Genomic DNA, 144,179 nt, shown 5'->3' with positions numbered 1-144,179 from the left:
AACTGAACAGCACAACAAAGAGAACTCAAGGAGGAGGTTCTGAAAGGCCCCTGTCAGAGCTTCTCAGCTGTCTGGTTGTGACAGTACCCCTCCCTCTACGAGTGGACTCCGGACACTCAGAGCCCACCTTCTCAGGATGGGACCTATGGAAAGCCCTGATGAGACGAGAGGCCTTAATGTCCGTCACTGGGACCCACATCCTCTCCTCAGGACCATAACCCTCCCAATGAACAAGGTACTGAAGAGAACCGCGGACAAGACGAGAATCCACAATCCTAGAGACCTGAAATTGAAGATTCCCATCAACCATAATCGGAGGAGGAGGCAAAGGCGAGGGTACAATAGGTTGAACATAAGGTTTCAATAAGGACTTATGAAAAACATTATGGATCTTCCAAGTCTGAGGAAGATCAAGACGGTAGGCAACAGGATTGATGACAGACAGGATTTTGTAAGGCCTAATAAACCTAGGACCCAACTTCCAGGAGGGAACCTTCAATTTGATATTCTTGGTAGAAAACCACACCAGATCACCAACATTCAGGTCCGGACCAAGCACACGTCTCTTATCTGCCACACGCTTATATCTCTCACTCATGCTCTTTAGATTATCCTGAATCTTTTGCCAAATAGATGACAAAGACAAGGAGAATCTGTCCTCATCAGGTAAACCAGAAGACCCCTCCCAAACTGCGGATGAAACCAATATGCACCAAAAAATGGTGACTTATCAGAGGACTCCTGATGACGGTTATTTAAAGCAAACTCAGCAAGGGACAAAAAAGAACACCAATCCTCTTGATTCTCCGCCACAAAACAGCGCAGATATGTCTCCAGATTCTGATTGACGCGCTCTGTCTGGCCATTCGACTGCGGGTGGAAAGCAGAAGAGAATGACAACCGAACCCCCAAGCGAGAACAGAAAGCCTTCCAGAATCTGGAAACAAACTGCGTGCCCCTATCAGAGACTATGTCTGAAGGAATACCGTGCAATTTGACAATGTGATCAATAAATGCCTGCGCCAGCGTCTTAGCATTGGGCAAACCAGGAAAAGGGATGAAATGCACCATTTTGCTAAAACGGTCCACCACCACCAGAATCACAGTCTTCCCCGAGGAACGAGGCAGGTCCGTTATAAAGTCCATGGACAGATGTGTCCAAGGACGGGAAGGAATGGGTAAGGGAAGGAGAGGACTTGATGGCCGTGAATGAGGGACTTTGGCACTAGCGCAAGTCTCGCAGGCTGCCACAAAACCCTCAACCGACTTACGAAGCGCAGGCCACCAGAATCTCCGAGCGATGAGATCCAGTGTGGCTCTTGCCCCCGGGTGCCCAGCAAGGACCGTATCGTGGTGTTCCTTAAAAATCTTGTGTCTTAAAGCGAGAGGCACAAACAACCTCCCAGGAGGACAAAGATCAGGAGCCTCTGACTGGGCTGCCTGCACCTCTGCCTCCAATTCAGAAAAGAGAGCAGAGACCACCACACCTTCAGCCAAAATGGGACCCGGGTCTTCAAAATGCCCACCTCCCGGAAAACAATGTGACAGGGCATCTGCCTTCACATTCTTAACTCCAGGGCGGAACGTGACCACAAAATTAAACCTAGAAAAGAACAAAGACCATCTGGCCTGTCTCAGGTTCAGACGCTTGGCTGACTCCAAGTAGGCCAGATTTTTATGGTCAGTAAATACGGTAATAGGGTGTCTGGCTCCCTCTAGCCAATGGCGCCATTCCTCAAAAGCCAACTTGATGGCCAACAATTCCCTATCTTCCACATCGTAATTTCTCTCTGCGGAGGAGAGTTTTTTCGAGAAAAAGGCACACGGTCGCCATTTGGCAGGAGAGGAACCCTGAGACAAGACCGCCCCCACACCCACCTCAGAAGCATCAACCTCAACTATGAAGGGTAAAGAAATATCAGGTTGCACCAAGATGGGAGCGGAAGCAAAACTCTCCTTGATATTAGAAAAAGCCTTACGCGCCTCTACTGACCAAGAAGAAAAATCTACCCCCTTTCTGGTCATATCAGTGAGTGGTTTAACAATAGAGGAATAATTCAAAATAAACTTCCTGTAATAATTGGCAAAGCCCAAAAACCGCATCAGCGCCTTCTGATTCTCAGGAAGCTCCCACTCAAGCACAGCGCGGACTTCTCGGGGTCCATGCGAAAACCGGAAGCGGAGAGAAGGAACCCCAGAAATTGAATTTCTGGAACCGCATACACACATTTTTCCAGTTTCACATATAATTTATTCTCCCGCAGGATGAGCAAGACTTGACGTTAATGTTCCTTATGAATTTTGAAATCAGGAGAAAAAATCTAAATGTCATCAAAATACACCAATACAAATTTTCCCATCAAATGATAAAAAATGCTGTTCACGAAATGCTGAAAAACGGCTGGGGCATTCATCAAACCAAAAGGCATAACCAAATTCTCAAAATGGCCCTCAGGGGTATTGAAGGCCGTCTTCCATTCGTCTCCTTCTCTGACCCTGACCAGGTTGTATGCCCCTCTTAGATCTAATTTGGAAAAGACTTTAGCCCCAACAACCTGGTTAAACAGGTCCGGGATCAGAGGAAGCGGATAAGGGTCACGAATAGTGATACTGTTCAGCTCCCTGAAATCCAGACATGGTCTTAAAGAACCATCTTTTTTCTTAACAAAGAAAAAAACAGCGGCAACAGGTGACTTTGAGGGTCGTATGTGTCCTTTTCTCAGACTCTCAGAGATATAAGCACGCATAGCGATACTCTCAGGTTGGGAAAGATTGTATAAACGAGATTTAGGCAGTTTGGCGCCTGGGATGAGATTAATAGGGCAATCGTACTCCCTGTGAGGGGGCAAATCCTGAACTCCACTCTCAGAGAAGACATCCGAAAATTCAGAGAGAAAAGATGGTACAGTCTTAGTAGCAACCTCAGAAACAGATGTCGTGAGGCAATTCTCTCTGCAAAAGTCACTCCAACCATTTATTTGCCTCGCTTGCCAATCAATGGTGGGGTTATGTTTAGTGAGCCTGGGTAGCCCCAACACTAGAGGAGTAGGCAAACCGCTAAGGACGAAACATGACACATCCTCAACATGAGCATCACTCACAATTAAACGGATATTGTGAACTATGCCCTTTAATGATTTCTGAGAAAGTGGAGCGGAATCAATAGCGAAAACAGGAATATCCTTTCCCAAAGTGCGCACCTGGAAACCATGAGTTATCGCAAATTGATTATCAATGAGATTGACCGCTGCTCCACTATCCACAAAAATCTCACAAAAAATGTTATTGCTCTCTAGCGCCACCCTAGCCGGCAGGACAAAACGGGAACTACAAGCAAACTGAAAACCTTCAATTTCCGCCTCAACCCTGCCAATAGTAACAGACGGAACATTTTTAAAATATTTTTTCCTGTTTGTTTCTTTATTACTCCCAGAAAACTGCCTGAATCTCCTAGAGGGACAAATATTTGCCAAATGATTTATGCCTCCACAACAAAAACAAACCCTCCCATGCGAGCTGAATCTTCTATTGTCAGAAGAAATCAACCCCAGCTGCATGGGCTCCTGCTCAGAAGGGGCTGACAGCGACTGAGACCCCTGCGCACAGAATGGGACCGCTGCACTGTCCTGGGACTGAGTATGACAGGAAGGGGACATCTCTCCTCTCTCTCTAAGACGCCTGTCAATACGAATGGCCTGAGACATAGCAGAGTCCAAAGAAATAGGCCTCTCATGAAAGGCAAATGCATCTTTCAATCCCTCTGAAAGACCATGGCAAAATTGACTTCGGAGTGCAGCATCATTCCAACCAGTATCAACTGCCCATCTCCGAAATTCTGAGCAGTATATTTCTGCGGACTGTTTACCCTGGCATAATAGACGTAGTCTAGACTCAGCCAGAGCAATACGATCCGGATCATCATATATCTGACCCAGGGCTAAAAAGAATTCATCCACTGAACGGAGAGGCCGTGGCCCCTCCGGCAGCGAAAAGGCCCAGGACTGAGCGTTACCCCTGAGCAGCGATATAATGATCCCCACCCTCCGTTCCTCATCACCAGAGGAATGGGGAAGAAGGCGAAAATGGAGTTTGCAAGCCTCTCTAAAACGCACAAAATTCTCACTACCCCCGGAGAACGTATCCGGGAGCGAGATCTTAGGCTCAGAACAAACTCCATGAACGCAAGCTGAACCGGTCACTTGAAGCTGAGAAAAAGTCTTACGGAGATCAGCTACCTCCAATGAAAGACCCTGAAGGCGTTCAGCCAAAAGTGAAACCGGATCCATGCTTGAGACGGTTTTGGCGGCTTGTAATGTCACGGACGGTGTACAGGAAACAAGACAAAGCAACATGCATATATGACTGAGTGGATCCAAAGCTAAGGAACCAAAAGGGAGACCCCTGCACAAGACCTGAGACTTTCCCTGGCTGCTCAGCCTATGCAAAGATCCGAAAGGTGGAAGGTTGCATATCCACGTACCTCGACTATATAACCCCTGAACACCCTACAATAGTGAGGGGACACGACCACCGGCTCCCTACACCAGACACGGAGGGAGTCAGGGTCACCTGGGATCCAGCAAACAGAAAATAACAGATAAATGTTCAGCACTTAACTTTGTAGCAGACTGGAAAACAAGATCAGCATGCACACACACTCCAGGAAGAAGTATAAGCCGCCCAGTAATGCATTATGGGGCGGAATTTAAAGGGATGCATTCAGTCCAACTCCATGACAGCTGAGAGAGGCTAACGAGATGAGGAACTGAACAGCACAACTGTCATGGTCTTACCTTCTTGCTGTTCTCCTTCGTTTGACATGTGCTGGCGGCCATCTTGGTTTCTGGGTTTCTTGTAGCCTCCCACCCTGCGGCTTCTCCTTCCCACTGGGAGGAGCTGGATGCCTAGCTCATATATATAGGATGTCTGTGGCTTCAGTTCCCTGCTTGGTCCTCCTGTGTTCACATGCTTCTAAGACTGCTGCTGCTTCTGGTTCCTGATCCTGGCTTCGTCTGACTACCCTTCTGGTTCCTGATCCTGGCTTCGTCTGACTACCCTTCTGGTTCCTGATCCTGGCTTCGTCTGACTACCCTGCTGGTTCCTGATCCAGGCTTCGTCTGACTACCCTTCTGGTTCCTGACTTCTGGCTTCGCAAGACCCTGCTTCGGTTTAGCCATCCGCTTGGACTTTTGCCTTACAGCTTGCTTTTCAATAAAGCCTTCTTATTTCCACTATCTCTTGTTGTACGTCTGGTTCATGGTTCCATGACAACAACAAAGAGAACTCAAGGAGGAGGTTCTGAAAGGCCTCTGTCAGAGCTTCTCAGCTGTCTGGTTGTGACACAACCTTGGCGTGTACCATTGCTTATGTGAAAAGGGGTAGATAATGTGCCGTTGACCCTCACTCTAGCACTAGGGTGATGGTAGAGGGACATAATCGCAGTGATGAAGGGGGAAGGTACACCAAACTTTTGCAAAGCCCTTTGCATATATAACCAATTGACTCGATCAAACGCCTTCTCAGCATCCATACTAAGAAGGATGAGAGGACGTTTTTTGTCTTTCGCTAGTTTGATCGCATGTAATACTCTGCAAGAGTGGAAGTTGCCTTCTCTGCCTGCCGCAAACCCGGCTTGGTCATGGTGAATTATTTTTGGGACTATTTTATTTAATCTGTTTGCTAAGATCTTTTCCCAGATCTTTATATCTAAATTAGGAGTGAGATTTGTCCGTAGCTGCCACATTCTGTTTCTTTTTTGCCTTCTTTCGCTATAACAGTTATAGTAGCTTCTAAGGTTTGTTTTGGGGGATAAGGGTCCATCATCAGAGCCTGGCACCAAGCTGTAATATGGGGGAGCAGGACCGGCAGTAATTTTTTATAGTACCCAGCGGGTAGCCCATCTGGGCCTGGAGCTTTCCCATTGGGTAGGGATTTGATGATATCTGAGAGTTCTTCCGTGGTAATAGGGGCTAATAAAGATAAACTGTCTTTTTTGGGGAGAGTAGGTAAGTTAAGTTTAGAGAGAAATGTATCAATTTTTTGTTGATCTGTGTCTTTCGGTGAGTGTGGTGAAATGTTATATAATTGGCTGTAGAAATGGCTGAATTCAGTTGCTATGGCTTCAGTTTCACTGGTCATAGTGCCAGTGTGAGTTTTAATACCTTTAATGAACTGGGCATCTTTTTTTTTCTTAATTAAGTCGGTCCTGAGTTTACAACCTCTGTCTCCATGCGCATAGTGCCTGAACTGTGCATATTGATATGCTTTGGCACATCTGATGTTGAGTATTTCCTTTAACTTGTGGCAAAGGGCAACCAAGTCACCCTACATGACTTTCGCTTTGGATTGTTTCTGGATTGATTCCAGAGCTGCAATTTGTGATAGCAGGGAGTTTAATATTTTCTGTCTGTCTTTTTTTACTCTGGTGCCCAAAGCCACAAGTTCTCCCCTAATGAATGCTTTATGTGCCTCCCAGACTATGGTTTGGGAAGTTTCTGATGGTTTGTTTTCTTGAAAGTACAAGGCCAATTTGCGAGATATATCCGCCAGGGAATGATCTGAATCTAACAAAGTTTCATTTAGCCTCCAGGCCCACTCCCTCATTAGTAGGGAGGGAAAGGACATGGATGCCGAAACCGGGGCATGGTCTGATATTGTTATAGACCCTATCGTAGCATTCTTAAGGGTATTTAAGTGGCTGTCTGAGATAAATATATAGTCTAGTCTTTGAAAAGAATGGTGAACTTGTGAGAAATAGGAATAGTCTTTAGCTGAGGCATTAAGGGTTCTCCAAGTGTCAATTAAAAGATTTTTGGTCAGTACTTTTTAAATATTTCCTATTGTTTTTTGTGAGAGGGCCGATAAACCCTTGGAGGTGTCCATAATTGGGTTTAGGGATACATTTAGATCCCCTCCTATTAGCCTCATACCCTCCGCAAAAGTCTGAAATCTGTCAAACATATTCTTGAGCCATAAATATTGGTTATTGTTCGGGGCATAAATGCTGGCTAGTGATACCATAGTGTGACCAATCCTGCCTTTCACAAATATGTACCTTCCTTCTGTGTCTGCAAGTGTCAGTGTAGGTTCAAAGGGTATATGTTTAGCTATGGCTATGTTGACTCCTCTGGCTGCTTTCTCGTATGTGGAGTGAAACCATTTGTTATAGTGTATATGAGAAAAAGGAGGGGGGGGAAGTAGATGGAAAAAGGTAGGTAAGGTATCCTAATGATGAGAGGATCTATCGTACCGCATGACAGTTTTAAATACTAAATGAGAAAATGCTTAGTGAGTAGTCACGATATCGCTAAAGCACACTACAAGTTACAAATGTCTTAAGTATATGGGTATATAAAGACGCCCGTGGGTTTGATGTTAACGACACTTATATAGTCTGCAAACGGTGGATTCCGGTTTGTATCCACAGGATGCAGCTATAACTTTTAACCTTTTGCCATAGGAAAGTGTCTTATCAATGGCAAAATAGGAGACAGTAATTATAAAGCAAAAAAGCAGAACCTGGACAGTAATAGAAGTTTATGAGAAGAGCATATGAGATAAAAATGCATATAAAGGGAGGGGATGGAGAGGTAGAATCGAGATATGGTAGATGTGAGGGGGAGAGAAAATCAGAAATAGAGAAAGAAAGATGAAGGCGAGAAGATGACATATAAGCAGTAGGGCTGATGCTTTCCAAGGAGGAGGGGGAGATCAGAAGCACATAAACAAGTAACTCCACAGTTTCGAAGTATGATGTGTTTCTTGATAGTGTTCGAGGATAATTTTCCCATCTGGATACGGATCTCAAACTCATCTTTTATTCAATCTTAAATGCTTGTTCTTCGTGAACGTCGACCACCGCTCCAGACGTGGTAGCGGAGGTAACTGCCTAACAGGGCTGTCCAAAGGCACCCAAGAGTCCACTGGTATGGGATCTGTACTGAGATGGTTCCAGGCCTCTGGCAAGTCCGATGGGGTTCAGATCGTGCAGCGTCTTCCATCTTTGCTGAATGTGAGACCGAATGGGAAAAGCCATCGATATAATATTTTTTGGTCTCTCAGATAGTCTGTTAAGGGTTTCAAAATTCTTCTTTTATTCAGTGTGGATGGAGCGATGTCTTGATACATATACATTTTTGTACCTTCATAACATAGCTCCTTTCTCTCTCTCATCGCTTGGAGTAAGGCCACAGTGCTTCTAAAGCTGAGTAAGCCGCATATAACATCACGCCGCGGCTCGCCTTTCTTTGGAACAGGGCGCTCTCACTATGCAGTTTACTCTCATTCATTAAAATAGATAGGCTGCCTAACCAGTCCACCACATAAAACATTGATGTTATTAGGGCAATCAGATGAAGCACCCATTAAAGGGTCTAACCCATGCCCATGGCCTGTTTGGAACATGATAGAGGGGGAAACCCTGCTTGGATGCCCTTTTAGGGCACAGAAAAATGATAGAGGGGGAACCCTGCTTGGATCCCTTGTTAGGGTACAGAAACATGACAGAGAGGGAACCCCTGCTCAGGATCCTCCTAGTAGCCAGAATCTAAAGACCTAGCCTGTCCATGCATTACACTTGAATGGCTGGCAAATATTGTTAAATAAGTGGACCATGTTGCTTCTTCTCCCAGTGATAACTGGTGATTGCTCGGGGATGAGAGATATTTGATCCATGGTGATCATCTAAACACCAGGTTCGCCGTTGCTGGTAACTTCCATGTATCAACAGATGTTCTTATAACATATATTGAAAGATATGTATAGTCAAAGTTGATCACAGCCAAAGCTTTAATATTTAAATGCGTGAAACTTCTTAATGACACTGTATATGTCATACAGTATAATATTTTATTGAGTTTAAAACAGAAAAAACAACATTACGTTCTTGTAAACCTCATGCTTATATATCAGACACACTGACTGTGAAACCCTGTATTAAAATTGTGGCTTACATTCTTAGCCAGCATCCCCTGAGAAATAGATTTACTATAGTTTTAAAGGGACACTGACCGGCCCAATAACCATAATTAGCTGTACATATGCATGTACAGGTCTTCTAATGTGCATTAAAAACATATAAGTATAACCCCTGTCCACATTATGAATACAGTAAACTCACGTTTTGAAGCGCCACCCAGCTCATCAATATTCACTTAGCTGGGCGGCTTCTGCAGTCCCAGACCTTCCGAGATCCGGCGCATGCCCAATAGAAAGCTATGGGTGCCGGGCGTTGTGAGTGGGCCAAGGGTTGGAGTAACCAGAGGATAGTGAAAGACTGGCTGCCCTCAGGCCTACTAAGAGGCCTGTTCATCCAAGTCTAGCAGAGTGAATGGATTGGTGGACAAAGACGGACAGTAACATGCCAAGTGTGGAATACAAGTTCAAGTATAAACGAGTAATCCCTCATCCTTCATAACAAGTTAAAGGGGTTATCTCATCATGGACAATGGGGGCATATTGGTGGGACCCGCACCTATATCGAGAATGGAGCCCCGCAAGGTGGTGGCTGGAGGACTCTGGTCCGGCCACCACAAAGCCAGCTCCCCTTAGAAGTGAACGGGAGCATACCGCGAATGTACGGCCCCCGCTCCCATTCATTTCTATGGGGCCGATGGAAATAGCCGATCCAGCGCTTGTATATTTTCACTGGCCCCATAGAAAATGAATGGAGTGCGGCTGCGCATGCGCAGTGCACCCTCGTTCACTTGCGGGGCCCCGTTCGATATAGGTGCGGGTCCCAGCAGTGGGAATCGCACCTATAAGACAATGGGAGCATATCCTAGCGATATGCTCCCATTGTCCATGATGAGACAACCCTGATTTGCATGGTATACTAGAAAAGAAAGATAATTTGTTGAATTAAGGATACTTTCACACTAGCATTTTTCTTTTCCGGCATAGAGTTCCGTCACAGGGGCTCTATACTGGAAAAGAACTGATCAGTTTCATCCTCATGCATTCTGAATGGAGAGTTATCCGTTCAGGATGCATCAGGATGTCTTCAGTCATTTTGACTGATCAGGCAAAAGAGAAAACCGTAGCATGCTACGGTTTTATCTCTGGCGAAAAAAACTGAAGACTTGCCTGAATGCCGGATCCAGCATTTTTCCCATAGGAATGTATTAGAACCGGATCCGGCATTCAAAATACCGGAATGCCGGTCCTGTCCTTCCAGTCTGCGCATGCGCAGACCGGTAATGTGAAAAAAGATACAAGACGAATCCGTCTGTCTGCATGACAAGCAGAGAGATGGATCCGTTCTTGCAATGCATTTGTGAGACAGATCCGCATCCGGATGCGTCTCACAAATGTTTTCAGTCACATCCAGATCGGCGGAACCGGCAGGCAGTTCCGACGACGGAACTGCTTGCCGGATCACACTGACGCAAGTGTGAAAATAGCCTAAAGTTGAAATGATGATAAGCTGTTTGCCTTTCTAATAACGACTTGGAGAGGACTTTGTTAGCTACAATGTGCATTGGGGACCATATTCCTATTATTACATCGGTAGTGGGATTCTGCAAAAGGTATTGGCCTAGTGACCATGAGGACCAGTGGAGTTGCAGGGGAAATCTTATTCTAAGTGACTGATGCAACCCTGTTCGTGTAAAGCAGGCATCTCAAACTGCGGCCCTCCAGCTGTTGCAAAACTACAACTCCCAGCATGCCCGGACAGCCTACAGGTATCAGCCTACAGCAGGGCATTGTGGGAGTTGTAGTTTTACAACAGCTGGAGGGCCGCAGTTTGAGATGCCTGGTGTAAAGGCAGGACAGGGTGTGGCAGAGAGCAGCCTTTCAGAGACCTATAGCAGCACAGTAGTATGGGCTGATAGCCAGCTGTCCCTTTGGTGCAATCCAACTTTGTTAGGTTAAGGTTAGGTCCTCTACCCCTCTGCCATTTATTTGTGACTCTACTGTGAGTATAGTCTAAAAGGTGAGCTCCTCTTACACATACAAGTCGATACAGGCAAACAGGTATGCTAAAGTGTGCCACAATTAATTTCAATCAGGGACCAAGTCAGATCTCAGTCTCCCAGCATCCCAAACATGGGGAACAGGTGGCCAAAAATATATTGCGTAGGTGTTCTTAATAAACGGACTACTAGGTACATACAGTATCTTACAAAAGTGAGTACACCCCTCACATTTTTGTTAATATTTTATTATATTCTTTCATGGGACAACACTGAAGATCTTACACTTTGATAACATGTAAAGTAGTCAGTGTACAGCTTGTATAACAGTGTAAATTTGGTGTGCCCTCAAAATAACCCAACACATAACCATTAATGTCTAAACCACTGGCAACAAAAGTGAGTACACCCCTAAGTGAAAATGGCCAAATTGTTCCTAATTAGCCATTTTCCCTCCCTGTTGGCATGTGACTTGTTAGTGTTACAAGGTCTGAGGTCTGAATAGGGAGCAGGTGTGTTACATGGTGTTATCGCTCTCACACTCTCTCATATTAGTCACTGGAAGTTCAACATGGCACCTCATGGAACTGTTACTCTACATAAAGCTGGCCTAGGCTATAAGAAGATTACAAACACCCTAAAACTGAGCTGCAGCACGGTGGCCAAGACCATACAGCAGTTTAACAATACAGGCTCCGCTCAGAACAGGCCTCGTCATGGTCGACCAAAGAAGTTGAGTGCAAGTGCTCAGTGTCATATCCAGAGGTTGTCTTTTAAAAATAGACGTATGAGTGCTGCCAGCATTGCTGCAGAGGTTAAAGGGGGGGGGGGGTCAGCCTGTCAGTGCTCAGACCGTGCGCCGCACACTGCATCAAATTGGTCTACATTGGTCTGTGACGTCCCAGAAAGAAGCCTCTTCTAAATATGATGCGCAAGAAAGCCCACAAACTGTTTGCTGGAGACAAGCAGACTAAGGACATGGATTACTGGAACCATGTCCTGTGGTCTGATGAGACCAAGATAAACTTATTTGGTTCAGATGGTGTCAAGCGTGTGTGGCAGCAACCAGGTGGGGAGTACAATGACAAGTGTGTCTTGCCTACAGTCAAGCATGTTGGTGGGAGTGTCATGGTTTGGGGCTGCATGAGTGCTGCCGGCTGTCGGGAGCTACAGTTCATTGAGGGAACCATGAATGCTAACATGTACTGTGATATACTAAAGCAGAAGCATACAGAGCATGATCTTCTCTATTCAGAAACTGGGCCACAGGGCAGTATTCCAACATGATAATGACCCCAAACACCTCCCCAAAATGATAATTGCCTTGCTAAAACAAATACTGAGAGTAAAGGTTCTGGACTGGCCAAGCATGTCTCTAGACCTAAACCCTATTAAGCATGTGTGGGGCATCCTCAAATGGAAGGTGGAGGAGCACAAGGTCTCTAACATCCACCAGATCAGTGCAAGAGGATTCCATTTGCAACCTATGAAGCTCTAGTGAACTCCATGCCCAAGAGAGCTAAGGCAGTGAAAATAATGACGGCCACACAAAATATTGACACTTTGGGCACAATCTGGCCATTTTTACTTAGGGGTGTACTCATTTTTGTTGCCAGTGGTTTAGACATTAATGGCTGTGTGTTGGGTTGTTTTGAGGGCACACCAAATTTACATTGTTATACACGCCGTACACTGACTACTTTACATGGTATCAAATTGTCATATCTTCAGTATTGTCCCATGAAAAGATATAATATTTACAAAAATGTGAGGGGTGTACTTTATGAGGTACTGTATGTACATTAACTACCAACCACCATCTAACTCAGTGTGCCCTCATGCTAAAGGTAATTGGCTGTATCCAGTGGCGTACCTCCAATAGAGGCAGACCACGCAGCTGCTATGGGGCCTCTGGGGAGGAAGGGAGCCCGCAGTGTAGGATAGGCCCCGCCCACTAATTACACTTGTATGGCTACCTGAGAATGTAAGAGGTGGAGAAGGACCTTTGTCATCAACCATGTGACCAATGCAGGAAGCCAAGGAATAGCAGAGCAGCAGAAGTCTAAAGGAGCTTTGGTGATGTCATCATCATGTGACCAGTGCAGAGGACTGGTGAAAGACCTGTGGCATATCCCTGTGAGGGGGCGAAGCTTCTGTGTGGTGCCTGGAGGAGAGGGTAGTGGTGTTCTGGGATAACCCATAACATCCTAGAAAAGCTGGAAGTTGTAGTTCTGTCCTATTATATCCCTCTCCATGTAATTTAAACGTATGCCCTAGTACAGTCTGGTAATACTGGGAGATGTAGTTCTTCTGTCCTATTGTATCCCTCTCCATGTAATTTCAATTTATGCCCTAGTACAGTTTGGCAATGCTGGGAGTTGTAGTTCTCTCCTCTCATACCCCCTCTCTGTAATGTATTCTGATGCCCCATAATAAGTCTGGCCATACTGGGGGTTATAGTTACTTCTTTTTAAAGCTCTCAACTAGTACAACTAGATGATGTCCTATAATAATCTGGACATGCTGGGAGCTGTAGTTCTCTCTCTCACCGTCTAGTTTTCCGTTTTGCGTGCAGGACTTTTTTCTGTGTAAAATAACGGATCTCTGACAGAAATGGCATAAACGGATGCCAAATATGCAGAACTGATGCTTGAAATACACGATCCATATATTATTATTTTTTTCTGTTCATCTGATGGATCAGAAGAACGGAAAACTAAACATTGATGTGAACGCGGCCTTATACTCTCGCTGTGTAATATTTACTTGTATCCAATAATAACAGCCTGGACATGCTGGGAGTTGTAGTTCTCTCAATTTTACCTCTCCCTGTGTTGCTTTCTAATTTCCAATAATAACAATCTGGTGATGATGAGACTTATAATTCCTTTGTCACTATTGTGATGTTCTGCAGTAGCTGAGGTGTGTATTAGGCTTTGTTCACATCTGTGCTGGTGACGTTCGCTGTTCTGCCCAGTCATAGGAGCAAATCAACGAAAATCACTGCAGTTCCGGATCTGGCACTTCATGGACGACAACACCCAACGGATCCCGCTGACCATGATGAGATCTGATGAGTTCCCATCTGCCAGGATATAAAATTGTGTCCAGAATTTATGACCTGATCTGCGAATGAGGCCCCCCAACACAGATGAGGTCAAAGCCTTTTATGTTCTCTAGCATCAGATTATAATGTGGTGTGTATTATAAGGTTCTGCAGCAGCTGAGGTGTGTATTAGGAAGTTCTGCAGCAGCTGAGGTGTGTATTAGGAAGTTCTGCATCAGCTGAGGTGTGTATTAGCAGGTTCTGCAGCAGCTGAGGTGTGTATTAGGAAGTTCTGCAGCAGCTGAGGTGTGTATTAGCAGGTTCTGCAGCAGCTGAGGTGTGTATTATGAAGTTGTGCAGCAGCTGAGGTGTGTATTAGGAAGTTCTTCAGCAGTTAAGGTGTGTATTAGGAGGTTCTGAAGCAGCTGAGGTGTGTATTAGCAGGTTCTGCAGCAGCTGAGGTGTGTATTAGGAAGTTCTGCAGCAGCTGAGGTGTGTATTAGCAGGTTCTGCAGCAGCTGAGGTGTGCATTAGGAAGTTCTGCATTAGCTGAGGTGTGTATTAGGAAGTTTTGCATCAGCTGAGGTGTGTATTAAGAGGTTCTGCAGCAGCTGAGGTGTGTATTAGGAAGTTCTGCATCAGCTGAGGTGTGTATTAGAAGGTTCTGCAGCAGCTGAGGTGTGTATTAGGCTTTGTTCACATCTGTGCTGGTGACGTTCGCTGTTCTGCCCAGTCATAGGAGCAAATCAACGAAAATCACTGCAGTTCCGGATCTGGCACTTCATGGACGACAACACCCAACGGATCCCACTGACCATAATGAGATCTGATGGGTTCCCATCTGCCAGGATATAAAATTGTGTCCAGAATTTATGACCTGATCTGCGAATGAGGCCCCCCAACACAGATGAGGTCAAAGCCTTTTATGTTCTCTAGCATCAGATTATAATGTGGTGTGTATTATAAGGTTCTGCAGCAGCTGAGGTGTGTATTAGGAAGTTCTGCAGCAGCTGAGGTGTGTATTAGGGAGTTCTGCATCAGCTGAGGTGTGTATTAGCAGGTTCTGCAGCAGCTGAGGTGTGTATTAGGAAGTTCTGCAGCAGCTGAGGTGTGTATTAGAAAGTTCTGCATCAGCTGAGGTGTGTATTAGGAGGTTCTGCAGCAGCTGAGGTGTGTATTAGGAAGTTCTGCAGCAGCTGAGGTGTGTATTAGGGAGTTCGGCATCAGCTGAGGTGTGTATTAGCAGGTTCTGCAGCAGCTGAGGTGTGTATTAGGAAGTTCTGCAGCAGCTGAGGTGTGTATTAGGAAGTTCTGCATCAGCTGAGGTGTGTATTAGCAGGTTCTGCAGCAGCTGAGGTGTGTATTAGGAAGTTCTGCAGCAGCTGACGTGTGTATTAGAAAGTTCTGCATCAGCTGAGGTGTGTATTAGGAGGTTCTGCAGCAGCTGAGGTGTGTATTAGGAAGTTCTGCAGCAGCTGAGGTGTGTATTAGCAGGTTCTGCAGCAGCTGAGGTGTGTATTATGAAGTTGTGCAGCAGCTGAGGTATGTATTAGGAAGTTCTTCAGCAGTTGAGGTGTATATTAGGAAGTTCTACAGCACCTGAGGTGTGTATTAGCAGGTTCTGACGCAACTGAGGTGTGCATTAGGAAGTTCTGCAGCAGCTGAGGTGTGTATTAGGAAGTTCTGCATCAGCTGAGGTGTGTATTAGGAGGTTCTGCAGCAGCTGAAGTGTGTATTAGCAGGTTCTGCAGCAGCTGAGGTGTGTATTATGAGGTTCTACAGCAGCTGAGGTGTGTATTAGGAGGTTCTGCAGCAGCTGAGGTGTGTATTAGGAAGTTCTGCAGCAGCTGAGGTGTGTATTAGGAAGTTCTGCATCAGCTGAGGTGTGTATTAGCAGGTTCTGCAGCAGCTGAGGTGTGTATTAGGAAGTTCTGCGGCAGCTGAGGTGTGTATTAGGAAGTTCTGCATCAGCTGAGGTGTGTATTAGGAGGTTCTGCAGCAGCTGAGGTGTGTATTAGCAGGTTCTGCAGCAGCTGAGGTGTGTATTATGAAGTTCTGCAGCAGCTGAGGTGTGTATTAGGAAGTTCTTCAGCAGTTGAGGTGTATATTAGGAAGTTCTACAGCACCTGAGGTGTGTATTAGGAAGTTCTACAGCAGCTGAGGTGTGTATTAGCAGGTTCTGCAGCAGCTGAGGTGTGTATTAGGAGGTTCTCCAGCAGCTGAAGTGTGTATTAGGAAGTTCTGCAGCAGCTGAGGTGTGTATTAAGAAGTTCTGCAGCAGCTGAGGTGTGTATTAGGAGGTTCTGCAGCAGCTGAGGTGTGTATTAGGAGTTTCTGCAGCAGCTGAGGTGTGTATTAGCAGGTTCTGCAACAGCTGAGGTGTGTATTAGGAAGTTCTGCAGCAGCTGAGGTGTGTATTAGCAGGTTCTGCAGCAGCTGAGGTGTGCATTAGGAAGTTCTGCATCAGCTGAGGTGTGTATTAGGAAGTTTTGCATCAGCTGAGGTGTGTATTAAGAGGTTCTGCAGCAGCTGAGGTGTGTATTAGGAAGTTCTGCATCAGCTGAGGTGTGTATTAGAAGGTTCTGCAGCAGTCAGAAAAACATCAGTTGTGACTGGATAAAATGCTTTAGACTTCTGTGTCTGCACTTTGGAAAATGCCCCTGTCCTCTTCCTCTGCCAGCACGCGTCACACTGTGACCTGACTGACCAGTCCAGACCTGAACTGACCCCACACCGTCACCAGTCCAGACTCGTGCTGTGAAGATCTGCCCCAGGCCCGCAGCACGAACGGTAAGTCAGCATTGGGGAGGAGGTGCAGTAGGATCAGGCAACGGCAATGGAGAAGGATGACACTATGTAAAAAGTAGCAGCACCGGGCACAATTCATCGGGTAAGGCTTGGTAATCACTTGCCATCAGATTTTGCTATTCTGTTCCAGCATACCAGCAGAATACCAGAATCGCCAGATTCAGCATATGCCAAACACTGCTGGCACCTGCCGGATCCCATTCACAATAATGGGGTCATTCAAGATTGTTTTGCCCCTTGTTTTTGCTAGAATCTGCAACGGAGGCTTTTGCTGGAAACTCTCACTCACAAGGGGGCCCAATTCAGATTCTTGCCAGTGATTTCTATGTACGCCCCTGGCTGTATCCCAAACTGCTGCTGTCTTTGTGACATCGAATTTGTGTCCTTCTCTCATTGGAAGAGGAAATTGATGGTCTTTCCTCTACTTGGAGTTAAATAATCATTTGAAGTTTGCATCAAACAAAAAATCTATTTATTGCAAAACTGGAATGCAATCTGTGTAACAGGTTATAACAAACTATTGTTTGACGGCAGAATATTAACTGACATTAAATAATTGCTTCACTATTTCAACACTCACATAAAAGTAGTGGCTGATATCTGGATGTGGCCTGTTCTTGTCTGTCGAAACAACTTGATCAAACGTATCTGACCACAAAGAGACTGGGAACATTCACAGTGATTTAAACTGGATAATAAGCCTTATCTCACCCTAAACAGAAAGTTCTAAACGTAGAGTTAAAGTGTAATGGTCATAAATTTTTATTTTATTTGCTAGTTTATTAGAGCTAGGCATGTATACCTGAGTGAGGCTACTTTCACACTGGCGTTTGGCTTTCCGTTTGTGAGATCCGTTCAGGGCTCTGACAAGCGGTCCAAAACAGATCAGTTTAGCCCCAATGCATTCTGAATGGATAAGGATCCGTTCAGAATACATCAGTTTCCCTCCGTTCCGTCTCCAATTCGCTCTGGAGGCGGACACCAAAACACTGCTTGCAGCGTTTTGGTGTCCGCCTGACGATGCAGAGCCAAACAAATTTGTCCTGACACACAATTGAAGTCAATGGGGACGGATCCGTCTGTAATGACTCCGTCTGAGGCGGATCCGTTTCAATTCATTTTGATCAACTGAGCATGCTCTATAAATGTCCTCTCCCCCAGCAGCCATATCAGCCATCTTGGATGAACTTCACAACATACAGGTGTGTATAGAAAGTTCTTTCTTACTTTATTTTCTTTACTGGCTGGCATGGAGGCGGATTATGGCACTAGGGGGGTGGCACTGGGGGCAGATGGCAGAGAGGTATAGCTGATGGCGGGGGGGGGAAGAGGCACTGTTGGGGGGGGTCATGGAATAGGGGAAGAATTATTGCACTGGGGGGGAGATGGCACTGAATGGGGGCAGATGGCTGATATGTGTGGCTGATGGCAGGCGGGTGGAAGACGCACTGTTGGGGGCTCAAAGCATGTGGACAGATTATGGCACTGGGGGGTTGAATTGATGGTGCTGGGGGGGGCGTTGGCATGTGGGCAGATTATGGTGGGGGGGGTGGTGAATGGCACCAGGAGGGGGGGGGCAGATGGCACTGAGGGGGGCATCAAAAACAAGATCATGGGAATATATTTTTTTTTAGCATCTTCATTAAGAAAACTGTGATATCTCTGTCAATGTTGGTGTAAACATGTTCATATAGCTTGTTTAATCTAGATTCGCTTTTGGATTATGTCTCATACAGATGTCTGAAAGCTCAGAATCAAATACAAGAAGGCTTCATCATCAACCAGCTCACCAGCTGCAGCACCCTCACCTGCTGGGGCCGGCTCACCTCGGGCCTCGGCGTCACCAAGGGGAGGTGTACAAAGCAGAGACCAGGGTCGGCAGGAAGTAAGTATTTATTTTTATATATTCTGTTTAAAAAAACATAATTATGTTTTAACTTTTTTTTTTATGGTTTTAGGAACCATTACCTAGAGCCACCAGGCAGGATACCCCAGTCTCCTCCAGAGTTCGTGGGAGAGCCCGTGGCAGTCGGGGACATGTAGGTATCGAATACGTGGTTTTAATTTGCATTTGGTTTTTGTACTTTCTATAATTTTTCTTTTTCTGCCAGGGTTCCAGAGTCTCCCCCAGGGAAGATAATTAGTTTGTTGTCCCTCACATCCACAACGAACTCCTTATCCAATTAGTGGAGGTGCGTCCCGCTTTATGGACCACACCGACTGCCACCATGCCGACCATGATCACACCCGGCGGCTCTGGAGGGAGATCAGTGAGTCCTTATTCACTGGCTGGGGTGATCTCACTGCAGCGGCTTAGAAACAATCTGGTAAGTACAGCAATATGTATTTTAACACATGTATAAAGTTAACCTAACAGAATGCAAATATTATTTTAATAAAACATTTTTTTTTTTGTTCACAGTTGACAAGGTTATCATTCGGTGGCGGTCAATCCGGGACCGCTTCAAGAGAGATTACAACAAGGAGGTTCAGGCCCCGAGTGGATCCAGAGAAAACTCAAGGCCGCCATATATGTATAGTGCGGCCTTGGGGTTCCTGTGACGGACGCCGGCGCTAAGAAGGTATTTTTTTTGTTTGTTTTTTTAAAATAAATATATAACACTTTTGCTTTCCTCTCCCTCTGAGTGCAAGGGGCTGTCTGAGACAGAGGACAGTTTGGCGCCTCTGTTTTTAGCAGTCCCCTATGGTCGGAGGGACAACTTTTCTCTCCCTCTGACTGTAAGGGGCTGTTTGAGACAGAGGAGCGTTTGGCCCCTCTGTTTCTTGCAGCTTCCTGAATAGCATAGAACCTGGACGCAGTAATTCAAGGCCTTTTATTTTTCTCCACAGAACTGCCAGCAGCTGTCACGGTGGGGAGTGGGGAAAAAACTTACAATGTCATAGATAGAAGGTAGCAACTAAGCCTGGATGCTGGGATCAGGGAGCAGGTCACCTCCTAAAGCATCCCTAAATATGGCCCTAGTCTCCTATCTGTATGAGCCGACCCTGATGGTAGGAGGGCCCATAAGCCGGTACCTCAGAACCCTTAAATCCCTGAATTACCCTGAGGTAAGGAAAAAGGGACAAGAGACCAACTGGTTTATCCACGACACGGATGAACCAGAGTCTCCCACAGGCCTAGCAACAAAGGTCAACACCACCAAGGAAATGACAGGTAAGTAACCAGTGGCCAGAGACCACTGAGCCAACCACAACAGTAAACTGGTCATTTACCTGCTGTAGCTGCTGGAAGACACTATAGAAGAACACAGCTGAAGTAACCTGGAACACAAACAGACGCGCTGCAATCCAAGCACCTTCCGGATGCAGTCCGTACTGACACACAGGAACCAGGACTCCAGCAACTGCACATCCTAGGAAAATGGTTCACCCTCCGGGAAACTAACCCCCTTCCAGAAGGACAACTCATGCAGGGACAAACACCAACAACATCCCAGACATGTAACAACAAACAAGACGTACAACAAACTCTGAACATAAACCCACACCAAACATACAACAAGTGAGGTTGGGTACATAGAGGATAGCTTTCAACCCAAAGCAAGGCTAAAGCACAACTAACCTCCAAGCTACAAGCAAAGGCTAAATGGCTAGAAGAGACAAACCCTGATTTAACCAAGTCAGGATATTAAGCCCACACACAGCAGGGAGACACAACTTAAAGGGGAAGTGCACGTGCAAACCGCAACCTACACGTTGCCAGAAGCAACGAGTCTGCGCGGCAACCACCTCACGGTCAAACACCAATAAGACCGTGACAGCAGTATCCTTAGACACCCCTTGCCCTTTGCAGGAGCTGCATTGCACCAGTAAAAGGCACCATAAAAGGCACAGGTCTATCCACTGTGTAGAGGTACAAATGTTATCTTACATCCTAACCTGAGGAAAAATTTAACATACCATTAAAGAAGCCATCCAATGATCTACTTGAGACCAGGGGAGCACCCAGGAATTGTGTCTAGGGGGGGTCCGAAAGGCAAAAAAAGTGGCATGTGTAGGAAAATAACAATGCGGCTTTTATTAAAAGCCCCTCCTACATATAATAGGCCACTCCCAACAAACACTGTACAGCTGACATTCTATAGTTGCGGCCTGTCTCTACACATCATAGGGAGAGAGGGGGAGATCTGTCCTGGCTGCACTGCCTGCTTCACATTATACAATAAACAGCAGGCTACAGCTCCTCCCTCCCCAGTTCCTGCTCAAGGCCTGTGGTTCCCCCTACCATCTGCCACCCGCCCGTGGCCTCACCCAGCTCTGAATCCTCCTTCTGCAAATGGCAGGGGGAGGAGCTGGAGCATCTCCTCTCCTACATAGCGCCACATACCTCTTACATCCAGTGATGTCACCTTTTGTTGTAGACGTTCTCTTTCCTCATCTTCTCCATTCAGACCAGACCGCCATGATGATTTTTCAGCCATCTCCCATCTCTGCAAAGATTAACAAACAGACATTAGTTTCCCACATTTCCATCATCTTCACATCTTCTGAACACCCTTGATTCCATTCTGCAAGAAAATAGAACATGTCCTATTAGGCCTCATGCACACGACCGTTCTGTGCATCCGTGGCCGTTGCTGTTTTCCGTTTTTTTTTGCGGACCCATTGACTTTCAATGGGTCCGTGGAAAAATCGGAAAATGCACCGTTTGGCAGCCGCATCCGTGATCCGTGTTTCCTGGCCGTGAAAAAAATAGGACCTGTCCTATTTTTTTCACGGCCAACGGTTCACGGACCCATTCAAGTCAAAGGGTCCGTGAAAAAACACGGATGCACACAAGATTGTCATCCGCGTCCTTGATCCGTGTCAGTTTTTTCCTATCATTTCAATGGCAAACTTGACAGATTTTTTTTTCATTTTTCATGTCCGTGGATCCTCCAAAAATCAAGGAAGACCCACGGACGAAAAAACGGTCACGGATCACGGACCTACGGACCCCGTTTTTGCGGACCTTAAAAAAAACGGTCGTGTGCATGAGGCCTTATTGTCCGCATTACAGATAAGGATAGTACTGTTCTATTAGGGGCCAGCTGTTCCATTCCACAAAAAGAATGCACACAGTTGTATTTTTGGTGGATCTGTTTTTTGCGGACTGGAAAATACATACGGTCGTGTGCAAGAGGCCTTAGGCTAACAGACACTGGCTAAGTAGAGAAAGGTTGATAGAAGCAAAGTGAATTCTGTCATGGTATAATATTGAATGAATATGTTCATTTTTTAGTTCACCCTATATAATTCGTCTCTTAAAGCTGGAGGGCTCAGAGAAAGTTGTGAATGGAAAGTGACACAGTCACTGAAGGTGGTTCTGCCATGAACAACAGAACAGGTCCATCAAGTATACACAAAAACTATAACCTCTGTACAACTTCGGGGAGAACATACCATTAAAGGAGCACTCTGGGAAAATACGATACTGTGTTTACTTAGCACATGGCCTGAGGGGACAGAGCACAACTCAAAAATTCAAGAAAAAAAAACTAAACAGAATTCATGACCCTGCAGGCCCTGCAATAGGGATGAGATTTGTCTAAAATGTTCCTTTAATCAGTTGTAAATACATAGAGCAGTCTATTTAAAGGGATTCTGTCAGCCTGATTTTTCGATACTGAGATTTTGGTATCATCATATTAGTCACCATTATCTCATTAAATATAAATATTTGTGACCAGCCACGCCCCTGATCTCTGAGTTCAGCGCCACTCCGCTGTTAATTCATTCACTCCTTTCCGGACTTTTTTTTCCCTCAGTGCGCCGTAATCCTGCGCATGCGCCGATGTCACACACGTCCGGGACTGCGCAGTGTCCTGGCAGCAGCCTCATCGAGTGTGATTGGCGCATGTGCGGGACTACGGCGCACTGAGGAAAAAAAAATAGGCCGGAGAGGAGTGAATAAAGTAACAGTGGGCCGGCGCTGGGCTCAGAGATCAGGGGCGCGGCTGGGCTCAAACAGCCAGAGGGACAGCCTCTTGGGCACATTAAGAAGGTAATTACCATATACATAAAAACTTAATCAAAAATTAAATAAAAGGTGGGGGTAAAACTAGTAAATTTTTAATAAGATAATGGAGACTACTATCATAATACCAAAATCTCAGTATCAAAAATCGGGCTGACAGAATCCCTTTAATAACTCAGAAGTCTCAGTTAGGGCCATTTTTCACTGGTTGAGGACTGGCTCAATTATCAGGAATGAATGTTCATATGATTGCTCATTCCAGATAACTGGCCACTATAAAAGTGCCACAATAATTCCACAAGTGAGCAAAATGCTCATTTCTTGAATGATCGCATCTTTCATGCAGCACCTGACATGGGTTGATGGAAGCACATCGCCCTGTGAAAACAGTGGATGTTCTGGTGATAATATGGAAAGTGAATGGGGGATAAACAGTTGGAATAATGACCCTTTATCCACCTCTCACTTTGTATCTGCCGTGAGAAAGGCAGTTATGGGAGAAGCTTAGTCCCTGATATATAGACAGCTACCAATTGATCTTGAATCTACCATGTAAATGCCCATGGTAGTACAACAAAAAACATAACAGGGTTGTCCAGATGTGACAATACATTTTAATATTGAAAGACTGTTGGTATGGAAGCTGAGAAGAAGGCCAGGCCCACCTCACCCGCAGGCACTTTGGATGGATTAGAAACAAGGCAGGTGGAGGCACAAAAAAATGTTCAGCAAACAAAAACTTTACTGTACATACATATATAGCCAGTATTTTCTCCCCAGTAGGGCACAGTACTTCTCATGCATTGCCTCCATTACATATTTACAGGTACACAGTTGTAGTTCACTCAGTATGAGAGTATGTAACTTGCAGTTCCTCCAGTGTATAGACAATCTCTCAAAGGGTACAGTCCTTTAACTACATACAGCCCATATTTATATCAGTCCCAATGGGGACCTGTGCAGCGGACCTCACCGCAGGGGCAGTATGTAAGTGCACGGTGGGCTGATGGGAATAGTAGTCGTACTCACGGTTTTGCAGCTCCCTGGGTCGGCGTGCAGTGATGAGGAAGACAGCACTAAATCCGGGGAAGTCTCTATTGCAGTGAACACCAGCCAGATGGAAGTTGAGATGCCCTTGATGGTAATGAGTATGCTTAGGGTGCTTTGGTGGCTGGGCCCCTGTGTTGTTCATGACGCCAGCACCGTTGGGTGCAATTATGAGATGAACTGGAATAAGGAGACCAAGTTTCTTAATAAACTCCCAGTACTTTAATGAAGCTGATACAAAAGGCATCAATGTATGAAAAAGTCATTTACAGCAAGGCAGCTTTTACAGTGATTCAGATTAGTTCCCAGAAGTTGCATAAGGGGCAATTTTCTATGACAATCAATCTTTCTCCCTTATTTCCCTAGGCTAGAGGGATGTACTATGTCTGCTGTACTGTAGAATTACTATGTTCTGACAGATGGCCTTTCTTTCCTTGATTATGGTGAGCAGCTTGTAGCCTAGAATCTCTCCACCTAATGCAAAGGAGACTAGACCCCGATAAACAACAATTACCTTCCTTTGACAATATTCTCATTCCCTCTCAGAGTTATCTAGTTCTTCTGTAATCTTTCCCTTCTATGGGCTGGTGCATGGAGCTAACTATGGATTTTTTAGAACTCTCAAAAATGGCTGCTGAGGTGCAGTTTTGTCACACACACACTGACCTTCTTCTCCTCCTCTGTACTGTGTGCAGGGCGGAGTCAGCCCTGGGAGGCTTGTTAGAACCTCCCTATGCAACTTTATTGGAACTCCTATACAAGCACAATTTACATGAAACACAAGCACAGTATTAAGCCGTGTGCAATGGCCAGGATACGTGTGGATAATAGTCTGTATTTGTTTGAGACGCCAATTGCAGCGTGCGCAGGGTACTATCCCAGGGCCCTTCCAAGGTGTTATAACGCACATCCTAGATTAGGAATGCCAGAGTGGTGTAATGGCCTATAATGTCTCTATAGGGTGGTGATAATTGTGTCAATTGTGTCTCCTACCTGGGTACGGCTGGACTCCTGGCTTCTGGCTCACTTGCAATAAATTTGAGTGTAGTGATAGTAGGAGTAATAGAGGAATTTTGCAGCAGAAATGATGTCCAGACCTTTAGATGAAGTTCAAACATTTCTGTACTTGACACAACTTGTATCCAAGCAGTATACAGCTTTGGTCTCTTGGTCCCAGCAGGTTTTGGCAATGACTGGCAGGAATAAATACTTCTGCTTTAAATTTGGTGCTTGCAGGATAAGTTGTCTGCTTGGTAGCTCTGTAATTGTGACAGGAATTAAAATCTTCTGCACTTTTCTATAACTTCTGCTTTGTGGGGGCAGCCTAGCTGAGGAGGAATGGCTTCTCCTAGGTCTCTGGACTTAACTCACAGATAATTTCTCAGGGGATTCTTTATTCCTGGAACTCTGGAGTTTGTAGTTAGTTTTCTGCTTCTTCATCCAGCTGAGGTTGAAGGTGCTCAGACTGGGAATATGATCAAGTCTCAGCCGAGACAAGATCCTTGCTGTCTTCACTATGCAGGGGAACTCCTCACACACACACCCTACCCCTAGAAGGGGGTGGGCTAAACTGACTCTAACTTCCTTCTCCACCTATGCTGCAGGATGTGGGAACAGCCCACTTCGCTCACAGAGGGGGAGGAATAATCCATTCCAGCCTAGATACACTAATCTGGGACATATGCCTTGCTGCCACCTGCTGGTGAACCTGGAAAATTACAGGAACAATTGTGTTTAACATGGTTTTAGATGCACATTTGTGAAGACATAATATAAATTGCATCAGATGACAATATAAAGACTCTTAACAGATAGTAGCGGGGTACAGGTGTGTAGTAACACAACTCTGGGGTGTTGCAAGTGTGTTTCAGGACACTGCATCTGTAGGCCTCAAGTGTTTTGGTTCAGGGTCTGCATTCTCCTTGCAGCTTGACCTATTTGCTCCTGTCATCTATCTTCACTGTTCCTAAGGGTTGAAACATGAGCCAGGGCGTTGACTCCTCTTTAGGCCCAGTACCACTATCCCATCTCTGAGATGCCTCTTCTCTTACAAAATAAATCCTTATACAAGACTCTAATGTTCTCCAACTATTGCTCCACACGGCACAGTCTTCTGTCTTGTGCAACTTGAGCAAGCTTCAATCCAATGCCTAATTCCACCAGCTCCCCTGGTTACTGCTATCACAACTAAGATTGAGTTTCAGAGTGCCTTGTAATTTTTCTGTATTGTGCCTTGTAAAAGGCCCTCACATTACAGATGGTGGCACCAACACTGCCCTCATTTCTCCACCTCTCAGCATGTCCAGAAATGCGCAGACAAGCTTTATTTCCCTTTATTGGTGAACTTTCTTTTTCTACAGTCTAGTATGGTCTATGACCTAGAATTTGTGGCACAGTATCTGCAGAACAAAAGAAGGAACATGTCATGCTCATCTAAATACCTTTAACTTAGCCCTTCGGAGAGTCTTCTGCCATGCTCAAAACTTCTTTGAAGACCAATGCAAAAACTTTTACCTCTGTAGTTCACACACTGGTCACAACTGCCAGGAATTCTCAGAACTCAAACTTTTAAAGAAATTCTTGGAGCTTTTTCTATCCAGTATATTATTCAGAGCAGAGGTAACCCAATTTAGAGAATCACTGACCCCCACAATAACCTGGATTGGCAGGTTAGTAGATTTAGGGTAAAGTATGGCACTTTTTCCTGATATGCTCTCTTTGAGCTCCTTCAGTTTTTCTACGAATTACAATTGCCCACTGCTGGTCTAAGTTGAGCTTTTTTCAAAGATCATTTGTGGCACTCTTAGTACTCTTAGTACCTGTAGAAATCTGCTTTTCTACCTGTACATCTGTATTTGGTTTCCCGCTGTTGGACAGTACGTTTGCACTGTACCTCTTATTTTTCTGTATGTTTATAGAAGAAAAAATATTTATTTTTTCATAGATATGTTGCTTTGCCAATACGGTCATTCCTGTGGTACAAATATTGCTGGCAAATCTGAGCTCAGCAGTCAGGATGCACGGCAAAGCCCAGGTCTTGGCAACATAGTGGGCATACCACCCCCCCCCCCCTCTTCCTTCTATAGATGACAAAAGCAGGAGTTGGGATGCTGATCTTAAAGGACAATACTTTCTCATCACTGACAGTGTTTGTCACTTTATATTAATACCCTAGTGCAGTGATGGCTAACCTTGGCACTCCAGCTGTGGTAAAACTACAACTCCCAAGATGCCCCCCTTGCTTGGTTGCTCTCAGAACTCTATAGAAATACATGGAGCATGCTGGGAGTCGTAGTTTCACCACAGCTGGAGTGCCAAGGTTAGCCATCACTGCCCTAGTGTTTCCAGTTTGGTTATGTCAGGCAAACTAAGTGGGTAATTTGTCCTCTCAAAAACTAAGAATAATTAAGTTATTTGTAATGCAGCCTGAGACCACATTATTTCTGAATCATTTAAGAGACACAACTAATCATCCACATTAATCAGCTATTTATTTTTAATGTAACATTTTCTGAACAGCTAGCCAATCTAATTTTTTCTATGTGCACATACAGAACTGAGGCACATACCATATCATACAGTTAGGGAATCTTACTCTCATGATTGACAAAGGCCCCAGTGTTCAGACCCCCATCAATCCAATACTTATCACCTATTCTGTTGTTATGGTGGGACAACCATTAAACTACATTCACACAACTGTATGACAATTTTGCGGAACGGGTGCGGACCTATTCATTTCATTGGGGCTGCAAAAGATGCGGACAGCACACCTTGCAGCACATCCGTAGTTCTGTTCCACGGCCCCGCAAGAAAATACAGCATGTACTATTCTTATCCCCAATTGTGGACAAGAATAGGCAATTTCTATGGTAGCAGTGGCCATGTGCAGTTCGCAAATTGAAGAACATACACGGGCCAGTATGCAATTTACAGATCCACAAAACACTACGGTCGTGTGAATGTAGCCTTAAGGCTTGTTCACATGACTGTGTGAAGCCCGTGCCCATGCTGTGGACTGCAAATTGTGGTCCGCTAAGCACGGGCACCTGCCGCGTGGCAGCCACATAGGTATCGCGGCCCTATTCACGTGAATGGGTCCGCGATCCCTCCGTTCCCCAAAAAGATATAGCAAGCTCTATCTTTTTGCGGGTCGGAAGCACGGAACGGAACCTCAGAAAGTACTCTGTAGTGCTTCTGTAGTGTTCCGTTCCATAGTTCCGTTCCGCACCGTTCCACATCTCTGGATTTGCAGACCCATTGAAATGAATGGGTCCGCATCCGTGATGCGGAATGGCCGCGGAATGGGACCCGTGTATTGTGGATCCGCAAATGCTTTTTTTTTTTTATTATATTCGCAACAGCATGAGGAATCACAGTGGTCAGTCTCAGAGTGGTGAGGGTGAGAATTGCATGAGGAATCGCATGAGGAGTCAACACAGTGGCCCAGTCACAGAGAGGTGAGGGTGGCAACAGCATGGGGAGTCAATATAGTGGTCAGTCACAGAGTGGTGAGGGTGGGAATCACATGAGGAGTCAACACAATGGCCCAGTCACAGAGTGGTTAGGGTGGGAATCGCAAGAGGAATCGTATGAGGAGTCAACATAGTGGCCCAGTCACAGAGTGGCGAGGGTGAGAATTGCATGAGGAATCGCATGAGGAGTCAAGATATTGGCCCAGTCACAGAGAGGTGAGGGTTGCAACAGCATGAGAAGTCAACACAGTGGTCAGTCACAGAGTGGAGAGGGTGAGAATCGCATGAGGAGTCATAACAGTGGCCCAGTCACAGAGTGGTGAAGGTGGGAATCATATGAGTCGTCAACACAGTGGCCCAGTCACAGAGTATGGGGGGTGGGAATCGCATGACGAATCGCATGAGGAGTCAACACAGTGGCCCAGTCACAGAGTGGTGAGGGTGGGAATCGCATGACGAATCGCATGAGGAGTCAACACAGTGGCCCAGTCACAGAGCGGGCCATGCTGACATCCTCCATTGGCCTGATGAAAAATTCCCACACTGTCGACTATGGATTTTCCCATTACCATGCACTGACTGTCTGCTACAACTGCCTAAGTGAACCTGTGCACCCCTACTTCTTTCTGGAAAGATATGCGCCTGCGTAGCAGGTGGTCTACCCCTGCACATTTGGCTACAGATCTCACACTGCTGCCACTCTTCTGACTCATGGCAATGCTACCACTCTGCTGGATCAGCTGCTGCCTCATGCGCAAGCTGCCACCCTGTTCTCCTGATGATAATGAAGCCCCCTCTTCACCCAGCTCCCACGTGTGTTCAGCTACATCATCATCATCCACTACTGTCTGCATGTCACTAATGTCACCCTCACCAGTCTCAGGGCCACGTGCCTGACCGCTCTCATCGTCGCTACTTGCCCGCCTACCGAAGGAAGCAGCGGATCTCTCCTTCTCACCTGTTTGTCGGACATACTGTAATGTAACATTAACTGCAAGGGTAAAGGAGCAATAGTGTCAGGCCGCAATTTCACACCAACTCCTCAACTACGGAGAGCTTCTGTGATGTTTCTGTCCATGCCTCCGCACCACTAAACATTTTTTTAAAATTTACAGTGCGGATGGATCAGGGACCCATTCAAGTTGAATGGGTCTCGATCCGTCCCTGCTGCCGCATGGACATTGCCTGTGCATTGGGGACCGCAAATTGCGATTCCCAATGCACAGAATGGATGCACAACGTTCGTGTGCAAGAGGCCTAACTAGAAACACCTAGATGGACCTTTATTGCAGACTGCATGTTAATTCATAAAGTTCTAGCAGGAATAACAGAGGAATTGCAAAACATAGGGGGAGATGTAATAAAATGTCTCAAAGTAGAACTGGTTTACTTGCCCATAGCAACCAATCAGATTCCACCTTTCAGTTTTCATAGCTCCTTTGCAAAATAAAATGGTGAATTTGATTGATTGCTAGGGGCAACTAAACCAGTTCTACTTTATACCAGTTTGATAAATCTCCCCCATAGTATCTTAGAAACAGATGCTTCAGAATTGTGATTACATGGGGAATGCAAGCAGTTACTAAAACATACATGTCAGGTGACAGGTCCTCATTGAAGCAGTAGGTATTAAATTACCAAATAATTACTTTTCATTTTTCACACCACTCACTGCAGATCCCTTTTGGGTATATGTATTTATGTCATTGGCAGCGCTGTCTAATCATTGAGGGTTAGGGTGCTGACACACATTTATTTTTTTTAATGCAATTTTTAAAACCAAAATCAGATATGGATCATAAAAGGAACGTATAAAGAACAGACACTATCTTACATGTTTATTTTAATCCAGTCCTGATTTTGGCTTCAAAAACTAACAAACCCTTAGGCCTCTTGCACACAAACGTATTTTCATTCCGTTCCGCTTTTTTTGCAGACCATATACGAAACGATTCATTTCAATGGGTCCTCAAAAAAAACAGAAGGGACTCCATGTGCATTCCGTTTCCGTATTTCCGTAAAAAAATAGAACATGTCCTATTATTGTCTGCATTATGGACAGTGACAGTACTATTCTATTAGGCTAGGTCTACACGACGACATTTGTCGCGCAACATTTTGTTGCACTAATGTCGCGCGACAATTTTTATAATGGCAGTCTATGGTGTCGCACTGCAACATGTTGCGCGAAAAATGTTGCGCCCTATCTGTCGTGCGACTTTTTGTCGCGCAACAAATGTCGTCGTGTAGGATATCATCCGCATTTTTTGCAGATCCGTCTTTTGCGGACCGCAAAATACATACGGTCGTGTGCAAGAGGCCTTAGGCCAGTGATGGTGAACCTTTTAGAGACCGAGTGCCCAAAGTGCAACCAAATATCCACTTATTTATTGCAAAGTGCCAACACGGTAATTTAACCTGAATACCAATCTAGTATATCTTCCATGTACTTTATCATTTAGCTATAATAGCCTACATTCAGTGCGCTGCCTGCGCTGTTCATAGTGCGTCCTGTGTTGATGAATGGCAGGAAAAGTCTAAAGCATATTGGTACGCCATAGGTTCGCCATCACTGCCTTAGGCTATCTGCACACAGGTGCAGGCTGTCTGGCAGAAATTCTGCACAAATTTAAATGCAGATTTGTGTGTGTTTTTGCACCAAATACCACATGTGTTACTTGATATTTTCGGTGCAGTTATGTTGTCGTTTTGCTGCAGATCTCACCCTTGAATTTCAAAGCCTCTACGGAACAAAAATGTGTCTAATTTCATACACTTTGCTGGTACTGTATTACGTTGTGGTTTATCCGAATGAGAATCCATACGGAAAAAAATGTGTAATCCGCAATGTGTGAAGTAGCCCAACGCCGCTTGCACAAGGTTAAAGGTCAATGCACATAAGATCCGCACGAATTTCCGTGCACCTTTATTTGCGTTTCTGAAGCATATACGCACCAAACTCTGCAAGTTATAATAGTGGATTAGATGCGATTTTGCCACAGATCTCACCCTTCCATTGAAAATTGTGAAATCCACAGCTAAAACTGCAAACATAATTGACATGCTGTGGATTTGGAAATGGAGGTGAATTTCCACACAGAAAAAATCTGTGTAATCTCCTAGACTTTGCTGGCACTGTACTACACTGTGGTTTTTCCATGCATGGAAAAAATGTGCATCTTCCACAACATGTGCAGGTAGCCTAAGGGTAAGGCCACACAGTCAGGTTTTTGCCTGCAGTTTTGGGAGTCAAAACCAGTGGTGAATTCAAAGAAGAGGAGAAGTTGTATCGGTGCTGAATACGTTTACTTGATCCATTCCTGATTTTGGCTTCCAAAACTGCATACAGAAACCTGACTGTGTGGCCGAGCCCTAAGTGAATAAACAAGCATGATAGGCACCGGTGGCAACCTTACAAGTTTCAGATAAAATCAAAATTTGGCCTTCTTGGTCACCTATCATGTGAGATTATTTGTCCTATGTTAATAATTTCATCACATTATATGTGGCATCACTACATGAACTATTTTGGAAACACTAAAATCAGATTAGGTATATGTTTCACACAGTAACACGTAATGACCTTCTGCTAATTAGAAGAAAGGTTGTGCATTATGAAATGCAAAGGTAAAGGTTGCCTATTCTCCGTGTGCTTAGAATTTCTATCTAAAGTTACACTTTGTAGCTGGAGGAAAGCTGTTTTAATCAGGACAGAAAAACGAATTGCAGCACAAATATTGTATGCAATTGGTTAATTCAATCCTATAATGACTGGGAGTGTTTTGGGCCTTTATGTCGGACACAAAAGCTAATCTTTGGAACACTGCGTGTTCAAGCCACTTACACACAGTCAGTATTTGGTCATTATTATGCATCACTAATTGCAAGCCAAAACCAGGAGTGGGTCCAAAGAGGCACAAATCTTTCCATTATACCTTTTCTCTGGGCAGGTTTCGCTAGTTTTGGCTAACAAATATCCTATGCTAGCAGAATGCTTGGGTGTATAGGGAAAGGCATTACCAGTAGAAAGAGGGAGGTGCTCATGCCGCTCTACAGAGCACTAGTGAGACCTCATTTGGAGTATTGTGCTCAGTACTGGAGACCATATCTCCAGAAGGATATTGATACTTTGGAGAGAGTTCAGAGAAGAGCTACTAAACTAGTACATGGATTGCAGGATAAAACTTACCAGGAAAGATTGAAGGACCTTAACATGTATAGCTTGGGAGAAAGACGAGACAGAGGGGATATGATAGAAACTTTTAAATACATAAAGGGAATCAACAAGGTAAAAGAGGAGAGAATATTTAAAAGAAGAAAAACTACCACAAGAGGACATAGTTTTAAATTAGAGGGGCAAAGGTTTAAAAGTGATATCAGGAAGTATTACTTTACTGAGAGAGTAGTGGATGCATGGAATAGCCTTCCTGCAGAAGTGGTAGCTGCAACTACAGTGAAGGAGTTTAAGCATGCATGGGATAGGCATAAGGCCATCCTTCATATAAGATAGGGCCAAGGGCTAGTCATCGCATTCAGTATATTGGGCAGACTAGATGGGCCAAATGGTTCTTATCTGCCGACACATTCTATGTGAAAGTGGTCCTTAGTTGATTTTTTTCCTTGGTCTACTCAAATAATTATCTGTATTTAAGGGTCACACACCAGTAAACTGGGAGTAGGAGCCTTCACCACAGGTTCGGGCTTATGTGCTTTCCGGACCTGCAGAAGTCACAGGGAAGGTTGAACCCTGGGACCCAAATAGGAGTGAGCGGCTGTAATACCTGGAGTCCACTCGCTCCTAGAGTGAAGAGAGAATAGATAACTACAGTGGCCAGTAGGCGGCAGCACTACACAGCGATGCTGCCTCCTTACAGGAGGTGAACCCCACATGTCTGTGCTGCTATCATGTAAGAAAAGATGGGAGGAGGAGAAGGGAAGTGAGTAGCATTTCTTCATCCCTCCCTACAACCAGTAGTGTATTAATAAGGGCCACATATGTGCTTTTTATTGGGCGAGTTATTGTGGGATGGAGGTCAGGGGTCCCCTGAAGCTTCTGCCTGTCTGTGTTAAGTACAAGGAACAGATTTAGTAGAATATTTTTCTATATGTGCCCGTATTTCCCTCAAGAGCCCAACACCCACTATATCCCCCTTAAACCTCAATGGTATCTTTCCTCTACCCCCTTCCCCCACAGAGCCCCAGGCAAGCTGTTTCCCAATGCCACTTTCTGTCCCTTCACTTCAAAGACTTGACCCTTTATGTCCCTTACACTGGTCTCAAGCAGCACGGCCACATCATTTCTTCCCACAGAGACAATGACAAATAATGTTATCCCTCAGCACTGCTCCTGTTACCTGTGCCACTTTCAGCTTCTCTGCCCCTAAATGCTCCAGACTATGGACTTACCGCAGCATTTACACTAGAATACAGACTGACCGCAGCATTTACAACAGACTATGGACTGACCGCAGCATTTGCACTAGAATACAGACTGACTGACCACAGCATTTACACCAGACTATAGACTGACCGCAGCATTTACATCAGACTATAGAATGACTGACCGCAGCATTTACAACAGACTATGGACTGACCGCAGCATTTACATCAGACTATAGAATGACTGACCGCAGCATTTACACTAGACTATGGAATGACTGACCACTAGAGTTGAGCGAACACCTGGATGTTCGGGTTCGAGAAGTTCGGCCGAACATCCCGGAAATGTTCGGGTTCGGGATCCGAACCCGATCCGAACTTCGTCCCGAACCCGAACCCCATTGAAGTCAATGGGGACCCGAACTTTTCGGCACTAAAACGGCTGTAAAACAGCCCAGGAAAGGGCTAGAGGGCTGCAAAAGGCAGCAACATGTAGGTAAATCCCCTGCAAACAAATGTGGATAGGGAAATTAATTAAAATAAAAATTAAATAAATAAAAATTAACCAAAATCAATTGGAGAGAGGTTCCATAGCAGAGAATCTGGCTTCCCGTCACCCACCACTGGAACAGTCCATTCTCAGATATTTAGGCCCCGGCACCCAGGCAGAGGAGAGAGGTCCCGTAACAGACAATCTGGCTTCATGTCAGCAGAGAATCAGTCTTCATGTCATAGCAGAGAATCAGGCTTCACGTCACCCACCACTGTAAGAGTCCATTTTCATAAATTTAGGCCCAGCACCCAGGCAGAGGAGAGAGGTCCCGTAACAGACAATCTGGCTTCATGTCAGCAGAGAATCAGTCTTCATATCATAGCAGAGAATCTGGCTTCCCGTTACCCACCACTGGAACAGTCCATTCTCAGATATTTAGGCCCCGGCACCCAGGCAGAGGAGAGAGGTCCCGTAACAGACAATCTGGCTTCATGTCAGCAGAGAATCAGTCTTCATATCATAGCAGAGAATCAGGCTTCACGTCAGCCACCACTGCAACAGTCCATTGTCATAAATTCAGGCCCAGCACCCAGGCAGAGGAGAGAGGTCCCGTAACAGACAATCTGGCTTCATGTCAGCAGAGAATCAGTCTGCATGTCATAGCAGAGAATGAGGCTTCACGTCACCCACCACTGCAACAGTCCATTTTCATAAATTTAGGCCCAGCACCCAGGCAGAGGAGAGAGGTCCCGTAACAGAGGATCTGGCTTCATGTCAGCAGAGAATCAGTCTGCATGTCATAGCAGAGAATCAGGCTTCACGTCAGCCACCACTGCAACAGTCCATTGTCATAAATTTAGGCCCAGCACCCAGGCAGAGGAGAGAGGTCCCGTAACAGACAATCTGGCTTCATGTCAGCAGAGAATTAGTCTGCATGTCATAGCAGAGAATCAGGCTTCACGTCAGCCACCACTGCAACAATCCATTGGCATATATTTAGGCCTAGCACACAGGCAGAGGAGAGAGGTCCCGTAACAGACAATCTGGCTTCATGTCAGCAGAGAATCAGTCTTCATATCATAGCAGAGAATCAGGCTTCACGTCAGCCACCAATGCAACAGTCCATTGTCAGATATTTAGGCCCAGCACCCAGGCAGAGGAGAGAGGTCCCGTAACAGACAATCTGGCTTCATGTCAGCAGAGAATCAGTCTGCATGTCATAGCAGAGAATGAGGCTTCACGTCACCCACCACTGCAACAGTCCATTTTCATAAATTTAGGCCCAGCACCCAGGCAGAGGAGAGAGGTCCCGTAACAGAGGATCTGGCTTCATGTCAGCAGAGAATCAGTCTGCATGTCATAGCAGAGAATCAGGCTTCACGTCAGCCACCACTGCAACAGTCCATTGTCATAAATTCAGGCCCAGCACCCAGGCAGAGGAGAGAGGTCCCGTAACAGACAATCTGGCTTCATGTCACCAGAGAATCAGTCTGCATGTCATAGCAGAGAATGAGGCTTCACGTCAGCCACCACTGCAACAATCCATTGGCATATATTTAGGCCTAGCACACAGGCAGAGGAGAGGTTCATTCAACTTTGGGTAGCCTTGCAATATAATGGTAAAATGAAAATAAAAATAGGATTGAATGAGGAAGTGCCCTGGAGTCCAATAATATATGGTTATGGGGAGGTAGTTAATGTCTAATCTGGACAAGGGACGGACAGGTCCTGTGGGATCCATGCCTGGTTCATTTTTATGAACGTCAGCTTGTCCACATTGGCTGTAGACAGGCGGCTGCGTTTGTCTGTAATGACGCCCCCTGCCGTGCTGAATACACGTTCAGACAAAACGCTGGCTGCCGGGCAGGCCAGCACCTCCAAGGCATAAAAGGCTAGCTCTGGCCACGTGGACAATTTAGAGACCCAGAAGTTGAATGGGGCCGAACCATCAGTCAGTACGTGGAGGGGTGTGCACACGTACTGTTCCACCATGTTAGTGAAATGTTGCCTCCTGCTAACACGTTGCGTATCAGGTGGTGGTGCAGTTAGCTGTGGCGTGTTGACAAAAGTTTTCCACATCTCTGCCATGCTAACCCTGCCCTCAGAGGAGCTGGCCGTGACACAGCTGCCTTGGCGACCTCTTGCTCCTCCTCTGCCTTGGCCTTGGGCTTCCACTTGTTCCCCTGTGACATTTGGGAATGCTCTCAGTAGCGCGTCTACCAACGTGCGCTTGTACTCGCGCATCTTCCTATCACGCTCCAGTGCAGGAAGTAAGGTGGGCACATTGTCTTTGTAGCGTGGATCCAGCAGGGTGGCAACCCAGTAGTCCGCACAGGTTAAAATGTGGGCAACTCTGCTGTCGTTGCGCAGGCACTGCAGCATGTAGTCGCTCATGTGTGCCAGGCTGCCCAGGGGTAAGGACAAGCTGTCCTCTGTGGGAGGCGTATCGTCATTGTCCTGCCTTTCCCCCCAGCCACGCACCAGTGATGGACCCGAGCTGCGTTGGGTGCCACCCCGCTGTGACCATGCTTCATCCTCATCCTCCTCCACCTCCTCCTCATCCTCGTCCTCCTCGTCCTCCAGTAGTGGGCCCTGGCTGGCCACATTTGTACCTGGCCTCTGCTGTTGCCAAAAACCTCCCTCTGAGTCACTTCGAAGAGACTGGCCTGAAAGTGCTAAAAATGACCCCTCTTCCTCCTCCTCCTCCTCCTCCTCCTGGGCCACCTCCTCTTCCATCATCGCCCTAAGTGTTTTCTCAAGGAGACATAGAAGTGGTATTGTAACGCTGATAACGGTGTCATCGCCACTGGCCATGTTGGTGGAGTACTCGAAACAGCGCAACAGGGCACACAGGTCTCGCATGGAGGCCCAGTCATTGGTGGTGAAGTGGTGCTGTTCTGTAGTGCGACTGACCCGTGCGTGCTGCAGCTGAAACTCCACTATGGCCTGCTGCTGCTCGCACAGTCTGTCCAGCATGTGCAAGGTGGAGTTCCACCTGGTGGGCACGTCGCATATGAGGCGGTGAGCGGGAAGGCCGAAGTTACGCTGTAGCGCAGACAGGCGAGCAGCGGCAGGATGTGAACGCCGGAAGCGCGAACAGACGGCCCGCACTTTATGCAGCAGCTCTGACATGTCGGGGTAGTTGTGAATGAACTTCTGCACCACCAAATTCAGCACATGCGCCAAGCAAGGGATGTGCGTCAAATTGGCTAGTCCCAGAGCTGCAACGAGATTTCGCCCATTATCACACACCACCAGGCCGGGCTTGAGGCTCACCGGCAGCAACCACTCGTCGGTCTGTTGTTCAATACCCCGCCACAACTCCTGTGCGGTGTGGGGCCTGTCCCCCAAACATATGAGTTTCAGAATGGCCTGCTGACGTTTACCCCGGGCTGTGCTGAAGTTGGTGGTGAAGGTGTGTGGCTGACTGGATGAGCAGGTGGAAGAAGAGGAGGAGGAAGCCGAGAAGGAGGAGGTGGCAACAGGAGGCAAAGAATGTTGCCCTGCGATCCTTGGCGGCGGAAGGACGTGCGCCAAACAGCTCTCCGCCTGGGGCCCAGCTGCCACTACATTTACCCAGTGTGCAGTTAGGGAGATATAGCGTCCCTGGCCGTGCTTACTGGTCCACGTATCTGTGGTTAGGTGGACCTTGCTACAGATGGCGTTGCGCAGTGCACACTTGATTTTATCGGATACTTGGTTGTGCAGGGAAGGCACGGCTCTCTTGGAGAAGTAGTGCCGGCTGGGAACAACATACTGTGGGACAGCAAGCGACATGAGCTGTTTGAAGCTGTCTGTGTCCACCAGCCTAAATGACAGCATTTCATAGGCCAGTAGTTTAGAAATGCTGGCATTCAGGGCCAGGGATCGAGGGTGGCTAGGTGGGAATTTACGCTTTCTATCAAATGTTTGTGAGATGGAGAGCTGAACGCTGGCGTGTGACATGGTTGAGACGCTTGGTGACGGAGGTGGTGGTGGTGGTGTTGGTGGTACATCCCCTGTTTGCTGGGCGGCAGGTGCCAACGTTCCTCCAGAGGCGGAGGAAGAGGCCGAGGCGGCAGCAGCAGAATAGGCCGAGGCGGCAGCAGCAGAAGAGGTAGCAGGGGGAGCCTGAGTGACTTCCTTGGTTTTAAGGTGTTTACTCCACTGCAGTTCATGCTTTGCATGCAGGTGCCTGGTCATGCAGGTTGTGCTCAGGTTCAGAACGTTAATGCCTCGCTTCAGGCTCTGATGGCACAGCGTGCAAACCACTCGGGTCTTGTCGTCAGCACATTGTTTGAAGAAGTGCCATGCCAGGGAACTCCTTGAAGCTGCCTTTGGGGTGCTCGGTCCCAGATGGCGGCGGTCAGTAGCAGGCGGAGTCTCTTGGCGGCGGGTGTTCTGCTTTTGCCCACTGCTCCCTCTTTTGCTACGCTGTTGGCTCGGTCTCACCACTGCCTCTTCCTCCGAACTGTGAAAGTCAGTGGCATGACCTTCATTCCATGTGGGGTCTAGGACCTCATCGTCCCCTGCATCGTCTTCCACCCAGTCTTGATCCCTGACCTCCTGTTCAGTCTGCACACTGCAGAAAGACGCAGCAGTTGGCACCTGTGTTTCGTCATCATCAGAGACATGCTGAGGTGGTATTCCCATGTCCTCATCATCAGGAAACATAAGTGGTTGTGCGTCAGTGCATTCTATGTCTTTCACCGCTGGGGAAGGGCTAGGTGGATGCCCTTGGGAAACCCTGCCAGCGGAGTCTTCAAACAGCATAAGAGACTGCTGCATAACTTGAGGCTGAGACAGTTTCCCTGGTATGCATGGGGGTGATGTGACAGACTGATGGGGTTGGTTTTCAGGCGCCATCTGTGCGCTTTCTGCAGAAGACTGGGTGGGAGATAATGTGAACGTGCTGGATCCACTGTCGGCCACCCAATTGACTAATGCCTGTACCTGCTCAGGCCTTACCATCCTTAGAACGGCATTGGGCCCCACCATATATCGCTGTAAATTCTGGCGGCTACTGGGACCTGAGGTAGTTGGTACACTAGGACGTGTGGATGTGGCAGAACGGCCACGTCCTCTCCCAGCACCAGAGGGTCCACTAACACCACCACGACCATGTCCACGTCCGCGTCCCTTACTAGATGTTTTTCTCATTGTTATGGTTCACCACAACAACAAATATATTATTTGGCCCAATGTATTGTATTCAAATTCAGCGGGATATAAATTTGAGGCCTAGTATTTAGGCGCTGGGTGACCGGTATGGATTTAGTGACAGAATTAGACTTGGAAATGCACAGAAGCGTGTGTGTGAAGTTATTCTGAATGACCCTATGTGCACCTTGAATATTATATACCCTTTTTGGGATAGATTTCAAATAGCTCTGATATAGCAGGAACCACTAAATTATGAAATTGCTAAATTGGGAATTGTATTTCAACCCAGAACAAAAAATGTGCTTTGACGGACACTAAATATCTTGCCCAGCAACAACAGTACAGCGGTAACGAGAGATTTAGCAGGATATAAATTTGAGGCCTAGTATTTAGGCGCTGGGTGACAGGTATGGGTTTAGTGACAGAATTAGACTTGGAAATACACAGTAGCGGGTGTGTGTGAAGTTATTCTGAATGACCCAATGTGCACCTTGAATATTATATACCCTTTTAGGGATAGATTTCAAATAGCTCTGATATAGCAGAAACCACTAAATTATGAAATTGCTAAATTGGGAATTGTATTTCAACCCAGAACAAAAAATGTGCTTTGACGGACACTAAATATCTTGCCCAGCAACAACAGTACAGCGGTAACGAGAGATTTAGCAGGATATAAATTTGAGGCCTAGTATTTAGGCGCTGGGTGACAGGTATGGGTTTAGTGACAGAATTAGACTTGGAAATACACAGTAGCGGGTGTGTGTGAAGTTATTCTGAATGACCCAATGTGCACCTTGAATATTATATACCCTTTTAGGGATAGATTTCAAATAGCTCTGATATAGCAGAAACCACTAAATTATGAAATTGCTAAATTGGGAATTGTATTTCAACCCAGAACAAAAAATGTGCTTTGACGGACACTAAATATCTTGCCCAGCAACAACAGTACAGCGGTAACGAGAGATTTAGCAGGATATAAATTTGAGGCCTAGTATTTAGGCGCTGGGTGACAGGTATGGGTTTAGTGACAGAATTAGACTTGGAAATACACAGTAGAGGGTGTGTGTGAAGTTATTCTGAATGACCCTATGTGCACCTTGAATATTATATACCCTTTTTGGGATAGATTTCAAATAGCTCTGATATAGCAGGAACCACTAAATTATGAAATTGCTAAATTGGGAATTGTATTTCAACCCAGAACAAAAAATGTGCTTTGACGGACACTAAATATCTTTCCAAGCAACAACAGTACAGCGGTAACGAGAGATTTAGCAGGATATAAATTTGAGGCCTAGTATTTAGGCGCTGGGTGACAGGTATGGGTTTAGTGACAGAATTAGACTTGGAAATACACAGTAGCGGGTGTGTGTGAAGTTATTCTGAATGACCCAATGTGCACCTTGAATATTATATACCCTTTTAGGGATAGATTTCAAATAGCTCTGATATAGCAGAAACCACTAAATTATGAAATTGCTAAATTGGGAATTGTATTTCAACCCAGAACAAAAAATGTGCTTTGACGGACACTAAATATCTTGCCCAGCAACAACAGTACAGCGGTAACGAGAGATTTAGCAGGATATAAATTTAAGGCCTAGTATTTAGGCGCTGGGTGACAGGTATGGGTTTAGTGACAGAATTAGACTTGGAAATACACAGTAGCGGGTGTGTGTGAAGTTATTCTGAATGACCCAATGTGCACCTTGAATATTATATACCCTTTTAGGGATAGATTTCAAATAGCTCTGATATAGCAGAAACCACTAAATTATGAAATTGCTAAATTGGGAATTGTATTTCAACCCAGAACAAAAAATGTGCTTTGACGGACACTAAATATCTTGCCCAGCAACAACAGTACAGCGGTAACGAGAGATTTAGCAGGATATAAATTTGAGGCCTAGTATTTAGGCGCTGGGTGACAGGTATGGGTTTAGTGACAGAATTAGACTTGGAAATACACAGTAGAGGGTGTGTGTGAAGTTATTCTGAATGACCCTATGTGCACCTTGAATATTATATACCCTTTTTGGGATAGATTTCAAATAGCTCTGATATAGCAGGAACCACTAAATTATGAAATTGCTAAATTGGGAATTGTATTTCAACCCAGAACAAAAAATGTGCTTTGACGGACACTAAATATCTTTCCAAGCAACAACAGTACAGCGGTAACGAGAGATTTAGCAGGATATAAATTTGAGGCCTAGTATTTAGGCGCTGGGTGACAGGTATGGGTTTAGTGACAGAATTAGACTTGGAAATACACAGTAGCGGGTGTGTGTGAAGTTATTCTGAATGACCCAATGTGCACCTTGAATATTATATACCCTTTTAGGGATAGATTTCAAATAGCTCTGATATAGCAGAAACCACTAAATTATGAAATTGCTAAATTGGGAATTGTATTTCAACCCAGAACAAAAAATGTGCTTTGACGGACACTAAATAACTTTCCCAGCTACAACAGGACAGCGGTAACGAGAGATTTAGCGGGATATAAATTTGAGGCCTAGTATTTAGGCGCTGGGTGACCGGTATGGATTTAGTGACAGAATTAGACTGGGATATGGCCAAAAAATAACCACACTATTGCTGGTTAAATGCACTTGGTGACGGGCGCAGCTTGCCCCTGATGTAGTATATGGCCAAAAAATGAACAGACTATTGCTGGTTAAATGCACTTGGTGTCACAGCTTGACCAACCACACTACTGAGGGTTAAATGCACTTGGTGACGGGCGCAGCTTGCCCCTGATGTAGTATATGGCCAAAAAATAAACAGACTATTGCTGGTTAAATGCACTTGGTGTGACAGCTTCACCCTGATGTAGGCTTTAGCCAGAAAACAACCACACCATTGAGGGTTAAATGCACTTGGTGACAGGCGCAGCTTGCCCCTGATTTTGTATATGGCCAAAAAATGAACAGACTATTGCTGGTTAAATGCACTTGGTGTGACAGCTTCACCCTGATGTAGGCTTTAGCCAAAAAACAACCACACCATTGAGGGTTAAATGCACTTGGTGACAGGCGCAGCTTGCCCCTGATTTTGTATATGGCCAAAAAATGAACAGACTATTGCTGGTTAAATGCACTTGGTGTGACAGCTTCACCCTGATGTAGGCTTTAGCCAAAAAACAACCACACCATTGAGGGTTAAATGCACTTGGTGACAGGCGCAGCTTGCCCCTGATTTTGTATATGGCCAAAAAATGAACAGACTATTGCTGGTTAAATGCACTTGGTGTGACAGCTTCACCCTGATGTAGGCTTTAGCCAAAAAACAACCACACCATTGAGGGTTAAATGCACTTGGTGACAGGCGCAGCTTGCCCCTGATTTTGTATATGGCCAAAAAATGAACAGACTATTGCTGGTTAAATGCACTTGGTGTGACAGCTTCACCCTGATGTAGGCTTTAGCCAAAAAACAACCACACCATTGAGGGTTAAATGCACTTGGTCGCAGCTTGTGCTGGCGCACCACAAGACACAAAATGGCCGCCGATCACCCCAGAAAAATGTGACTGACAAACGGTCTGGGCAGCCTAAAAACAGTGAGCAATTGAGGATCAGCAGCTCAATGATCCACAGCTGCAGATCGATCAGTTAATCAAGTCCTTTGGAGGAGTTAATCTGCCTAATCTCGCCCTACTGTCGCAGCCGCAACCTCTCCCTACGCTAATCAGAGCAGAGTGACGGGCGGCGCTATGTGACTCCAGCTTAAATAGAGGCTGGGTCACATGGTGCTCTGGCCAATCACAGCCATGCCAATAGTAGGCATGGCTGTGATGGCCTCTTGGGGCAAGTAGTATGACGCTTGTTGATTGGCTGCTTTGCAGCCTTTCAAAAAGCGCCAAGAAAGCGTCACAAAAGCGCCAAGAAAGCGACGAACACCGAACCCGAACCCGGACTTTTACGAAAATGTCCGGGTTCGGGTCCGTGTCACGGACACCCCAAAATTCGGTACGAACCCGAACTATACAGTTCGAGTTCGCTCATCCCTACTGACCACATTATTTACAGTATGCATTGACTTACCCCAGCATTTACACTAGACTATGCACTGACTTCAGCATTTACACTAGACTAGAGACTGACTGACACAGCTTGTGCTCTAGACTATAGACTGACCGCAGTATTTCACACTAAAATATGAACTGAGTGACAAATCGTGTTGATTGACAGGGCCAGCCGTGATCTCCTCCTCCGGCCGGCCCTGTCAGTATTTAAAAAATCGCGCGTCTCTGTTCATTCAGCGCAGGCGCTCTGAGATGAGGAGGCTCGTCTCCTCAGAACTCCCTCAGTGCGCCTGCGCCGATGACGTCTTCTCTTTCGGTGATGTCATCAGCGCAGACGCACTGAGGGAGTTCTAAGGAGACGAGCCTCCTCATCTCAGAGCGCCTGCGCCGAATGAACAGAGGCGCGCGATTTTTTAAATACTGACAGGGCTGGCCAGAGGAGGAGATCGCGGCTGGCCCTGTCAATCAACACGACGAGGGGGGCGGTTTTTCGCGGCGGCTACCAGCAAATAGACGCCCTACTTGCTGGTAGAGACCTGATTTGCATATTATAAAACTTTGTTTGCTGAAGAAACGGTCGAATGAAAGTAAGCGACAACATTATATTCTCATATATTGCGCTATAAGGAATGTAACTAGCCCAAAAAAAAAATATGACTTTAGTGGGTTGACAGAAGCCCTTTAAGTCTAAGGGCTGACTTTAGTGTTTACAATAGACCATGAACTGACTCATCTCAACATCTATACTAACCTATGGACTGACTGACCACAGCATTTATACTAGACTATAGAATGACCGACCTCGGGATTTCCAATTGACTAAGGACTGACTGCAGTATTTACACTAGACCAGTGGTGGCGAACTTATGGCACAGGTGCCAGAGGCGGCACTCAGAGCCCTCTCTGTGGGCACTCGCACCCTGGAAAAAGTCTATGGTGTACCAATATGACTTAGACTTTACCTGCCATTCATCAGCGCAGGGCGTACTATGAACAGCACAGGCAGCACATTGCGGGTAGGCAGGATATTATAGCTAAATGATAAATTACATTGAAGATATACTATATTGGTATTCATTGCCATTGCAGTCTTGGCACTTTGCGATGAATAAGTGGGTGGTAGGGTTGCAGTTTGGGCACTCGGTCTCTAAAAGGTTTGCCATCACTGCACTAGACTATGGACTGACTGCAGTATTTACACTAGACTATGGACTGACTGCAGCATTTACGCTATACTATAGACTGGCTGACCACAGCATTTATATTAGACTTTGGACTGTCAGGTGGGCAGAGTGCAGAAGTACTTGACGATCACAGCTTTAACTCTGGAAATGTCAGATCATTACTTGACTGTCTGGCAGCAGAGAGGAGGGCTCAGATGGCCCGCTGGGAATCAGCCCGCCAGGAAGTTTCCCTCTAGATTCTATGGCAGTCTGCCCTGGGCCTGCCATTCACTCTCATAGGCCACTATGCCTGAAGCCTAAGAGGCAGCACAGGTGTTGTGAAATAATGACATCATGACCACCTGCATTAGGAAGCAGGTTACTCAGGTAGCAAGTCAGAAGAGGCCTATGGCCTGCTTTGCAAACTGAAGCATACGTTTTTTTAAATCACTTTTGGGGCAATACAGGGGCACATTATAACTATATGGGCACAATAGAGGGCATTATAACTACAGTAGGCATTATACAGTGGCCTTATTACTACTGGGGACACTTTAAGGGACCTTATTAGTTCTGGGGGCACTATAGGGGGCCATATTACTACTGGGGGCATGTTATGGAGCCTAATTACTATTTGGGGCACTTTAGGGGGCTTTATTACTACTGGGGGAACTTTAGGGGGCCTAATTACTACTGGGGGCACTATAGGGCATTATTACTACTGTGGAGGCATTATTAATATTGGACACAATCTGGAAAGCACTACTACTAACAGAGGGCACTCTCGGTGGGCATTATCACTGTAGGGTGTCTGTTAGTAATGAGGGCACCCTTGGAGAGAATTACTATTTGTGAGACTTGTGGGAGCACTATTAGTATGTGGGGGACTATCTGTATGGTACTGTTATTTCTTCATTTTTGTATCTGGGGAGCACAGTGGGCACAGGATTGGGGATTGGGGGTAGCAGCAGGGTAGCATTGTTGGGGCACCAGGAATGGGTGGGGGGGGGATGAAAAAGTGAGGTATCTGGTATCTAAGATGTCTGTGTGGCAAACTCTGTAGAAACAAGATGTGATCAAGGTATGGAGAAGAGGAAAGAAAACTTCTACATTAGAAGAGGCATCAGTGAATATAATGTATGCAGTCCTGTATGTTTGCTGAATGTAATGTCCATCCACATATTCAGTCCCAGTCCCGCCCTGCCACACGGTATTGAAGGTGCCTTGCAGCCATTAACAATGCTGACTGACTAAACATTGCAGCCCCATTAGTTCAACAAGATCGGCGCACTACACGACTGCGTTGCGACAGTGACACGACCGTGACGTGTATTCTTATATATATATATATATATATATATATGTGTAAGGCCGATTCATTGGCCTGTATTTGTGGGAGGGGCTTGGTTGCCTACTTCAACGGCCAGTGCCCTCCCACAAATCGTACGACGTGCAGAGTTTTGCAGGAAGCGTGCGCTCGTACCTGGCATCTTTGTCTTTAGCAGGCAGGTGAGTGGAGTCCGGTCGGCTGGCCCCTAGGTGAGGGGGGCTATGCTCCGGACCGCATCGCTTCTTTTCCTCCAGGCTGGGGGCGGACCGCACGGAGGCCAGGCTCCCTCATGCACCATGTCTGGCCGTCATTCAGGGGGAAGGGGGGCGGCGGCGGAGCCGCGGCAGTATCTGCGCCCCCCTCCTCCTCCCGCCCACCAGTACACCTTTCCTTGCTTTGCGTGCAGTTTCACGGATACTGGTGGTCGTCCAGTTTAGCCGGTCACTTATGTTACTGTTTCCACAGCTGTGTTGTCACACGCATCAGACATCATCGAGGCGTCCATGGACGAAAACGCAGCAGGAATGTCTGAGGGGGGCAGTATTCCGTCCCTACGTGCATGGACCATTCCCAAGCTCATGTCGGAGCTAACGAAGAAGGGCGTCCCTTTCCCGGCTTCCGCCAGGAAGGCAGAGTTGTATCGACTGTGGAAAGACTCTTTAGTGCCCAGTAGTGACGATCCCCCTATGGCCACGGTGCAGACGTCACTCGCGCAGTTGCACGTCATGTTGAACAGTCTGACTTCGGCGGTCACCTCGATACAGGCTAGGTTGGAATTAATCGAGTCTCACGTCCCGGTCGTTCCGATTTCTGCCCCTGAGGTCCCGGTCGTTGCCACCTCTGCCGTAGGGGATACCCGTTCTGTCCAGGCCATCCCCAACGTGGCTCCATCTCATTTCGTGCCAATCAGCATCAGGAAAGACATCCTTGAGGGTAGGGATGTTAACCTCGCTTCATTGCTGATAGCCTCCAGAGACTTGTCTGACAACAAAGTCATAGCTTGCGGGGAAGTCTCGGTGGTGCTGAGAGGCCGTGACCACAGGCTTAACCGCAAGCTAACCATCCCGGAATTTGTCATGGCGTTCAGCCTTTTAGGGATGTTATATGTTCTGCCAGGCCGGACAGGAGGGAGGAACTCGATCTGTACCTCTTTCGGGTTACAGAGTTGGGTTACAAGTATGGAGGAAATTCGTTTTACGACTATCATTGTTCGTTTTGGCCAAAGCAGCAGCTGCGCTTTCCCAGTTCCAACATGTGACAGATTGGTCCAACTTAGACACAGAACTGTTCTGCAGGCACTTTGCTGGCCTGAAAGCTCCCTCCTGTTCCGCCTGTCAGTCCATCTTCCACTCGGTAGAGTGGTGTCACTAGTCAGCCGCCAGTACCTCATCGTACCCGTCCAGCTTTACAGCTGGACCACTCGATGTTTTCAGACCCCCCCAGCTCCGTGGACAAGCCAGGTCGGCCCATTGTTCAGCTAGGTAGGGCTCAGATCTGCCAAGAAAGTTGAGGGCCCGTCCACAGTTATCACCTTTCTGGGCATTGAACCAGACTCACAAGACATGTTAGCCAGGGTACCTTCGGACAAATTGATGAGGATCAGAGAAGTTATCCACAGGTTTGCAGTCACGACCGTGGTCACTAAGGCCGATTTGCAGTCACTACTGGGCATGTTAAATTTTGCCATGCGCATCATTCCGCAGGGCAGGGCGTTCATATCCCGCCTGTTGGCGCTCCTGGCCACGGCCCGGAGCAGGACAGCCCAGTGTGTCTGGATAGTCAGGCCTTAGCTGATCTCCACATGTGGGATCAATTTCTTTGTCAATGGAATGGGGTGTCCTTGTTCAGTCCCGAGTTGTCGTGTAATTCTCCTGTAGTATTTTCAGATGCGGCCGCAAGCTCAGGTTTGGCCGCTATTTTTGGCACCCACTGGGTCGCGGGCAAATGGCCTGCCGAGGTGAGACAGATCCCAGGTTTCCTCCACTCCTCGGTACTGTTCGAACTGTACCCCATTGTGGTAGCTGCCTACATATGGGGCAATCGTTGGGTAAATCAGTCTGTTCTGTTTGTGTCTGACAATGCAGCAGTGGTAGACATTGTAAACAGTGGGTCGTCTAGATCATCCCATGTTATGTGTCTCTTGAGACGACTAGTACTACTCTCCCTACATCACCACTTCCATGTCCATAGCGCGCATGTGCCAGGTTCACAAAACGTGGCTGCCGATGCCTTATCAAGGGCTAATTTCTCCCTTTTCTTACAGGTCATGCCAGAGGCAGATGTAGTGGACGCTACCGTCCCTCCTCACGAATCCTTAATCCTAGCGTGACTAGTCACCTAGAGACGGCCCACGCCTTGATTTCCAAGTCCCTTTCCCCCAACACCACCAGGGCATATACCACCGGGTGGAAGGCGTTTTGCAAGTTTCAGGGGGAATGTCCTCAGGAGGAATCTAGTTTTGTAGAATACATCCTGGCGTTCATTGGCTACTGCCACTCAGAACTAAAACTCTCTCATAACACCGTGAGATCATACCTGTCGGGAGTGCAACATTTCTTCTCCATCAATCATCCCGAACGGACATCGGTGTTCTCCATGCATGCTGTCAAAGCCGCACTCGAGGGTTTGAGCAAATGCGGGCCCCAGGGCCAAGTACGTAGGCAGGCTGTCACAGGGCTCCTTTTCGTAGACTTTATGACGTTCTGGATAGGAATCCTTTTGGGGTTCTACCCAACCTGGTGCTCAAATCCGCCATCTATCTAGCTTTATGGCTTCTTGAGGCCTGGGGAGTTCACTTGTTCTCCTGGCAGCAGCAGGTCTCTCACAGTCGACCAGCTGGTCCAAAACGCCGAAGGTTACGTGCTGCTGCTGAGGACGTCCAAAACCTCACAGGTGGGGCCCCCAGTACCGGTGTCTTATTTCCCGCGTCTCATCAATGGTGCCCTGTCACAGTTCTGTCAACTACTATCAGCCTTGTCAGGGTCCGGGCCAGATAGTCCATTATTGCCCTTTGGGGTGGCGTCACTCACCACCCATCAGTTCGTGTCCCACGTACGCTCCCTGGTGGCCAGCTTGGGCGGCGACGCCACCGCGATCTCGGGACATTCGTTCCGCATAGGTGCTGCGTCCGCGGCTTCCAAGAATCAGGTGCCAGCGCATGTCATTCAGAAATTAGGGCGTTGGCGCTCCACGTGTTTTAGCCGTTACATACCTCACCCCGAAACTGAGATGTCAATAGCTTTCAGAGTCTGGTTTGTAATCACGTTGTAATAAAGTACTCCTGCCTACCGGTATGTCTTTTGCCCTCTTTCAGGCGTCCCTCCACGACGCGGTTACGGCACAACTCTGACCGCTTTAGAGTAGGGCATCCCAGGTAGATCTCGGTACGTTCCTGGTTGCCACGACCACAAGTGTAAGGCCGATTCATTGGCCTGTATTTGTGGGAGGGGCTTGGTTGCCTACTTCAACGGCCAGTGCCCTCCCACAAATCGTACGACGTGCAGAGTTTCCCCTCCCACCCACCCTTTTCACCTGTTACTCTCAAAGGGGATGCCCTCTTTCAGGCGTCCCTCCACGACGCGGTTACGGCACAACTCTGACCGCTTTAGAGTAGGGCATCCCAGGTAGATCTCGGTACGTTCCTGGTTGCCACGACCACAAATATATATATATATATAGTATATATATAGCTACATGAGAGATAGAAACAGACAAAAGGGAAGAACACGGGTATATTGTTCTCACGGAAATTCTGAACTAGTTAAGTTCAGATATTTTTGGTTTGAAAACGTATCTTTTCAGTGTAAATTCAGGAAGGAAAAATGAACACACATTCTGACCCAGAGAAGTGAAAATTGCAAAGAGCCTCATTTTTCAGAAAGCTGAAGTAAGTATAAAACTGAGATCACTATGAAGAATCTCCTGTGGTGTTATTTATATGTTTTCTTCCTAACAAAAATCCTGATTTAAAATGTTTTATTATACTGTATGAAGTCCACAAAAATAAAAGTTTGTTTTTTTCTTTTCAAACAAAAAGACTGGTTAGTCAGGAATGGGTTAAATGCAACCATGTAGGACAACTGTTTCCGCATACAGAATTGCTGATGCAACATTACATGGAAAAGCTTTTAACTGAAATAATATTAACTACTGGTAACTTTGTCAACTTAACAGTTGTACTGTAGACTGGATTTAATGGAACTTAGCGTAATAGAAGTGCATTACCATATCAAGATGCATAGTATTAACAGCAACTAAAGATGTTTTATTACATTGCCTATGGTTAGGCCACGTCCCTTATTCTATTACTTAATAACGTAACGTAACACGGAAAGAAAAGATGTTTGTGTGCATGAGGCTTTAGGTTTAGGTTTCGAATTCCTTTGGCATTGCAAAGTGTGAGTCCACAGAGAGAATTGTGGGTTTAAAACCAATGTCAACTCAGACGTGGAGGTTTTGCCACAGAATGTGGATGAGATCTGTAAAATCTCACCTACTTTGCTACTATTGCTGCAGATTTACCACCCCCATTTGTAGACAAATGTCAGTAAATGGCAGTCATGTGCTGTTCATAGAGAGCATGGACAGCACATGACTGTGACTGATTTTAACCCTTTCAAAACAGGACAATTTGTTTGTTAGAAAGTTGTACTTTCTAAAGGCACCATTTATGGTTGCGGACAATGTAGTGGAATGTAGGAAAAATTCCAAATAGGTTGGAATTATGAAAAAAAACGCAATTCCGCCACGGTTTTATGGGTTTGTTTCTACAATGTTTTGTATACAGTAAAACTGACCTGTTACATTCATTCTCCGCCTCAGTACGATTACAACAATACCATATATGTATAGTTTTCCTGTACGCCTCTACATAACTTAGGCGCATCTTACTGCGGCGTACAAGATGCTTAAACCTAGGCCAGCTCCCTTAAGATTTAAGCCAGTAAGCCTAGTTTTAAGCTATTTCCTACACCAAAAACTGGAATAGAAACTGATAAATGAGATGAGCCTGCCAGCGCACCTCTTAGGCTACTTTCACACCTGCGTTCGATGCGGATCCGTCTTGTATCTGCACAGACGGATCCGCACCAATAATGCAAACGCTTGTATCCGTTCAGAATGGGTCCCTTTGCAATATTCTTTAAAAAAAAAGGGTTAAGTCAAAACGGATCCGTTCTGACTTACATTGAAAGTCAATGTGGGATGGATCCGTTTTCAATTGCACCATATTGTGTCAGTGAAAACGGATCCGTTCCCATTGACTTAGGCTACTTTCACACTGGCGTTTTGGAGTCCGCTTGTGAGACCTTTTTTCTTGGTCTCCGTTGCATTTTTTAGACGGTCACTAAAATGCAGCTTGCAGTGTTTTGGTGACCATTTTTTGGCACTGGAGTGAGTGCCGTATAGGGGGGAAAACTTGCAGATTTTGCCACAAAACACCTTTGCAACAAAATCTGCGCCTAATATACACCAAAAAGTGGCGTATATTGGTTAATAAATGTGTTTATTCACATCCTTGTTTTATAGTGACTGGGGGTTATTGGAAAAGCAATAGAAGCATGCACTACTTTGGTCTGTGGTGTGGACCAAACATGCCCATTGAAGTCTATAGGACTATGAAAAAAAAAAAAAAAATATTACGAAACAGAGATGGCGTTAATGCTCTGTCAGTAGCTTTCACTGAGCATTGATAAGAGACGCCCCGGAATCCCTTTTGAGCCAAGCAGGGCAAAAAACAGACATACGGACCATTCAGGGACATTGTCACAAACAATTTGTCATGGACGTCATCCCAGATAAAAATGTGTGAAAGGGTCCTTACTGTAAAATGTAGTCATTGCTATTCAAGTGGGTCACACCCATACTGATGTATTAGGTTCATATACACTATTTTCCAATAAATACATTAATCTATCAATAAAGGAATGAAAGAAGTGATTCCTAACGTTCAGCTTGAAGGACGAGTCCTTTTTCCACCTAAGTAGCTACTGTATATTACTTTGTTACTGTGTTCGCTGTATCTATTTCTCTGATTTCCATACAGATCTGTTTGCATTGGGTTCAGGCTCACATTGAGTTTTCTACTTGCTAACATAGTTCCAGACTTTTTCCAGAAAAGTATAGGACCCATACTAATGCATTTATCATATTAACTATTTCAGGGAACGGATATTAGCAGAAGTTCTGAAATTTTTTATTTATTTTGACTAGTTGACAAGGAATAGGCTTTGCTTGTCTGGTTTTTGTTCATTTCCTAGCAAATGAAGTGAGGACATCCCCATAAAGTGAATATGGTGTCAAATGGTGTAACTTAACTGTATCTCCTTCCAAGATTTTGCACAAGAGGTAGAGAACACAAACATATGTAGTCATGCTGTAAGGAATTCATTTAGGCATTCCAACTGTGCCCGCCCCCATCCCCCTGAAATACGTAGCTGCAAACCATAAGTCATAAATAACTTGGAAGTGGGATTAATCATGCACGCTTTCTTCATTTTCTAAGAAGTAGGGGTGTGTTACTTGTATCGGACCTTGTACATGTGTTCTACATTTGCATAATTTCAACCACCTGTATCCAGTGTGCACTTATTTTCTTCCATGTATTTTAACTTTGCACTGGGGGTGTTGGTTGGTGTCAACCAATCATGGCCAAGGCTGTGGGTTTCACCTTCTGCTGTTCAGGAAGGACCTATGAGTGTGGAGTGGGTGTGTAAGAGGAGACAGGACGTGTCATGAGACAAACTAGTCGAGCATGCAAGAAAACTCCACATGAAGTTTACTGTCAGTAGTGAAATGACAGGTCAAGGGTTTGACGATAAAGAGCACAGTAAGAGGTTCTGGCAGGGCAAAGGAACTCCTGCAAAATGCAGCTTGAAGGGCAATAAAACTATCACTTTATACTTAATCTAATTCATCCTTAAAGATAAAGAACATGTATGTTATTTCTGCTAGTAGAAAAGGTGGCTTTAAGGGGGTTTTCCAGAATGAAAATGTATCATGTATCCACAGGATGATCGGTGGGATCCAACAACTAGGACCTACACCAATCTGAAAAACTGGGTGTCTTCTCCCTTGCTTGAATAGAGTGGCAATGAAGCATGCTCAATGATACTTCGTTTAGACCCTATGGGACTGCTGGAGATCTCCAAGTGCTGCTTATTCCTATCTTCAGCAGTCGCGGAGAGTTTGAATGAAGTGGCAGTACGCATCCATTCAAAAAGAGACAGGGGATCCCCTTCTCGTGTGATCATGTGGCAGGGTTTCAGAAGTCAGGCCAAAACCGAACAGACAATTATCGCCTCTGTTGTGGATAGGTGACAAGTTGCCATTTTAGGACTATCAATGTAAAATGCAGATACGCATCCAATTGCTGTCAGCTGACTGCTATTCCTCCCAACCTTCCCATACATATGTATGCATAACTCAACTCGCTGGAATTCCACATTGAATATGCTGGAGTGTCTGGATGAGCAGTGTAAAGCGATGAATGATTTGGTCATGCATCAGACCACCTCAGCAGGGAGCATGTGCTATTTTGAGGTTAGGTAGTGGGAGCTCCTCAGAGACACGTGTCATGTACTCAGGCCCTTCAAAGAGGTCACCGGATTTGTCAGTAGGGATGCAGCGACCCACAAGGGGAGAGCTGTGAGGAGGATGGGAATGGTAGTGGTGGCACAGATAGGAGTAATAGAGGTTCACGGTGGCTGTCCTCACTCTGCCACTCCTGGGGCTGTGCAGCAGTGAATGGAGGGTGCATTCTTTCTTCCATTGGGTCATACTCTAAACCTTTTAAGGTCTCCGGCCTGGTGGTAGTTTGGGTACCCTTGATGGTATACAGTGGCAGAGTACAAGGCATGAGGGTATGTGGAGGGCCAGCAAAAAGTTAATGAGGTCAATGATGAGGCCTGTTTGTTTGCAATAAAGTCTCTTTTTATTGAATATATAATAGGAGTAGTAGTTGTACAGCAGCCAAGGGACAGTTCTGGAGTATGTTTCCGAAGAGTAGAGTAGGCTTCAACCAATAGGATAGGCAGTAGCAATGATGATATTAGTAGCAGTGATGGCCAGTTCGCCGCGATCACCCGCGAAGACATGCGGGCTGCCATCTTAACTCACAAGTCCGGCAATGCACAGGTAAGTCCTTACCTGTGCCGGGGGCCGGTCTGAAACAAATGCGGTCACCGGGAGCAGGCAGTTCGGAGAACAGCCCGATGAAGGCCCCCGGCAGCTGTTCTCGGAACTGCCAGCTCTTGGTGACCGCATTTGTTTCAGACCGGATCGCGTACAGGCACAGGTAAGGGCTTACCTGTGCATCGCCGGACTTGTGAGTTAAGATGGCAGCCCGCGGGTGAACAAGGCGAACTGGCCATCACTGATTAGTAGTCCCGCATTTCTTTTTAAACACACTTTACAATCTTTTCTAATAACCACAGGTGTGCAATTCCATTCTCGTTTACTCCTTTTTTCAATTTGCAGGCTCGGAGGTGAAGAATGCAGATGTTAGATTCAGATGGCTGGTCCATCTCAGTGTGCTGGGTGCTGAATGCAATTAACCCTTCTCACAAGCAGAAAAGCCTTCATGCCATAAACGGGCAGCTTCTTACTGCCTGAATCTAGTGTACTGCCTTGATCGTTCTAAACCATCAGGAAATGTCCTTTCTCTTTCCCTCAGGGATAGTCTCTCAGTTAGGGCTCATGCACACGATCTTTGTTGTTTTGCGGTCCGTTTTTCACAGATCCGTTGTTCAGTATCTGAGTATTTTTTCTCTTATTTAAGTCCTCTTCCATTCCGTTATTCCACAAAACATATCCGTATGGTTTCCGTATGAGATCCGTTTTTTGCGGATCGGAAACAGTAAGGCTACTTTCACACTGGCGTTTCATGGATCCCTTTTGAAACGCATTTAAAAACGGATCCGTCAATAAAATGACTAAACAGAGATGAACGGAAGCCATTCAGATGGATCCATACAAACGGATCCGTCTGTAATGCAGATCCGTTTGTCGCGTTCAGTTCCGTTTTTGCATTCGTTTAGCGGATCCGTTTTGTATTGAGTGGCATCTTAAAGTGTCCCCCAACTTTATGTATTCAGATCCCCAGGGTTGGCATTAGCTTTGGAGCATTTAAATGCTCCGTTGCTAATCTCTTGGGGGCCGTCTGGTTGAAATTCCAAGTCGGTCCAGTTTCAGCTCTGATCACGGACCACACCTTTCGGACTCTTGTACACGACTATATGCACTAAAAGATGTATAGTGTTCGTTAGCGGGCTATATGTCCCGGGGTGTCATTGATCGTGTGTACGGGAGTACATAACATCATGATGCTGTCCATGTTGTCCAGCACACTGGGCTATTGTCATGCACTCATATGATCTTATGAGTGCTGGACAAAAACCCTGTGGGCAGCCCGACATGCACAGCATCATTGTAAACTATGATGCTGTGTTCTCCCGTGTGCACGATCAATGCCACTACGGGACATATGGCCCGCTTACGGACCGTATATCTCGGAGGGCATACGGTTGTGTGCAAGAGGCCTTAACAGCAGAATGTCCCTTGCGTGTCCCTTGTGGTAATCACGCTAGTTATGTCAGAGCGTCATCGGGAAATCATTAATCAAACTGTAAAATTACAATTTGTTAATGTATTCATGGTGATGCTGATGGACCGTGATGCTGACCTCCCACAAGGGCTCATATGAAAGGGCACAAGATTGAACAATGAACAAGCATTTGCTTGTTCATGTACCAATCAGATCAATAAAGAGCCAAAAGATAGCTAATTATTAATAATCATATTCATGGTTCATCCACCTTTGGCACTAAGGCTGTTTTGGAAAAAAAACTACTAAGGGTGTTATAATAAACGCACAGTAGAGCCTATGGTAGTATTAATTTCACTGCAGCTGGAGTGCCCAAGGTTACTGACGGTTACTGACAATGAAAACACAGACACAGTGAATTAAACTATAATTCTTTTATTTTATAATTTCCCATGACCCTTTCTCTAGCATGATCCTAAACTCATGCAACTGCTTGGGCATCATTGAGTCCATCAAATTGATTATGCTTAGCCCATAATGGTAGTTAGGGCTGTGTTGAACGGCCGACTCCGCCCCCTCCCAGCGGCGAATCAAGTCAGCACTAAATAACTTCTGATGTTCGGCAAAACCTTCTAGAGCGTCGTAAATGACCTATACAAGGTCCACATAATCATTTTGACTTGGCCTACCGGATCTCTGCCTGCTCACCAGGGCTCTCAAATTTGGCCGGAAACTAAGAGCCTCTGTTGAGTTGAGGGATCCAGTAGGAGACCCGGATTGTCCTGAGCCGATGCATAAGGGACAGGAGGGCTGGCGGTGGCGATCCGTTCTGGTTCTGCCTCAGGAGGTTGTTCAGGCTCCCGAGTGCTGCTGGCAGTTCTGTAGGAAAAAACAAGAGAAAGTAAAGAATTGTCCTTTAAATACAGCATCCATGTTCTATGCCAGGCATCCTCAAACTGCGGCCCTCCAGCTGTTGTAAAACTACAACTCCCACAATACCTTGCTGTAGGCTGCTACCTGTAGGCTGTACAGGCATGCTGGGAGTTGTAGTTTTGCTACATCTGGAGGGCCGCAGTTTGAGGATGCCTGTTCTATGCTATGGCTACCTTATACCATAGGGGGCTGGTCAAAACATCTGGCCAAACGCTCCTCTGTCTCAGACAGCCCCATACACTCAGACGGAGAGAACAGTTGTCCTTCTGATTTTGTGATATCTTTTAGACACGTGTTATGTACATGGACTATCTGCTGCGGAGGTGGTAGTGTTATATATGAAGAAAAGTTGAAGTTAATAAAGAAGTTATTTCAAGCATTTGGTGTGCTCTTTAAACCTACTGCTTCCATAGAACGGCGCTAGAGGAATTACAGAGTAACAAACTGTCTGTTTAGACTAAAAAGCGAGAGATATCAAATTCTTCTAATGCCACAGTGCAAATGGCACTTCATAGTGCTGCACCTGCCACAATCTGGGCTGACAGTATAATTAAAAGGTGGCATAGGGGTATGTTTTATCTTACGGGAACAAAGTCCATATTTTAGTACAAAAATATAGTCCATGTTGTGAGACAGTGACAAGTCTCACGCAAGTTAGAGGCAAGGAAGGGGTGGATACTGCGGTCCACACCCCTGTTCCACCACAGGTGAGACCAGCTGGAGCTACGCAGGCTGACATAAAGCACCTCCCAGAGTGTCAGCAAGGGGGGAGTGTGTTACCTGTGGACAGAGGCGTGGAGGCTCTGTCTGTGTGGTCTCAGCTGGGCAAGGCTGAGGGACCACAAGGAGTTCCCAAAGATGCTTAGCACCTGTTGGCCCTGTGGACTGTGGAGGCCAGTCCACAGGGCCAACAAGTGCTAAGCATCTCTGGGAACTCCTTCAAGACTGTTGAAAGACCATTTCAGGTGACTAACTCTTGAAGCTCATCAAGAGAATGCCAAGAGTGTGCAAAGCAGTAATCAAAGCAAAAGGTGGCTACTTTGAAGAACCTAGAAGATGACATATTTTCTGTTGTTTCACACTTTTTTTGTTATGTATATAATTCCACATGTGTTAATTCATAGTTTTGATGCCTTCAGTGTTAATCTACAATTTTCATAGTCATGAAAATAAAGAAAACTCTTTGAATGAGAAGGTGTGTCCAAACTTTTGGTCTGTACTGTAGGTGTGCTATCGATAGGTGTGATATACTGAGGGGTGTGATGTACTTATAATATACTTTCTAACATAGAAAGTATATTATAGTGCATATGTATTGTGCAGCAGTTGTGTGCAGTTCTGCTGCAATAACGCAGCTATATAGAGGGACAAACGGTATTGGAATAACTAATTGCAACTGGTGTGATATACCTGTTGCCGCCAAAAAACTAATTGAGGGGTGTGATCTACCTATAATATACTTTCTAACATAAAAAAGTATATAGTGCATTTGTATTGTGCAGCAGTTGTGTGTGGTTCTGCTGCGATACCGCAGGTATATAGAGAGTCAAGTGCTATTGGAACAATTATTTGCAACGGGTGTGATATACCTGTTGCCCCCCACAAAAATGGTTGAGGGGTACAATATACCTGCTTCCACAAAATACTGATTGAGGGGTGCGATTTACCTGCTTACGCCAAATATTGATTGAGGCCTGCGATATACCTGCTTCTACAAAATACTGATTGAGGGGTGCGATATACCTGCTTCCACAAAATATTGATTATGGGGTTTGATATACCTGCTTCCACAAAATACTGATAGAGGGGTGCAATATACCTGCTTCCACCAAATATTGATTGAGGCCTGCGATACACCTGGTTCCACAAAATACTGATTAAGGGGTTTGATATATCAGCTTCCACCAAATACTGATTGTGGCCTGCAATATACCTGCTTCCACAAATATTGCTCTTCTCTAGGGACTTTGGCACAGGGTTATTTTGAAAATGACAAGCAGAAGAAGACGCAGGCCGTTCCGCAGGGGTGGTAGGAGTCGGGCAGGTGCACCAGGCGGGAGCCTAAGTGGGAAGTTGGAGAAGGTGCATGGGATTACGTCAAAGAACGCACCAGAGTTGGTTGATTGGCTCACTCAGCCTTCCGCTTCTGAACCCTCCTCATCCACTGTATCTGCACCCTCCTCACTCTCGGCTGTGTGCACCCCCAAAGACACCATAGACCAGCATATCCCCTTCACTCGAGTCAGAGGAATTATTTTCCCATCTATTCCCAGACCTTATCGATACTGTTGTGGAAATTTTATTATATGGAATTATGCGGACATTTTATCTTAGGATGTATGTGTGTTTTATAGATTGTCATCTGTGTCGGATTTAACCGAGGAACGCTCTAGCAGAGGGTACTTGGGTTAAATCGGGACCAGCGGTAAAACCGTCAGTATGAAAACCTTCTCATGGGCTTGGAGACGTGTTCTCAGTGTGTAGGGGGGTGTTGGCCGGTTTGTGAGCACTAAGTGCAATGCGCTGGGCTTCTTGCCTTCAAATGTCTATACACATTAGAGAAGTGAAGTCTGCATAACGAGAGATACATATTATACTTCTGCTGTGGCTTCGCTATCCCTTTCTGGATACATATCTGCTTTTAAGACATGCATATCTGCCTTGTCAGTATACGCATACCATATACTGACAATAGCCGTAGCAATTTCCCGCAGATAGTCCCAAATCTAGAGGAACCAGTAGAATGATCTTCACTATATACTAGTCACTCTGAGCAGTATTGATGGGGGATGGGCAGCCACCTGGCTGATCAGACAATGGACATGACTCATCCTTTCTTGTACAGGGATGAGGTGTGTGCATTGCACTGTTCGGCCATGTTGACTGGCTGAAGTTGAAAAACCGTCTCCCACTGGGCGTCGTTCTATTGCCTTAATAAAAAAGGAGTCTGGAGTCTATTGGGGAGCTTTTTACACTGACTCCAGCTTGAACTAGCATTGTGTCTGACTCTTCCTGCGCTAAAGAAGTACTTCATCCCTTATACAGAAAGAACTGAATGATAGCTACGGAATTGTTTGTACTGGGCACACTTTAATACTGAAGTGTACCGTTTAGTGCACCGGACATTTGTGCACAAAGTCCAAACAAATTATCCATATCAATGCGCAGCCATTCTTAGCATCGGATAAGGGAGAGGAGGTAGCAATGGTGGCCACCCAGTGGTCTGACGGCAGTACCCAGAATAGCCCAAGTAGGGTGGTCCCCGCTGTTGCTGCCTACTCCGAGATCTCTAATGTCAGTGTTGGTAAAGATGACGATGATGACGTGTCGATGGACGTCACGTGGGTGCCAACAAGAGCGAAAGAAGAGGAGAGTTCAGAGGGAGAGACGGAGCAGCATATACGGAGGAGAAGGAGGAGAAGCAGGCAAAACTCGCAGTGCACAGGAGGCAAAAAGCAGACTGCAAATGTATCTGGAGCGTGCCATCCACCATGCACGGTCACATCTTGTGCTCTCATGGCGCCGGCACATGGCTCCGCAGTGTGGGCTTTTTTTAAGATGTCAGCTGCTTACAATAGTGTTGCCATCTGCAGCCTGTGCTGTCAACGCATAAGTCGCGGTAAGCCCAACACTTACCTAGGGGTGACCGCCTTAAGAAGGCACCTGGCCTCCCATCACAAAGCCCAGTGGGAGCAACACTGTCAGAACCCACAAAGCCACACTCCCGGTGCTCCACGTCCTGCCTCTTCTGCTTCTCCTCTCTCCTCCCATTTGTCCTCCACTCCACCTTCCATCGTGCCGTCGTCACATTCATCTGGCAGAAGGAAGGCCCAAATGTTTGAGCGCAAAAAGTTGATGATGCTGGATAACCCTCTTGCCCAACGGCTGACCGCTGGCTTGTCGGAACTGCTAGCCTGCCAACTACTGCCATATAAACTGGTGGACTCGGAGGCCTTTAGAAAATTTGTGGCCATTGGCACACTGCAATTGAAAGTCCCCGGACAGAAATATTTCTCCCAGAAGGGCATGCCAGAGCTATAGGGTCACGTTCAGCGGCAAGTGAATATATCTCTGGCACAGAGTGTCAGTGCCAAGATACATCTGACCACAAACAAGTGGTCTAGCAAACACGGGCAGGGAAGGTACATAACTTTTACTGCCTACTGGGTGAACCTTTTCTACTACATTTTTCCTTCAACTAAATGTTCCATTAATATGCTTGGATACAGCACTTTGTGAACAGCCAGCTTTCTTCTGGACAGCTGTCTTCCCTTGATTATGTAGTCTATTGAACCAGACTGAGGAACAATTTAAAGGCTTAGGAAACCTATGCAGGTGTTTTGTGTTGATTAGCTGATTATAGTGTGACGGTGAGCGTACAATATTGAATATTTTCACAATATTAACATTTTCGGAGATACTGACTTTGTGTTTTCATTAGCTGTAAGTACGGCCACTGTACATGTACTGCAAAAGTACGCGTTTTAAATATGGCGTGCATCATACCTGGCAGGTCTCTGCTGTTTCAAACATCAGAAGCCCAGAGTTAATGTCTGTGACTAGCAATAATGCCAATCACATACATTTAATCATTTAGATGCCGTGGTCAAGCGTGACCATGGCATCTACAGCTGCTTCTGGGTTTGGACCGGATCCCCTAAGCAGTGATTGGGGGAGCTGTTCCTTCTCTCTGAAGCGCTGGGTCTATTTGAAGAAACCCAGCAGTGAGGCCTGTAGAAGGGAGTAGAATACTTTTACTAGTTCACTCTAATGAACTAAAGTCTAAGCTGTAATAAATCACAATGTTGCATATTGTAGCCTCTGGGGGGGGTTGAAAAAATAATTCACACACACTCCAAAATGCTATCAATAAACAATACAGATCGTCCTGCAAAAAAATTAGAAGTAACTATAAAAAAGTTATGGGGGTCAGAGTATAACAATTAGAGATGAGCTAAGTGGACTAAGTGGAATTTGATCAGAATTTCAGGAAAAATTTGATTCGTATCGAATCTGAATTTTCTTATGATTCGTGGTAATGAATCGCATTTTTTCCTAAAATGGCTGCTGCATGTGTGAGGACATGGAGCAAGGGCCTCTGGGAAGGCGGAATCACCCATAATGCCATGCATGCCTCCAATCAGAAGCCAGCCCTGTGATGTCACAGCCCTATAAATAGCTTTAGATATCTTGCATTCTGCCATTTTCCAGTGTACTTAGTGCAGGGAGAGATGTTAGCAGGCGCTAGGGACAATGCTAGAAAAAACTTCATTGTGCTAAAAAAGCAATTTACAAGTGTAGGGAAAGATTATTCATGGTGTAGGGAAAGGATAGGGGGGAATCATTCCACAGCATTTATGTTAAACAAAGTTCAGTAGGGGAGGTTACAACCTGGGTAATAGAAACAATCCTATTACACCTTGCTGCACTGACTGGGGATGTAATTGCAATTATACAGCTCTGTAAACCCAGTAAATCGTTCTTGTTATTGGGGTGTTACAGCCATTAACAGGGTTTATTACAAGAAAATATTCTATAATACGTCTTATTTGCCCTTCTGCGGTGCAGTTATATGTTCTAAAGCATTTTTTGGGCTTGTATTAGTGGGAAAAAGGGCTTATTAGTTGTTGTGTGGTAAAGTGCTAAAATTACAGCCCTTTTTGTTGCGTATTAGGCTCCATTCACATGCCGCAATTCTGTTCCGCCTTTTTCGGAATTAAATTGTGGACCCATTAATTTCTATGGGGCCACATGACGTGCTGTCCGGTTCCAGAAATGCGGATTCGCACTTCCGGATCCGCAATTCTGTTCCCGAAAAAAATAGAACATGTCCCATTTTCTATTATGTGCCGGCTATGTGCGGTCCGCAAAATGAAGTTATATGTTCTAAAGCCCATTTTGTAGTCTATTAGTGGAAAAAAGATAAATATATTTGCCGTTCACTGGTGCAGTTATATGTTCTAAAGCCTTTTTTGTCATGTATTAGTGGAAAAAAGAAAAAAAATGTTTGCCGTTCATCGGTACAGTTATATGTTCTAAACCCCTTTGTGGCGTGTATACGTGGAAAAATAAAAATATATTTGCTGTTCAGTGGTGCAGTTATATGTTCTAAAGCCTTTTGTGGTGTGTATTAGTGGCAAAGGAAAAATATATTTGTGGTGCAGTTCTATGTTCTAAAGCCATTTTTTGCGTGTATTCGTGGCAAAAGAAAAATATATTTGTCGTTCAGCGGTGCAGTTATATGTTCTAAAGCCTTTTGTGGCCAGTATTAGTGGCAAAGGAAAAATATTTTTGCCATTCAGCGCTGCAGTTATATGTTCTTGCACGGGTTCATGGAGGCAGCGGCGGTAGCAGTCAGTGCATAGAATTGTGGTGTGGCAGTTTTTTGTTAAGCTGCCGGAGCAGGTGAACATGGCCATATGTAGAATCTGTGGGCAGAAGGTAAAGCGTAGCCAGGGTGTCAATGTTGGCACCACTGCCCCTGCTTCAACATATGCAGCATCACCTCACCATAAAGTGGCCTGGGAGAACCGTGGCTCCGATGTGGTCCAGCCTGCCGCAGACAGAGCTGAATCACCCAGGGGCAAAAAGCCGATTTCAGGCACTCAAGGCTCCACCACCTCAGCTGAAGGGAGCTGTCCTTCCCAACATCTTCTGGAACTGATGCTCCTGCTCCTCGCCCTCCTACTCCTAGTCAGTCATTCCATCAGCAATTGATGACCGAAGCGATTGCCAAGAGACAACAGTATGCATGCACTCATCCAATGGCGCAGAAGCTGAATGTGCTCCTGTCCAAGTTGCTGGTGCTGCAGTCGCTCCCTTTCCAAGTGGTGGACTCTGCACCTTTCAGAGAACTGATGGCTTGTGACAAGCCGAGGTGAAGAGTCACAAGCCATCATTTCTTTGCCAAGAAGGCAGGACCAGCCCTGCACACACATGTAGAACAGAAGGTGGGCCAGTCCTTGAGCCTGTCATGTCTGCCAAAGTGCATGGCAGCGCCGACATGTGAAGCTGTAACTACAGTCAGGGACAATACATGTCTTTTATGGCCCACTGGGTGAATGTGGTTCCTGCACAGCCACACCAGCAACTTGGCCAGGTGATGCTGCTTCCGCCTCCATGTTCTCTCGCCATTGGTCCTACGACAATGTCCGCTTCTGCCTCCTCATCATCCACCGTGTCCTCAGCCTCCACTGCAGGGCCCAATTCACAGTGTTCCTCCTGAAAACCACATGTTCAGGGCACGGTGGTGTCACCTCGTTTGCCTGGGCGAACGGAGTCACACAGGGGAGGAACTGCTCCGTGTCCTTCATCAAGAAATCGAATCCTGGCTTTCTCAGCGACAACTCAAAATCGGAACCATGTTGACCAACAACGAGACAATCATTGTGTTGGCACTGCGTCAAGCAGGGCTGAACCATGTGCCCTGCATGGCACACGTGTTCAATCTGGTTGTCAAGCGGTTCCTGAAGTCTTCCACCCATCTGCAAGACATCCTTAAAATGGCCAGGAAACTTTGCATGCATTTCAGCAACTCGTACAAAGTAAAGCACACTGTCCTTGAGCTGCAGCAGCAGAACGGCATCCCCCAACATAGGCTGACGTTTCCACCTGTTGGAATTCCACCCTCCATATGTTGGACCGACTATATGAACAGAGAAAGTCCATCAACGATTTCTTGATGATGCAAGCAGATAGAATTACTCCCCTATGTAACTTCGATGTCCTCCAGTAGCAGCTCATGCGTGACACCTGCCATTTGCTCAGGCCCTTTGAGGATGACATGTTATTTGTCAGTTGCCAGGACTACAGGATGAACAATGTCATTCCACTGCTTCATGTCCTGGAACAGATGCTGGTAAATCTAGCTGGTCAGGGGACTGGAGACGTGGCGCTTAGATCTCATGGCCACATGAGCCCTGTGGTGGGCAGAACTGGAGGAGGAGGAGGACATCGGAGCACAAGCAATGTGTAGCGAAATGGGTGGTTTTTATACACAGGTGACAGGAGAGGAGGAGCAGCCAGAGGAGCTACAGGGCGATGAGGAAGAAAAGGCAGAGGACCCAGACACACCTTGGCAGTATGCAGTTGAGATAGAGGCAGGGAGTTCCTCCGAGTCACTTGCACAAATGGCCTGATGCATGCTCACTTGCTTGCATAGTGAGCATGCATCAGACCGAATTGTCACCATTTGGCAGAGGCTTCTGGCTTTCCACCTTGTTGGACCCTTGCTACCGGTCCAAATGGGTCCCTTTTTAAACTGGCTGACAGGGAGGACAAACTGAACTACTATAGAGACATCCTATGTAGTCAGTTGGCTGCTGCCTATCTGTGCCATCGTCCATCCTCTCACAGGTCTGACGGGGGGGCCCTCTGTGCTCACGTTCCACTGCAACGGCTGCTGGGGAGGGGTGGGGTGGCAGGAGCAGTACCAGCTCCATCAGCAGCAACTTGAGTCTACAGTCGCTGATGAGCAGCTTTCTTCACCCGCCTAGTGAAGAAACTACTCACCAGCAGATAGACATAGAGCAGAACCTGAACCATCAGGTGGTGGCTTACCTGGAGTGCCTCCTGCCAGCCGTAATTGAAGATCCGCTGGACTACTGGGCAGCCAAACTGGATTTGTGGCCGCAACTGGCAGTGTTTGCCCTGGAAAAGCTGTCCTGCCCGCCCAGTAGTGTGGCTTCAGAGTGGGTGTTTAGTGCGGTGGGGGCCATAGTTACCCCAAGAAGAACTCGCCTGTCCACTCAAACTGTGGAGAAACTGACCTTTGTCAAGATGAATCAGGAGTGGATCAGCCAGGATTTCCACCCACCAATGCCTGATGCATCAGACTACATCATCCATGGTGCAACACCAACACTTTGACAAAAGAGACCAATTTCTTCTGGCTACCTGCCTTAGCTACTATTCTGATGCTGCCACACATCTGATGCCAAGTTCTCTTTATATACCCACCATCGTCAGCGGGTACTGTTATTGCCACAACGGATCCTGTCTGTATAGCAGCTTTAAGGCCTATATAGTCCCATCAGAATTTGCTTGTGATTTGGTAGCCAAAAGCAGGAGAGGTTACAAAACACAGAAAACATACAAACTGTCACGGATCAGCGGGTGTGAACTTACTGTGCCACTGACTGGCTATACTCTGGAGGGGGGTGTCTAAGCAACTACCTGGTTTTCACTAGAGCCTCTGCAGAAAGAAATTATGACATTGGTAACCAGGAATTACTAGCTATTAAATGGACTTTTGAAGAGTGGCTACATTTTCTTGGAAGGGGTCCTTCACCAAATTGTTGTACTTACTGATCATAAAAAAAACTGAATTTTCTAGACAGTGCTAAGTGCTTGAATCCCAGACAAGCATGCTGGGCCTTGTTCTTCACCCACCTGCTTTAATTTTGTTGTCACATATCGCCCTGGGTCTGGTAATGTGTAAGCGGATGCTTTATCACATAGTTTCAGTGCCAGTGATTCAGTTGAAACTAAGCCTGTTAACATTCTTTCTCCTGGTATTGTCATTGCTGCTGTTAATCCTAATATGGGTTCCGAAATACACAGTTGCCAGGACTTGGCTCATGTAATCTTCCTTTTGGAAAATTGTTTGTTCCTCCAAATCCTCATCTTAAGGTTTTGGAAGAGTCCCATTGCTTTGTGCCTGCAGGTCATCCTGGGATTGCTGGTACTAGACATCTGATTTCCAGATCCTGCTGGTGGCCTACTTGGTCACGAGATGTGACTGCTTTGTCTCTGCCTGTAAAGTTTGTGCGAGAGCCAAGGTACCCTGGAGACATCCTATGGGCTTACTTTATCCCATTCACATTCTACAGAGACCTTGGACTAACATCTATATGGATTTCATTACAGACCTTATATCTTCTCAGGAAAAAACAGTCATATGAGTAGTCATCAGGTTTTCTAAAATGTGTCATCTAGTTCTGTTAAAGAAACTCCCTGACACTAAGAAAATTGCACAGTTTTACTTATTCATAATATTCATGAATTCCATGGGATACCTGGGTCCATTGTCTCTGATGGAGAGGAACAGTTTGTCTCAAAATTCAGGAAAGAATTTAGCAAAAAGTTGGGAATCAAACTGTTCTTCTCGGCGTTCCATCCAAACGGAAAGAGTAAACCAGGTTTTGGAACAGCTTCTGAGATGCTTTGTATCTGTCAAAATAAGCGGAGAAGGTTTCTGTCTCTAATGGAGTTTGCAATTAACAAAAATGTCAGCTCCTCAGGTGGTACTGTATCTAAGCTTTCTATTGTAATTTTGGTTTTAATCCATATTTTTCTTTAGTTTCTCAGTTAAGTTATGTGAGTCCTGTAGTGGATACCATCCTGAATGATCTATGCACAGTTTGGGCCCAGGCTCCCAGTATAAACAAGCCAATAAGAAGTGTTCCTTGGGTCTGAATTTTGCTCTGGAAGAACTTATATGGCTTTCCACTAAGAATTTATACCTTGGGGTGCTATCTGGTAAACTAGCACCTACGTTTTTTGGTCCATGTAACATCACCTCTATAATATACCTGGTATCTTTTCATCTTCAATTTTACTTGTAATCCAAGGCAAATTAGAGTATGAGGTGGATAAAATTCTTGAGTCCAGGGCTCCCTTCAGTACCTTATAAATTGGAAGTGATATGGTGCTGAAGAAAGAACGTGGGTCGCTGCTCAGGATGTTTATGCTCCTAAACTGATAACCCTAAATGGCCCTGTCAGGAGCAAAGTGTAAAGGCCAAGGGTATAACATAAATTGTTGTGATGAATATAGAACGCTAAGGTTGTAATATATTCAAGAGTCCCTACGCGTTTCATATATATAAGTCAGCAGACCGGCAGTAAGCATCCTTACCTCTGCCGGGTTCCCTGGAAATAGGCCATACGCTTTCCAAGGATATTGTGTCAATGTGGAATAGGGCCATATGCCCTTCACAGTCTGTGCCATCATAATTTTATTTTATTCTTTCTCCCCCCGCCCAGCTACACCTCATCTCATAGCTGTCTTAGGAGTGGGGGTATTCTATTTAAGACCTTTGTCCCCTGATGATTTATGGGGTCTTTATAGTCACAGGTATCCCTGTTTTAGATATATTCATTTATGAAACGCGTAAGGGACACTTGAATATATCACCACCTTAGCGTTCTATATCAATCACAACAATTTATGTTACACCCTTGGCCTTTACACTTTTTCCCTGGCAGGGCCATTCAGGGTTATCAGTTTAGGGTTAGGTTCCGGACACAGCCACCCCTTGCGGGGCAAGGACCCCGTGTTAGGAGGCTTTTTCAGGGTATAACAGGTAAAGTAGGGCCTAACAGGGATAGATTCTGTCCCTAAGGCCCTCCCTTATTACGTTTACCGTCTAACCGAAGACCCTCTCAAGTCAAAGAATCACCTTTGAATGTGCACCCTGAGTGCCGGTCCTTATTGTCCTCCACCGGTAAGACCAACCCTTTTTTCTGCCTGTCTGACATGCTTTTAGACCTAATAGTGTACTACGAGCATCTTTAAGTACACATCTGTAGTCTTACATTTACCTACCTTTGGTTTGTCTTGTCAGACCTACTCCAACCTGTCTTAGGGGTGGTACTGTGGACTACATCAAAGGTGACCTGGTAGGTTACACATACTCCAGGTCCACTGTCTGTGTTGCATGTTTGTAAATGGGTCAATTTTTCCCGTTCTTGGGATTTTTACTGACATTATTAAATGTTAAGTTTTAACACATTGCTGCCCCCTATAGTTTTATATAGTTTAGATTGCCGAGCAGTATTGGGGTCAGGTGCGACAGCACCACCTTTCCCCTAAGGGACCACCCTTTTGTATTTCATTCTCTGGACTGTTGTGTACCTGGCCTCTGTTGGTGCAGGTACCTACCCTCTGAGTCACTTGTGAATCACTGGCCTGATAACCGTGGAAATTATCCCTCTTCCTTCTCCTCTTCCTCCTGTGCCACATCCTCTTCCATCATTGCCCGAAGTGTTTTTTCAAAAAACATAGAAGTGGGATAGTAACGCTAAGGACTGAGTCATCGGCACTGGCCATGTTGGTGGAGTACTCGAAACTAGGCATGGCTGTGATGGCTTCTAAGTGCCCACAGCTTAAAAGCTTGTTGATTGGCTGCCCTGCAGCCTTTCAAAAGATTTATTAAATGCCCAAACACCGAACTCGAACCCAAACTTTTCCGGCAAAGTTTGGGTTTGTGTCCGAGTACAGTTCGGGTTCGCTCAAAACTAATCATAAACTGTAGCTCAATTGATATTGGTATGGTTTTAACAGTGTTTGTCCTATGTCTTTTTATTCTTTTTATTATTGTCGAAAAAGTTGGTTCAAGTCCATGAAGATTCAGGAAAAATCATAGGAAGTAGCCTGAATGCAGATTTTATATCAGTTTTTGCCAATAGCATATGTTGTTCCCATTTTTTAAGAAGAGCCAATGCCTTAGTAAATGATGAATACGTAACTGAATCTTTACTTTTATCTATTTGATCATTCAGGGATGTATCCTTGGGATAGGAAAGAAGGTTGATTAATCTATACGAATTCAATTCTTTTTTGGGAACTGAACCTAAACGAAATATGCGAAAACTAGCGAATGGTAGGGAATCAAATGGGCCTGCTACGATTTCTTTGTAAATTATATCTCCAACAATTTCTGTTTTGTTTACAGATTTAAAATTTTGTACCAACTCACAACCAGGAATATTGACTAAAGGCACATAAAAACCTTGCATAAAACCTCTAGTTAGTAGTTGTTTTGGTAATAGCTTAGCCAATGGATTAACCTTGGTGTGTTCACTGGCATTTATTACCTTCCCTACTTGTGTGGGTGAAATTAATCCAATTGTTCTTGAAGCATGTTTATATTTGCAATTGGCTTGCCACCTGCACTGGTTCTTATTGTTTTGAGTATTGCTGTACTGGTAAAAGGACAAATTTCCCTGTAGTAGCTTAAGGGTACTTTCACACTTGCGGCTTCCGGCAAGCAGTTCCGTCACCGGAACTGCATGCTTGATCCAGCAATCCGGAAGCAAACGGATGCATTGCAATACCAGATACGTCTTTCCGGTTGTCATCCGGAAAAACGGATCCAGGAATTTTTTACCTTATTTTTAAAGGTCTGCGCATGCGTAGATCGGGAAACCAGATACGTTTTTCCAGAACACTTAGTACCGGATCCGGCATTATGATCCGGCATTCCGGCAAGTGTTCAGGATTTTTGGCGGGAGACAAAACTGCAGCATGCTGCGGTATTTTCTCCGGCCAAAAGACGTAAAAGGCACTGAACTGATGCATCCTGATGCATACTGAACGGAATGCTCTCCATTGAGAATGCATTAGGATAAAACTGATCAGTTTTTTTCCGGTATTGAGCCTCGCGGAAGGAACTTAATACAAGAAAACTTTAACGCAAGTACCCTTAAATATAGCCAAAGACATACATCCTTATTCCCCATTGAATAGTAGAGTAAACAGTGAATTTTTGCCTAAAGGACTCATCGTATATGCACCACGCTGAGCCTCTGAAGCTGCCGTGGGCCACGAGTATACTATCCAGATTATGGAAATGTCCACTACATAAATGTGGGTGTTTTTCACCCAGTACAGCTGATACAAAAAGCTTATACCCAATTCAAAAAGATTTAGACTGCGTATGCTTTTTTCCCTCAACTTCTGATTTGATTTGTCCCCTTTTTAATTGTTTCTAATTAATTCCTTTGAGGACGGCAGTAAGGAAAAGATGTCAGTAAACTCTTTTTTCCACATCTTTTCTCTTAGTCTTTGCGTTTAATGTATGGATCCTGTGTGGGCTGTGTTCATATATCAGAAATATTATTGGGTGTTTCCTTTCTTTTGTATGAACTCCTTGAAGAGGAACAGAATTGCGGACGTGTGAATGGGCCCTAATACTCAGCACATTAGATTCTGCTTTACATCAGGCACTCTCCACTTCATATGCTTTCAAAATCTCTTTCCCTGAGAACCACAGTGACCTCTAGAACAGGTTATGAAGCAGATGAACACAAGCTGGCTGTTTCACCCAGCAAAAGTGTCTGACTGGCATTGGCAACTTCATTGAGGTACCAATCAGTTGAACAGGATGTGCCCAAATTAGACATCCTATTCAAATATGATTATTATTTTTTTTATTTGTATGAGTTGAGGTTATTGCATTAACTAAATGAAGATCATAGGCAAACCTGTCACCACGAAATGCGAAAGAATCTACTGGCAGCATGCTATATAGTAGAAGTGGCTTAACAGATTCATATATAGCTTTGTGGGGAAATATTCAGAAAACTTACAATATATAAATTAAAAAGGGTATCTTTGGAGTAAAATATCAATGGTATTGAATGATGACCTATCGATATCTGATCGGTGGGGTTCTGACAAAGCATGCCAAGCACAGAACCATTCATAGCTGCCATGCTTGGTATTGCAACCCAGGCCTATTCAAATGTGCATATGCAGTATGACTGATGTCACTGGCCTAGGAAAAGGATGCAGCTTTGTGGCCTCTTCAAACAACTAATCGGCGGAGGTGCCGGGAGTCAAACCCCCACTGTTCAGATATTGATGACTTATCCTGAGGATAGGATATCGATTTTCTTGTCCTGGAAAACCCCTTTAAGTCCCTGCTTTATCTAGGTTCAATTGCACATGGTAACTGACAGCTATCTCTGTAAACACACTTACACATAGAATGCTATCAATCACTGATAATACAGCCCTGTGTACAACCGAGCCCAGAAACAGCAGAGATTTAACCCCTCCCAGACCCTTTCATTTCTCACCTTTCTGTCCCTGCCTAATTTTGAAAATCTGACATGTGTCGCTTTATGTGGTCAAAATTTTGGAATACTTTTACCTATCCAAGGCATTCTCAGACAGTTTTTGTTTTGAGACACAACTAACTTTTATTTATTTTTTTCACTTCAGTTATACCAAAAACAACCCAATAATCCTTTTCATTTCCCAACAACCTCCCCTAACTATCTGTGTATGTGCATAAAACAAAAATTTCTCTCTTTTTTTTTTTTTAGTAGACACTTTATGTCAGTGGTGAATATGAGTTGAAAATGAGGAAAATGTTGCTATTTTCTAAATTAGAATTTCTTTACTTTTAAGAAGTATAGTGGTACTTTATAAAATAGTTATTAGTTAACATTCACCATATGGTTCCAAAACCAACTTTTTAAAGGATCAATTCAGTTCTGGAGTGACTTTGCGGAGCTTACATAATAGAAACCACCCATAAATGAGAACATTTTAGAACCTACACCCCTCACATTATTTAAAAGAGATTTACAAAGTTTTTTAATTCTTTAGGGGTCCCACAAGGATAAAGGAAAATGGAAGTGAAATTTCACATTAAGGCTACTTTCACACTTGCGCTTGATCGGATCCGTTCTGAACGGATCCGATCATATTAATGCAGACGGAGGCTCCGTTCAGTACGGATCCGTCTGCATTAATAACTTAGAAAAATTTCTAAGTGCGAAAGTAGCCTGAGCGGATCCGTTCAGACTTTCAATGTAAAGTCAATGGGGGACGGATCCGCTTGAAGATTGAGCCATATGGTGTCATCTTCAAGCGGATCCGTTCCCATTGACTTACATTGTAAGTCTGGACGGATCCGCACGCCTCCGCACGGCCAGGCGGACAGCTGAACGCTGCAAGCAGCGTTCAGCTGTCCGCCTGGCCGTGCGGAGGCGAGCGGAGCGGAGGCTGAACGCCGCCAGACTGATGCAGTCTGAGCGGATCCGCATCCATTCAGACTGCATCAGGGCTGGACGGAAGCATTCTGCTCCGCTCGTGAGCTCCTTCAAACGGAGCTCACGAGCGGACAGCAGAATGCTAGTGTGAAAGTAGCCAAATTTTTTATTTTTTTAGATTTTCCAATTTAGCCATGGGTTAACAAAACTCAATATTTATTTCTCTGATTCTGCAGTTTACAGAAACACCCCATGTGTGATCATAAACCACTGTGTGGGCAAACACCAGGGCTAAAAAAAATAAGAGAAAAATGTGTTACCCATTTTCTTCTGAATACAGTAACACCCCATACTGCTGTTTGATATCCAATACAGGCAAAGGGTCACTGTGTTGACAGAGACAAAAGGCGCACCATAGGGTAAATACGTCCAAAGAAAAAAGTTTTACTCCAAGAAAATGGAGGCTCACCTTATATGGTTGTGTTGGAATAGGAACAACACTATTGTAGGCTTGTTTAAATGCAAATCCTAATTGTCAGGTGTGAGGAATATGGATTAATATTAACTATCAGCCATGTTCCCACACCAACCATCTGCTGAAAGGTAGCCAAGGTAGTGAGCTCCACGGGGGGGGGGGGGGGGGGGGGGGGCTGCTTCAAAGTCCAGCCAACTGGCAGAGAACTTCTTGCAGGCCACCTTTGTTTACAAGTTCACACATCCATTCAGCCAGCCAGGAACACAGCTAATGGAACAGGAAAGACCTCTCTGCATGGGGTCTAAGCCATTCCCCAGTTCAATCAAAATTTATCAGATATATTTGAGCCGGCGGTTCATAAGGAATTATGAATCGCCAGGCCATCACAGGCACAAACCAGATACATATTTGTGTTTCTGTGCCACGATGAACAGGCCTGTGGTCATAGTCTGGCGGTGGGAAGCCAGGGAAGGGAGATATACATATCTCCCCTCAGAAACCACATAACAGTACAATGCTTGGACTCTACTTGTAGCCAGAACCCAGGCAGGTCTGTTGGTCCCAGAACCATCTCCCTGTGAAATTCTGGTCTGGAGCTATGAACCCTAAAGGCTTTTGTGGGTCATTGAGCTGCCAGGATCAGCAGGGAGGGGGGACCCTTCCCAGAGGCGGGAAGAGGAGGGGCCGGCTACAGTTTAAAAGGCTTGCACCAGCAAGCGGGCGTGTCTTTCTCTGAAGGGAGGTCACATCGTGCCATGTGTTTAGAGGGACCTGCAACCAGCTGGCATCACTGCTTCCCATGTGACCACAGCGAATAACTCATCACAACCCAAAGGACTCCTATATGACTTTTGTTCTTCTTAACCCTGTTTGTACCACACCATATGTATTTGTAACCTCAGACCACTGTATATATTCTTTGTGTGTATAGTGTTAATTCTAGTGAGCCCTTAAGTCGATTAAATATATCATTTAATCTTGTGCTGTCTTGTATCTCGATCACAAATCCCCACGTCCGTGTTTCGGCCTAGTTTTACGCTACCGCGGGTTGGTTTCTTATCCTATATAATCCAGATAGCGGATCAGGCTTATATCAAACAAGAAACTGGTGGTAGTCTTTCCGGGCTGAGAACACGCTGTTTCACTGGGGTAGTGAAAAGGCTCTGTCAGCTTGTTGCCTCTCTGTGCCCGTGTGGACGGGAGGAGTCTGTGAAAACTGTACCAAGACTGACGTTACCTGCCCCTCCAGGAAGGAGGGTTTAATGTCACGCCAGTAACCAGTGACCATACCGTATCTCGCTGGCTCTACATAGTTGACGTCTGACATCAGTCGGGGGACGAGGAGTGGTATCCATCACGTTAGGTATGCTGCCAAGGTGGATTGCCTTGAGGCAGAGGTGCCCAAACTCCCAAAAGAACAAGTACAGCTGCAGATTTGTTCACCTTTTCTGGCGCAAGAAACCATAAACAAACCGGCATAGGAAAGAATCTTCTTTTATTTTCTTAGTTAAAAATAAAATGCAAATAAAAAACAAAACAACACGTTTCGGGGATCAGCAGGTCCCCTTCATCAAGTCAGGATTGCATACAAAACAATATATGGGTTGTGGATATATATACCATTGTGCAGAAGGCACCAAAATTAAAGGGGGGGGGGGTGTCCATGTGGGAAAAGAAAAAACGTCTATTTGATAGATTGATGGTAAAATTAAAGATATCATATTATAATAAAATATAATGATAAAAGTTGAACTTCATTAATATGAGGAATCTCATCAGAGCCGACAGTACACTTTACACATGGTAGGTTCTAATGGTGATGGGGAACGCTTCCAGTGTGAAAGGGGAAAGGAAGCCTTTCAGAGTGACTATGGGGGAAGGGGGGGGGGCACTGGATTACTGTGTGGATTATAATTCCAAGCAAAAAGATGGAGGCAGCATGTCCGGTAAAAAACCCTTTTAATGGGAACCGCCAAGTGAACTAACGTGCAACAGGTTGTGACGTTTCGGCTGATCCACAGCCTTTATCAAACACAATGTACAATCTAAAAGTGCCGGTTTAAATACATTAAAACACACCCACTCACACAGGAGTGGCCAATAACATAGTGAATGAAGTGCTGATTTCATCAGAGGTGCGCCCTCCAGTGCTCCTATCCAATGTCTTAGTCTACACCCCCCATAGATATACGATCCATTATCCCACATACCTTCAGGGCACACATGTTCCTCGGCATTCCTGGGCCACTAGCGCGCATGTCAGGGAAGGAGGACTTAGTCTTAGTGGCCCAGGAACGCCGAGGAACATGTGTGCCCTGAAGGTATGTGGGATAATGGATCGTATATCTATGGGGGGTGTAGACTAAGACATTGGATAGGAGCACTGGAGGGCGCACCTCTGATGATATCAGCACTTCATTCACTATGTTATTGGCCACTCCTGTGTGAGTGTGTGTGTTTCAATGTATTTAAACAGGCACTTTTAGATTGTACATTGTGTTTGATAAAGGCTGTGGATCAGCCGAAACGTCACAACCTGTTGCACATTAGTTCACTTGGCGGTTCCCATTAAAAGGGTTTTTTACCAGACATGCTGCCTCCATCTTTTTGCTTGGAACTTTATGTAGGAGCCCTGATGAATCTTGGACTCCAGGTAGGCTGCTGCCTACCGGACGACCTCAAGATCTGGTGAGTGCGATTCCACAAATATTTTTTGTTATTGTGTGGATTATAATGACATTAGAGAATTGATTTGTTTAGAATACATATAAATAAATACCTGAATTGATTGAATATATAGAGGTAACAATATTAATAAAGAAATAAATAAAAAAACATGAAGGAATAGATAAGATAGGATCAACCTAATATGTATCACATTTATATTTATAATAATTGAAGATAAAAATGAGTTTAAATGAAAGGCAGTTAATCAGAAGTAATAATTCCCTCTGGTGACAATGACAATAGCAATGAGAGAAAAAAATAATATATATATATATATATATATATATATATATATATGTGTGTGTGTGTGTGTGTGTGTGTGTGTATATATGATAAATATCTGATTGAAAGAAAGAGAAAAAAATTATATATATACAAATATACGGGTGAAACTCAGTAATGCAACTTAAAAGGTGAAACTAACATATGAGATAGACTCATTACATGCAAAGTGAGATATTTCAAGCCTTTATTTGTTATAATTTTGATGATTATGGCTTACAGAATATGAAACCCCAAAGTCACAATTTTGAGGTACCCTTTGCTCAGGGGGTATGTATTATTTAGCTGAATAGAGTGTGACACTTTGAGCCTAGAATATTCAAACTTTTCACAATATTAAAACTTTAAGCTGCATTAATGCAATTCCTTTATTTTGCATTACTGAACTAAATGGACTTTTGCACGATATCAAATTTTTTCGAGTTTCACCTGTGTGTGTGTGTATATATATATATATATATATATATATATATACACACACACACATATATACACAATATAGGCATATACACATTATCATTTTTACAAATTGATCTCAAAGGCTTCGTTTAGGCCATATGGGTTCAAGGTATGGAGTTTCAAAATACAGAACATCTCCCGTTGTTTAACAATTTGTAATTTGTTACGGTGAGAGTTCGGGATTTGCTCAAAGGGTGTAATCATAAAAACTGAGAATAAGACTTTATGACAATCAGTGGCATGGCGGGAAACACTATGCAACTGAAATTTCCTCTTCACGTTGGACCTGTTTGTCTAGTCTATTCCGTAAAGGCTGGAGGGTACGGCCCACTTACTGGAGACCACATGGGCATTCCAATAGATTATATTATTAGAAGCACAGTCAAGATGATTCTTTATCCCAAAAGTTTCACCACTACGTTTATTCTGAAAGACGGTAGACTCACACAAAGTTTGACAACACATACATCTTGGTTGGTGACTCCGAAAGAGTTTCGTCTCAAATGATGTTTGATCCCTTACCTCATTCTTTCTACCTGTTGTGATTCTGAGTTTGCTTAGTGCGGGGAGATTTTTTTAGAATTTTTGCTCGTCTAAAGGTTAATTGCGGTCTAACTGGCAGAATCTTTCCTAATACTGGATCTTTCCATAGGATATGCCAGTGTTGAGAGAGAGCATTCCTAACTGAATTGTGGTTGCTGCCATACGTAGTGATGACATTTAAGCCATATGTTTTCATATTGTGTTTTAATTCTTTTTTAGGGAGGAGGCAGTCAGCCTGCGTGGGGTTTCTGGCTTTCGCCTGAGCTGCATCAATAATGTTCAGGGAAAAGCCCTTTTCTCTGAACCTTGCATTTAAAATATTGCTTTGTTCCTCGAAGTCCTTATCAAGGGTACAGTTCTGGCGAAATCTCCTAAAATGGCTATATGGAATATTTGATTCCCATATGTTGTAATGAATACTAGAAAAATCCAGATAGCTATTACAATCTACTTTTTTGAAAAATGTGCGAGTTATTATGGTGGTGTTAGATGTAGAAACTTCAAGATCCAAATATTCAATGGTAGTGTAGTATTATTATGGGTACCTGTAAATGATAGACCACAATTATTTGAATTCAAATGGTACAGAAAATCATTGATGGATGGTGTTTCTCCATCCCAAATTAGTGTCAGGTTGTCTATACACCATCGGTAAAGGATAATGTTTTTCTCCCAAATACTGGATTTGTATATATACTTCTCCTTGAACCTCCCCATGAAAAGATTTGCAAAACTTGGGATGAATATCATGTCCATCGCGGTGCCCCGCGTCTGTCTGTAGATTATATCTTGAAATAAATTTTTATGAGTTAAAATAAATTTGATGCCATTGAGAACAAAGTATCTTTGTTCAGAGGGCATATCAGGGTCTTTTTTGAGAAAGGAAGCCACACATTCAATCACTAAATTGTGCTGTATGTTCGAATATAAGGCAGATACATCTAGTGTAAACCATTGATATGTGTCTTTCCACTCAAAATCTTTCAAGATCTTGATTAGGGTAGTGGAGTCTTTAAGATGGGAGTATAGGTTGAGGACAAGTTTTTGCCTTAATATTTCGATATTGTGATAGAGATTACAGGTGAGAGAGGAAATGCCTGAGATGACCTGGGAGGTTGACCAGATCCTTATGAATCTTGGGTAGATGGTAAAATGTAGCTAGTACTGGATCATCTATTAGAATATATACTTTGTCTTTTTTATCCAAAATATCAGTGGCTGATTGAATCAGGGTGATGATTTTTTTTTCTCTCATTACTATTGTCATTATCACCAATGGAATTGTTACTTCTGATTGACTGCCTTACATTTCAACTCATTTTTATCTTAAATTATTATGATTATGAATTTGACACATATTAGATTGAGCTAAGAACTCATCACAACCCAAAGTACTCCTATACCTGGTAAACTGACTTTTGTTCTGCTTAACCCTGTTTGTACCACGCCATCTGTATTTGTAACCACAGACCACTGTATATATTCTTTGTGTGTATAGTGTTAATTCTAGTGAGCCCTTAAGGCGATTAAATATATACTTTAATCTTGTGCTGTCTTGTATCTCGATCACGAATCCCCACGTCAGTGTTTCGGCCTAGTTATACGCTACCGCAGGTTGGCTTCTTACCCTATATAATCCTGTTAGTGGACCAGGCTTATATCAAACAAGAACTGCTGGCAGTCTTCCCGGGCTGAGAATGCGCTGTTTCACTGGGGAAGTGAAAAGGCTCTCTCAGCTTGTTGCCGCTCTGTGCCCGTGTGGACAGGAGGAGTCTGTGAAAACTGTACCAAGACAGACCCTTACCTGCCCCTCCAGGAGGGTGTAACGTCACGCCTTGGTAACCAGTGACCATAACGTATCTCGCTGGCTCTACGTAGTTGACGTCTAATGTCAGTCGGAGCACGAGGGGTGGTATCCCTCATGTCAGGTATGCTGCCAAGGTGGATTGCCTTAAAGGGAACTTGTCACCTCTACTATGCTACCCTCACTGAGCGTTTCTAAATGTTCATTGTGTTACCCTAAACATATAAATTACACTTTTAATTTCATTTGCAGACGAATTCAATAAGTATTATGCATTTTTGTACTTTATGCCTTTTATGCAAATTAACATAAAAGAGTCATATCTTACTTGTGTAACCAGAGAAGAGTCATATTTTCAAGTTCTGACTCATCTCAGGTTAATTTGCATATGTATCAAATCGTTTTTTTTACACAATAAAAGCACACAGAGCTATTCGGGACTGGGTATTGCGGATGTGATTGCGGGTTAACCAGATCCTTATGAATCTTGTGTAGATAGTAAAATGTAGCTAGTACTGGATCATCTATTAGAATATATTTTTTCTCTTTTTTAATCCAAAATATCAGTGGCTGATTGAATCAGGGTGATGTTTTATTTTTTTTCTCTCATCACTATTGTCATTGTCACCAATGGAATTATTACTTCTGATTGACTGCCTTACATTTCAACTCATTTTTATCTTAAATTATTATGAATATGAATTTGATACATATTAGGTTGATCCTATCTTATGTATTCCTTCATGGTTTTTTTTTAATTTCTTTTATTAACATTGTTATCTTGCAGAAATTAATTTATCTATATATGCAATTAATTCAGATATTTATTTAGATTTATTCTAAAGGAATCAATTCTCCAATGTCATTATTTCCTGGTTGCAGAGAGCCTTTAGAGTGGTGTAGAACACTGTGCCTTGCAGTAACACGCATGGGGAATCTGCTGTGGTAGTGAAACAATACTGTGAGTCCGTATGACATGCAGATGACAGGCGTCGCTCTTAGAATCACTGCACTCTTCACTTATTTGGGCAGTGACCAAAACTGACCAAATAACTCAAGTATGAACTCAGCCTTACAGGTCTGAGTATATATCACAGGATCAAGAAGAAGCACACTCCTTCTACACCGTCGTCAGCTAAATCCACATAGATGTCTACAGAACCTGTTCTATTAAACGCTTATACAAGTAGAGCCCCCCGACAGAGTGGAGAGGGTAGCAGCAGTAAGTTTGTGTCAACGTCACTGATTATTTTTCCCTTCCTCTCATCCGTCAGAACAATAACACCTAAAAAATTGATCCTGTCTGTGGAGCATCCGCCTTCACTCGGTCAACATTTGGTCAGTTATCCATCAGTATTGCTAATGCCCCAAAAAAACAGGAGTGTATCCACAACAGAGATGACAGGTCAATGGAATATTTATGTAACAGCGGCTGCTGTATGCCGCTGTTCCCCCGCTTATTGCAGTGGTCAGTGGTGACCTGTGGTCGGTGCTTCCCATTTCACCACAATGGTCCTGGGCTCTGTGTCTGTAGGTGGTATTGCTTTTGAGAATTCCACTCCACAGCTTCCACTCAGCCCTGGACACAGCATGAGGTCGGCTGGTTTTATGTTATACTGCTCTAAGGGCGGAGTGCATCACTCACTGACCAACCCTGGCTCTCCTGCAGGGATTTAAGTGGCTCAGCTTTCTTCCCAGATGCCTGAGTGTCAAGGTCCTTGAGTTTGCTGGTTCCTGATACGGTCATAACAGTGCCATCCACAGATCCCCCCCATAACAGTGCCATCCACAGATCCCCCCATAGTAGTGTCATGCACAGACCACCATTAGTTCAAAACCCACCAAAAGCGCACCTTTTGGTTAAAAATATATTTTTTCTTATTTTCCTCCTCAAAAACCTAGGTGCATCTTATAGGCAGGTGCGTCTTATAGGGCGAAAAATACGCTATATACGCCACAAAACGCTTTAGAACATATAACTGTACTGCTGAACGGCAAGTAGGCCCTTATTTCCCCCCCCCCCCCTTATACACGCCACAGAAGGCTTTAGAATGTATAACTGTACCGCTGAACAGCAAATATATTTTTCTTTTTCCACTTATATATGCCACAAAAGGCTTTAGAACATATAACAGCACCGCTGAACGGCAAATATATTTTTCTTTTGCCACTAATACATGACAAAAGGGCTTTAGAACATGTAACTGCACTGCTGAAAGGCAAATATTTTTTTTTTACTTTTGCCACTAATACACAGCAACAAGGGCTTTAGAACATATAACTGCACCGCTGAAAGGAAAATCTATTTTTTCTTTTGCCACTAATACACGCCACTAAAGGCTTGAGAACATATAACTGCATCGCTGAACAGCAAATATATTTTTCTTTTGCCACTAATACATGCCACAGAAGGTTTTAGAACATATAACTGCACTGCTGAATGGCAAATATATTTTTTCTTTTTCCACTAATACACGCCACAAAAGGCGTTAGAACATATAACTGAACAGCTGAACGGCAAATATATTTTACTTTTGCACTTTACCACACAGCGGCTAATAAGCACCTTTTCCCCACTTATACAAGCCAAAAAATGCTTTAGAACATATAACTGCACAGCACAAGGGAAAATAAGACATAGAAATATTTATTTGTAATAAACCCTGTTAATGGCTGTATCAAACAGCACTTGCACCCCAATAACAAGAATGTTTGCTGCAATTATAGAGCTGTATAATGGCAATTTGCATCCCCAGTCAGTGCAGCAAGGTGTAATAGCCCAGGCTGTAACCTCCCCTACTGAACCCTGTTCAACATAAATGCTGTGGAATGATCCCTCAATATCCAATCCCTACTCCTTGAATAATCTTTTCCTGCACTTGTAAATATTTTTTTTTTAGCACAATGACGTTTTTTCTAGCACTGTCGCTAGCGCCTGCTGACGTCTCTCCCTGCACTAAGTACACTGGAAAATGGCAGAATCCGAAATGGCTGAGGCTATTTATAGGGCTATGACATCACAGTGCTGGCTGGCTGCTGATTGGCTGCATGCATGGCATTATTGGTGATCCCGCCTTCCCAGAGTTCCTTTTTATGAAAAAATTCAATTCTTTACCATGAATCGTGAAGAAATTCGGCTTCAGTGCAAATTAAATTTTTCGCTCATCTCTAATTATTAGAAATTCCTCCCATTTATGAAGTTCCGCTTTTATCATTTAATTTTATTATAATATGATATCTTTATAGAGGACCTTTCACCAGTTTTTAGGGAACATGGGCTACAGTGTGAGGTATCACTTTTATAAAGTAAAAACTGGTGAAAGGTCATCTTTAATTTTACAATCAATCTATCAAATAGACCATTTTCTCACATTGACACACCCCCTGGTGGCAGGAAATCGGTGAGACTGGCAACACTTGGTTTGATCTGACATGTTTTCTGTTTGGATCAAATGACGTCTGTTGTTTTTTCCGGTGCTTGCCACACCTTCTTTCCCCAGGTGTGGCTATTGTGTTGATTTAACCTTCTCTATTTATTGTTGTTTCTCCCACTATGCTATGCGGTTTAGAGCTTCAGTTTGAGTTGTGGATAGTTGGTGTGTGGATCTCGGATGAGTTCCTGGTGCTGCCATAGCCACTTGAATTTAAGTGTTTTTTTCCCCTTGTTTATTTTGTTTGGGTTATTTTGTGTGCTGCATTTCCCTGTCATTTGTATTAAGGCCTGAGGGAGACTCCTGTTTGTCCTTCCTTTTGGAGGAACAGGTTGTCTCAGTCCTGGCATTAGTACCAGGGTACTATAGGATGAGTTAGGACATAAGGTATTCCTCTGTATGAACTCACCTACCTCAGGGGTCTGTTCATACTTGTAGTTAGTCAGGACTTTGATTAGGGTTTTAGTAGGAGGTGTCCATCTCCTTTCCCTAGTTTCCAGGCCTTAGTCCCTCACCCCTTTCCTTCCTATGTTCGGTGTGGTGTTTCCCCCCCCCACACCCGAATGTGACACTCTGAGGTTAAATAAAAAAAAATATATATTTAAAATTTTGGAAACCAAACCCCTCTCAGAATAAAGCTGTGTAGTGAACATTTTGAACCCACAGATGTGTAACGGTCACGTCCACACACAAACAGGGGGAAGGATAGTGACCACTGCGCTCCACCCTCACCCCTGGCCCTGCCTACTTGCCTCACGAGTCCTGATGACAGGGGACAACTGGACGACAGTCCCTTACTTAGGATATGTGCAGGGAAGACAGACAAGACAAAATACGGAACGTGAACGGACCGGGTCAGTACCAAGAGAGCTACGCAGTACAAAGGGTTAAGCAAAGAATGGTCAGGAGAAGCCGGGGTCACATACCAGGAGAGTAGAGAAGTACCAGAGGAGTTCGCAAAGAGTAGTCAGGTGGGAGCCAAGGTCACAATACCAGGATGGATGCGCAGTACAGGAGGAGCAGGCAAAGGATCAGGTGAGTATTCAGTAGTCCAACAAATAGCCAGAAACCTAGAAATTAACAGGCAACCTGTGGCCAGCAGGCTGCCTGTATTTATAGTGGGGAGTGAGGGTCATGTGACGTGGCCAGTGTCACATGACCGACAGACCGACCAGTCGAGCACTGAGTGATCAGCTCGGCGCTCAAGGCAGACCTAGGAGCAGGGAGCCTCCCAGCTAGCAAAGCCGCCCTGGGAACGAGGTCAAACATAGATCCTCGCTCCCGAAGCTAAGCAGCAGGTCTGTGGCTGATGGGAGACCGAGTGCACCTTCGGCACCCCTGTACAAGATGTTATGCCAAAATGAATGCACAGCAGATGGTACAAAGTGAAAAATTCAACTCTTCCACAGATAGAAACATAGAATGTGTCGGCAGATAAGAACCATTTGGCCCATCTAGTCTGCCCAATATGAATACTATGAATAGCCCTTGTCCCTATCTTATATGAATGATGGCCTTATGCCTATCCCATGCATGCTTAAACTGTATTTTCAGCTACCACTTCTGCAGGAAGGCTATTCCATGCATCCACTACTCTCTCAGTAAAGTAATACTTCCTGATATTAGTTTTAAATTAGAGGGGCAAAGGTTTAAAAGTATGTCCTCTTGTAGCAGTTTTTCTTCTTTTAAATATTCTCTCCTATTTTACCTTGTTGATTCCCTTTATGTATTTAAAAGTTTCTATCATATCTCCTCTCATATCCCCTCTCTCGTCTTTCTTCCAGGCTATACATGTTAAGGTCCTTTAATCTTTCCTGGAAAGTTTTATCCTGCATTCCATGTACTAGTTTAGTAGCTCTGAACTCTATCCAAAGTATCAATATCCTTCTGGAGATATGGTCTCCAGTACTGCGCACAATACTCCAAATGAGGTCTCACTAGTGCTCTGTAGAGCGGCATGAGCACCACCCTCTTTCTACTGGAAATTCCTCTCCCTATACACCCAAGCATTCTGCTAGCATTTCCTGCTGCTCTATGACATTGTCTGCCTACCTTTAAGTCTTCTGAAATAATGACCCCTAAAACCCTTTCCTCAGATACTGAGGTTAGGACTGTATCACTGATTTTATATTCTGCTCTTGGGTTTTTACGCCCCAGGTGCATTATCTTGCACTTATCAACATTAAATTTTAGTTGCCAGATTTTTTACCATTCCTCTATATTTCCTAAATCCTTTTCCATTTGGTGTATCCCTCCAGGAACATCGACCCTGTTACAAATCTTTGTGTCATCAGCAAAAAGACACACCTAACCATCGAGGCCTTCTGCAATTTTGCTGATAAAGATATTAAACAATATGGGTCCCAGAACAGATCCCTGAGGTACCCCACTGGTAACAAGACCATGGTCTGAATATACTCCATTGACTACAACCCTCTGTTGTCCATCCCTCAGCCACTGCCTAATCCATTCAACAATATGGGAGTCCAAGCCCAAAGACTGCAATTTATTGATAAGCCTTATATGTGGGAAAGTATCAAAAGCCTTACTAAAGTCTAGATAAGCGATGTCTATTGCACCTCCGCCATCTATTATTTTAGTCACCCAATCAAAAAAAACAATACATTTGTTTGACATGATCTCCCTGAAGTAAACCCATGCTGTTTTTCATCTTTCAATCCATGGGATTTTAGATATCCCACAATCCTCTCCTTAAGTATGGTTTCCATTAATTTCCCCACTATTGATGTCAGGCTTACTGGCCTATAGTTGCCCGATTCCTCCCTACTACCTTTCTTGTGAATGGGCACAACATTTGCTCATTTCCAATCTTCTGGGACGACTCTGGTTACCAGTGATTGGTTAAATAAATCTGTTAATGGTTATGCTAGTTCACCGCTAAGCTCTTTTAATAGCTTTCGGTGTATCCCATCAGGCCCCTGTGCAATTGTGCAAGGTCTGGAGGTCTGGTCTAAAGTCTGGAGGTCTGGTCTGAGGTCTGATACTGAGGCCTGAGAGGTCTGATGGGGGTCTGGTCTGAGGTCTGATACATAGGGTGTTTAGTCTGAGTTGTGTTTCTGACATGGAAGTCAAATGAGGGTCTGATCTGAGGTCTGATATGGGGTCTGACATAGATGTCTAAAGAAGGTCTGGTCTGAGGTTTGCTTTGGGGGTCTGATCTGAAAGGTAAGGGGATATTTTTTGATCTATATCTGTGTGGTACTAGTATTTTTTTTTCCAGATGTGCAATTTCAATGCCCAATATATTGTGCCCAGTGCATGCCAGTGTGAAAAATAGGCTCTCTTATTATTGTGTGCATTACCTGGTTTTAGAAACATCCTACATGGGGCTGTATTCTTTTGACTGAATGTATAAAATGGCTCAGGAATAAAAGATCACTGTGTGCATATGAGGCCGAGGCCAAGGTGTTGGGCAGAGGATCTGGGATGAAATAATAAATGGAACCCCCGAGAAGTGACCTCATTTTGGAAACTCCACCCATCAAGGTATTAAGGGGTGGAGTGAGATTTTTGATGCCACAAGTATTTTCCAGCAATTACTGTTCCGGCAACTGTACTAATGAAAATGGCACAGATGGAAGTGGCCACTGAGCGAGTGTCAACAGCAGGTTGCAACAGAGAAACTGGAAGAGTCACAGAAAGGCATAGAAGTGGTCTGCGTGCTAGACGACCTGCAAGGGTACCTGACCACAGGAGTCATCATCTTGCATGGACCAGGGAGCATCTACGCTGGATGAGGGATCAGTGGGCTTCAGTGCTGTTCACTGATGAAAGTCGATTCATGCTGAGCAGAAATGATGGCCGCCAATGATGTTAGAGACATCAAGGAGAGCGCTATTCATCAGCCACTATTGTCACCAGACGAGCCGTTGTTGGTGGTGTTACAGTGTGGGCAGGTGTGTCTAGTCAATACAGACCTGTCCTACTTTTAAAGGGGATATAAATTATTGCTATTTATGCAAATATCAATAATTAATATTCATAAATAGGCGTAAGTCGTCTAGTGAGGCCTCTGCCTATTTATACCAATTAAACAATCACTACAGATTACCTTACTCTACACTGAACTGCCTACGTCTATGGCTGCGGCGCCTCCCGGAGCGAGCTTCCAGATGGGGGGATCCTTTGATCCTCCCGCCTGTGGAGCGGATGCACACCTCCAGCGCTGTAATTACAGTGCCGGAGGTCAGCCACACACAGGGGCATGGGAACTCTTTGTTCCCATGTCCCTGTTAGGCACACCATCTCCGGCGCTGCTGGAGATGGTGACAAAGGGCAGAGGATCTTATTGATCCTCTATCCTTTGAAGAGGCGACACTGGACATAAGTGTCCAGCTGTCGGTCTCTTCCACCCTCCCCAGCAGGTGCATTCCAGAGGGGGGGCAGGGGAGACTGGACATATTCCTTTGCCCATACATGTTTATAGATACTTGGGGCACATCTATAAACCTATATGAGCGGTCCCATTATACACATAGGGGGCAGCTATATATAACAATAAGCCCGCCTATAATATACATAGAGGTATACATATATATTTATAGATGCTTGGGGCACATCCACAAATATATATGTACACATACCAATAAGCCCACCCATATAACACACTATATACATAGAGATGCATGCCACCACGGGGGCATACATACATCTCCATGTATACACATATATCCTACCTGGACGGGCCCATAAAAAGGGACAATATATATGCATATATGTCAGGACATATATACATATATATTTAAATATAACACTTCCCTCAACACCTACACTTTGTGAATGGTACTGTGTCAAGCCCATACTACTTAAATAACATCATTAATCCAGTCATTGTGCTTCTGCATGAACAACACAGGCCTAATTTTATCTTTATGGATGACAATACACTAGCTCATCAAGGTCCCGTAATTAGAGATCAGCTGCTGAAAATTGGGGTACCCAGGCCCGCTGTAACGGGGTGCCGAAGGCGCACTCAGTCTCCCATCAGCCACAGACCTGCTGCTTAGCTTCGGGAGCGAGGATCTGTGTTTGACCTCGTTCCCAGGGCGGCTTTGCTAGCTGGGAGGCTCCCTGCTTCTAGGTCTGCCTTGAGCGCCGAGCTGATCACTCTGTGCTCAACTGGTCGGTGTTTCGGTCATGTGACGCTGGCCACGTCACATGACCCTCACTCCCCACTATAAATACAGGCAGCCTGCTGGCCACAGGTTGCCTGTCCTGGCAGTTGTTGGATACCTGTGTACTTACCTGAGCCTGTTCCCTGACGATCCATTGCCTGCTCCTCCTGTACTGCGCATCCTTCCTGGCATATTGACCTCGGCTTCCACCTGACTATTCTTTGCGGACTCCTTTGGTACTTCTCGACTCTCTTGGTATTTATGGCCCCGGCTTCATCCTGACCTTTCTTTGCTTATCCCTCTGTACTGCGTTGTCCTCTTGGTTTTGACCTGGTCCGTTCACTATCCGTTATTTGTCTTGTCTGTCCTTCCTGCACATATCCTAAGTTAGGGACTTCCGTCCAGTTGTCCCCTGTCATCAGGACTCGTGAGGCAAGTAGGCAGGGCCAGGGGTGAGGGTGGAGCGCAGTGGTCACTATCCTTCCCCCTGTGTGTGTGTGTACGTGACTGTTACACCCGCTTTTGCCATGGGGCAAGATGAGAATCTTGATATGGGGGTCTGACCTGAAAGGTAAGGGGGTAATTTTTGTACTGGTGCACTATCTGTGTGGTACTAGTATTTTCAGGGGAACTGTTTCTGCGGTGTAGTATTGGGGAGCATTTTGGACACAGTATTGGAGGTGGCAGGATGGGGTGTTGAGAAGGTGGGAGGATGATGGAAAAGTAGGAAACTAAGATGTCTGCTCTGCAGAGAGAAGGGATGGATACAGGAAACATCAGAGGAAACATCACTGGATGTAAGAGGTACATATATGGGGCTGTATTACCCTGTATGTTCTGTAGAGCTGTATGTAATGTTTTCCAAGTATGTCTTTAAAGAGGTTGCCTGCTTTTTATTCGTACAAGAGCTTCCTTCTCTGCTCTGTTTACCTGATCACCACTGCAAATGTCGCTGTGAACAGAGCAGAGAAAAGAGCTCTCATATGAGAGTTGCCTTCTCTTCAAACAGCTGATCGGCAGGGGTGCTGGGTGTCGGACCCCCGCTGATTTGGAGAAAATGGGTTAGGTTGAGAATTTGGCATATGGAGGACGTTTCAATTTTTACCTCAGGCAGCAGAAAGGCTAGGTGCTCCCCTGCCCCTGGCCACAAAGCACTGAGAGAGGGGGAAGGGGGGGGGGGGCACCATTTAATTTCTCGCCTTAGGTAGCAGAAAAGCTAGAATCAGCCCTGGGGGTACCTCAAATGGAGTGCCTTGCACTTTCTCCAGACCTGAATCCCATTGAAAACCTATGGGATCAGCTGAGTTGCCATGTAGAGGTTTGTAATTCTGTACCTCAGAACCTAAATAACCTGAGGGCCGCCCTTCAAGAAGAGTGGGATACTATGCCTCAGCAGACAATTAGTCGACTTGTGAACAGCATGAGCTGTAATTGATGCTCAAGGCCACATGACAAGTTTTCGAGACATTGACATTTTTACCCACCACTGTTGTTGGCTTTTGTTTCAATAATTTGTTTGAGATGAGGAAATCACCATTGAATGCTTCTACTGAAATGCCCTACTTTCATGATATAATCTCACTGTAGCGTTATTTAAGTTTTCCATAAATTTCCCCTAAAAGCCAAATATCCAAAACCTTTTGTTAGTAGTGTATATGGCATTTTAGTGTTCAATATGTTTTGCCCAGATTGAGCCATCTAAGACACACCATGCCATGTAAATTGTTTAAGTTGTTAAACTGGGTACTGAAATGCCATACATTTGGATGTTAACTAGTGTTTGGGTTCGCTGCAGGATTCCGACGGGAAAGACCACCTTTTGGCTTTTGCAGCCAGGTCTTGATAGATTGGTTTACAGGTGCCATGTTGCTTTTGCACAAGCTTTGGGGTACCATTACAGACATTTTTCTTTTGGGCAAAATTCTACAGGCAAAGTTCAATTTTCCCAAAACCGACTGCACCCATCTGAGCTGCACTTTCCTCGCCTTACACAAAAAACCCACTTCACTACACAAATCAACCACCTTGTCCTCGGGCAACCTACACTCCATAGCCACACTATTAATCACAATCCCCTGAAACAACGAACACGAAATCGCACACCCCATGGGTAAACAACAGTCCACAAAAAACTGCCCCTCCCACTTAATACCCAGTAAACGAAAACAATCCGGATGAATCGGCAACAGGCGAAACGCCGCCTCAGTATCCGTTTTAGCCAACAATGTCCCGTGCCCAAAGCGCCGCAACCACCGAATCACCTCATCAAACGACGTATATGACACGGAACACAACTCATCGTCTATACCGTCGTTCACGGAACACCCCGCCGGGTAAGACAAGTTGTGAATGAGCCGAAATTTGTTAGGTTCCTTCTTAGGGACCAATCCCAAAGACGAAACCCACAAATCCGGTAATGGACACTCTACAAAGGGGCCCACAACCCTCCCAGCAGCCACCTCCTTCGCAATCTTGTCAGACACCACCTCCGGCCGCCGCAACGCTGAAGCCAAATTACGCACCGCAACAACCGAACCCACTGCTGTACACGGAATCCGAAAGTCGTCCCAAAAACCAGCCAATAACATCGCCGCCGCCCCCCTATTTGGATAATTCTCTAGAAACCATCCATCACGTCCACCCTCACCGGGGTCACCCCTCTTCTGCGTAACCTCATATCCCCTCCCCCTCTACCACGCTTGAAACACCGCACAAAACCGTGGGCTCCCCCACAACCGGAACACTCATGTTTGAAACGGCAATCTGAAAGATACTTGCAGTATCCCTCATTGAACTGCCAGCAACATCCCCTTTTGTTCCCTCCAGCCGCATCGGCTGGCTAACCCCTTTCGGCGCCGCCATCAACCGCAACCACAGACCAATATCTTTATGGTCCCAACGAATACTAGGCCTAACAGCCTTCCTCTGGCGAAACTGCTCGTCGTACCTGAGCCACGCCACCCCACCATACGTCCGATACGCCTCCCCAATGGCGTCCATATAGCAAAAAAGGAGCCGAACAGTGCTCAGGCGCCTTCTCCCCCACCACACTGGCGAGAATAGCAAAGGCCTGAAGCCAATTGAAAAACGTACATGGAATCAACCTGTACCTCCGCTTATCTTCCTCCTCCTTTTTACTCTCGTCCGGCTTCCCCCTATCCAAATTAAATTTGTCCAACGGAAGCAACGAGAATATCTCGACATACTCGTCCTTCCAAATCTTTTCCCTAACATCACTCTTCAAATGAGCCACCAACGGCCCCTCAAAGCACACGTAAACCTCCCCTTTCGCAGCATCAGCCAACCTCACCTCCTCCCCGGCAGCCCCTTTACTGCCTCCACTCCCGGCGACTTCAACCACCGCAGGCCCCGCCCCTATGGCAGGGGTATCACCAACGCCAGCCACGCACGAACGCACCCCCTCCCCAACCGCCGGCACAGCAGCCCAAACGGCGGCTGGAGATGACACCGCCCCAGTCTTCCACCGCGACAATAAAGACCACATACCTGTCAACAAGTCATGCGCCAACCCCTCCTCCCCCGACAACATAGCTACACCCCCCCCCCCAACAGGATCCTGACCCAACGTCCTCTCACCTGGCTGTCCCTGGGGCATCCTCCCAGCAGCCGCCGACCTCACCGATGCTCCTCTCAGCATCGACCCAGCCGAAGACCTGGACGTTGAAGGACACGCGCCGTCCGCATCATCCATCCGACTCCCGATCTCCCACGCCTCCTGGCTGACTTCTCCTTCCTCCAAAGACTGATCAGCCGCAAAACCCCCGCCAGAATCAACGTGACGTGGCTGCGTAGTCGCCAATTCCCTGCACGCCGGCCCACCGCCAAGTGACCGCTGAACGACTCCCACCTCAGGGACAACCAGCCCCAGCTCCACAGCCTGTCCACCGCGAGCCGCAACCAGAACCCCTGCCGAAAAACCGTCAACCTGCTGCACCGTGGGCGGAGCTAAGTCCTGTCCCCCAGCCAGCCAGCGCATCACTCCTCAAACTCCTGCCCGGTACCGAGGACCGACCAGCAGGTGGCGACATTGCAGCACTCCTCAGACCACTGCCTGGTGCCGAGGACCGACCAGCAGGTGGCGACATTGCAGCACTCCTCAGACCACTGCCTGGTGCCGAGGACCGACCAGCAGGTGGCGACATCTCCTCATTCCCTCTACTACTGGCTGGTACTGCAGACCTACCAGCAGGTGGCAACATTCCAGCACCATCCCGGCGACACTGCACATCAGAAGACTGCCGCCATCCTGCAGACTTGGACCGTGACACCGCCCGCCGCCTCCTGGGATCACCGCCCGCCGCCCGGCCCCCACCGGAGGTAAGTGAGGCCGCATCCACGTGTCCCCCATCTCCGCTGCTACCGCCGGTCACCAGCTCAGACCGCGGCGTCGCCCGCTGCCCCCTGGAGGATCCGCCAACCACAAGGCCCCCACCGCCAGACAGTGAGGCTGCATCCAGCCGGCTACCCCCATCGCTGCCACTACCGGACTCCTGCCCGCTGTCAGCCTGGCCGCCCGCACGCACACGGCCCCGAGCCACCGCGCGCCCTTCCCCCCGCAGGGAACGGGATACCAGCCGGGTACTACCCCTCACCTCCCCAGCAAGCGCACGCCGCGGCGCAGAAATCCTCCCGCTGCGCCGGCCGGCAGAAACACTTGCCACCCCAGCCGGCCGCAGCGGAGGGTCCCCAGGTGGGCTCCCCAAATAACGCCGCACCCGAGGGGTCACCTCCGGGCTCAAACGTTCAGACGGCACCGACCTCCTGGCCCTCAACCTCCCCCCCGCCGCAACCGGAGGCACGCTAGGAGCCCCCACCGCAGCCAAACTACTAACCAGCCAAGCAGAACCATGCTGTTCTGCCGCTGCCCGCACCGCCGCCATCAAATCCTCCAAAGACGCCATAACGCAGCACTATCCTGCACGCCGACAACTCGCCAAGACGCAACGGACACTGGTACCGCCTCTAACCCCAGACTATATACAGCGTGCGAACTGCCCTGCCACCCCCCAAACCCTCCCCTAAAACACTCCACCTCTTCCCAACCACCTTAACCCTAACCTGGCCTAGAAACTTCCCCCTTCAGTCAATTTACACTGCGCTACATCTGCACCTTGCTCCGTTGTCATGCTTACCTGCCTACCATGACATTATAACCCGCCGAAAAAACTGTCATATCCCTGCTGTTTGCGAAATGGAAGCTATGGATGCCTTGGTTGATCGCATCCGCAGTTCTGTTGCATGGTGTCAGAATGCTCTGGCGTCTGGCGCCGTTGGAGAAAATCAGGTCTGCTTAGAGCCTAAAGTTGCTCTCCCTGATAGGTTCTCAGGGGGTGGTAATTACTTTATTCGGTTCAGGGATTCCTGAAGGTTGTATTTTCGTTTCCGGCCGATGTCATCTGGTGATGAGAATAAAAGAGTGGGGAACATTATATGTGTGCTCAAAGGGGACACGCAGTCCTGGGCTTTTTCTCTGCCGACCGATTCACCATCCCTCCAGTCAGTGGGTGAATTTTTTTAGAGCCTTGGGCTTGATTTATGATGACCCAGACCGGGTCTCTATGGCTGAATCTAAGCCGTGCAGTTTGTTACAGGGAGAACGTACTGTGGATTCATATTGTGCAAAATTTTGAAGATAGGCAACTGACTCGAGGTGGAATGATCCTGCACTCCGGAGTCAGTTTTGTCAAGGGCTATCTGAGAGGTTGAAAGATGCTCTTGCTTTTCATGAGAATCCCGATTAATTGGAGACGGCCATGTCTTTGGCAGCGCGGCTTGATAGACGTCTTAGAGAGAGGTATAAGATTCCTCTCCAGCGGTGGGGTCCCGTCTGTAATTGGATCCGTCCCACCTAGTCCCCGGGGTAATATGACTTTTGAATCTGGGGCAGGAGAGGAGCCTATACAGTTGGGCCAGGTTTCCTTTCACTCAGGTGATAGGGATTTTAGGAATCTGAATAAGCTATGTTACTTCTGTGGTAAAGGTCATTTTGTTTGTACATGTCCTTTTTTTTTTGTTAAACCTCAAAGCGGTAATGAAAAACTACAGTGGTATTCACATAAAGAGAAAAAAAAGACTTCCCTGACTCTTGGTAGTGTGAATGGGGGGTCTGAGCAAGCAAATATGCATTCTCCCTGCAATACCTGTTTACTCCTGCCTGCCATGGTGGCGCTAGACTCAGGAAATTTTGAGGTATTTGTTGACAGTGGTGCGGGGTAAATCTTATTGATTTTCAGTTCCTCCAAAATCTTGGTCTTAGAACTAGCCCTTTAGATAAAGAGATACCTGTGTTTGCTATTGTTTCCTCCCCTCTCTCACAAGAGTCTTACTCATATCGCTCATGACATTCAGTTAAGGGTGGGTGATCCACATGTTAAGTCCATTTCTTGTTTTGTTATGAAGAGCTTGCCTGATCCGATGGTTCTGGGTTTACCGTGGTTGATAAAGCATAACCCTACTAAAATCAGTAGCTGGAGTGAATTTTGTTCGGACAACTGTCTTTGTGCTTCTATCTCAGGGGTGTCAACTACGGTCCTACCTCAGTTTCTCTCTGATTTTGCGGATGTATTCTCGGAGGGTGGAGCTCAGGAGCTGCCTCCCCATCGAGAATATGATTGTCCGGTCAATCTCATCCCTGGAGCTAAACTGCCAAAATCTCGACTATACAACCTTTCCCAACCCGAAAGAGAAGGTATGCGTATATTGCAGAGAGTTTGGCAACGGGACATATATTGGGCCATCTAAGTCCCTTGTGGCCGCCGGCTTCGTTTTCTTAAAAAAGGAAGAGGGATCACTTAGACCGTGTTTACATTTCAGGGAATTGAATCTCATTACGGTCCGTGATCCGTATCCCCTTCCTTTGATTTCTGATCTATTTGATCAAATTGTCGGAGCCAAGGTGTTCTCCAAGTTGGAGTTAAGAGGAGCTTATAATCTGATCAGAATTAAGGAAGGAGATGAGTGGAAAACGGCCTTCAATACCCCCGAGGTCATTTCGAGAGTCTTGTCATGCCCGTTGGTTTAACTAATGCGCCAGCAGTCTTTAGGCGATTTGTCAATTATATTTTCCATCATTTAGTGGGAAGGTTTATTGTTATTTACCTTGATGATATACTAATTTACTCACCCGATTTGGAGACCCATCAGGATCACGTGAGACAGGTGTTGTCGATCCTTCGGGAGAATAAATTGTATTCAAAATTGGAAAAATATGTATTTGCTGTCCAGGAGCTACAGTTTTTAGGATACCTGCTGTCTGACTATGGTTTTCGTATGGACCCCGGAAAAGGTCCGGGCGGTACTGGAATGGGACCGGCCTGAGAATCAGAAAGCTCTGATGTGGTTTTTGGGTTTTACCAATTACTACAGAAAATTTATCTTGAATTATTCCACCATTGTAAAACCTTTGACAGATATGACTAAAAAAGGCGCCGACTTTTCTGTCTGGTCGGATGAGGCATTGCAGGCCTTTTCTGCTATTAAGAAATGTTTTGCGTCTGCTCCCATTCTGATGCAACCTGATGTATCTCAACCATTCATCGTGGAGGTTGATGCATCAGAAGTGAGGTTGGAGCAGTTCTGTCACAGGGTCCATCCCCTAGCAAATGGCATTGGTTGGAGGGGGCTACTCATCCTATTACGGTATATACTGACTACAAGAACTTGGCTTACCTGCAGTCTGCTAAGCGCATGAATCCTAGATAGGCTAGATGGTCACTGTTTTTTACTAGGTTCAATTTTGTGGTCACCTTTCGCCCTGGGGTTAAACGCATCAAAGCAGATGTGTTGTCACGTAGTTTTCCTGGGGGGAGTGATTCAGAGGATCCCACTATGATTTTGGCTGATGGGGTGGTGGTTTCCGCTCTGTACCCCGAGTTGGTGATGGAGGTGTTGGGGGCCCAGGAGGAGGCTCCTGATTCTTGTCCTCCAGACAAGTTGTTTGTTCCTGCTGAACTGCGATACAAGGTGTTCAAGAGACATCATAATACGGTCCTTGTGGGACATCCTGGAAGCAAATCCACCATAGATCTTATTTCCCGGAGATTTTGGTTGCCAGGGTTGCTCAAGGGTGTAGAGGGTTATGTGACAGCTTGTGAGACCTGTGCACGCGCGAAGGTGGCTCACACTCGGCCTTCAGGATCCCTTCTTCCTTTATCCATCCCGTCTCGTCCTTGGATGCATTTGTCCATGGACTTTACTACCGATTTACCGAGTTCCTCTGGGAAAACTGTGATTTTGGTGGTAGTGGACTGCTTCAGTAAGATGGCCCACTTTGTACCGTTGCCTAGCTTGCCCAATGCCAAAACTCTCGCTCAGGTTTTTATCGATAACATTGTGACACTACATGGCATTCCCTCTGATGTGGTGTCTGATAGTGGGACGCAAATTGTTTCCAGGTTTTGAAGGGCGTTCTGCTCTCGTCTGGGAATTCAACAGTCTTTTTCTTTGCTTTTCATCCCCAGTCGAATGGTCAGACAGAGCGCACTAACCAAAACCTGGAGACCTATTTGAGATGTTTTGTTGCTGAGAACCAGGATGACTGGTCCTTGTTCTTGTCTCTAGCTGAATTTACCTTGAATAACGGTAGACCGGAGTCCACTGATAAGTCACCATTTTTTGGCGCATATGGTTTTCACCCACAGTTTGGTACTTTTTCTGGGACTGGATCTTCTGGGATGCCAGAAGAGGAGTGATTCTCTTCCACCTTGTCATCTATCTGGCAGAAGATCTAAGTTAATTTGGAAAAGATGGGTGAAAGATATAAACGGATGGCTGACAGGAGACGTACGACTGGTCCGGAACTGTGTGTTGGTTATTCGGTGTGGTTGTCCCCTAAAAACATTAAACTAAAGATACCATCTTGGAAATTGGGTCCAAGATTTATTGGCCCTTACAAAATCTCTGTGATTGTCAACCTGGTGGCGTTTCGTCTGGATCTTCAGCAGACCTAGAAGATCCATAATGTGTTTCACAGGTCTTTATTTAAGAAATATGTGGAAATATCTCCATTGCCACTTCCCCAGTCCTGGTGGATGGCAATTTGGAGTTTGAAATCTCTAAGATTGTCGACTCACGTGTTCTTCAGGGTTCCCTCCAGTACCTGGTGCACTGGAAGGGATATGGTCCTGAGGAAAGAATGTAGGTTCTGCTGATGTCAGTGCTTGCCGCCTGGTGAGCGCGTTTCACAGGGCACACCCGGATAAAGTTGGTCCGGGGTATCTGGAGGTCACCCGTAGAAGGGGGGGGGTACTGTTACGCCTTGCCTTGTGAATGTGCGGAGGTCTGTCAGACTGGCTGCACATGTCTGATTTCTCTGTTTGTTTTGATTTGGGTTTGAGCTGGATCCACCTTCCCTCAGGTGTACTGGGTTTCATTGTTAGTGAGGCTATTTATCCCTCCTTTCCCCAGTGGCCTGTGTGGGTTATAGTGCTTTCCTGGGAGCTCTTGATTTTTGGTGGATCGTCTGCTCTAGCTCTGCTCAAGATAAGTCCTCTCCTTTATTTCCCTTTTGTGTGTTTTTATCTAGGCCTCTAGGGAGACGCTTGCTTCCTCCTGGTTTGAAGAAGCAGGTTGCCTGTTCCCTTTTCCCTGCTGCTTAGGGTTTGCCCAGGGTGTTTAGGTTTGGGCACAAGGGCATGTGCATATCCACCATTAGGGTATGCACATGGGCACAACAGTTTAGGGAAAGCTTTTAGGTATTGCTAGGTGACCCTTTTCTCCCTAGCTTTTGGGCCTAGTCATTTCTTCTGTTTGTTTTCCAGTGTTTGGTTATTTCCCCGCTTAACTACCTATCGTGACAGTACAGGTCCCAAAAAATAGGCAATAGGCATTGACCTGACAGCAAAGAATTTTGGATTATGTGGCTGGAGGTACATTAGGCAGTCACAGGATAAATATGTAACTGTTGGCCAGTACAGACCCCAAAAATTAGGCATTCACCTGACATAAAAGGCCTTTTATGCCACTGTATATACATAAGGCAAGGACCATTCTTTGATTCATTGATATGTGTGGGATGGCATGAGGAAGGTGTTGAATTCCTCCGAGATCCATGGCTCACTGTCGTGAGCTAGGTTAGTGCGCTTATCGGTCACTATCACCCCTGATGCGCTGAACGTCCTTTCGGACAGGACACTCAATGAGGGGCAAGCCAAGATTTCCATGGCAAATTGTGCTAGCTCCATTGTAGTCGGACACCTGTCGGTCTAGGCGTTCCCTGAGGCTGGATCCGGAGGGAAACCCCCCACCATACAATATAAGAAGGATAATGGTAGCAACTAGGCCAGGACGCAGGGATCAGGTCACCTCCTATTGCATCAGTAATCCTCTCCCTAACTCATAACTGTATGAGCGGACCCTGATGGCTCATACCCTGGATACCTAATATCCTGAGTCGCCCTGGAAATCCCTCACTTAGGAGCAGGGGAGAGACTACCTGTTCATCCACAACACGGAGGAACAGGAGTCTCTAAAGGCCGAGAAGCAGGGAAAGGCAAACACATACAGCTAAGGAGATGGCAGGTAAGCGAAACCAATAACACACTTACCTGCCACAGACGCACTGACTGGAACTCGTGCACAAGTGCTGGTGTCCACACCAACATTAAAGGACACAGCACACACCACAAACCACACATGAAACAGGGGAATGTCTAGTAAACAAGACACCAAACAACACCAGACATGTAACACCAAGCTAGACACATAAACACCCTGAACATAACCCACTCCATACAAATAGGGACAGGAAGGGAATGAGACACCAGGATGACATTGAACATCTATGAACACAAGGGTGGCCCTCACTGGAAAGATGGTAAAGCCAGAAGCAGTGAACCACCAGCACACACCAAGCCTGGAGGAACACTTAGCTACAGGCTTCCAGCAGAGACTAAATAGCCCAAGCAGCCACACCCACAAACACATAAACCCAGTGTTCACAAAACACTAGGAAGGGAGTTAACCCTTCCAACACCAGACAGAGGAAGGAAGCCACTTAAAGGGGAAATGCACACACAAGCAAACTAAGCCACGCGTTACCACCGGCAACAGCATGCGTGGCAACCATGTCACGGCAATCACTCAGAAGGCCGAGACACTGCCGCCGCATGCTCTCACAGCAACACGTTGCCGTGGACAACCGCAAGTGTGGCAACAGTGTCACATCGCAAACCAAAGGGTGTGACAGCAGCTGTCGATGGGTTGGCTGCAAGAATGATCTCACATCCGAAGTGACCAACACATCTTCATCCTGCCCTCTTTTTGCAGGCGCGGTAGGAGTTACTGCTGTGGGTGGAAATTCCTCTGCCAGTGCCCGCAACAGCAGAATACAGCATCTCTTGCAGCAAGACCTGGAAATGATGCATTCTGACAGCCCTCTGTGATTCTGGCAACATGTCTGCCATTTTGTGTTTGTACCAGGGGTCTAAGTACGTTGCCACCCAGTACTAGTCCTTGCTCTTTATACTTTTTATACGGGGGTCCCTCTTCAAACACTGGGGAATGAAGGCCCCCATTTGCACAAAATTGGAAGCGGTGAAGCGCCCTGGCTTCTGCTCATCGTTCAGGAGAATGTCGTCCTTGGTCTCCTCCCCCCAGCCACGGACAACAACAGGGATTCCTGAAAAGTTGAAAGTCCCCCTCAAAGCCTGCTCTTCTTGCTCCTTCTCCTCCCCCAGCCACCATCCTCCTCTGACTCCTGTTGACTTGTCTCAGATGGAGTAGCCCCTCTTGGGAATTCATTTAGCATTGCGAATTCCTCATCTTCCAGCTCCTCGATGGCTTGATCAATGACACGATGCAATGCATGCTCCAGAAAGAAGGCATAAGGTACCATGTCACTGATGGCGCCCTGGCTGCGACTGACCAATTTGGTGATCTCATCGAGTCGCGCATGAGCAGCCACTGGCGAGGTGAAAAAAAACTAAGCTCCCCAGAACCTGTCCTGCCGCAGAGTTCGTACAGGTAGTCGTTAATGGCACGTTTCTGCTGGAGCAGCCTATCAAGCATATACAAGGTGGAGTTCCAGCTCATCGGGCAGTCACAAATCAGACATCTGATGGGCAAGTCGTGTTGCCGCTGAACGTCAGCAAGGCAAACCATAACCGTGTAAGATCTTCTAAAATGGCCAGAGACTTTCCTGGCCTGCTGCAAGATGTCCTGGACCCCGGGGTATTTGCCCTGTTTCAGCATGGAGAAGACGTGGGGAAATATCCTTTTTAAAAATTAGCTTTTATAAGATATGCAATAAAAAATACACCAGAGGATGCATCAACATTACAGACATACATACAAATAGGGGGTTCAATGATAGATACCCCAGTGCTGGTAAGGCAAAGGTAAATAAAGGAACTGCTGCGCCTGAATAGACGCAAGCAGTCTTACCTGACCAACCAAGTAGCTAGGATCAGATTAGCAGACGTGATGCCTGGGTTAGACAGAGTCCTGTGTAGGCGTGCAGTCAGGGAAGATGTGCGGTGGCCCATACTGCCTGTCTACACAGAGCACTCGCCCTAGAAAGGGCGACCCTGTCAGGATACCTTTCCCTAGTTAAGGACCTGATCACTAGCACTAAAAATATTCAATTACTACAGACCTCCCGACGTGGCACGTTTCTGTCGTCTCGACTCCTCAGGGGAAAAAAAGTACATGTAGGAAAAAACACAGTGTGTACCATATGTACCCGCAGGTAAAAAGATGCAAACACTGCAGTCATATGGTAACAGAAAAAGTCGGGCTCAGTTGATTAAAATGAGAGCCTAGAAGAATGACATCCATGGTGCAGGACTGCCATACTGCAGAAGGAGAGATGTTCCTCTGCTCTTTGGTGTGTGAGGATATGGTGGTCCTCGCTAAAGGTAATGCCCCTATGGTTAGGGGGTTCCTCAACCAATACCAGCCACACTGATACATACCTTCATGGAGTTTAAATAGAGCCCATACGCGCCTCTTCCTGGAGGCCCGCCCCGTCAGCATCTGCGCCGGCGTCCGACGTCACGCGCATGACGTCACGCGCACGCACCGCGTGGTGACGCACCAGACGCCGATACCACATGACAGCGGCGGCCAATGGTAAGGGGAGGCGGAGGGTGTAATCGGTTACCTAGGAGACGTGTCAACAGTCAGGAAACCGCACAGTACGTCTATTGATAAAGGCGTCTATGATAAGGCTATGACACAAAATCATAGCAAGATTAGACTGACATTTTTTGCAGGAATTTTGGAAACAGGGATAAGTAAAAGAGTATACTGAACATAGTGCCGAGTTTGTATCACATAGTGAGGTATCTCATATAGACTCCTCCCATCACAATGAATGGGGTAACGCCATTAATATGAGAAACAAGGCTCACCACAATTTATACAAAGCACCCAAAATCTAGCCTTTCGTTCAGGCCCAGACGTTTTAAGGCAGAAGATCCATCGGGTTTCACGTTGGAGGAGACATTTGTCCCAATCACCCCCTCTCTTTACAAGATCTATGCCCAGGAATTTCAAGGAGGCAATACCATTGTGGACAGTATGTACATGCTTTGATAGTGGGGTATCCCGTTTGTGTGAGATGTCCCCCAGATGTTCCCCTATCCGCCTCCTAAATTCTCGGATCGTCTTGCCCACATATTCAATCCCACATTCACATTGGATCCGGTATATGACCCCTCTAGATTTACAATTAATGAAATATGGGATTGAGTATGTTTTGCCTGTGACATGGCTTACAAATGACTTTGTCGTCTGTATGCGTTTGCATGCCACGCAATTTCCACATTTGTGACAGCCCACAGTCTTGGACCGCAACCAGGTGGACTTTGTGCGATCTGGTGCATAGTGACTATGTACGAGTTTATCACGTAAGTTGGGTCCCCTACGGTAGGTGATTTGAGGTTGATCACCCAGCACATCTTTCAGGTCAGGGTCCATTTTTAGGACCTCCCAATGACGTTCTATGATGTTCTTAACTTATTTAGACCCCCTGTCAAAATTTGTGATAATTCTGAAGATTTTAGTTTGTGGGGTGGATGGTGGGTTCGGAGTGAGCAAGGAAGATCTAGGTCGGGACAAAGCTGTCTGATAGGCCGATCTCAAGACATGATCAGGGTAGCCCCTAGATAAAATCTCATCCTCAGGTCGGCTGCCTGATTGATGAAATCGTGCTTGTCTGAACAGTTGCGTCTGAGTCGCAGATATTGGCCCCTAGAAATTCCTCTCCTGAGTGGGAGAGGGTGGTTGCTCTCCCACCTCAGGAGGGAATTAGTGGAGCTAGCCTTCCTATAGATGGAAGTGTCCAGTTCCCCCTTATCATTCCTGGAAATTTTTATGTCCAGGAATGGTAGAGTTGTAGGATGCGATTCGCAGGTAAAATGCATACCTATCTGGTTCTGGTTAAGTTGCTGGACGAAGGCTTCGAAGCCCCCTTGGTCTCCATTCCAGAGAATAAAGATGTCGTCAATGTATCGCGCCCACAGACCAATTTCGTAGGTGTCCAACGCTTCATCTTCCCTAAAGACGAGGGTCTCCTCCCACCAGCCCAGGAATAAATTTGCGTACGACGGGGCACAGGGACTCCCCATCGCCGTACCCCTGAGCTGGTGGTAGGTCCTCCCGTCAAAGGTGAAGAAATTGCGCGTTAGAGTGAACTCAAGGAGACTCAGGACGAATTGGCTGTGGGCGCGATACTGACATCCCCGTGAATGGAGGAAATGTTCTACCGCAATGAGGCCTAAATTATGTGGTATAGACGAGTAGAGGGCCTCCACGTCAATACTAGAAAGGAGACATGTCTCCTCCAATGTCAGACCCTCCAGTCGTTTGAGGAGGACAGTGGTATCTCTGACATGGGAGGGGAGAGCAATAACAAAAGGTGCCAATATCCGATCAATGTAGATGCCTAAATTCTGGTTGAGGTTATCCACCCCCGAAACGATGGGTCTTCCCTTCAGAGGGGTTACCCCCTTGTGCACTTTGGGGAGACTGTAAAATGTCGATTTGCGGGGATGCATAGGGAAGAGGAAGGCAAATTCCTCCGCTGTGATAATATTGGAGGCCTTAGCCTCATCCAATATGGTTTTCAATTCTCGCCTATAGCCCTCGGTGGGGTCACAATACAGAATCTCATACGTCCCAGTGTCTGACAATATATTCCTACACATATTCTTGTATTGCACCGAGTCCATGACCACAATGTTGCCCCCTTTATCTGCAGGTTTAATAATAACCTGGGGGTCATCTGCTAGTGAAGAGATGGCAGTGGTCACAGACTCGGTGCAGTTAGAATAGTGTGTGGATACTCTGAGGTCCTCCAGATCCCTGGTGACCATATTCAGGAATACATCAATACAAGATAGTTTGTTCGTAGTGGGTGGCATTTTCGTACTTTTTACTTTTAGGTTAGTAAATGGACCATTGCCCTGGATAGTGTCTTCCTCAGTGTTCAGTGAATGTAAGAGTTGTACATCCTTTAATAAGTCAGTAGGGATCCCCAACTCTAGGCACTGGCGACGGTCCATATGTTTAAAGTGTTTGTGCCACCTTAATTTGCGAATGAATAGATTGATGTCCTTGACAGATGAGAATCTGTCAAATTTGGGGGTGGGTACAAAAGTCAGACCTAGTTCCAGGGCCTTAATCTCATCCACACTGAGGACACGTGAAGAGAGATTAATTACTTGTGGTCCCAGGACTAGCTCGGAGGTTTTTGCATACGGTTGCACAGCGGATATTCTTGGGTTGGATTGAACTGTCCTAAAAAACGGTTGTCCTGTCCTCTATAGGAGCCCTCTGCCCTTTCTATAATTGCCTCTATTGGGGTATTTGCTCACTTTTGGAGCCGTCTCTTTCTCAGAGTCAGATAGGTCGGTTTCAGTAGAGGATCTCTCCGAATTACTCGGTATAGCTTCTCTTCTTGTGTTGCCTAGAGAGGAATATATATGGTTTTCTTTAAAATCAGAGAGATCTCTAATGACCTGGCGGTGTTTTCTTTCTTTTAGATGGTATTGATATTTTTCTAGGGTGAGTTGGAGCTGTTTTTCTTTGTTCTGGAATTCCGTTTCTGGGGGCCAATATCTGCGACTCAGACGCAACTGTTCAGACAAGCACGATTTCATCAATCAGGCAGCCAACCTGAGGATGAGATTTTTATCTAGGGGCTACCCTGATCATGTCTTGAGATCGGCCTATCAGACAGCTTTGTCCCGACCTAGATCTTCCTTGCTCACTCCGAACCCACCATCCACCCCACAAACTAAAATCTTCAGAATTATCACAAATTTTGACAGGGGGTCCAAACAAGTTAAGAACATCATAGAACGTCATTGGGAGGTCCTAAAAATGGACCCTGACCTGAAAGATGTGCTGGGTGATCAACCTCAAATCACCTACCGTAGGGGACCCAACTTACGTGATAAACTCGTGCATAGTCACTATGCACCAGATCGCACAAAGTCTACCTGGTTGCGGTCCAAGACTGTGGGCTGTCACAAATGTGGAAATTGCGTGGCATGCAAACGCATACAGACGACAAAGTCCTTTGTAAGCCATGTCACAGGCAAAACATACTCAATCCCATATTTCATTAATTGTAAATCTAGAGGGGTCATATACCGGATCCAATGTGAATGTGGGATTGAATATGTGGGCAAGACGATCCGAGAATTTAGGAGGCGGATAGGGGAACATCTGGGGGACATCTCACACAAACGGGATACCCCACTATCAAAGCATGTACATACTGCCCATAATGGTATTGCCTCCTTGAAATTCCTGGGCATAGATCTTGTAAAGAGAGGGGGTGATTGGGACAAATGTCTCCTCCAACGTGAAACCCGATGGATCTTCTGCCTTAAAACGTCTGCACCCCTGGGCCTGAACGAAAGGCTAGATTTTGGGTGCTTTGTATAAATTGTGGTGAGCCTTGTTTCTCATATTAATGGCGTTACCCCATTCATTGTGATGGGAGGAGTCTATATGAGATACCTCACTATGTGATACAAACTCGGCACTATGTTCAGTATACTCTTTTACTTATCCCTGTTTCCAAAATTCCTGCAAAAAATGTCAGTCTAATCTTGCTATGATTTTGTGTCATAGCCTTATCATAGACGCCTTTATCAATAGACGTACTGTGCGGTTTCCTGACTGTTGACACGTCTCCTAGGTAACCGATTACACCCTCCGCCTCCCCTTACCATTGGCCGCCGCTGTCATGTGGTATCGGCGTCTGGTGCGTCACCACGCGGTGCGTGCGCGTGACGTCAGGCGCCGGCGCATGCGCGTGACGTCGGACGCCGGCGCAGATGCTGACGGGGCGGGCCTCCAGGAAGAGGCGCGTATGGGCTCTATTTAAACTCCATGAAGGTATGTATCAGTGTGGCTGGTATTGGTTGAGGAACCCCCTAACCATAGGGACATTACCTTTAGCGAGGACCACCATATCCTCACACACCAAAGAGCAGAGGAACATCTCTCCTTCTGCAGTATGGCAGTCCTGCACCATGGATGTCATTCTTCTAGGCTCTCATTTTAATCAACTGAGCCCGACTTTTTCTGTTACCATATGACTGCAGTGTTTGCATCTTTTTACCTGCGGGTACATATGGTACACACTGTGTTTTTTCCTACATGTACTTTTTTTCCCCTGAGGAGTCGAGACGACAGAAACGTGCCACGTCGGGAGGTCTGTAGTAATTGAATATTTTTAGTGCTAGTGATCAGGTCCTTAACTAGGGACAGGTATCCTGACGGGGTCGCCCTTTCTAGGGCGAGTGCTCTGTGTAGACAGGCAGTATGGGAGCAGACCCCTTCCCCCAAGTATAGGGTGAGATAGGGCACAGCACATCTTCCCTGACTGCACGCCTACACAGGACTCCATCTAACCCAGGCATCACGTCTGCTAATCTGATCCTAGCTACTTGGTTGGTCAGGTAAGACTGCTTGCGTCTATTCAGGCGCAGCAGTTCCTTTATTTACCTTTGCCTTACCAGCACTGGGGTATCTATCATTGAACCCCCTATTTGTATGTATGTCTGTAATGTTGATGCATCCTCTGGTGTATTTTTTATTGCATATCTTATAAAAGCTAATTTTTAAAAAGGATATTTCCCCACGTCTTCTCCAGTGGGTCCCTGGCAAATTTGTATCTTGAAATATCAGTGAGACTTCTGTAACTACTAGCCTCACTCAGTTATTGACCTGTTTCAGCATGCTCAGCAGACTAGCACAATTGTCACACACCACTTTACCAACTTTCAAATTGAGCGGGGTTAGACACTAATTGGCCTGTGACCGCAGAGCTGAAAGGAGTGCAGGACCGGTGTGGCTTTTGGCTTCCAGGCACATCAGCCGCAGCACAGCATGGAAACGTCTCATGTGGCATATCAAATAAGTTCTGGGGAGCTTGGGGGGTGCAGCAGAAGAGGCGGTAGCAGTGGAAAATGAGGAGTCATCCGAGGAGGAGACGGAGGATGGAGTAGGAGGAGAAGAGGCTGGCCAGCATGCAATCTGTGGCGGTAACACCAAATTCACACGGGTGCCACGGGTTACATGCTTGACGACCGTCAGAAAGTTGACCCAGTGGGCAGTAAAAGTTATGTACCTTCCCTGCCCTTGTTTGCTAGACCACGTGTCTGTGGTCGGATGTATCTTGGCACTGACTTTGTGTGCCAGAGATATTTTAACTTGCCGCTGAACGTGGCCATATAGAGGTGAAACTTGAAAAATTTGAATATTGTGCAAATTTCTTTTATTTCTGTAATGCAACTTAAAAAGTAAAACTAATACAGTATATGAGAGACTCATTACATGCAAAGCGAGATATTTCAAGCCTTTATTTGTTATAACTTAGATAATTATGGCTTACAGCTTATGAAACTCCAAAGTCACAATTTTGAGGTACCCTTTGCTCAGGGGATATGGATTAATTAACTGACTAGAGTGTGATACTTTGAGCCTAGAATATTGAACCTTTTCAACAAAATTATAATTTTAAGCTGCATTAATGCAATGCCTTTTAATTAGCATTACTGAAATAAATGGACTTTTGCCCAATATTCAAATTTTTCGAGTTTCACCTATAGTTCAGGGATGCCCTTCTTGGAGAAATATTTCCTTCCGGGGACCTTCCATTGCGGCGTGCCAATGGCCACAAATTTTATAATGGGCTCTGAGTCCACCAATTTATATGGCAGTTGTTGGTGGGCTAGCAGTCCCAACAAGCCAGCGGTCAGCCGTTGGGCAAGAGGATTATCCAGCGTCATCATTTTTTTACGCTCGAACATTTGGGCCACGGAAGCCTGCCTTGTGCCAGATGAACGCGACAACGGCACGGTGGAGGACAAATGGGAAGAGAGGAGAAGAGGCAGGACGTGGAGCGCCAGAAGTGTGGCTTTGTGGGTTCTGATGGCATTGCTCCCACTGGGCTCGGAGATGGGAGGCCAGGTGCCTTCTTAAGGTGGTCGTCCCAAGGTGAGTGTTGAGCTTACCACGACTTAAGCGTTGGCAGATGGCAACACTATTATCAGCAGCTGACACGTTAAAAAAAAGCCCACACTGCGGAGCCATGTGCCGTTGTCCTGGGAGCGCAAGATGTGACCGTGCATTGTGGATGGCTCACTCCAGATACATTTGCTTTTTGCCTCCTGTGCACTGCGAGTTCTGTCTGCTTCTCCTCTTCCTCTCTTGTAGGCACCCACATGACGTCAATCAACACGTCATCATCGTCACCGTCACCACCACTGACATTAGAGATCTTGGAGTAGGCAGCAACAGTGGGGACCACCTTCCTTGAGCTGATCTGGGTACTGTCGTCAAACCGCTGGGTGGCGGCCGTTGCTACCCCCTCTTCCTCATCTGATGCCATTAATGGCTGCGCATTGGTAAGATCTAGGAATGGATGGGAAAATAATTCCTCTGACTCGAGTGGAGGGGCTATGGTGGTGGTGTTGTCTTTGGGGGTGCACACAGCAGAGAGTGAGGAGGGTGCAAATACAGAGGATGAGGGTGCAGAAGTGGAAGGTTGAGTGAGGCACTCAACTAACTGGTGCGTCGCTTGAAGTTATCGCACGCGCCTTCTCTAACTTCCCACTTCGGCTCCGGCCTGATGCACCTTCCCGACCCCTACCATCCCTGCGGAATGGTCTGCCTCTTCCTCTGCCTGTCATTTTCTAAATGACCCTCTGCCTAAGTCCGTAGAGAAGAGCAGTAGTTGTGGAAGAAGGTATATCGCAGTCCTCAATCAGTATTTGGCGGAAATAGATATATGGCACCCCTCAATCAGTATTTTGTGGAAGCAGGTGTATCGCAGGCCTCAATCAGTATTTGGTGGAAGAAGGTAAATGGCACCCCATAATCAGTATTTGGTGGAAACTGGTATATAGAACCCCTCAATCAGTATTTGGCAGAAACAGGTATATAGCACCCCTCAATCAGGATTTTGTGGAAGAAGATATATATCACTCCTCTATCAGTATTTGGTTGAAACAGGTATATAGCATGCCTCAATCAGTATTTTGTGGAAGCAGGTGTATTGCAGTGCTCAATCAGTATTTGGAAGAAGGTATATAGCAATAGCACCCCTCAATCAGTATTTGGCAGAAACAGGTATTTAGCACCCCTCAACCAGGATTTTGTGGAAGAAGATAGAGCGCAGCCCTCAAGCAGTTTTTTTGGGGGGCCACAGGTATATCACACCCGTTGCAATTAGTTACTCCAATAGCATTTGTCCCTCTATCTAGCTATATGTGATATCGCGCACACAACTGCTGCACAATACAAATACACTATATAATATAATTTTTATGTTAGAAAATATATTATAAGTATATCACACCCCTCTATATCACACCTATCGATGGCACAACTTTACTTTTGTGGCCCTATTAGCTTGCGTTTGGTGTCCCTAACTGTCCCTGCTCCAAAATGTAACCTCTCCCTACACTGGCAAAACACATAATGTAAAATGTCTGACAGCTCGGGTTCTGCTAAAGGGTTGGGGGTGTGTCCATGCGCTGAAATGTCTCAATTGGCTGTCCTGTCCCACCTGATGGAGGTGTCATGGGTCAAAGTTCAGCGCTATGCAAAAAAAATGCCGCTTGTGAATATCGCCTTATGTTTGCATGTTTGGTGAATCGTGAATGAGCAAAATTTGCTGCGAAACAACCCCTGGCGAACCGCAAGGCCATCTCTACTCTGTTTTAAAGTGGACTTGGGGCTGAAATTTTTTTCTGGTGTCTGGGCTGTCTGCTGCTATGGGGAGGATGGAGGATCTCACCGAGCAACTGAGGCAGGCCAATCTGGAGGCTAACCAAAGGCAGCTGAAGTGGCAGCAGGAGCATGAAAAACTAATGGAAGAGTATGAAAGACAAAGAACTCCTAACCCAAAGCATTTCCCAGGCTAACAGCTGTGCTGAGGCTTTTAGGGCGCTATTGCACTGGGCCCTGGAGAAAAAAACTGAAAAGCTGAGTGGACAATTTGCAAAAGTCCAAAGTGCTAGTGATGCGACTGGAAAACCAGACGAAAAGGTGATGTGTGATGTTGCCAAGGGCAACCGTCGGGAAGAAAAGGAGGTGGAGAGCGGTGCGGATCTCAAGAGTTCAAGTGTTTACGGCTCGGGTGTACAGAGTCCTAGAGAGGATGTGCGGAGGAGCCGTGATGTGGTTGCTAGGTGCAACCAACCATGACGGCAGGCAGCTGTCCTGCAACAAAAAGAGCGCTGCTGGAGATGCTGTCAAGTCACAAAGTGTGCACCTGATTGTCCTATGGTCAGGAGTCGGGTAACCAGGAATCAAAGATGAAAGGTTCCTAATGTCTGGGAGAAGGACAGTGACCTCGGGGAAGATGTTCCTGGCACTCCCTCATCGCCTGGGACTGTCGAACCAGTGATGTCTGTTTTTTTCTTGTATAAAAGACAAAGTGACAGTGAGTACGGCTCTGGAGACTGGGCAGGTTGCTGACCAGTGCCCTAGGGCTTCAGAAGCCTTGAACTCTAGTGTGAACCGGCGGCAGTTGCTATCTGCCGAGTCGGGAGGTATTAATACACCAGGACTGGAGACTGCGTCGCAAATGATAGATGTGCGGGACAATGGTGTGGATAAGGTGCAAGGTGATTGTGCCGAGTTGGCGGAAATGCATAATAAAAGTGGGATGTCATGTGAAATATGTGATGTTGATAACATGCCTTTTCCGTTGCAGGTTGTCGACAGGAGAGAAACAGTCCCTGGTGGTAAAATTTTACATGATGATGAAGCTTTATTTTCTTCATATGCTATTTTTCATGAAGAACTATATGACTTTATAAAGAGATTTGAAGAATTGCATATAAGTAGTGTGGAGCGAAGCACCGCTCCAACTCAGCGTTTGGTGAATGTGCAGGAAAATATGGTAGGGCTAGAGGGTGTACCGCATGTACCAGAGGTGGATATTCAGTCTCCACAGTGTTTTATGGTTACTAAGGAAGTGTCCCAGGTGGGGATTAGCTCATCGGTGCCCCTAGAGGTCAGAATTAATAATAGCACGAGTATATGTGACATATGTGCTGTGACCGATAGCAATTCAGAGAGTGAAGCTACCATGTCAAGGTCCTGCGAAACTAAGGTGGTTACTAGTAGCGACCAGATGACAGTTATATGTGATGAGATGAGAGTTAAGTCAGGTGACGTCAGCCTAGTGTCTGAAGCCCATATCCAGACAGTTGTAGATGACCTGACAGGACAGTACAGCTGCAAACAGGAGGATGATCTCTCTCTCTCCACACGGTCCCTAGAAACGTTAGACAAGGGACTCGCTGTCTTCAGAGAGCAACTGAAGAAGGCTTCAGAAGGGTCAAAGGAGGCGACCCAGAAGAGAATGGTGATACTCCTACATCTGCTGCAGCAGAGCCGGGCGAGGAGCAGCTGGAACTGGAGGCACAAAAGTGGCGTAATTCCCACAAGCTTGTGCGAAAAGCTGAGAAGAAACTGTTGAAAAACATGAAGTTGATGGTTAAGCGCCTGGAGGGTCTGACATATGAAAAGTTGGAGAAAACAAGAACAAACTTCAGCGAGAATTGGATGATCTTATGGTGGACTTGGACCACCAGAAGCAAATTATGTCTAAACTAGAGAAGAAACAGAAGAAGTTTGACCGTCTCCTGGCTGAAGAGAAATACATCTCGGCTCGATATGCTGAAGAACGAGACCGAGCGGAGACTGATGCTCGGGAAAATTAGACCAAGGCCCTCTCCTTGGCTAGAGCCCTTGAAGAAGCGCTTGAGGAGCGAGGTGAATTTGAGAGGCTGAACAAGTAACTCGGAGAAGAGATAGAGGATATATAATTCGTTGGGAAGAACGTCTATAAGCTGGAGAAGTCCAAGTCAGCGCCTATTAAGAGTAGGTCTGGAGATGGTGGCACTGCAGTGCTGGCTGAGGCAGAGAAGATAAAAGATGCTTCAGCTGAACCTGTTGATGGGGCTGATGTGGAGGCCAAAGCCCAAAGACCTGTGGTAGAGTGTAGCCCGGGCCTGGAAGACGTCCCCTCCACCTACAAGGCCTTCCAAATAGCCAGCAGCCTGCTGGGGAAGAAGTACAAGGAGGTGAACGATCAGTTTCCGGATCCTGGCTATTATGATGGACTGGCGCTCCTGACTCCTCCCCGAAAGGAGAACAGTGTCCTGGGTGAGCCTCTGGAGAAAATACCAGAAGACGAGGTGTCTGCTGAAGACCCCGGTGCCTCCTGTCTCAATGAGGAGGAGGAGTTAAGAGGGCAAGTATATGATGCCATGTCCGAGAAGGATAAGAAGGCTGTCAAATAGATTGGAGACTCCAAGAAGACAAAGGCTGAAGAAGTTAAGGCCGATGTGTTGGTGGACGTGAAGTCCTCAGGTGCTGCAGAGACCAAAGTTAAGACAAAAGGAGCGGCGGCCAAAGTGGAAAAAGCTACTAAAGAAGCAGAAGTCTCTGTAACTGCCATCAAAGCTGCGGAAACCACCTGTCACGGCTGAGGATGGGGAAAACCCTCAGCCGTGCGATGACAGAGGATGGTAGTCATGACTCGGCCTGGAAGACAGAACTAGGGAGCAGGTCACCTCCTATTGCTTCCCTATTCTGACCCTAACTCCTAGCGACATGAGCCGACCTTGAAGGTAGGAGGGCTCATGCTCTGGAACCTCGGGTCCCTACTAGCCCTCCGCAGGTCCCTAAGCTAGGAGCTGGGTAGACTACCTGTTCCTCCTGGACATGGAGAAATAGGAGTCTAAAGATGGCCAAACTATAAAGACAGGGGAAACAGAAACAGTGATATGGCAATGGCAGGTAAGTGCAACTAGTACTAACACCTACTGTCACGGAATGTGTACAGGTAACAAGGCAAAGCAACATGTATAAACGACTCGCTGGATCCAAAAACTAAGGAACCAAGGGAGACCCCTGCAGAAGACCTGGCACTTTCCCTGGCTGCTCAGCCTATGCAAAGATCCTAATGGTGGAGGTTTGCATATCCACGAACCTTGACTATAAAGCCCTGAGCACCCTACTATAGTGAGGGGACACGACCACCGGCTCCCTACACAAGACACGGAGGGAGTCAGGGTCATCTGGGATCCAGCAAACAGATATTAACATATAAAAGTACACTTAGCTTTGAAGCAAACAGGAGGACAGATCAGCGTGCACACACACTCCAGGAAGTAATATAAGCCGCCCAGAAAAGCATTCTGGGGAGGCATTTAAAGGGAAGCAATTAAGACATGACAGCTGAGAGAGGCTGACGAGAGGAGGAGCTGAATACCACAACACAGAAATTCAAGGAGGAGGTTCTGAAAGGCCTCTGTCAGAGCTTCTCAGCTGTCTGGTTGTGACAGTACCCCTCCCTCTATGAGTGGACTCCGGACACTCAGAACCCACCTTCTCAGGATGGGACCTATGGAATGCCCTGATGAGACGAGAGGCCTTAATGTCCGTCACTGGGACCCACATCCTCTCCTCAGGACCATACCCCTCCCACTGAACAAGGTACTGAAGAGAACCGCGGACAAGACGAGAATCCACAATCCTAGAGACCTGAAATTCAAGATTCCCATCAACCATAATCGGAGGAGGAGGCAAAGGCGAGGGTACAATGGGTTGAACATAAGGTTTCAATAAGGACTTATGAAAAACATTATGGATCTTCCAAGTCTGAGGAAGATCAAGACGGTATGCAACAGGATTGATGACAGACAGGATTTTGTAAGGCCCAATAAACCTAGGACCCAACTTCCAGGAGGGAACCTTCAATTTGATATTCTTGGTAGACAACCACACCAGATCACCAACATTCAGGTCCGGACCAAGCACACGTCTCTTATCAGCCACACGCTTATATCTCTCACTCATGCTCTTTAGATTATCTTGAATCTTTTGCCAAATAGATGACAAAGACGAGGAGAATCTGTCCTCATCAGGTAAACCAGAAGACCCCTCTCCCGAGAAAGTCCCAAACTGTGGATGAAACCCATATGCACCAAAAAATGGTGACTTATCAGAGGACTCCTGACGACGGTTATTTAAAGCAAACTCAGCAAGGGACAAAAAAGAACACCAATCCTCTTGATTCTCCGCCACAAAACAACGCAGATATGTCTCCAGATTCTGATTGACGCGCTCTGTCTGGCCATTCGACTGCGGGTGGAAAGCAGAAGAGAATGACAACCGAACCCCCAAGCGAGAACAGAAAGCCTTCCAGAATCTGGAAACAAACTGCGTGCCCCTATCAGAGACTATGTCTGAAGGAATACCGTGCAACTTGACAATGTGATCAACAAATGCCTGCGCCAGCGTCTTAGCATTGGGCAAACCAGGAAAAGGGATGAAATGCACCATTTTGCTAAAACGGTCCACCACCACCAGAATCACAGTCTTCCCCGAGGAACGAGGCAGGTCCGTGATAAAGTCCATGGACAGATGTGTCCAAGGACGGGAAGGAATGGGTAAGGGAAGGAGAGGACCTGATGGCCATGAATGAGGGACCTTGGCACGAGCGCAAGTCTCGCAGGCTGCCACAAAACCCTCAACCGACTTACGAAGCGCAGGCCACCAGAATCTCCGAGCGATGAGATCCAGTGTGGCTCTTACCCCCGGGTGCCCAGCAAGGACCGTATCGTGGTGTTCTTTAAAAATCTTGTGTCTTAAAGCGAGAGGCACAAACAACCTCCCAGGAGGACAAAGATCAGGAGCCTCTGACTGGGCTGCCTGCACCTCTGCCTCCAATTCAGGAAAAAGAGCAGAGACCACCACACCTTCAGCCAAAATGGGACCCGGGTCTTCAAAATTCCCGCCTCCCGGAAAACAACGTGACAGGGCATCTGCCTTCACATTCTTAACTCCAGGGCGGAACGTGACAACAAAATTAAACCTAGAAAAGAACAACGACCATCTGGCCTGTCTCGGGTTCAGACGCTTGGCTGACTCCAAGTAGGCCAGATTTTTATGGTCAGTAAATACGGTAATAGGGTGTCTGGCTCCCTCTAGCCAATGGCGCCATTCCTCAAAAGCCAACTTGATGGCCAACAATTCCCTATCTCCCACATCGTAATTTCTCTCCGCGGAGGAGAGTTTTCTTGAGAAAAAGGCACACGGTCGCCAATTGGCAGGAGAGGAACCCTGAGACAAGACCGCCCCCACACCCACCTCAGAAGCATCAACCTCAACTATGAAGGGTAATGAAACATCAGGTTGCACCAAGATGGGAGCGGAAGCAAAACTCTCCTTGATATCAGAAAAGGCCTTACGCGCCTCTACTGACCAAGAAGAAAAATCTACCCCCTTTCTGGTCATATCAGTGAGTGGTTTAACAATAGAGGAATAATTCAAAATGAACTTCCTGTAATAATTGGCAAAGCCCAAAAAACGCATCAGCGCCTTTTGATTCTCAGGAAGCTCCCACTCAAGCACAGCGCGGACCTTCTCGGGGTCCATGCGAAAACCAGAAGCGGAGAGAAGAAACCCCAGAAATTGAATTTCTGGAACCGCAAACACACATTTTTCCAGTTTCGCATATAATTTATTCTCCCGCAGGATGAGCAAGACCTGACGTAAATGTTCCTTATGAGTTTTGAAATCGGGAGAAAAAAATCAAAATGTCATCCAAATACACCAATACAAATTTTCCCATCAAATGATAAAAAATGCTGTTCACGAAATGCTGAAAAACGGCTGGGGCATTCATCAAACCAAAAGGCATAACCAAATTCTCAAAATGGCCCTCAGGGGTATTGAAGGCCGTCTTCCATTCGTCCCCTTCTCTGACCCTGACCAGGTTGTATGCCCCTCTTAAATCTAATTTGGAAAAGACTTTAGCCCCAACAACCTGGTTAAACAGGTCCGGGATCAGAGGAAGCGGATAAGGGTCACGAATTGTGATATTGTTCAGCTCCCTGAAATCCAGACAAGGTCTTAAAGAACCATCTTTTTTCTTAACAAAGAAAAAACCAGCGGCAACAGGTGACTTTGAGGGTCGTATGTGTCCCTTTCTCAGACTCTCAGAGATATAAGCACGCATAGCGATCCTCTCAGGTTGGGAAAGATTGTATAAACGAGATTTAGGCAGCTTGGCGTCTGGGATGAGATTAATAGGGCAATCGTACTCCCTGTGCGGGGGCAAATCCTGAACTCCACTCTCAGAGAAGACATCCGAAAATTCTGAGAGAAAAGATGGTACAGTCTTAGTAGCAACCTCAGAAACAGATGTCGTGAGGCAATTCTCTCTGCAAAAGTCACTCCAACCATTTATTTGCCTTGCTTGCCAATCAATGGTGGGGTTATGTTTAGTGAGCCAGGGTAGCCCCAACACTAGAGGAGTCGGCAAACCGCTAAGGACGAAACATGACACATCCTCAACATGAGCATCACTCACAATTAAACGGATATTGTGAACTATGCCCTTTAATGACTTCTGAGAAAGTGGAGCGGAATCGATAGAAAACACAGGAATATCCTTTCTCAAAGCGCACACCTGGAAACCATGAGTTATCGCAAAGTGATTATCAATGAGATTGACCGCTGCTCCACTATCCACAAAAATCTCACAAAAAATGTTCTTGCTCTCTAGCGCCACCCTAGCCGGCAGGACAAAACGGGAACTACAAGCAAACGGAAAATCTTCAATTTCCGCCTCAATCCTGCCAATAGTAACAGACGGAACATTTTTCAAAGATTTTTTCCTCTTTGTTTCTTTATTATACCCAGAGAACTGCCTGAATCTCCTAGAGGGACAAATATTTGCCAAATGATTAATACCTCCACAACAAAAACAAACCCTCTCATGCGAGCTGAATCTTCTATTGTCAGAAGCAATCAACCCCAGCTGCATGGGCTCCTGCTCAGAAGGGGCTGACAGCGACTGAGACCCCTGCGCAGAGAATGGGACCGCTGCACAGTCCTGGGACCGAGTATGACAGGAAAGAGAGATCTCTCCTCTCTCTCTAAGACGCCTGTTAATACGAACGGCCTGAGACATAGCAGAGTCCAAAGAAATAGGCCTTTCATGAAAGGCAAATGCATCTTTCAATCCCTCTGAAAGACCATGGCAAAATTGACTTCGGAGTGCAGCATCATTCCAACCAGTATCAGCTGCCCAACTCCGAAATTCTGAGCAGTATATTTCTGCGGATTGTTTACCCTGGCATAGGAGACGTAGTCTAGACTCCGCCAGAGCAATACGATCCGGATCATCATATATCTGACCCAGGGCTAAAAAGAATTCATCCACTGAACGGAGGGGCCGTGCCCCCTCCGGCAGCGAAAAGGCCCAGGACTGAGCGTTACCCCTGAGCAGCGATATAATGATCCCCACCCTCCGTTCCTCATCACCAGAAGAATGGGGAAGAAGGCGAAAATGGAGTTTGCAAGCCTCTCTAAAACGCACAAAATTCTCACTACCCCCGGAGAACGTATCCGGGAGCGAGATCTTAGGCTCAGAACAAGCTCCATGAACGCAAGCTGAACCGGTCACTTGAAGCTGAGACAAAGTCTTACGGAGGTCAGCTACCTCCAATGAAAGACCCTGGAAGCGTTCAGCCAAAAGTGAAACCGGATCCATGCTTAAGACGGTTTTGGCGGCTTATAATGTCACGGAATGTGTACAGGTAACAAGGCAAAGCAACATGTATAAACGACTCGCTGGATCCAAAAACTAAGGAACCAAGGGAGACCCCTGCAGAAGACCCTGGCACTTTCCCTGGCTGCTCAGCCTATGCAAAGATCCTAATGGTGGAGGTTTGCATATCCACGAACCTTGACTATAAAGCCCTGAGCACCCTACTATAGTGAGGGGACACGACCACCGGCTCCCTACACAAGACACGGAGGGAGTCAGGGTCATCTGGGATCCAGCAAACAGATATTAACATATAAAAGTACACTTAGCTTTGAAGCAAACAGGAGGACAGATCAGCGTGCACACACACTCCAGGAAGTAATATAAGCCGCCCAGAAAAGCATTCTGGGGAGGCATTTAAAGGGAAGCAATTAAGACATGACAGCTGAGAGAGGCTGACGAGAGGAGGAGCTGAATACCACAACACAGAAATTCAAGGAGGAGGTTCTGAAAGGCCTCTGTCAGAGCTTCTCAGCTGTCTGGTTGTGACACCTACCTGCCACAGACACAGAGCCTGGGACCCAAGTATCAGTGCTGCTGTCCACAAACACAATAGACAGAGCACACACACCACACAGGACGCCAGGAAACCATACACTGCAATCAATAGACATGACACACAAACACATCCTCATAACATCGTGTATAAACAATACATAACAATTTACAACAATATATTTATAACAACAATTTGTTTATGACCACAAGGGTGGCCCCCACTGGCAGATTGAATTACCAGGAGGGTGTCTCCAGCAAAGCATGGCTGAAGAACCCCCTCAGCTTCTGAACTCCAAAGAGGCTATATAGCCCAAAGTGGCCACACCCACACAGACACACACAGGAGAGGGAATTAACCCTTCCAACACTAACCAGGGAGTGAAACCACTTAAAGTGGAAGTGTCCAAATGAAGATCACACTGCAGCTGTTACCGCAGGCAACGACATGGGTGGCAACCATGTCCTGGGAGTCAGCCAGAAGGCCGAGACACTGCCACCACTTGTACATCAAACCAAACGTTGCCACGGGCAGCCACAGTGAAGGGAAGTGTCACAGTGCACACCTAACATAACACCTAGTGCACACCAGACATACAAAGTGCATAACATACACACACACACCTAACAGAGAGGTTGCCAGGTGCAACCGCATGAACATTGCCGCAAGCTGCCAAGCACCAGCTCCGGCTGCTATACTGCGACAATAACAAACGACTTGTTGCCCGCGGCAACCACAAGTGAGGCAACTCACTAGCGGCCCTCACCTGTGGTTGAACAACCAAACAACTGCAGGCAACAGCGTGCGGTTCAGGAGTCACGACCATGACCATGGCCGTGACACCACCGCTGAAAAGTAGTGATCAGCGGCAGGAGCAATATTCGAAATCTGGATATTTTGTGAATATTTGGGCAAATATTCATCATAAATTCACTAATTTGAGAATTCTGCATTATTTTCTTGATTGCGATAATCGGCAATGTATTATGCGCGTATTGCGCACGCAATACAGGCGTGGGTCACTTTTGCTACATTTTTCAAGCTACTAGAAGTTTCCCGAGACTGGAGAAAATGGTTGGCACAGCAGAACCTTACAATAGCTTTCTATGCAGATAGAGTGCTCCAATATATTCACGATTGCACAAATCAGCAATTAATGATGTGCATATTTTGGCGCAATACGTGCAACTTCTCATTTTAGCAGGTCTGACTACATATTACTGATTGGTGCACTAGGTCTGTAGCATGTATGGACAGCTACACTATATTACTATCTAACCTACACTGACTGACTCCCACTAACTATCTGTGTTCTATACAGTATATGAACTATCTAATGTAATTAAAGAGTAAAGCACAGAGCACAGCAATGACACTGCTGTCTCAGAACTGCAAAAAACTGCAGAAAATGGCTGCTGGGAAGGGTCTTATATAGTAAGGGTAGGCAACTTTCCTATTGGTTGCTAGGGATGTTGCTAAGCTCAGACAAAGACATTGCAGCCTTCTCACTGGTCCACAAGCAAGAAGCAGGGAGGGATCATGGGGTTAAGATGAAAAAAAAAATCTAGAATATATACGAATATATAGCACTATATTCTAAATCTTCGCAAATTCTTGAAGTGGCAATATTCACAATTAAAATTTGTGATTCGAATATTCACGCCGAACACTACTGAAAAGAAGGAAGAAGTGAACCAGATGCACGTAAAAGAAGCGAGCGGGGGCAAGCATGCTGTGCTGAAGGAGCCCTGCAAAGCAAAGGAGAAAGTGTATGGAAACGACCATGACTGGGAACAGCTGTGGGAACAGTTCAGGCAAGAGCTGCAGCAGTCCAAAAAAGGACATGAGGAGCATGTGCGGGAGCCAGAGAATCTAAAAAGAGAGCGAGATCAAGAGTGCGAGAGCGCATCATTAACCGTGAAAGATTAGAAAGAGTGTCTGGCCATGAGATGGGCACAGGAGGCATTTAGGCAGTTTCTATTGGGCAAGACATCAGTTTTGGTGATAAACCAAGCTCTGCTGGCATGGGTCTGGAAAAATAAAGTGAAACAGATGCGGCGGATGCCCTCTCACGAGCATCCGGGTATTATATGTGTTCACCCCCACAGGTGTGAACAAAAGGAGCGGATATGTTATAAGGTGGACAGTGCGGGAAGATCTGTATATCCCACTCAGATACCTCAGCTGGGTGGGATAGCTAAAGTCCGGGATGTAATAGTCTGAGCAGCATGTAGGTTGTTGAGACAAGGTTCTTGTTGGTGTAGTCTGGGCCGGATTTTATTGGGATTGGCAGATAGGATTGGAAGTGGGATCTGCCTATGCACACCCTTCCAGCACAGGTGTTCCCTTGAACCAGAGAGGATCGCAGGTGAGGTCTGCGATAATCAGACTGGGATAAAGATCCTCCCAGGGTGTCAGTTAGGGGGAGTGTGCAAACAGAGGCCTGGTGAGGCTCTGTGAGTGTGGTCTCAGCTGGGCAAGGCTGAGAGACCACAAGGCTGGGAGATGGTCAGGACTGGCCATTCTACAGCCTGGGGGCTGGTGGACTACTTGCTGAGAAAGCCGCACCAGAGAGTGTATGAACTGCGCTCTGTATATTATATGTTTAGGTAGAGCCCAGACGGGCAGATTTTCATTTTGTACAGTGTTTGTTGGTGCCGGTGTCAAAATAAATGCACTGTTTGGACAATAAACACGGTTGTCAGCAAGAATTCTGTGGCTGAGACCCCGGAGCTAGAGCTAAACCCTAACACTTGATATGATTTTTGGTGGGGTGAGGTGACCATAAAATTGCTGTTTTGGCATAATTTTAATTTATTTTTTTAAAGTGTACACCTCATGTGATCCAGCATAGCCAAATGTTACTGCAATGCCCACTGGTTATAAAGGAATCTGGTGGAGATCTCAAATATGCCAGGATTCAGACGGACAAAAACTGCTGCACGCTGCCTGGAGCCTGGGTCTCATAGGCTTCTGTAGCTGACAGGCCCTGAGGCCTTTGTAAGGCTTTGAGCTGTCATAACAACCATCGAATGCGATCGCAAGGAACTGATGGAGTCAGAGAGGGAGCCTACTCCCTCTGTCAACCCCCTAGATGTGACATTCAGCATTGACCGCCACATCTAAGGGGTTAATCCACCTACATTGTAGTTTACAACCAGAGGCCTGGCTCTTAGTAACAGCTGGGCCCCTGCCGCTTTTCAGACAAGCAGATCTCTTGTGTCTGCTTGGGTAGCATTTCAAACATATACAGTGTGGGTCGGGAAGTCACTTCTCGCTGCGCCATACATATTCAGCAATGGTGGAGAAAGGGCTAAATGTATAAATTACAAATGTTATTGAATCTTGTCCCACAAAGCTATATATCAGCCTACTCAACTTCTTCTGTTCTATAATGCCTGTAGAATGCACTGTATTTGTGGTGACAGGTTCTCTTTAACTATATTTTACTTTTGTAAGTAAAGTAATTTACGTTTTCTCATTTCTCAAAACTAGATTGCTTAAAATGTCTAATGTTTTTTATGTAATCATACACACAGTACACTACCATGTATATAAATCATGACTAGCCTAAGGGTCCATTTACACAGACCAACGTGCCAGGAAATTATTGGGAAGGAACCAATAATTGGGAAGGAATAAAGATCCTTTTACACAGAACAATTTAACAGGCAGTTATTGTGAATAAATCAAATACATGCCTGATTGAGGTGAGATGAGAGATACATTTATATGCAGCAATTATCTCCTTTGTATGGGGATAAGCAGTCAGTACTATGATCAGTCATCCCCTACAGATTCATTGGGGGAGATTTATCAAACTGGTGTAAAGTAGAACTGGCTTAGTTGCCTATAGCAACCAGTTAGATTCCACCTTTCATTTTTCACAGCTCCTTTGAATAATGCTATAATTTTCCAAAGGAGCTGTCAAAAATGAAATGTGGAATCTGATTGGTTGCTATGGGCAACTAAGCCAGTTCTAATTTACACCAGTTTGATAAATCTCCCCCATTGTTTCTTGGCAGCAGATCCCTTTTACAAAGAGTGATCTGTTGACCAGAAATTCTAATTTTGGGTGCTGGCTTAGAGACACGTATATTTGTTCATCTTATAATCGATGAACAAATATATGATAATTGGCCCATGTAAAAGAACCTACAAGAGAAGTAGTTGCATGTTTTCACATACAGCTGCATATGTAAGCAGCATGATTAAAGGGGTTCTCCGGGAATTAAGAAAATTAAAATACTTAAATATTACTTTATAATAAATATATTCCCAAATATCTTTCATTATTTATAATGGCTCATAGGGAGCAATCATCAGGTGAAACAAAATGGCCACTGTCCTGTTAATACACACAAAATCTGTCCTAATCACTCAGCAGGACAAGTTACTTCAGATCACTGAGCTAAAGAGCTGCCCAATCTCTGCTCTACCTGTCAGGAGTTATGATCCTGAATACAGATGATACAATCTTCAGCTGAATCTCTTTAGGAATGGAGTTGGTGAGGAGACATGAAGTACAGATCGGATGGACAGGACAGACTGTGGGCTGTGGTAATGGAGACTGCATACAAGTGCTGCTGCTCATTATCCACACCCTCCCTTCTGTACTTAATGTCTCCTCAAGAACTCCATTCTTACAGAGATTAATCTGAAGATCTTATCAGCTGTATACTGACAAACAGAGCAGAGAGAAGGATAGGTAGCTCTTAACCTCAGTGTTTTCATTTTCATAATTCCCGGATAACCCCTTTAACTTTATTGCATGGTGAACCTTTTGTGCTTTTGCAACCAAAATGTCAAGAAAAGCATTTGAAAAGCATTCAAGTTCACAAGTTTTGTCTAGCAGTTAAATTGATGTACAGTTCATGTTTCACAATTCTTAATGGTTACATTTTAGGGGGGAAAAAAAACTGTAAATTCTACTAAAATGTTATATACTTATATACTGTAATGTAATTAAGCATTATATAAATAAACATAGGGGTAGAAAAAGGCTAATGCTTTTGAAACTCCCATTAAAGTATCTTAACCAAAACCACATCTACTGCATTGCCAGACCTGTGGCGTTGCCACTGTTTGGCTAAAATATGGCAGTGTTATTTAAAGAGGTTATGCCAAGTTAGATGTAAAAAAAAAGAAAAATCAGACATCATATAGGACATGACAATCTTATTCGAACAAAACTAGAAGCAGCTCTGTAACTCACATGGATCCAGAGATCTCCCCATTCATTGCTTCAATTGTTCAGCTGGATTTATTTCAGACTGGCAGCTCAGGGGGGACAGGTCCTTTCTCAGGGGGCATGTCTGCTGTAGCTCTTTCCCTGTAACTGTTACAGCTTCTAGCGGAAGATATGGCTGGTGACAGCTGAAGATTTAAACCAGGCATCCTCAAACTGCGGCCCTCCAGCTGTTGCTAAACTACAACTCCCAACAGCTTACAGGTATCAGCCTACAGCAGGGCATTGTGGGAGTTGTAGTTTTGCAACAGCTGGAGGGCTGTAGTTTGAGGATGCCTGATTTAAACTAAGCATCATGGGAGTTTGGACACTGTACCTTGAGCGCTATATGGTAGTATTATGTGGGCTATATAGCAGTTTTATGTGGACACTATCACAGTATTATTTAGGCATTGTATCATGGTAGTATAAGGGCATTAAATGGCAGTTTTATTTGAGTAATAAATGGCAGGACTATATGGGCAATTATATGGTAGCACTGTTGCCCATTCACAAGTCGGTTGTGGTATGGCATCTCAGCCCCATGGAAGAATGCAGAAATTTTCTTTTAATCCTAGAAAAGTGTCTTATTTGTCTTATTAGGTGGAAATCTGCTTAGTAACAGTGGCCCCACTAGTTTGGAACCAGCCAATTTATTTATTACGGTTGGTAACTAATTTGAATCAATGTCATATAATACATTTGGTGGCCACTTGAGGCTAAATGTATGGCTAGAGGACATTTGCACCTGCAATGACATCTGTTCACCGGGGCTGGGCTTAGAGAGGCAATCTTTACCTTTTATTTATAAAGAAAAAAAAATCCTCAGCATGCATGTGGAGCCAGAATTTCCTAAATATAATGGAGTCCATTGTGGTACCAAAGCAGGTATAATGCAGTGTGGGCTCAGCATGCACGTGGAACCTGCATTCCCTGAATTTAATGGAAGCCAGTATGTTACTAGATGAGGTGGTATTTAGTGTAGGTTCCTGTCCTAAAGAGTTCGCCTTGACGCTAGCGGACAGGCCCAAATAATTTTGTACAAAATGTATTTGCCAAGAATGTCACATTTATAACGTAGCATTAGCATTAGTAAATTTTTATGGTGCGTATGACACTATTCTATGTCATTTATTATTTGTGTTTGCAGAGTGCTATCGCATTGTGTTTGTTACTTTTGTGCTTTCAGCCATGGTAACGTGCACCTGCATACTGGGATCTGTTGACTAACCCCCATTTTTTTTATTTGCAGTATACATTTTGGGGCACATTTATTAAGACCGGCATTTTAGATGCCAGTCTTAATAAACGCCCTGTGCTGGTGGTGGATCTGCCGAAGTTATGAAGAGGCGACGGCCTCTCCATAACTTTAGCGCATCTAGAGCCAGTTCTAAATGTAAGACAGCTTACAAGCTTTTTTGAGACGTTTTAAAAATTCTGGCCAAATTTTCACTCGTAATCTGTAGGTGGCACTGGAAGGTGTTATACTCAAGAAGTTGCAAAACTGACCCAAACAAGTCACAAAAACTCCTATATGTGACTTTTTGAAGCCAGAAGCCATTATGTAGTGCAGGGCGTGACAAATCCCCACCATGGTATATGGCAATTATTGTATTTTGGTAGATGCAATTATTTTTTTGGGGGTAGATGCTAGTAGGAAAAGGGTTAATAAGAATGAAAGATAACCTATCCTCTAGATAACCTGGAATTCTGTTATTACCTGCACAATGCCATAATTTTTGGTTAATGATTATTCTTTTTCAAGAGTGCTTTCCTACTGGAGACCATTACTACTGTTGCTTTTTATCTAGTTCTGGTCAGAGTCTGAATGGGTCAAAGGTGTAAAATACAAAGGACAACCTCAGTATTTTTCTTCATATTTTCAATGGCTGTCATGTTTTATTAACTAAACCATTACTTAGTATTTCCAAAACAGAAGCTTATTTCCTTCCAGCTTCTTTTGGGGAGTCCAAACCCAACTTTGTGAATAATAGCAAAGGAGACATTCACATTATTTTGTTGGCTTGCAGCAAGGAATTTGGAAAATAATGGACTGTGACCCAGTTCCCAAGAAGAACTTTCAAAAGGCGAACAAACAGCTCTTTCTACTTAGGAAAACAAAGTTCTAAAATGCTCAGACAGGGACCTAAAAGAAGAAAACAAAATCAAAGACTGCTAAATTATCAATAAAATGATTTCTGCTGGCAGTATGATATTATGCAGTAGTATTGTGGGGCAGGATTCAGACTGCGGGTATGTCCATATCTTAAAAATGACACCTATTTTAAGACTGAAATTAGGAGTATGATATTCCTCTGCACTTTTGCTTATGAAGACTCAGTTTGGCAGTAACATCTAGTTAGTGCTCTCCAGAATTTAAAGTACTCTCTTGTATGTTCATTTGTTCATTGCTATTTCACAGGGCTACAGAAAAAGGTTGAATACTAAGGTAGGCGGAGAAGAGTAAATGAGAGATCTAGCACGTACAGAAATTGTGTTCCTGCTTTCAGACACATCCACTAATCTTTCTTGACAAAGATCAGCCCTTTAGCCCTCTAACCTGAAGAGCTAGTTTTCAGAACTCTCTAGTCATTAACATTAAGCACCACTGATAGCTAGTGATGGACGAACATCTGCTGGGACGGTTCGCAAACGCGATCAAATGTTCGCAAACCGCAAGTTCGCAGCAGTCCCGTTCATTTTAATGGCAGGCGAACCTGAAAAACCTTCAGCTCATATTTGCAGCCAAGAAATAATTACTAGAAGTGCACAAATAGTCCCACAACATGGACAGTGACATACCAGATGTATTATTCGAATTTGCGATCTCCATTTATTATTTATTTCAATGCAAAATATCGGCAATATAATTTTCACGTACGCGCAAATGCACTATACAGTACCTAAATGCAATTTGTTTGGGGCGACTGGTATATCACACCAGTAGAAATTATTTGTTCCAATAACGCTTGTCCCTCTATATACCTTCAGTATCGCAGCATAACCGCATACAACTGCCGCACAACACAAATGCACTATAATATACTTTCTAACATAGAAAGTATATTATAATATTGTACACAGAAGGCAATCCATTAGAATATACATGAAGATAAAACGTAACCTTTAATAATATTACTATGAGGGTCCATTCACACGTCCGTAAGTGTTTTGCGGATCCACAAAACACGGACACCGGCAATGTGCATTGCGCAATTTGTGGACCGCACATCGCCGGCACTATAATAGAAAATGCCTAATCTTGTCTGCAATTGCGGACAAGAACAGGACATGTTCTATTTTTTTGCGGAAACGGAAGCACAGATGCGGAAGTGCGGATCCGCAAATGCGGATGCGGACAGCACATTCCGGCCCCATTGAACATGAATGGGTCTGCGCCCGTTCCGCAAAATTGCAGAACTGATGCGGACCCATTTTGCGGACGTGTGAATGGAAAAAATATCTCTCAAAATGAAAATAAATTCAATTATTAAAGTTAAAGGGGTTCTGCGCTTTGTTTTAACTGATCTATCCTCTGGATAGATCATCAGCATCTGATCGACGGGTGTCCGACACCCGGGACCCCCGCCGATCAGCTGTTTGAGAAGGCAGCGGCGCGGCCTTCTCACTGTTTACCGCTGGCCCAGTGACGTCATGACTAGTATCAACTAGCGTGGGCGGGGCTAAGCTCCAATCAAGTGAACAGCGCTTAGCCCCGCCCATGCTAGTTGATACTACTTGTGACATCACTGGGCCAGCGGTAATCAGCGAGAAGGCCGCGGCGCTGCTGTCTTCTCAAACAGCTGATCGTCGTCAGACCGAGGATAGATCATCAGTTAAAACAAAGTGCAGAACCCCTTTAAGCTAAAAGCATAGATGTGGTAGGTAATAACAAGTGCTTTGCGGCACCTAATCAGAAACCATATGTCTTACCAGAATCCGGTGGGTTCCAGTGCACATCCATGAATCCCGGAGGGAAAGCAAAAAAAACATCTATCCCTGGGCTAGATGATGATGTGGTATTGAAGGACAGGGTGGGCAAAGAACTGTCCCTGATATTGCCCAACAGTGGGGGTGCTATTCTGGCCCTGATAGCCTAACCACAGACAACCCGCCCTGATAAGAGCGACCCCGTCCGGAACCTTACCCTATATAAAAATGGCCCTAGTAAGCCCTCTAGGCCCCTGACTTCCAGGTGATCACTATATAGATCTGTGTGTTTTTGACTCATTATAAAAGTATATTATAAGTATATCGCACCCTCTGTGTATCACACCTATAGATAGCACACCTATACTAGTCCTTAAAATGACTTTTATGGCCCTATTAGCTAGCGTTTGGTGTCCCTAACAGCCTGTCCCTGCTAAACACAGCAACCTCTCCCTACACTGGCAAAACACTGAATGTAAAATGGCGGCCAGATCAGGTTTATTTATAAGGTAGGGGGTATGTCCATGCGCTGAAACGTCTCAATTGGCTGTTGTGCACCACCTGATGGATGTGTCATGGGTCAAAGTTCTTCACAATGTAAAAGAATATGGTGGGTGCGAATATCTCCATATGTTCGCATGTTTGGCGAATCGCAAACATGCAAAGTTTGCCGCGAAAACGACTGCTGGGCGAACCGCAAGGCCATCTATACTGATAGCTCTCCCTGTATAATTTCAAAGTACTGTATATAACAATAATAAAAAACATAAATGATAAGAAAGTACCTAAAATAATGCACTAAAGAAAACCTTTAATCAGTCTTTTTACATACACATTGGTCACAAGTAACCTGAAAGTGGACAACCCCTTTAACCTCTTAAGGACATAGGGCGTACAGGTACGCCCTTGTGCCCTGGTACTTAAGGACACAGGGCGTACATGTACGCCCTGTGCATTTTCGATCACCGCCGCACGGCGGGCGGTGATCGGAACCCCGTGCCTGCTCAAATCATTGAGCAGGCACTTGGAGCAAATGCGCCGGGGGGTCCGGTGACCCCCCCATGTATGCGATCGCAGAAAACCGCAGGTCAATTCAGACCTGCGGTTTTCTGCGTTTCCGGGTTATTCGGGTCTCTGAAGTCCCGATAACCCGGAACAGGATGGTGATGGTGGTGTGATTTCACTCCACCAATCACCATCCAGCGATCCTGAGTGGTGATGGTGACATCACCACTCAGGATCGCTTTCTGATTGGTCTGTGGGCGGTCCGGCGGCAGATTCAAAAGAGGCAGGCGCTCCTCTCCTCCTCCTTTTGTGTTCCGGAGCCGGAGGAGAGAGGAGCTGCCTGCACGTGTCTGCTGCACCCGATCTGTGCCCCCCAGGACCCGATCTGTGCCCCCCAGGACCCGATCTGTGCCCCCCAGGACCCCATCAGGTACATAGGGACAGCTAGGGAAAGTTTGGTTTAGGCAGGGAAAAAAAAAGGGAAAGTTAGTTTTTGAACTTTGATTGCATCACCCTAGTTAGGGTGTCTGGGGTCCACAGCACAGCTGTGTGACCCTAGACCCCCCAGGGGTGCTGCCACTTGCCCCCCCACCCCCTGCCCCCCCCCCCCCACCTTTTTTGGGGTGCATTTTTTTTTTTTCGTGTACGCTGACTGTGGCCGGCACTTAGTGTCCGGCCACTGTTAGCGCATCGCACACCCCACCGCTGATCAACTTCGGACGGTTGATCAGCGGTTTTGAATTTTTTTCCCCACATTTTTTGCCCTTTTTTTAGTTAGTTTATTTTTTTTTTTTTCTGTTAGTTTTAGGGTGAGTTCGTGAACACCCGTGCCCCCACACACACGCACACAAAATAAAGAGTTACACACACGCAAATATACACGCAGACACACACTCCCCTATGGCCCGCCGGACGTTCTCGGCCGAGGAGGCATACGCCCAGATTGCCTCTGACTCCGAGAGTCCCAGTGAGGATGAGGATGACCCCACATTCCTGTTGAATCCGAAAAAAAGCAATGGAGGCAGCATATCCGGTAAAAAAAACCTTTATTGGGTCCAGCCAAGTGAACTTGACGTGCAAAAAAGTAGTGACGTTTCGGCCGCTTCACAGCCTTTATCAAACACACTGTGTACTTTAAAGGTACCTGCTTAAATATACTAAAACACACCCCCTATCGATGGGGTGACCAATGACAGAGAAAAGAAATACTGATGTCATTCAAAGTGCGCCCACAGGTGCTCATTCAAAGTGTCTCATTCCTATAAGTTAAGTCCCCTGTCCCACATACCTTCACCTTGCACGTGTGTCACGGCGTATCCAGGGCTCTGGCGCGCATGTCGGGAGAGAGGGAGCAACGTCACTGGCCGCTTTACTCCGAGTCAGCTGACCGCAGGAAGCTCCGCCCCTTCGTCGCACGTCATCACCAGTCTCCCGGCATGGGCGCCGTTGCCAAGGACGCCTGGGAGTCACCTCCTCCCCGCCGCCTGCAAGCGATCGCTCCAGCGCATCGCGCCCACAGCACCAGCAGCCAAGCCCCAGAGCAGGTTGTGCAAATCGGGTATCTCACCTAACGCCTGCGTCCTCTCACACACAGGGGGACATCCGCACATGGGCCGGTAGCAACGCCACGCCTCCAGCCAACAAACCGGCCTTGGTGACGTCGCGGCTCCACCCTCCCCATGCCCGTCTCCCCACACGTCTGTCAGAGACACAACCGAGGTCTGAACCCGCCCCTTGCTGTGACGCGCGGCGTCGGACGACCGCCTGCATGTCAGGGATGAAGAATCAATCCCTTGTAACACACCGTGTTCTGCTCCAGTGCGGATCAGGGGATAGGTGAAATCGTGTGTGTATAATACAGAATACAATTAAATAAACACTACACAGGGAACAAGTTGCCATAGTCACTTTACACATTTGTAACTGAGAATTCTATGTTCATTCCGAACGGTTGCAGGGCTTTCATTTCAAAGATCCACTTAAGTTCCTTCTTGCGCAGAATGCGATCCTTGTCACCCCCTCGTCTCAGAGGGCCGACAGAATCAATAATTCTGAAGCGTAGTTGGTTGACCGAGTGTCCACGCTCCACGAAGTGTTTTGCCACTGGTTTATCTATCAGGGCCCTGCGGATATTGCTCTTATGTGAGTTGATGCGCTCCCTGGCTTCCATAGTGGTTTCCCCTATGTAAATGAGGCCACACGGGCACGTGATCATATAAATCACGTCCCGTGACCTGCATGTATAGAAGTTTTTTATCTTGTACGGCTTGCCGCTGTAGGGATGGGCAAAGGTATCTCCCTTGAGCATGTTACCACAATTGCAACACCCAAGGCAGGGAAAACAACCCAACTTCCTTGGTTTCAGATACCTCTGCCCATCCCCACGCGGCTCACCCACTTCCGTCCTCACCAATTTGTCACGCAGATTGGTCCCCCTCTTGTATGCCATCATGGGGAAATCTTCAAACTCCTCCACCCTGGGTAATCCTTTATGCAGGATGTGCCACTCTTTACGAATGATCCGCGCTATATCACCACTCTTAGATCCGTATGTGGAGACAAACGGGATCCGTTTGGCCTTCCTCTCCTTCACCTTCCCTTGGAGCGTGGACTCTCGGTCAACCTCCCCCACCTTCAGTGAGATCTTATCCACTAGTCGTCGTGGGTATCCCCTATCCAGGAATTTCTTCCCCATCTCCTCCACCCTCCTCCCAAAGCACTCCTCCCCAGATACCACCCGTCTCACCCTCAACATCTGACTCCAGGGCAACGACTCTACCATCCGTCGGGGGTGGTTGCTCCTGAAGTCTAGCAGGTTGTTCCTATCCGTTGGTTTATGGAAAATATCTGTTTCGATACCTCCCTCCTTAATGTGTACCATCACGTCTAGGAATTGCAGGGAAATTGTCGACATTGTCATGGTAAACCCTAGCCCAGGCACCATATTGTTGAGAAACTCACAAAACAGTTGTAATTCGTCCTGGGAGCCCCCCCACACCACGAAAATGTCGTCGATGTAGCGCCACCAGCACCGGGCTCTCCTAAACAAGTCAGCCTGATAAATGAGTCTGTCCTCCACCTCTGCCATGAACATGTTGGCATACGTGGGCGCCACGTTCGAACCCATGGCCACTCCACGCAGTTGTTGATAATAGGTGTTCCCAAAGCGAAAATAATTTCGCCTCAGGACCACCTCCAAGAGATGGAGGACAAACCCACGGCCGCCCAGGGAGAGCCCGGTGCGGGCCAGGGCCACATCGACGACATTCAATCCATAGGTGTGTTCTATGGAGGTGTAAAGAGAGACAACATCGAAACTGACGAGGATGGGATCAATAGGCATGCTCAGTTCTCTGAGCTTCAACAAAAAATGGCTGGTGTCCCTGATGTATGAAGGGGCGCTGGTGGCATGAACACGCAATACCCTATCAAGAAATATCGCTATGTTGCTGAAGATTGAATCCCTGCCCGACACAATAGGCCGGCCTGGGGGATCAACCAAGCTTTTATGTATTTTGGGAAGTACATAGAACAGGGGAGTGACCGGGTGTTTAATCAGAAGGAATTCCCTAACATCCATATCGATGATACCCCCAACCAGGGCTTCACCGATAATTGTTTCCAAAATACGTTTGATGTCCCACTTGGGATCATTCTGCAGTTCAACATATACCTCCCGGTCACCCAGCTGTCTATGTACTTCCCGTTCATAGCTAGGTGTGTCCATCACCACCACCGCCCCTCCCTTATCAGCAGATTTAATCGTTAAAGACTTGTCCTCAGTCAGTTGTTTAAGTGCCTCTTTTTCCCCCCTTGTCAGGTTCGATGCCACCCTCCCCTCCTTCAGCTCCCTCAAGGTCTCAATCTGTTTAGAAACAATGGCAATATATGCTTCCACAATGTGATTACTACGCGGTGGAGCAAAATCACTCTTGTTCCTCAAATCTAATGCCTTTAGGACAAAGTCAGCATTCGCCGCTCCATCCGATGTGGGTACCGTCGTCCTTTCCTCCTTATCAAGGAAGAAGGCCTTCAATCTGAGTGTGCGGAAAAAACGTTGGAGGTCAAGTTCCAAATCGAACCAGTCCATATCGTGACCTGGACAAAAAGATAATCCACGTCCCAGGACACGTTGTTGTTCAACGGAAAGCTGTCTCGTGGAGATGTTAACAACCAGGTTCAGGGTCAGATCTGGTTGCGTCTCGTCGCCCGTCCCCGTATGTTCTTTTGTTTCTGGAACAGTGGCGGTAAGGTTTTTCTGGGGTCTGTGGTGTTTTCTTCCCCCCCTACGGCACCTACGTCTTGGCCGTGTGACGGGGGGCCTAAAAAAGAGGCTTTGCCTGTATCGTATGACGAGTCAGATTCGCCCGTGGTGAAGCCAAATCGACTCTGCTCAAACTTTCTCCCCTTCTTTCTGCGAGGTTTGCTCTGCGTCTGTTGTTGCCAATTGTAGACCTGGCCCGTCTGGTAATCATCCAGATCCCGGTACCACTTGTCTCGTTTGATTTTCTCTACTTCCATTTTATGTCGAAGTGTGTAGTTCTTGATTTTATCAAAGAACGTAGTAGCCTCGTCACTAGTCAGTAGGTGGTGAATCTGTGACTCCAAGGCTGTCATGGACACTTTCACCCCCTCGATTTCTTGGCCCAAAAAATCAATATTGAGCAGCATCAATTCAAACGCATGTTTGTTGTTAATTAACTCAAATTTTTTGCAGAATTCCTCATTGTTAGGGAGTAGGGTCGGTCTGAGATGGGATCTCAACCCCCGAGGTATCCGCTGTGTGCGGTAATATTCTCTCAGCGTGTTCAAGTGTAAGTCCAATGTGACTAATCTTTTAGACTCTTGCTCAAATTTACGTTTGAGCAGATCCGTAGAGGGGGTGCTTAAAAAAGCCACATCCCCACTGTCTCCATGTATGAGTCTATGGATCTGTTCCTCTGTGTATAAGCACGAGTTCACATTGGCGGTGTCACTGACCTTAGTAGATCCTGGGGTGCCTTCCATGTTGGAGGATCAAACCCCGGTGCTGACTCCACGAATCCAAACAGTGATAAACAATGAAGTATTGGAATCGCACTCACCAGATCTCACGGTCAACCGGAATGCAACAGCCCACCTGGAGTCCAAGATTCTTTAGGGCTCCCTCATGGTGAATCCGAAAAAAAGCAATGGAGGCAGCATATCCGGTAAAAAAACCCTTTATTGGGTCCAGCCAAGTGAACTTGACGTGCAAAAAAGTAGTGAAGTTTCGGCCGCTTCACAGCCTTTATCAAACACACTGTGTACTTTAAAGGTACCTGCTTAAATATACTAAAACACACCCCCTATCGATGGGGTGACCAATGACAGAGAAAAGAAATACTGATGTCATTCAAAGTGCGCCCACAGGTGCTCATTCAAAGTGTCTCATTCCTATAAGTTAAGTCCCCTGTCCCACATACCTTCACCTTGCACGTGTGTCACGGCGTATCCAGGGCTCTGGCGCGCATGTCGGGAGAGAGGGAGCAACGTCACTGGCCGCTTTACTCCGAGTCAGCTGACCGCAGGAAGCTCCGCCCCTTCGTCGCACGTCATCACCAGTCTCCCGGCATGGGCGCCGTTGCCAAGGACGCCTGGGAGTCACCTCCTCCCCGCCGCCTGCAAGCGATCGCTCCAGCGCATCGCGCCCACAGCACCAGCAGCCAAGCCCCAGAGCAGGTTGTGCAAATCGGGTATCTCACCTAACGCCTGCGTCCTCTCACACACAGGGGGACATCCGCACATGGGCCGGTAGCAACGCCACGCCTCCAGCCAACAAACCGGCCTTGGTGACGTCGCGGCTCCACCCTCCCCATGCCCGTCTCCCCACACGTCTGTCAGAGACACAACCGAGGTCTGAACCCGCCCCTTGCTGTGACGCGCGGCGTCGGACGACCGCCTGCATGTCAGGGATGAAGAATCAATCCCTTGTAACACACCGTGTTCTGCTCCATGCGGATCAGGGGATAGGTGAAATCGTGTGTGTATAATACAGAATACAATTAAATAAACACTACACAGGGAACAAGTTGCCATAGTCACTTTACACATTTGTAACTGAGAATTCTATGTTCATTCCGAACGGTTGCAGGGCTTTCATTTCAAAGATCCACTTAAGTTCCTTCTTGCGCAGAATGCGATCCTTGTCACCCCCTCGTCTCAGAGGGCCGACAGAATCAATAATTCTGAAGCGTAGTTGGTTGACCGAGTGTCCACGCTCCACGAAGTGTTTTGCCACTGGTTTATCTATCAGGGCCCTGCGGATATTGCTCTTATGTGAGTTGATGCGCTCCCTGGCTTCCATAGTGGTTTCCCCTATGTAAATGAGGCCACACGGGCACGTGATCATATAAATCACGTCCCGTGACCTGCATGTATAGAAGTTTTTTATCTTGTACGGCTTGCCGCTGTAGGGATGGGCAAAGGTATCTCCCTTGAGCATGTTACCACAATTGCAACACCCAAGGCAGGGAAAACAACCCAACTTCCTTGGTTTCAGATACCTCTGCCCATCCCCACGCGGCTCACCCACTTCCGTCCTCACCAATTTGTCACGCAGATTGGTCCCCCTCTTGTATGCCATCATGGGGAAATCTTCAAACTCCTCCACCCTGGGTAATCCTTTATGCAGGATGTGCCACTCTTTACGAATGATCCGCGCTATATCACCACTCTTAGATCCGTATGTGGAGACAAACGGGATCCGTTTGGCCTTCCTCTCCTTCACCTTCCCTTGGAGCGTGGACTCTCGGTCAACCTCCCCCACCTTCAGTGAGATCTTATCCACTAGTCGTCGTGGGTATCCCCTATCCAGGAATTTCTTCCCCATCTCCTCCACCCTCCTCCCAAAGCACTCCTCCCCAGATACCACCCGTCTCACCCTCAACATCTGACTCCAGGGCAACGACTCTACCATCCGTCGGGGGTGGTTGCTCCTGAAGTCTAGCAGGTTGTTCCTATCCGTTGGTTTATGGAAAATGTCTGTTTCGATACCTCCCTCCTTAATGTGTACCATCACGTCTAGGAATTGCAGGGAAATTGTCGACATTGTCATGGTAAACCCTAGCCCAGGCACCATATTGTTGAGAAACTCACAAAACAGTTGTAATTCGTCCTGGGAGCCCCCCCACACCACGAAAATGTCGTCGATGTAGCACCACCAGCACCGGGCTCTCCTAAACAAGTCAGCCTGATAAATGAGTCTGTCCTCCACCTCTGCCATGAACATGTTGGCATACGTGGGCGCCACGTTCGAACCCATGGCCACTCCACGCAGTTGTTGATAATAGGTGTTCCCAAAGCGAAAATAATTTTCGTTTTGGGAACACCTATTATCAACAACTGCGTGGAGCGGCCATGGGTTCGAACGTGGCGCCCACGTATGCCAACATGTTCATGGCAGAGGTGGAGGACAGACTCATTTATCAGGCTGACTTGTTTAGGAGAGCCCGGTGCTGGTGGCGCTACATCGACGACATTTTCGTGGTGTGGGGGGGCTCCCAGGACGAATTACAACTGTTTTGTGAGTTTCTCAACAATATGGTGCCTGGGCTAGGGTTTACCATGACAATGTCGACAATTTCCCTGCAATTCCTAGACGTGATGGTACACATTAAGGAGGGAGGTATCGAAACAGATATTTTCCATAAACCAACGGATAGGAACAACCTGCTAGACTTCAGGAGCAACCACCCCCGACGGATGGTAGAGTCGTTGCCCTGGAGTCAGATGTTGAGGGTGAGACGGGTGGTATCTGGGGAGGAGTGCTTTGGGAGGAGGGTGGAGGAGATGGGGAAGAAATTCCTGGATAGGGGATACCCACGACGACTAGTGGATAAGATCTCACTGAAGGTGGGGGAGGTTGACCGAGAGTCCACGCTCCAAGGGAAGGTGAAGGAGAGGAAGGCCAAACGGATCCCGTTTGTCTCCACATACGGATCTAAGAGTGGTGATATAGCGCGGATCATTCGTAAAGAGTGGCACATCCTGCATAAAGGATTACCCAGGGTGGAGGAGTTTGAAGATTTCCCCATGATGGCATACAAGAGGGGGACCAATCTGCGTGACAAATTGGTGAGGACGGAAGTGGGTGAGCCGCGTGGGGATGGGCAGAGGTATCTGAAACCAAGGAAGTTGGGTTGTTTTCCCTGCCTTGGGTGTTGCAATTGTGGTAACATGCTCAAGGGAGATACCTTTGCCCATCCCTACAGCGGCAAGCCGTACAAGATAAAAAACTTCTATACATGTAGGTCACGGGACGTGATTTATATGATCACGTGCCCGTGTGGCCTCATTTACATAGGGGAAACCACTATGGAAGCCAGGGAGCGCATCAACTCACATAAGAGCAATATCCGCAGGGCCCTGATAGATAAACCAGTGGCAAAACACTTCGTGGAGCGTGGACACTCGGTCAACCAACTACGCTTCAGAATTATTGATTCTGTCGGCCCTCTGAGACGAGGGGGTGACAAGGATCGCATTCTGCGCAAGAAGGAACTTAAGTGGATCTTTGAAATGAAAGCCCTGCAACCGTTCGGAATGAACATAGAATTCTCAGTTACAAATGTGTAAAGTGACTATGGCAACTTGTTCCCTGTGTAGTGTTTATTTAATTGTATTCTGTATTATACACACACGATTTCACCTATCCCCTGATCCGCACGGAGCAGAACACGGTGTGTTACAAGGGATTGATTCTTCATCCCTGACATGCAGGCGGTCGTCCGACGCCGCGCGTCACAGCAAGGGGCGGGTTCAGACCTCGGTTGTGTCTCTGACAGACGTGTGGGGAGACGGGCATGGGGAGGGTGGAGCCGCGACGTCACCAAGGCCGGTTTGTTGGCTGGAGGCGTGGCGTTGCTACCGGCCCATGTGCGGATGTCCCCCTGTGTGTGAGAGGACGCAGGCGTTAGGTGAGATACCCGATTTGCACAACCTGCTCTGGGGCTTGGCTGCTGGTGCTGTGGGCGCGATGCGCTGGAGCGATCGCTTGCAGGCGGCGGGGAGGAGGTGACTCCCAGGCGTCCTTGGCAGCGGCGCCCATGCCGGGAGACTGGTGATGACGTGCGACGAAGGGGCGGAGCTTCCTGCGGTCAGCTGACTCGGAGTAAAGCGGCCAGTGACGTTGCTCCCTCTCTCCCGACATGCGCGCCAGAGCCCTGGATACGCCGTGACACACGTGCAAGGTGAAGGTATGTGGGACAGGGGACTTAACTTATAGGAATGAGACACTTTGAATGAGCACCTGTGGGCGCACTTTGAATGACATCAGTATTTCTTTTCTCTGTCATTGGTCACCCCATCGATAGGGGGTGTGTTTTAGTATATTTAAGCAGGTACCTTTAAAGTACACAGTGTGTTTGATAAAGGCTGTGAAGCGGCCGAAACGTCACTACTTTTTTGCACGTCAAGTTCACTTGGCTGGACCCAATAAAGGGTTTTTTTACCGGATATGCTGCCTCCATTGCTTTTTTTCGGATTCACCATGAGGGAGCCCTAAAGAATCTTGGACTCCAGGTGGGCTGTTGCATTCCGGTTGACCGTGAGATCTGGTGAGTGCGATTCCAATACTTTATTGTTTACCCACATTCCTGTTGTCATCCGCATCCTCCTCATCATCTAGCGATGATGATGAGCCCCCAAGGCGGCGGAGACGCCGCCAGGCGGAGCAAGGGGACCGCCATGTTAGGGACCCTGTGGCCCACACTAGTACGAGCAGCTCTGGGGCTCGTACTGGTTTCCCGGCCCACCAGTTAAATCCACCGGAGCCCCCTGCCGGTGAACTTGTCTGGTGTAGCCCAGAGCGATACGAGCCTGTGATTCCTGATTTTGTAGGCCAATCAGGAATCCAGATTTCCACAGTGGGCTACACTGAATATGACTTTTTTTGTCATTTTTTCAGTGACCCACTGGTAAATCTGATGGTGGAGCAGACGAATCTGTACGCCCAACAGTTCGTCGCTCAACACCCGGGCTCCTTTTTGGCCAGGCCCGGTGGCTGGACGCCGGTCAGTGCAGCCGAAATGAGGACATTTTGGGGCCTCGTGCTGCATATGGGCCTGGTCAAAAAACCCAGTGTCAGGCTGTACTGGAGTGGGGACGTCCTATACCAGGCCCCACTTTACAGTACAGCCATGACACGCTCCCGGTTTGAGGCCATCCGGAAATGTCTGCATTATTCCGATAATGCAGCATGTCCCCCCCGAGGTGATCCTGCCCATGACCGTCTGTACAAGATACGGCCGGTCATCGATCACTTTGGGGCCAAATTCATGGAGGCCTATGTACCTGGAAGAGAGGTCGCGGTTGATGAGTCTCTCATTGCGTTCAAGGGGAGACTCATTTTCCGCCAGTATGTGCCCTCCAAGCGGGCGAGGTATGGCGTGAAGCTATACAAAATTTGTGAGAGTACCTCAGGGTACACTTACAAATTTCGTGTATACGAGGGGCGAGATTCCCGTATTCAACCCCCAGAATGTCCCCCCACTCTGGGTGTTACCGGGAAACTTGTGTGGGACCTTATGTACCCACTGCTGGATAAGGGTTACCACCTTTACGTGGATAACTTTTATACCAGTATCCCCTTGTTCCAGTCCCTTGCCGCCAGATCCACGTCCGCTTGTGGGACCGTGCGGAAAAATCAACGCGGCCTCCCTGCCCACCCCCTCCAGGTACCTATCCCCAGGGGTGAGACCCGTGCCCTTACCACTGGAAACCTGTTGCTGGTCAGGTATAAGGACAAGAGGGATGTCCTTATGCTGTCCACAATTCATGGTAACGGCATCACCCCTGTCCCTGTGCGAGGTACCGCGGCAACGGTCCTCAAGCCCGATTGTATCGTCGCTTACAATCGGTATATGGGAGGAGTTGATCTCTCTGATCAAGTCCTCAAGCCATATAACGCCATGCGCAAAACCCGGGCATGGTACAAAAAAGTTGCGGTCTACTTGGTGCAGGTTGCCATGTACAACTCTTTTGTACTATCCCGAAGCGCTGGCAGCACAGGGACATTCCTCCAGTTCTATGAGGCAGTCCTCAAGGCCCTGATCTTTTCGGACCGGGAAAGAGCAGGCCGGAGTACCTCGGGAACTGTAGGTGCCCGGATCGTCCCTGGCCAACACTTTCCAGGTGTGGTCCCCCATACTGGAAAGAAGGGACGAACCCAAAAAAAGTGCAGAGTGTGTCGCAGGAGGGGGATACGGAAGGACACGACTACTCAGTGCGACACTTGCCCCGATCATCCGGGCCTCTGCATTGACGGTTGCTTCAGGGAGTATCACACTTCCATGGAGTACTAAATTTATATCCCAATTTAGCACTGACATCGGATAAAAAAAAATGGTTCTCAGACTTGAGACACCCAAAAAAACTAAAATAATTTATTAAAAGTAGACATAGGTATTGCCGCGTCGGTAATAATCTCCTCTATAAAAATGCCCCATTACCTAACCCCCCAGATTAACACGGTCCAGAAAAAAAAAAAAAAAAGGTGCAAAAAAAGTTTTTTTTTGTCACCTTACATAATAAAAAGTTTAATAGCAAGCGATCAAAAAGTCATATAGCCCCCAAATTAGTGCCAATAAAACCGTCATCTCATCCCGCAAAAAATGAGCCCCCACATAAGATAATCAGATTAAAAAAAAAATAGAAAATGACTCTTAGACTTTAGAGATACAAAATTTTTTTTAGGGTATCAAAAAGGATAATATAGTCTAAAACCTAAATAATTGTAAAAAAAGTTGACTTATTAGGTATCGCCGCGTCCGTAAGAATCTCCTCTATAAAAATACCCCATGACCCAACCCCCCAGATTAACACAGTAAAAAAAATAGGTGCAAAAAAATATTTTTTTTGTCACCTTACATAAAAAGTTTAATAGAAAGCGATCAAAAAGTCATATAGCCCCCAAAATAGTGCCAATAAAACCGTCCGCTCATCCCGCAAAAAATGAGCCCCCACATAAGATAATTGGCTAAAAGAAAAAAAAAAAAATGACACTTAGACTTTAGAGATACCCAAAAAAAAATGTTGTATCAAAAAAGATAATATAGTCAAAAACCTAAATTATTGTAAAAAAAAAGTAGACTTATTAGATATTGCCGCGTCCGTAAGAATCTCCTCTATAACAATATCCCATGACCTAACTACCCAGATTAACACGGTTAAAAAAAAAAAAAAAAAACGGTGCCAAAACCGCTATTTTTGGCACTTTTCCATTTCAGTCCGTTTTTTCCGGTAACAAAACAAGGGTTAACAACCAAACAAAAGTTAAAATTTATTACCCTGATACTGCAGTTTACAGAAACGCCACATTTGTGGTCGTAAACTGCTGTATCCGTAAAAGGGAGGCCGCAAAAGGAAAGGACCGACATGGTTTCTGGAAGGCCGATTTTGATGGCCTTTTTTATTGACACCATATCCCTTTTGAAGGCCCCCTGATGCCCCCCTAGAGTAAAAACTCCCTAAAATTGACCCCATCTAAGAAACTACACCCCTCAAGGTATTCAAAAATGATTATACAAACTTTATTAACCCTTTAGGTGTTCCTCAACAGTTAATGGCAAATGGAGATGAAATATCAGAATTTCTATTTTTGGTAACCTTGCCTCACAAAAATGTAATATAGAGCAACCAAAAATTATATTTGCCCTAAAAATACTCCCCCAAAAAATGCCACCTTATCCCGTAGTTTCCAAAATGGGGTCACTTTTAGGGAGTTTCGACTCCAGGGGTGCATCAGGGGGTTTGAAACAGGACACGGTGTAAATAAACCGGTCCATAAAAATCAGCCCTCCAAAAACCAAACGGCGCACCTTTCACTCTACGGCCACATATTGGGTGTTTCTGTAAACGGCAGAGTCAGGGTAATAAAGATACAGTCTTGTTTGGCTGTTAACCCTTGCTTTGTTAGTAGAAAACATGGGTTAAAATGGAAAATAAGGCAAAAAAATGAAATTTTCCAATTTCATCCCCATTTGCCAATAACTCTTGTGCAACACCTAAAGGGTTAACGACGTATGTAAAACCAGTTTTGAATACCTTGAGGGGTGTAGTTTCTTAGATGGGGTCACTTTTAGGGAGTTTCGACTCCAGGGGTGCATCAGGGGGGTTGAAACAGGACACGGTGTAAATAAACCGGTCCATAAAAATCAGCCCTCCAAAAACCAAACGGCGCACCTTTCACTCTACGCACCGCTGTGTGGCCGTACAGTAGTGTACGGCCACATATTGGTGTTTCTGTAAACGGCAGAGTCAGGGTAATAAAGATACAGTCTTGTTTGGCTGTTAACCCTTGCTTTGTTAGTGGAAAACATGGGTTAAAATGGAAAATAAGGCAAAAAAATGGAATTTTCAAATTTCATCCCCATTTGCCAATAACTCTTGTGCAACATCTAAAGGGTTAACGACGTATGTAAAACCAGTTTTGAATACCTTGAGGGGTGTAGTTTCTTAGATGGGGTCACTTTTAGGGAGTTTCTACTCCAGGGGTGCATCAGGGGGCTTCAAATGGGACATGGTGTAAATAAACCAGTCCATAAAAATCAGCCCTCCAAAAACCACACGGCGCACCTTTCCCTCTACGCCCCGCTGTGTGGCCGTACAGTAGTTTGCGGCCACATATTGGGTGTTTCTGTAAACGGCAGAGTCAGGGCAATAAAGATACAGTCTTGTTTGGCTGTTAACCCTTGATTTGTTAGTGGAAAACATGGGTTAAAATGGAAAATAAGGCAAAAAAAGAAATTTTCTAATTTCATCCCCATTTGCCAATAACTCTTGTGCAACACCTAAAGGGTTAACGACGTATGTAAAACCAGTTTTGAATACCTTGAGGGGTGTAGTTTCTTAGATGGGGTCACTTTTAGGGAGTTTCTACTCCAGGGGTGCATCAGGGGGCTTCAAATGGGACATGGTGTAAATAAACCAGTCCATAAAAATCAGCCCTCCAAAAACCATACGGCGCACCTTTCACTCTACGCCCCGCTGTGTGGCCGTACAGTAGTTTGCGGCCACATATTGGGTGTTTCTGTAAACGGCAGAGTCAGGGCAATAAAGATACAGTCTTGTTTGGCTGTTAACCCTTGATTTGTTAGTGGAAAACATGGGTTAAAATGGAAAATAAGGCAAAAAAAGAAATTTTCTAATTTCATCCCCATTTGCCAATAACTCTTGTGCAACACCTAAAGGGTTAACGACGTATGTAAAACCAGTTTTGAATACCTTGAGGGGTGTAGTTTCTTAGATGGGGTCACTTTTAGGGAGTTTCTACTCTAGGGGTGCATCAGGGGGCTTCAAATGGGACATGGTGTAAATAAACCAGTCCATAAAAATCAACCTTACAAAAACCATACGGCGCACCTTTCACTCTACGCCCCGCTGTGTGGCCGTACAGTAGTTTACGGCCACATATTGGGTGTTTCTGTAAACTGCAGAGTCAGGGCAATAAAGATACAGTCTTGTTTGGCTGTTAACCCTTGCTTTGTTAGTGGAAAAAATGGGTAAAAATGAAATATTAGACAGAAAAATGAAATTCTCAAATTTCATCCCCATTTGCCAATAACTCTTGTGCAACACCTAAAGGGTTAACAACATATGTAAAATCACTTTTGAATACCTTGAGGGGTGTAGTTTCTTAGATGGGGTCATTTTTGGGTGGTTTCTATTATGTAAGCCTCGCAAAGCGACTTCAGACCTGAAATGGTCCCTAAAAATTTAGTTTTTGTAAATTTCAGAAAAATTTCAAGATTTGCTCCTAAACTTCTAAGCCTTATAACATCCCCAAAAAATAAAATATCATTCCCAAAATAATTCACACATGAAGTAGACATATGGGGAATGTAAAGTCATCACAATTTTTGGGGGTATTACTATGTATTACAGAAGTAGAGAAACTGAAACTTTGAAATTTGCTAATTTTTCAAAATTTTTGATAAATTTGGTATTTTTTGGTGCAAAAAAAATTATTTTTTTGACTTAATTTTACTAGTGTCATGAAGTACAATATGTGACGAAAAAACAATGTCAGAACGGCCTGGATAAGTCAAAGCGTTTTAAAGTTATCAGCACTTAAAGTGACACTGGTCAGATTTGCAAAAAATGGCCTGGTCCTAAGGTGTAAAAAGGCTGTGTCCTTAAGGGGTTAAATATTACTTTATTATAAATATATTCCCAAATACCTTTCATTAGTTATAATGGCTTGCTTTGTCTGGGGAGCAATCATTAGGAGAAAATAAAATGGCCGCCATTCTATCAGTACACACAAAACCTGTGCTAATCACACAGGAGGACAAGTTACTTCACAGCACTGAGGTAAAGAGCTAATCCTCCTCTCTGCTTGCCAGGGATTATGATACTGAATACAGTTTACTATGATCTTCATCTTCAGGAAGTACATAGAGGACAGACAGGACAGACTGTGGTAATGGAATGCCTACATTCACAGATCTTTGGTTTGTTCTCCAAGATGTTTGGAATAACATCCCTGATGAGTTACTTCAAAAAGTGTCCCAAAAAGGGAAAGAGTGGTCACACCAAGTATTGATTTGATTTCGATTTCTCTTTTCTTCACTTTGTATATATTTTTTTATTGATAAAAATAAACTATTATTTCTTCTATTTTTGAAAGCATTCTTACACTGATAGCTATACATGGGGGTGGAATTAAAGGAGTTGTCCACTTTCTTTATATTGATGACCTATCCTCAGAGGAGGATATGAGTGCTGCCTTCTCTTCACTGTTTACCTGCTCCCTGTCGCAACTACATCCACCACGGCACAGTGAGTGGCATTGAAATGGTGTATCTCACCCAGAGGAAGCAAGGTGAGAATAAGAAAGACTTGGGAATAGGGTTTTCCATCTGTGTGTAGCAGCCAGGCTGTTAATGAGATGTAATTAGCAGCCAGCTGAGGAGCTCAGGTAAATGTAGGCTGAATTATTTCAGCAGGGCTCCCAGCCTGTGGAAGAAGCAGACTACGCCAAGGCCTGTGGGAACCAGGACCCTCTAACCCTGTGTGGGGTAGGAACACTAAGTTGTGTTTTGAGTGGCTGGGTGGTAGACCCATATCCTGATAGAGGGGAAACTACTGTGTAGTTAGGGGACAGGCAGCCTAGGATTTATGGTTATGCTTTTGACTGCTGTAAAAGCGACCCACATCTGCAGTGTTGGAGTGGCTTCTTGAACAGCGCCAACCATCTAAGGTGAGAAGACGGCGATCCTGGAGAGCTAAGTGACTCTAAGTTGTTACTATAATATATGTATATGTGTGTGTGTGTGTATATATATATATATATATAGTAGCAGAAAAGTCCAGAATGCACTCCAAAATAAAAGTGAAAAAAAGTGATTTATTCACCCATAACAGGCACAACTCGCGACGTTTCGGCTCGCAGAGCCTTTCTCAAGCATTGAAACAGTGAAAGTGAGGGTATTATAAAAGACATATCATCATTGTGTAACCAATCCGGTAGGGCTTCCAATTAACATCAAATTACATATATATACAGGTCCTTCTCAAAAAATTAGCATATTGTGATAAAGTTCATTATTTTCTGTAATGTACTGATAAACATTAGACTTTCATATATTTTAGATTCATTACACACTAACTGAAGTAGTTCAAGCCTTTTATTGTTTTAATATTGATGATTTTGGCATGCAGCTCATGAAAACCCAAAATTCCTATCTCAAAAAATTAGCATATCATGAAAAGGTTCTCTAAACGAGCTATTAACCTAATCATCTGAATCAACGAATTAACTCTAAACACCTGCAAAAGATTCCTGAGGCTTTTAAAAACTCCCAGCCTGGTTCATTACTCAAAACCGCAATCATGGGTTAGACTGCCGACCTGACTGCTGTCCAGAAGGCCATCATTGTCACCCTCAAGCAAGAGGGTAAGACACAGAAAGAAATTTCTGAACGAATAGGCTGTTCCCAGAGTGCTGTATCAAGGCACCTCAGTGGGAAGTCTGCGGGAAGGAAAAAGTGTGGCAGAAAACGCTGCACAACGAGAAGAGGTGACCGGACCCCGAGGAAGATTGTGGAGAAGGACCGATTCCAGACCTTGGGGGACCTGCGGAAGCAGTGGACTGAGTCTGGAGTAGAAACATCCACATGCGTGTGCAGGAAATGGGCTACAGGTGCCGCATTCCCCAGGTCAAGCCACTTTTGAACCAGAAACAGCGGCAGAAACGCCTGACCTGGGCTACAGAGAAGCAGCACTGGACTGTTGCTCAGTGGTCCAAAGTAATTTTTTCGGATGAAAGCTAATTTTGCATGTCATTCGGAAATCAAGGTGCCAGAGTCTGGAGGAAGACTGGGGAGAGGGAAATGCCAAAATGCCTGAAGTCCAGTGTCAAGTACCCACAGACAGTGATGGTCTGAGGTGCCATGTCAGCTGCTGGTGTTGGTCCACTGTGTTTTATCAAGGGCAGGGTCAATGCAGCTAGCTATCAGGAGATTTTGGAGCACTTCATGCTTCCATCTGCTGAAAAGCTTTATGGAGATGAAGATTTCAT

The sequence above is a fragment of the Bufo gargarizans genome, chromosome 6 (assembly GCF_014858855.1).
Source record: "Bufo gargarizans isolate SCDJY-AF-19 chromosome 6, ASM1485885v1, whole genome shotgun sequence".
Lineage (NCBI taxonomy): Eukaryota > Metazoa > Chordata > Amphibia > Anura > Bufonidae > Bufo > Bufo gargarizans.
Note: the sequence above shows the minus strand (reverse complement) of the source record.